At 39.9% G+C, this 144,179-nt stretch overlaps 3 protein-coding genes across 7 annotated transcripts; 1 reads left to right on the plus strand and 2 right to left on the minus strand.

The window, feature by feature from the left end:
• Positions 1 to 10,269: 10,269 nt before the first annotated feature.
• C4H4orf33 (chromosome 4 C4orf33 homolog) lies at positions 10,270 to 20,917 on the minus strand. The gene is made up of 6 exons (XM_076337228.1): positions 20,848 to 20,917; positions 17,071 to 17,260; positions 15,166 to 15,226; positions 14,922 to 14,973; positions 14,600 to 14,799; positions 10,270 to 12,926 (listed from the first exon to the last, which is right to left on the minus strand). Exons 1-6 carry the CDS (start codon positions 20,857 to 20,859, stop codon positions 12,827 to 12,829), a joined length of 615 nt encoding a protein of 204 aa, XP_076193343.1. The 5' UTR covers positions 20,860 to 20,917; the 3' UTR covers positions 10,270 to 12,826.
• A 398-nt stretch (positions 20,918 to 21,315) lies between these two features.
• Positions 21,316 to 69,593, plus strand: SCLT1 (sodium channel and clathrin linker 1). 2 transcript variants are annotated; one of them, XM_076337234.1, is made up of 21 exons: positions 21,316 to 21,588; positions 24,737 to 24,804; positions 25,511 to 25,563; positions 26,478 to 26,547; positions 27,686 to 27,741; positions 28,114 to 28,246; positions 29,047 to 29,169; positions 31,207 to 31,272; positions 34,138 to 34,208; positions 40,038 to 40,128; positions 40,301 to 40,392; positions 42,041 to 42,218; positions 45,684 to 45,782; positions 47,424 to 47,495; positions 48,440 to 48,514; positions 49,026 to 49,171; positions 50,088 to 50,280; positions 51,653 to 51,849; positions 64,568 to 64,646; positions 65,737 to 65,832; positions 68,386 to 69,593. In XM_076337234.1, exons 1-21 carry the CDS (start codon positions 21,555 to 21,557, stop codon positions 68,446 to 68,448), a joined length of 2,055 nt encoding a protein of 684 aa, XP_076193349.1. In that variant the 5' UTR covers positions 21,316 to 21,554; the 3' UTR covers positions 68,449 to 69,593. The 2 variants fall into 2 exon arrangements, with proteins under 2 accessions (XP_076193349.1, XP_076193350.1); XM_076337235.1 differs by lacking the exon at positions 21,316 to 21,588 and adding an exon at positions 23,285 to 23,349.
• Positions 69,594 to 71,857: 2,264 nt separating this feature from the next.
• JADE1 (jade family PHD finger 1) lies at positions 71,858 to 118,025 on the minus strand. 4 transcript variants are annotated; one of them, XM_076337229.1, is made up of 11 exons: positions 117,827 to 118,025; positions 108,573 to 108,650; positions 97,216 to 97,298; positions 93,555 to 93,712; positions 89,637 to 89,824; positions 86,084 to 86,295; positions 84,458 to 84,625; positions 83,737 to 83,853; positions 79,520 to 80,044; positions 76,394 to 76,511; positions 71,858 to 75,498 (listed from the first exon to the last, which is right to left on the minus strand). In XM_076337229.1, the coding sequence occupies exons 2-11, from the start codon at positions 108,622 to 108,624 to the stop codon at positions 74,597 to 74,599; spliced, it is 2,523 nt and encodes an 840-aa protein (XP_076193344.1). In that variant the 5' UTR covers positions 108,625 to 108,650; positions 117,827 to 118,025; the 3' UTR covers positions 71,858 to 74,596. The 4 variants fall into 4 exon arrangements, with proteins under 4 accessions (XP_076193344.1, XP_076193345.1, XP_076193347.1 ...); XM_076337230.1 differs by lacking the exon at positions 117,827 to 118,025 and adding an exon at positions 109,252 to 109,310; XM_076337232.1 differs by lacking the exons at positions 93,555 to 93,712; positions 117,827 to 118,025 and having other exon boundaries at positions 108,573 to 108,636.
• Positions 118,026 to 144,179: the final 26,154 nt, after the last annotated feature.

Consider the following 144,179-nt stretch of genomic DNA (forward strand, 5'->3'; position numbering starts at 1 on the left):
GTGTGCAATGTCTCCTAACACCCAGCCTTTCAGACCCACACACCACTTCAGATTCTGCCAACTTTTAACCATTAGATATAAAAATAACCTTCAATACCAGTGCTAATGGAGCTTAAACAAATGTGAAAAGCTTCAGACTATCTTCTGCTTCAAAAAACCTAAGATGTCAAATGCATGCTCGTAGACCTTACTGAAAGCTGACGATATGTGTGCAAGCAAAGAAACAGTTAATCTTTTCACCAAAAAAATCTCAATAGATTCCTGTTGTCTCCATTTGTGAGAAACAGATGACTGATACTCAGCTCAATCAGAGTCTGACAGCAATTACAAGCTCCTTAACTGTCACTCTTCTAACAAGACCTAAGACTCTTAAGTGATTTCTAATGCAGATAGAAGGGCTCAGGGAACATGGAACACAAATCCAACGGAAAATAGGCTTCACAAAACAGCTTGTAATTAGTATGTTCTAATTAGATGCTGAAAGACACACAACCATCCACAATTAATTCTGTTCGTGATATGGCTTAGGGAACATCGCAGCTAAGTTAGAAAAGACCACAAGTGCCAAAAAATGTGAAAGCAATGCTAGGTGGCTCCTGTTATGTGGCCTACTGAAAAACAAAAAAACTCATCTTGTATAATACCTGGAATTTGTTTTAAACAATCTAGTCCTTATGACCGTAATTAGTTACATTACAGCTGCTGAAAAAACTAGACAATTAGTAGTTCTAATAAACTAGCTGTTAACTTGTACCTATAAATGCCTGATTTTAAGAGTAGTATATTTAATGGTTTAAAAGAATCATTACATTTGTCAATGAGCACCATCTTTTTTTAATTAAATCATCTTTCCATGAGTGGAGAAAAAAAAGTACAGGAGGTGTTTCATGAAGTTTAAACAGAGCAGACAATTCTTCTGACTAAAATCCAATTTTTAAGGGTTGTAATGGCTAAACCAATGTTTTGAGCTGTAAATGTTGATACACAAGCTAAACAGAGAAAGGAGAAAAGTTGCAGAGATCTTTGGACAAAGTTCTACTTTAAGGAGGTTATTCTGGTCTTGCTAATCAGGAAAAAAAAAGGATTTCAGCAGAAAAAACAGACATTGTTGAAAACCATAGAGGGCTTTCAGAATACATTTAAGAACCATAGAGGGGGAAGGTGTTAATAACCAAAGAGGGGAATTCAGTATCTCACATTACAGTGAACACAAAATTGGGTGAATACAGTCAACGCTTGTGATGTAATCTGTGCAATAGTCCCCATTTTAACAGATAAATTACACATCTTACAAGCAATGGTATCATGATTTTAAGCACTTCAGGCATCGTAGACTCAGGAGGATGAAAATAAAGACTTGGCACTGTGATACTAACACATGCAGAATGTGATTACTTTTCCCTATATCATTTACTAAACCTGCTAATTAATCTGGAGAGCCTCACCCAAGCATCAAATCCACAGATTAACTGAGATGGAAAGCAGTCAATTTACTTCTCTATTAAAACTAACTAAACAGGTGCAGAAATAAAAAAAATAAATTTCCACTTCTCATTAACTCAGATATTCTTTTCCAATCCTGAATGCTAAATCTCAGTAAGCCTTGACACCACAGAGATGCAACATGTGGAAATGGACTCACGGCTGAAGGAACTTCCAGTATATAAAAAAAAAATCCCCTTCCTTCAAGGGAAGCAAGTGCCTTACATTTGCCTTAAACTGTAGTAGTTATCCCTTTTTCCTGACCTGATGTCCATGTCTATGTTCCTTTCTTTAAGTCAATACTCATTAAACTGAAGTTTATTTTGGTTTAGGGTTTTTGCAGGTGTTCTGGTGTTGGTTTTTTTCCCCTTCTCAGAGAAAGGACCTGGGGTCAGGGTTGGGTGGGGAAAGGGCTTATTTGCTTCTTTATAGATGGAGTTGCTGTCTATACTGACTCACCTCGTGGCTGGAAAAATTCCACTGTGAGCACAAACGGGATATCAAGCCAGAGGCACTGGCAAGACAAAGCTGCCCCCTTTTAAGTAGCAGCCTGCACTCAACTTTCAAAACCATCTTTCACCCCAAAGACTTCACTAATGACCATCTCATCAATAGTATCTGAATAGATATAATACAGTCACCATTTCCTACCCAAAGAACAATATTACTACATGACCTGACAGAGTTTGAAGTATGAGGTCCCTTAAAGGAATATTTGACTCTCTTCCTCTCTACACAGATTATATCAACAATTTAAAAATTCAAATAAAATTGCCAAATCTATTTAACAATGTAAGGAAAACATGATTAACACTAGTTTGAACAATGATTTGTGATATACCAACTGGTATCACTTTACCTATTGTCCTCAAGGCCAAAGAGCCTGTAGAAGTGACTGAAGGGATCCATCAAACAATAATAAAGGAGCATAAAAAGCCAGTGTGGCATAAACTACTCAAGAGCTCAGAATTGACCAAGTACTCTGCAGCCTTACATATTTCATATTTAGTTTCTTGTCTATGACTATATGATCCTACACCACATTGAACTATATATACCACATGAACTACCACATTTATTCTGTACTCTCATTTCACATGAGGGATAGCATGTAAGGAATGAATCTGTTACCAGCAAGATTTCTGCATTTATTGCAGAAGCTGGGAAGAATATCCAGAACAAACAAACAAAAAACCCCAAAAGGATGGAATCACAGTTCAGTAACTTGAATGATATCCTGGTAAATGGAATTGTATGTCTTTGTCTGACACAGAATTTTAGGTGATATTTGCTACAACACTGAAACCTAGCTTTTCACAACTGACTACTAAATGTAATCCCATCCTGCCCCACGTTACACCTCTACAATTTTATTCATCAGGTTAAAATCTCCAGTACAGGTTAAAAGCAATAGCAATGAGAGGCTAGTTATGTTCTTCATGGTCCACCAGACTACAAAAGACAAATTTAGCGCTTGGCTTTCATGGGGATCAGCTAACAGCAATAGAATGTGAAAGTATTCCTGGACCTAAAGAGAATATCCTGCAGAAGTCACTGAATTTTTTTCCATTTTTTTTTTTCCTGGCCCTATCTCCATTTCCTCTTTTCCCTCAAAGCTCTTTCCCTTGACTCTCCTGGACCTTTTGCCAGGCCAAGTCTACTCTCTCCTACCTTCCTTTAGTTCTTCAACCATGTATCCCCAGCCATCCCCTTTTGTTTTCTTGTCCAGCTGCTTTTACATTTCATATCCTTTTCCCAGAATTAGTCCTCCTTCATAGCTCCATGTCCCACCCTGCATTTCCCATCCCCTCTTCATTTCATGGTTCACATTCAGCCCACAATAGCTAAGACTGAGCTTCCCAATTTCCTGAATTCTAGCAGCTTTCTTCTTCCACTTCTCAGTACCTTGGTTCAGCATGAGATTTTGAGAACATCAGCAAGAAGAGTTGCTTTGCCCCTCGGTTGTAACACACAGTTCTAGTATAACTTATAAGTAATGAGAAACAACTGCAGGGAATTACAAAACAATTCCTTCAGTTGGGTTTCCAGATATAAGGACAGTGTTTCAGACCATGAATCCATCTAGCACAGTAGCCTTTATCCATAAGTTGATGCCTAAGGAAGAGTAAGAACAGGAAGTAAAGAAAGCATATGCTTATCTAACTACACTGCCAACCTCCAATTATTTTCAGCTGAGGGGATTTCTTAAACCTGATTTTATATACTTAAAAACCTCCACTTTATCTTTCTTCCAAGTACCTTTCCCAGTCTCCCACTGAGCCCACAGAAACTTCTCAAACACACAATGGCAATACAATGTTATGAAAAGTACCACCTTTCTCTGCTCTGAGCGTGGCACTCACTAGCTTCATATGATGGTCCATCTTCCTCATATTAGAACAAGTCAACCCCCATCCAGCTTCTCTTTGCTGTTACATGCATCCAAACTCTATACAGTAATTTGTAGCCCTCTACCACATCCTCAAACTACCTCTTTTCCAGGCTGAAGACAGCCCTAGCCTAACCAGTAGATGCTCATAAAAAAAGAGCATTCCCCGATCACGTAACCTGTCACTGGAAGGCAGAAAGACCACTCAACATTGAACAAGTTAAAGCCTGGCAATTCTACCTGCCAGTGGTGTATTCCCACTCCCTGCAGAATCTTCAGAGAATTCACCTGTCAAGATGCAAAAAGCTCTTTTGAAGATGTACAGAATAGTTTCTGAAAAGCTGTTTCACAGAGATTACAAAAGACTCCTCCTGACAATAATACGGACCTCTCACCAAGTCTCAAGATTTCATTCTAGAAGTTGTAAGAATTTAAGGAGGTACAAGACCACATTTTTGTCTTCTGACATCACTAACTACCTTCCTCTGAAACAGCTAAGTATTTTGCTGAAATTAAAAAAGGTTTGAAGTAGATACCTGGCATAAGAGGTTACAGACCACCCTGTTAACATTTAGGAAAGTAATATGCAACTTTAAAACAAGAACCAATTATTTAAAGCGCCAGGCACAATTAAATATAAATACCATGGCTTGTATAAGCTATAAAGCACTGAGAAAGAGAAAGTACCAGTTTCCAAAATGTTTAATTTGCTGATCGAAGCGAATTCAGCAGTAAGAAGGAAGTGAACCAATTACATTGCCTAGAATTAAAGAGATGAATAATTTTATGACAGCTACTACTGGCACCAAGATATAAACTTCACTGCCTGCAGTGACTGAGTTCAAGAGAGCGAACTCATGAAATGAAAGACAAGATTAAACTGGCTAAAAATTTATTCTACAGAGGGTAGTTCTGTATTTTAAAAAGATGACATCTGAAAAGTCCTTTTTTTTTTTTTTCCCCTCAAGAATCTGTTGCATATTCCAAGAAAGCCACTAAACTAGTCTGGCTAGGTTGGTTTTAAAACAGCAGTGAAGGCACAGTAATTTAGATTTTATTTCAGTGCTATTTTAACACAATTTAGTTAGTTCTGGTTTACGACATGTGTAAGAATACATTTGTATTTGCAAATAAACTACGTAATTGGCAGAGGGTATTTACACATACTCAGTGGTAGTCTATAGCGTTATTTCTGAAAATGAATCATGAACATATTTGGTATGTTCATAGCCAATGCAGATACAAACAGTGCCTCCTGAACCATCACTTAAAACCCTCCCACAGACCCTGCAGCTAAGGCTTTTGTTTGTTTTAAACCAGAGGAAAGAAAACAAGCAGTGCCAAGCAGTATGCTCAGATAGAACTAACTTCTAGAACTGAATTCTCCTGATAATACTGATACTAATTTCAACAGATAGACAAGTAGATGGAAAAAGGCACAATTGCGATAGACTTTATGTTTAAACTGTTGCATTGATCTCACTGGGACTATTTGTATAAGCATGTGTATAGCTGTTTATACAACCAGTGTAAATAAGGGTTCTATAATCAGGCTTAAAGCACTTCCCAGTACTTTTGCTGAAGCACTGTTCAGAGACACTGTAGTAAACTAAAGCACTCACTGAAAGCAAAAGGAAGGAATCATCAATAAAATAAATGCAGGTTAACCATCAAACTTCAACAGCATTATTAGAAATGTACCATAATTAAACGCAATGAAGTCCACTTTAGAGATGGCTTTGGCAGTGTGAAAGAATAGTTTTAAATTTTACGTGCAGCAAATTATGCACTGTGCTGTTCATATTTTGAAAGTATTTTACACGGTCAGAATTTAAAATACAACAAATGTTCTGTGCTGTGCCTTTCAGGGGCACAAAACACCTCAGCTTGGCAAAAAGGAACAGCAAGCAACACAGCACTTAACATCACATTCATCAGTATTGTATCATCATAGTGCTGGGCAGTACCAATATTAACTGACTTGCATTTCTAATGACTTAACTAGAACATATAATACAGTAGCTATGCCAACCATGGCAAACAAAACATATATAATCCTGCATGAAGTTAGAGCTTACTCACTCTAACATCTGACCTGGCATATTAGAAAAAATTATTAAAAAGTATATAAAGACATCAGCAAAATTTTACTCCCGTTCAGAGCTTTTGCATAAAAAAACCCCCACTGTGCGGTGTCACTACAGGCAGTGTTAGATTTTATCACCTACCATACCTGACAGCCTAAGCTGCTCCATCTTTGCATTTAAGACACAAATCACTTCTGCCAGTAGGACACATTACCACTCAAGTTTTCTTTAAAGAAATTTTTTTTTGCATTTTTGTAGCGAAGAACAACAATTTTCTGTCCCTCTTAAGCTACAGTTTTCACATTGTTTCACATTCTTCTCTAAGCTTCGCTCCAGAGTGTTCGCACCCCTCAAGCCTCACCCTTGAAGGGGGGCACCATCTCTTACAAACCAGGCTGTATTTAAGAAAAACATTCCTTCAGAATTAAATATAGCCTTTTTGGAAAGTTTGCAAGAGACTATCCAAGACATTTGTAAAAAAAACACACCCAAAAGACTATTCAAATCATTTGCATATCACAACGCTATCTTTTATATTACAGACTGCCACCTCATGGAATTATCTTCTGTTCATTTTGTCTCAAAATTATTTATAGAAATACTACTGTAGGAAAAGAAACATTAGAACTGTAACTACACAGCACGGCATAGTGTTTCTTTTGATAAAGATGTCTCAAAAAAATCAAAATAAGCCATCCTCAGCTTGACTGAAACATCTTGTTTCTAGTATCAAGGATATAGTAAGACGGAATGGATCTGGTTAAGGATAACTAGGCTGGTAGCACTAAGGCATAGTTTTGATAACCTTCTTCTTCCACCTAGTGGCAAGAAGCATAAAAAACAAGGTCTTGGGGAGTGCAGTCATAAGATGCTTTCAAACACCAACTCTATAAAGGTTCACTGACATTATAATGAGGACCGAGTCATGCAGAATTCTGGTTTTCATGTTCAAGTTCACAAGTAATAAACACGCTCTCACAAGGAGATTAGAAATGCACTTATGAGATAGAATTGTTGAAACAAACCTAAGCTCTCTTTACATGTATATTTTTCATTCATGAAGCTCAGTATTTTTGTTTTCCAGGTTATTCAGTCTGATCATCTTGTAAGTAAGAGGTAGCAACTATCCAAACCTGCATTCTGCCTCAACTGCTCAAGTATTTACTAAGATTTGAAAAAAAAATTAAAAAAACATCACAGCAAAACTGTTCAGCATTTTATTAAACTTAGTAAATCAAATACCACAATAGTATAAACTAAGACAGATAATTCTATTGCCCTATAGATAGGGGGGTGGTTGTAGCAGAAAATAAGAACTAATTAAAAGTTTCCACAGAATTATCTGGCTATAGTGGAAAAAACACACCTATTAGTTTTGAGCACTATGTAAGCAATAGAAATATATCCATTATCTCAACTGGAATTTTAAGTAAGAGCAGTGTTTTCAAGCTCACATTCTGCTTCTCTTTAGGATCAACATTCTCACAACAGAATCTACTGAATTAGAAAATGGCTTAAACTAGAAGTGTATTTTCAGAGGCAATGACAAGTTGATACCATGTCCTTGTGTTTTCAACTAACCCTGGCATTAAACCTGGGGAAACTCCATCCCTTATCCTTTGTGTGGGATCTTCTCCTGAAAAAGGACAGGAACAGGGGAATTATTTCCTCAAGTTTCAAAAAAAAAAAAAAAAAAAAGGAGCACTGAAAACACGCTTCGATATTTACCATGGCTGGTATGTTAGCAGCAGGACTAACAAAACATGGCTCCTCATACATTTATATTTTATACATACACTCTGCCTCCTAAGCTTCTTACCTCAAGGTAACACTAGGGCATAGGTCTATGAAATCTAAACTCACCTCTGTGACAGCACCTCATATCCCTCAAGTTCCACACGTTTCCTAATCAAAGTCTAAAGGTAAGAGGCTATATGTACAACAGCTAAAGTTAAGCATGCACCAACTGCTTCAAGTATTGGGCACTACAACTACAGGATAAGGGCTAAGAGATGATCTCTCCTTTTCCTCAATTTGGGGTGCTATAGTGAGGAACTGCCTCCAGCTGTTCATGTCCAGACATTTTGCAAGAATCCAGTATCTTTTGAGGCTGTCTGTTCCCCTGATTCAGCTGAAATTGGCTAATAGATTTAAAAACTGTTGTGGTAGTGGGGGACAAGGTGATGACAACATTGCCAGAAAGGCAAGAAGGTAGCGATAACCCAACAGCCTAATTTCCTTAGGAATTCTGGCTAAATATGGTAAAATAATTAAAAATTGCCACAACATTGACATTTTCACTGAAAACGTCACACTTAAGGTTATCTAAAGCCTTTGCAGGGCTAAAAAAACTGCCTCAAATACCATGCACTCCCCAGCGAGTATTCCCCCATTTCCAAAGTAATAAAATTCCTGCATCTTAGACTCAGTATGTCGCATGATATAACTGGCACAAGGCCAAATATTACCCACAGGAAACATTTATGAGACAGGTTGATTATTTTTTGTCTTTTTAAGAGAGCAATGGATAAGAAGCGCTCACAGGGTTGAAGCGTTTAAATCCATTTCAAAGTGAAACGGATTTCTGGATAGAGTGCTTGCATGATCTATGCTTTCTATCATGCAGCTCTGCATTTTATCGAATTGATACCCTACATAAAGTATATCCAGTGTGACAATTTCGAGAATATATCTGTATTATTTTTGATACAAGTTTGACATACAAAAACAGCACAAAGCTGAATGCCTATATATACACGTATGCATGTATATACACACATACACTGAGCTAGACTGGATTGAATCACATTCTGTCCTGGTTTGAGCTGGGGTAGAGTTAATTTTCTTCCCAGCAGCTGGCATAGTGCTGTATTTCGGATTTAGGAGGAGAATAATGTTGATAACGCACCGATGTTTTAGTTGTTGCTAAGCAGTGCTTATACTAAGTCAAGGACTTTTCAGCTTCCCATACTCTGCCAGCAAAGAGGTGCACAAGAAACTGGGCGGGGGCACAGCCAGGACAGCTGACCCCAACTGGCCCAAGGGACATTCCATACCATACGGTGTCATGCTCAGTACATAAACTGTGGGAAAGCTGGCCAGGGGGGAGGCTGCTCAGGGACCGGCTGGGCATCTGTCAGCAGGTGGTGAGCAGTAGCATCATGCATCACTTGCTCTGTATATTCTTTTATTATTACTATTTTACTTTATTTCAATTATTAAACTGTTCTTATATCAACCCACAGGTTTTCTCACTTTTACTCTTCCGATTCTCTCCCCCATCCCACCGGGGTGGGGGGTGGCTGTGTGGTGCTCAGTTGCCAGCTGAGGTTAAATCACAACACATTTCCTTCTAAACCAGGATTAACAATTAATGAACATGTACTTAAACGGAACTCAAGCAGAACAGAGTTTGTTTTGTATTTTCCTCATGTTTGCATGCCATCAAAAAAGAGGTGCAATTCAGGAAAGACAGGCTACAACTGGACTCCACAGTATAGAACAAAGTCTGGTTAAAAAGCAGATCAGAGCAAGAAAGCTACAAACTAGCTAGTCATCTCAATGAACATCGATACCCATCCCTGCAAAGTCCTGGGAGCTTTAAGTGACACTGGCAAACATTGTATTGTCCATTGATGAGCCATGAATTCACAACTACATGCCAAGACACTGTGCTTCCAACTAACATATACCTTATGTAGAGGCTCCCTCCCACAGTAAGTTTCTACCAAGGGATTAATTGAACTTTAAACCTTTAGAAATAAGTCAGTGCACAGGTTCTAACTCTGCACTCCATGAACCCATATCGAAACCTTCTGATGAAAGCCAGCACTTACAGTTCAAACAGACTCTTAAAGCTTAGAATCATACAAGTGAACCACCTGACAGCAGTGTGGAGTAGCATGTGCCTTGAATAAAGTCTGTATGATAATTCCCATTTTCAGAAACATCTAGCATTACATTTTGTACTGCAGAGACAATTATTTTACTTTAAATTACTTATTTAGGGAAAGTAATCTATTTCCCTCAAAGTTTATAATTTGCATCCAAAGTCAAATCTGAAGTAGTCAGTTTGAAGTGGGAATGAATACGAGATGAAGCCTCTGAATACATAATTTGATTTACTGTCCTTTACATACAAAACATCATCCATCACATGAAAACAACCTTTGCGAGGAAAACAGTAAACTCATATTGAACCTTTGCACGCACTTTTTTGACAGTGTTTAAAATGAAGTCTAAAGGTTTAGTGAAATATTTTTTGCTTTTGACTGAAATTTCAAAAGCAGCTTTGAAATGTCAGTATCTAGAAGACGTTTTTAATCAACCTTTATTGGATTATTCATACTTCAGACTGATGCCATTCTTTAAAACTGTACGTGGATTGAAGGTAGAACAGAAGCCAAACAATTGGAAGTACAATACTTATAATTTTCAACAGATGGCACTTTACAGCAAGGAATCTACAGTGTCTAATTAAAAGATAGCAAAAACAATTGTATGGCTGAGTGCACTGACGTGCCAAAGTCTGCACCTGAAAAAGCCTAATATCCTTAAACTTGAAAGTATAGTTCTATAAAACTGAAAGTACAAAGAGGGAATCTAAAGCCAAACAAAAACTCTGAAGTAACATTCTATCTCAGATATTGATCACACCAAGATGTTCTTCACAAAGGCAGGATATTCCCATCTTCTTTTCTTAGGCAGAATTTACAGGTAGAGTTAAGTTTAAAGATAGCAAAGAAAACATGACCATCAGACTACAGTTATTACTGCATACAAGCTCAGAAGAGAACAGAGAATCCTTTTAGTAATATGAGTTAGAGTGCAGTCTTGTGCAAAACTTGACAAGCATTTTGATGTCTAAAGTTACACACAAGATTTTTAGAACCATTTATGAGCTAAGTAAACAAGAAAGGCCTGGGAGCATTGCTGCCTCTGAGTTACAACCCAAGTTACACTTTTAAGTTGTCTGTCAGTATTATCTGAGTGGAAGGTGCTTACTAATGAGAGTCACAAAAGGCAAACTGAGAATGACAACGTTTAAAGAAACCCATGGGGAGCTAACAGTTACCTTCAGTTACCTAATCAGTAGTTATAGAGAAAAAGTCACTCTTCTTGGAGATGCACAGAGAAAGGACAAAAGGCAATGGACACAAGTTGCAGCACGGGAAATGGCAATTAGGTAAGTTTTTATAACAGAACTAGTTGAGTACTGAAACAGGCTACCCAGAGCATTTGAAGCTCCGTCTTTGGAGTTATTCAAAACTCGACAAGGCCCTGAGCAAACTCATCTAGCTTCAACAATAGCCCTGCTTTGTGCAGGATGTTAGACTACAAGAACACCAGTCCCTGCCAGGAACTTGTAGGATTCTAAATTGCTCAGTAGAAAATGCTACACAAAAGGATGAGACCAAACACCACATCCTCAGGGCATAACTTCTGAAAGATACTCCCTCAGTTATGACTGAGCCATATTCACTCAGACTCCCAAAACAACCCTTCTCACAAAACCAGAGAACATGACCACCTTTTACCCCGTGATCATGACATCGCTTAGGGACATGGTTTAGTGGGCATGGTGGTGTTGGGTCAACAGTTGGACTCGATGATCTTAGAGGTCTTTTCCAACCTTAATGATTCTATGATTTCAACAGGGTGCAGGAAGTCCTCTTTCTAGTAAAGGACTGAGGACCATGTCTTGGTCTGAATCCTCATTCTGAACTAAACTGAAGAAGTTTTTGATTTTAAAGTCACCTAACTTTTCAGATGTAGGACCTGGTTAGTGGGTAAGCTTCCCATTTTCTACATTAATTTATATAGGATCAAGTCAGCAGCCACAATCAAGCAGCACTTACTATGCTAGACAAAAAAGGAACATCTTATTTGTAAATCCTGTGAGAGTTTACAGACTAGATGTTACCATCTAACAGTATTCAGTTCTGTTAAAAATATTCATGCCCATATGCGGAAAATGTAGGCACATACAATTAGAGTATTTCCAACATTAGGTGGCATGCAAACAAAATTCTCATACATCTGAGCTGAATCCTTAAAGTCATGTGACAAGGTCTTGGAACAAACAAGCTTTTGTAGGCACACAACTATAGCAAAAGGTTTTACTAAACATTATTTCTCCCAGAAATTTTTCCTGGAATACATAAAACCTTTTGTAAATCTGTCCTCTGTACCTAAATATCACTAGAAATTCCACACTGAATTTGAAGCAGAGAGGTCTGCTAATAAAGTAATACAGTTTCCCCTTCAGCACTGTGCAAGGGAAAACTTCAGGTACAGGACGGTATAGGAAAGGGTAGTGTTATACCTCCACAGCATCTTGCAATGCAAATACTGGGCCACAAAATGCCATGATAGCTATATCCTTTTCTGTTCCTGAAGGAGGCATTCTTTCCCCTCATTGCAATCAAAAAAATTAGGCACCTAAGAATCTCATTCAACAGCCAAGAAACCAACAAGCAGCAGCGAAAATACAGCAGAAATGCAGCAACTACAGGAAACTGAAAAATTCCAAGCCAGATATCGGCCTTGTCAGGCTTAGAGCTCTCATGAAAACACAGCTGTAATTTTAGCACTTTTTTTCCCCTTCATTGGTAGGAGCAGATTCATCTCTTGCACAGATGAAAAACTCTATATCCAGATGAACTGAAAGACAAGCCGTTGCATACTTCATACATTTAGAATCAACTAGCCCAGATATTTTACAGCTGATTTTAAGATTGAGCAATCATTTTGGTGTCAAGGAAAGCCTTACTAATCTGCTATTTACAAACTCTGCTCAGAATGAAGAAGCTGTTTCCATACAGCTTCATCCAACCTTAAGGCTATAAAAATTTATGCCTCAATCCATTTAATTAGTGAGAGACTTCCATATATCTGATTCAGGCTGCTTCCAGTCTTCTCCCATTAGTCCTTTCAGGTTCAAGTCTTTGAAAAATTCCAGGCGATGACTGCAAAGAGAGGAGAAATAAAGAAAAAAGTTGTAAGTCTTGTAGTATGTGTCTTAATAATAGGCAGTATCCTCAATAGGTTTAATCAATCTTTATTTTCAGGTTTTCTTGGACAGGAATGTAACCAGCATTCCATGTGTTCATTTTCCCAAACTTGAGTTTATAAATAAAAAACACTACTGTGTTTCTGAAAATCTTGTACTGGAAAACACAGGGCAAAATCCTCACCTGTGAACAAGTATCACACAGCATAAAGTGAAGTTAACAAAGTGCTCACCTTTTAAAGTCCCTCAACTTACGTTGCCTGGAACTGCAGTCAGAGCAAGAGCACAGTGCCTGCTTTATGACTTATCCACATTCCAACAGAGCAAAAATTTTCAACTCTTGACCAACTGAAAAATCATATCACAGGGATATCCTTTCCTTACAGAAAAGAGGAAGACTGGATAGGATAATGAAGCTAGTAAATATATTTTTGCTGTAAGACTAGAAGTCTTGTTTTCTTTTAAACATTATGAACCAGTTCTTGCTAAGAATTTCTCCTTTAGGCTACCACACAGAAACAATAGAAGGAAGACACTGAAGCCAATTGCTAATTAATAATTACATTAAACAACTGCCAAACAGTAGACAGAACATCTGACACTACACTAATCATTTAAAAAGGTAAATGGAATTCTCTTATTAGGAAGTAATTTGTAAGAGTAAAGACAAACTAAAGAGCAATGAAAGAAAGGAGCAACCTCTTCACATAATTGCATCTGCTACCGATGTCTGAAAAAGTCAAGGGGTTTTTTGGAAGGGGTACTATAGAAAGAACAGAAAGAATCCCTTCCTGAAAAATATTACAGGCATTCTCCAGTTTACCACAGAAAAATAAAGGTATCTATTTCTTACGGAACACTGATAAAGAGAGTGTATTTTATTAGCAATAGCTTAGAATTTTTTTAAACAAACAGTTGCAGAAGCTAAGTTTTTCTTAAATAAAGGCAAAAAAGGGTAACTTATCTAAAATTTACTTTACCTGGCTGTCATTGTATGTTGAATAACAAGTTTGCATAAGAACTACAGCGTACCCTCTAGAGCTAGTTCATTTATACAAAATGCCCAGAAGTAGCAGGTTTTATCAAATCATCTCAGCCTCACAGTCAAAGAAAATAAACAGGCCCAAACCAGAATTTAAAAATCAAGATATTCTAGTTTTTCCTCTTGATACTCGGTATCCTTTCATTATACTTTTCAGTTTAGTCTGCCTTTTCAAATTTTTCCATAATATGGAGCCATCTGTAGAGGTGAGGTTGTTTATAACAGTAGGGGAGAAGCAAAAGATTTACTGGAAACATATCTGCTGAAATTAACACTAAATGGCATTTCAGGAGGTGCTGGAGGCAAGGAAAAAGTAGAACAACTTATCTATGATTTAGCTGAGGAAGGTGATAAAAGAGATGCCAATAGTGTCGAGTGCATCATTTTCTATGCACCTAGGGGATAACACAGAAATCAAGCACTAATTACAGCTATCTGCCACAGTGCTTTATACAAAGTACAGTGCCAATGCATCTAAGCAGTATAATTAAAATACTAGTGGCACTCAATCTGAAAACCAGATTAGCTTTTTTAAGTATTCCAAGAATAGTGCAAGTATACTATAAAAGAGCTAACTTCATGCTTACAAATCTGGTTTCTGTCCTTCCTGTAGTTCACGTCGAGGCACCGGATGAAGCGCTTCATATTTTCTCTCTTCTCCTGAGCCATGAATTGCAAATGCATTGAACTTGTTAGTGCCTGGTGGAAAATAATTCCAAGGAAGATGAGCTTTACCCTCCCATTTAGTTTTCATTCTGGTCACCTCAAACTCTAAAGGAAGTTCTTGCTGTGAAAGGAAATAAAATTAAAAAAAAAAAAAAAAAGAGGTAATGTCACCTTCCAATCAGGCAACATGTACCTAAAACCAATTAGCTTTTCTGTACACTATGAATGTACTTGTCCACTTACTTTCCATATTCTTCTTTTGCCAGAAAGCAGCAACAACAAGTGTTGGCCATGGCTGTCAAAAAAATCAAAGCACAATTTTCTTAAAATGATGCCAAGTCATTAGTGTACTGTTCTGCCACAAATGTGTACATTCTCCATATTGGAACAATTTCTGTACCCAGTCTTTCTCATACATATATCTTACAAGCATTAGAACTGGAAATGCAAATTAACATTTGTTACTTTTTCAGAGTGCTGTACTTACGGACAAAGTTCAACTTCTAAATACTGTTCAGTTCTGTCACTCAGGAAAAATGCTTCTACAACTAAAAAAAAACCAGGCTGTCAGTATTTTATATTAACTATTTTTTAATATCTTGACACCTTCATATTCCACTAAAACAATTCTGTTCTCACGATTTTTGGCCTGTGCCACGCCAGAGTTTGTCTAGCTGTGTACATGCTACTGACAGCTTCCTAACTATTTGAAATGCTGTGCCACAATTGTAACTTCAAGAGCTTTTATTTTTAATGCCTATCATCATAAAGAGCTTTATAAAGCACTGTACTAATTTTATTTACTTTACCAACTCCAGCTTTGGAAACACTCATCTTGATGCAGCAGAAAAATGGTAGGTCTACTAACTAATGTTAGCTGCCAATGCAGTAAGAAAAGCATCAGCACACAGCTATTTCACCTAGTGTGCTTGCTGTGAACAAAGCTGACCAAGATAGGGTGATCCTAGTCAATCATACTCACAGCATGCACTTCAGGCAGAGCACTTAAGTGCAGAAGGCTTGTGTTTGCTGGTAGCCTGAGGATTCACAGCACCAGACAAGAAAAAAAAAAAAATGAAAAGAGCAACATACATTCACAGCAGAGCACACACCCCATAACTAACTCAGAAATAGTAAGAAAGTGTTTAGCTCTTAAGTGGCTGTTCCCTGTAGATGGCTGATACTATGGACAGGAGATTACTGTTCCAGGTGTACCTGAAAGCCTGGTGTGACTGCTGAATCACCTTTCAGGAACACAAAGCAGAACTATAATGGTGTTTCTCACAGCAATGACATTATTAGAAAGCTTTAGTTAGAATTATAATTAGATATGATTGATAACTTTATTTTTACTTAAGCCTATTTAGTATAATAATATCAAAGAGGTGCTAATACTGTTCTAGGAGAGCTTTCATCAGAATAGCTCAATAATCAGGAAGTAGAGATCTGCTGGAAACATTAAATTCTTGCATTATTCAAAGCAACAGGTAAAAGTGAAAGTATTGACAGGAAAACGGAAAGAAAACAGCATTACTATAAGAATATTTCCCATTCCACTTGGGTACATATTTTATAAGCTGCCCTTTGTTTCACACCTTCCTATTCCTCAAATATACTTTGGAAAAGTGATTAAAATAGACAAATGTTTTAGCTATTGTTCTCTATTTCTTAAAGCAGAAGTAGAACCTATCTTTCGGATTTTGCTTCTATTTATCTACTGCAAATCCATTTATATATATATATGCGCCACAAAATTATTTTGATATTCAAATATGCCAAACCTCTATTATTCCACAAGTTACATCAGCAACCCAGAAACTAAGTTTGAGTGCCTATACTATTGACCAGATCAGGAAGAGTCAACCTCATCATTCTTGAAATCTATCCAGCTCATCGTACTCCATTTCTTTATGGCCACCGAGTGACATAACGTATTTGCTTCTTTTCCTAGTTATTTGTATTGTTGCACTACAATAGAACAACCACTCACCTTACAGCCAGCAGTGTTAGTGATGAAAATCAATTCACCACCTAGAAAAAGAGCACCACTCTTGATACAGTTTGGGGTGGTTTACAGCTGAATATAGTATGTGGCTTATAGTTACTTAAGGAGTTGTTTAAAGGTAAGGCAGTGATTACAACTAAATTCTTTCCCAGTATTCTTCCCCACAGAAAGGAAATTTTTTTACTTTACATTTCAGATCTGCTCTTTAAAAGCAGTAATGTGACCAAAGAAACCAAATTGAATTAGACGGCATACACTCACAACCTTAGATCAGTTTGAAAAAATAACCATCATAGACTCTTCAGTAAAGACCAGGCATATTAACTACAGAGGAACATCAGCGTCTACACAAATCAGACATATTTGCAGCAGAACAGTTACACTTACCCTCATAGTCCCACAGTCTACTAAAAGGTTTCCCTGGCTCTCCAAGTGGTGCTGGAGGATCATTAAAGAAGGGAGCATTAACTTCCATCAGCAGTCCTGCATTGTCCGACTTCAGCACAATTGTTACTGGCTCATGGCTCACAGGTAAACCATCCCATGTGTGTTTAATTGTAAATTCCATCTTCATGTACTACGTAAATGAGAAAGGAAGTTTCTGTCAAAGAAGATCTCAGATTCCATTTCAGCACCAACTACACTGTTTGCTTGGCCAGGAAAAAAGCACACTTTCGTACAAAGTCAATCATCAAATCATGTTTTTAGACATCAGAAGAGCTGGGATAGTTTAGTTTTATAAAGCAACTAAATAAACAGTTACATGAATGCTTTTCATAGTTTTTTGATATCTGCACGGTTACAAATCACTCTGAAGTCTTACCAAGCTTACGGCATTTCAACTATGTACCTAAATAAACACCTTCCAAACCCATCAGAAATATTTATCAAGAGAACAGATAAACAAAACAAAGTCTCCACTACATGATCTCAGATGATTTGGTAATATGAGAAAAACAGATTGAGAAAAAAATTCCATGAATCTGAGATGCAAGAAGATGAAACAATTAGCTAAAACTTTCCTTCATGGTCATTAGAAACCAGCCGAACTACAGGATTTCAAGGAAAACTGCAAGCACATCTTGTTAAACACACTGAATGCTTGCAGAGCAGCAAGAATGGAGAACACTGCACTCCAACAGCCGTTGTTACTCAGAAATAACTGTACAAACCTTAAGAATAGCCTTAATCTATTTAATAAGCAAAAGAATCAGTGGAGCCCAGTTTCCAACAAGTTTATGGCCCCTTATCCCTCCTCTCCTCAGTATTATGAGTTCCTTCCCATCTCCACAAAAGTGATCCTTGATTTGTTCCCTTACATATGTCCTAGCCGTACCAGAAGGGAACTGGCAGTACATAGCCTGACTGAGCATTATGCACACGCTGTTAAGTCTTGTGACCAGAGAGGTGCTAGCACAGTAGCTAAGTTGTAACCACGTTTCCTTCAGTGGGGAACGCTAAATGGTGTTACTTCATCTCTACCCAGACACCCATTTTCTTGTGACTCACAGAAAGGTAAGCATAACTTACCACATTCTGCAGGTGTTATCAACAGGTGTAGTATGTGAGACAGAATGTAACCACATGCATCACACTTCCCTATATGCCATAGCCTTGCTCTTATGACTACACTTTAACTGTGTCTCATACCCTCTGCTACAGTCACACTAGCCAGTTCCATTCACTGACGTTCATGCTGAAAAGCACCAGACCTCCTCTCTTTGAGTTCAAATCGGTAAAACAGCTAGAATGACATTAGGTAAGTAGATATACTCACAATCAAGGAGATGATGATATGACCAAAGAAGTGTGACAGATTAGAGAAAATCTGAAGCAATAGATTTAGTAATTAGGCACCTTAATTTAAGAAGTCTAGTAAAAAAAGGAAAGTCAAATATCGGACCCTCACTTTTGACAAGGTTGTATTTAAATAAACTGAAAACTAATTAAATTCTTATGTCAGCATTTTAACTGCATGATATGCTAGACAAGCATCAGATGTGCTTTATGCAAGAGACCTGGTATAGCCCTAGAAACTATGAAAGACTCTACCATCATTAATGTTCACTCCAACTCAAGTGGCAAGTTTCTGGAAGCAAGATCATAGAAGTTGAAAGAAAACAGTCAGTGCCCAAAGCATGGGGAGGGAAGACATGCAACAGTGTCCTAACAGCATTCTTAAACTAGCAGAAACTGGCTCATAGTCCAGTATTACTAGTAACTCAAACAGGAAAAACTAAATCATCCACAGTTTAAAACAAAAAAGAGAGAACTAGTAAGAAAAGGTATTCTAAGCAAGTACAGTGACAACTCTTCTGCAATAATGACAATGTACGCCACCAAATAAAAGAGCAGTATGTTAAATAACAAGTCCCTTTCACAACACAAACAGCTGCTGAAACATATTCCATGGGCTATTTAGCCTTAAACTGATCTAGAAAATATTAATCCACAGGAAATATAGGCAAGCATTGTGTTTTTAATTTTCTAAGCTGCAAACACTGAGCAGCATGAGCATGAAGTATCCACAGATGGTAAGACCCTTCCTAGTGTTTTTTGAAATGAACAGGAGAATTCCTGTAAATGGAGTGCACATACCTTACGCGCACTTACTGTGAAAGGAAACAAGACAGAATTCCACAAGCAGGATCACTTACTCAGAAGAGTAAAGTTTAAGAGTAGATGGGTGCACCTAAGAAAGCTAATGAAGTGTTATGAACCCATTTTATACTAGACTATTAAATTAACATTATGCACTTAGAAGTCAACGTTTCCTTCTATTATTCTATTTTAAGTTTGTGCTAATATATTTAACTTTGCATTCACTGGTCAAGGCAAATATCTGAAACACCTAGTTGAAAATACTGCCAGATTTGAACAGTTTTAAAATAATATAGCCTTCTAATAAAAGTAGCCTGGGAAGATCTTAAAATCCAGGGAGAATTACATGACTATCTATTAAAATTCCTGACTGAAGTAAGGAACGTGAAGCTCCTTGTGCACAAGATTTGAAAGGTTGTCTCAGGAAAAGAGTCACAACATACCAAGTTTTTTAAAAAAAAAGCAGTAAAATAATAGAACCTGCTAACTACTTTAGACACTACTGTAACTGTAGTGTCTAAAATGAAGATGAAACACAAGATGCATCACACATTCCTATTTGTACCTATATGAGAGACAGATGACTTTTTTCAGTAAAAATCTTAACTCCTGTAGGGACAGCTTACAGTGTACTGAAATGAACGTACTGAAGATTTAGCCCACTGTCATAAACCAATATTACTCTTGAACAGAAGAACATGCAATTTTAAAAAGAACCATAAAATAGTAAGGAAAACTGCAAAACATTCACAAGCTTCCATTAGAGGTCTACCTAGTGCTAAGGTTGCTTAATTTACAGGACAGCAGATCTAAGATTTTCCAAATTAATGGCCGTCGGTGCAAGTTTTAAGTTTATTACATTACATAGACTTAGGTAAGCCGGCTACTAGGATGCTTTTCAATTATAATGAAAGCAGCAACACATAGCAATGGTGTAAAAGTCATTTCAAAGAGCAAGAGGAGACCTTTCATTACCTTTTAACACCACACCTCAGCCCGTTGTTAATGCACTGTAACGAGATGCAAACGCTAAATGAAATATTTACAGCCAGTACTTTCTCAGCCATTTAAAAGCACTCACACCACACGGCCTCAAGCTACACAGAGCTGACAGCACCTGGCTGACAGGCTCAGGCCTCGGCCACATGCCCGTCACACCTCACCAGCAAGGAGAAAGCTACAGCTGCTTGCCGCTGCAATCGCCTCGTGCCTCTCCTTACCGAGGGGATTTACTTCTTCCACCCCAAACCCCATCGACGTCGGTAACAAGGGCAAAAACAAGCAGGAAGCACTTAGACTGGTGTTTTTCTTAATTGCTCCAAGAGGACAGGGGAAAAGTTGGAAACGGTGTAAGAGACAGCAGCTTTTACCGTAGTTAAGACTTCATTACTAGACACGGGCACGAGCTCCCAGAGGGCTCGAAACCGTTCCCGGTTCCGGTTACCCCCCAGCTACTCCAGCCACTAACAGCAGCGGCGGCATTTCCTGAAGAGAAGTTTAACGCGTAAGCGCCTATCTTTAACCCATAAGTTTCTTAGAGAAGTTTAACAAGGGTTTTCTTACAGCTCCAGACATCCGCTGCGACCCCGAAAGAAAACTCGGCTCCCCGGCACGTCAAGCGCCCCCACCGCCCGCTTTCCCGCGCCACAACCTCCGGCGCTGACCAGCAGCCGCCGCCACAGAGCTCCAGCGCGCGTGCGCATGCAGCCTCCCTCGCCCCCCTCCCCGCCGGCCGCTTTCCTACGTCCGCTCGCTCCCGAGGGCTCGGTCGCTCCGCTGCCACGTGACCGACGCGCCGCTTGGGGCCGAGCTGGTCGCGAGGGGAAGAGCTGAGGCGTCCGCGGCTCCGTGGGGCGGGTAGGTGAGCGCGCGCCAGGCTTCGCCGCCGGGCAGGCTCCGCCTCGGCCGTTAGCGCCGGCCGCCGCGGCGGGGGCCGTTTCCCTCTCAGGCGGTGGCGGTGGTGGCGGGGGTTGCCGCGCCGGGCTGAGGGGAAGGGGCGGGTTGTGGTTACACAACCGCCCCACCCAGCCGCGGCTTTACTTTCCGAAGAAGTGCGAGCTGGTAGCCGAGGGGAGCGCGTCCCCGGCGCCTGGAAGTTACTGCCTCCGTCTCTCTCCCGAGTGGCTCTTGCCTTTCCTATCGGCTGGCGAAGCGAAACCCCGCCGGGCCCCGGGGGTGGCGAGCGGCTGAAATAACCGGCTTTTCCCCGGGTCTTTGCAGGCTCTCCTGGGGGGGAACTCTCAGCTGCGTTGAAGCTTTCCACTGGAAATATGGCCACTGAGCTCGGCAGTGGGGGAGAGCCAGGTGAGGTCTCTGCGAGCGGTCGGCTTCGTGGGCTCCCCGCCTGCTCCCGACACATCGCGGGTTGGCCCAGGGGCTGTCTGAAGGATGGAGCAGAGGAGCCGAGGCCTGGACGCTGCCTCTCGGGAGCTGGGGTCAATTTCTGCAGAGGGTAGAAACCCTCTTGCCTGTGGTTGTAGCAATGAATATTTATATTCTGTAGCTCTTCTAGCGTTTGCTATAGTGAATAGCATCAAAACTATTTCTTTAGTTAGTTGAAGACTAATAATTAAAAGCTGCTAATGAGGGTAATAGCCAAAAACACATGCATTTTTTGACATAATGCCTCTTTTCTCTAGTTAAGGAACTACTGCATTTCATATGCTTGGCTTACACCTGAAAGGCAAAAAAATCTGCCTTGCCAGTTATTCATAAGATTTGCTTTATAGACTAAAATCAGTGTTTTTCATTAAGTGTTCTTTGTTACAATTTTGATAATTTTAATGTAAGCTTAATATGATTGAATCAGAGTACACTTTAATTACTTAACCAGCAAAATACTGGCAAAAATCGCTTCTGCACAGTTTCTATTCCTATACATAGGGAATGGGTTGATGTGTTGTCCCAAGAATGTTACTGTCCCTGTCACTAATTAGTGTTACAGGAAAACTTGATAGCACGGCGGGAAGTAGGACAAGATCACAGTGCATAAAGTGCTATGGCTGTGCATCACGCAAAAATCAAAATTTCAATTGATACTAAACTTTGGATGACAGCTTTGGGTGGCCAAAGGTGAAAGACCAGCTCTTGATTCCAAGGACCTTAGTAGCAGAAAAGGTTCTCTCTGAGCCAACAGAGTCGTCCTGGTTCAGAAGCCCATATCTTTATCAAGCTTTGCATGAGTATTTATTATACTGTAATGAACAAATCAAGGATTTTCAAATATTGGTATTTTGCTTTTTTATACGTATTTAATTTGTCTGGGTGTAGCTTCTTATTTTATAAATCTTTAGGCTCTAAATAGAGCTCGGACTAAATTCACTGTGAGGTGGTAAGAGTTGCCTTTTCTATCAAGGAGTTTTAATTCACTCTTTAAAAAGCTTCGTACATTTTGGAAGGTACCAAATGACAAATTTGAAGTTGGCTTGCATGCCAGCTGAGACATAAGTTATTTGAGGCCTACTCTAAGTCTGGTATATGGGTTGATGTTTCTCTTGTTTCATGAATGTGAAATCAAAGTTCTAAAATGCTGTGTGTAATACACATAAAAAGAGGTTCTCTAAGCACTATTATATTCAGCTTTGTAGAATAAATATTTGTTGCGTTAAATATGTAGCTGTAAAGAAGGTTCTCAGAATGAAATGCTAGTCTCTGCCACCAATCAGTTATAAATTGAATTTTACCTGAATGCTTTTTGCAGTATCAGCAGCCAACCCTACAAATAATAATTCATCCATTCCATTCCATATTTTTGTGATAAGCTACTAAATAGATAGAGCTTTTAGCAGAATGTATGTAATAATTCACTGTTGAAGGTGAGTGCATCTGTAAGGGGTGTTTGAGATTTGTCCCCTTTTGCACCTATGGCCTCTCATGTTTGCAGACTGCTGTGGTTGGTGAGGGTGGCTACTTTCCCCTTCTGGTTCCTTGGCACCCTTTTACTATTACCTCCTTTCTCTCTTTTCTGTCTTTTTCCTATATTGTCCTTTAGAAGACCAGAACCAGAAAAAGAACCACGGGACGTGTATCAAGAAAAATAGGCAAGAAGTTGTTTTAAATCAAAATGTATGCATTACCTTCCCAACTTCGTTTTTCTTCCTCTTTTTCTATTCCAGTTACAAAGGTGTCACTCATTCTTATAAAATAGAATAGAATAGTTCCAGTTGGAAGGGACCTACAACGATCATCTAATCCAACTGCCTGACCACTTCAGGGCTGATCAAAAGTTAAAGCATGTTGTTAAGGGCATTGTCCAAATGCTTCTTAAACACTGACAGGCTTGGGGCATCAACCACCTCTCCAGGAAGCCTGTTCCAGTGTTTGACCACCCTCTCGGTAAAGAAATGCTTCCTAATGTCCAGTCTAAACCTCCCCTGGTGCAGCTTTGAACCATTCCCACGTGTCCTATCACGGGATACTAGGGAGGAGAGATCAGCACTTCCCTTTCCACTTCCCCTCCTCAGGAAGCTGTGGAGATCAATGAGGTTGCCCCTCAGCCTCCTTTTCTCCAAAGTAGACAAGCCCCAAGTCTTCAGCTGCTCCTCACAGGACATTCCTTCCAGCCCTCTCACCAGCTTTGTTGCCCTCCTCTGGACGCATTCAAGGACCTTCACATCCTTCTTAAATTGTGGAGCCCAGAACTGCACACAGCCCTCGAGGTGAGGTCGCAGGAATGCTGAATACAGCGGGATAATCGCCTCTTTTGACTGGCTGGTTATACTATGTTTTTGTTAGATCAAAGAACACTCTGAGAACAAGTGGAAAGAGCTGTTATTTCTCCCTTCCAACCTTCTGCTGGTTCTTTCATTTGTAGTACAAGTAGCCTCTCAAATCCCAATAGCCAAAGTTAGATGAGTAAGGAAGAGGGATGCCTTAGCTGATGTTCCCAGCTCAGCAGTGTGAAATCTCATTACGCTTTGCTTCTTTCAGAAAAAGCAGATACTGACAGACTGCATTTCTTCATTCTTGTTTGGGTTTCTTCTGGATATACTTGAGTGCTCAGATCCATTTTATCAGTGAAGCTCTCTTGACCTGAGTTTGTTGAAAGTTTATTGAGAACTGCAGGGTTGAGTTCCCAACAACAGGTTAATTGTCAAACATCCAGCTAATTGAATTTGGACATGCAATGTGATTTGTTGCACTTAGACCACTTAGTGAATCATTAAGACGTGTATGTGTGGGTTTTCTAGGCAGAAACTTCATTTTTTTTTAAATTTCTAAAACAAAACAGAAGGAATATGAAAGAAATGGAATTCATTATTATTACACAGTCTTCGTAGGCTTTTTCAAGTCCTATTTTCATTAAAATAATTGTGCTAATGGAAGAATTTTATGAAGCATACTGTGTGCCTTCAAAGCACTACACCATTACACATATTTCTGACTGCCAGTCAGGTTTATCTAGATAATGGCCCATGTTGTACCTATGATTCTCAAACTTCGTATTTTTCAGATCAGAGGCTAAATGTGGCACTTGGACAGTATGAAACAGATGAGATTTTGAGAGCCACTGCTGAGCAGGTATGTGAACTCAGGGCTGGAAGTAGTAAGAATTTTTGTGGTGAGGTTTTGAGACAAACATCTTTGCATACATAGAGCACAGCCTGCTTCAATGTGGCCTGGCCTTTCCTTGGGTCCATCACACAACTCTAGAGTTGCTTGTTGTTTTTCCAAGCAGCAGCAGAATAAAACTGTCATAACAGTGAATTCTGGTATTTTTGGTGCATTTTCAAAAGTTTGTCATATGCAGGAGAACATATCCCTGAAAGAATACTTGTTTTCTACTTTAGTAGACTTTTTCACTTTTATAGACTTCTCTTTTCTAAGAGATTGGTCTCATGTGAAGATAACTTTTTGTGCTGGGTACCATCAGCCTGTCTGAAAGTCTGTGCAGAAGCTAGGGCGTCAGCACTTTCCTGGTGCTGAGGTGCATGGAAATGAACTTAGCACTTACACAAACTTAGGATTGCTCTTTTAAGAGCAAGATGATTCTCCCTCAGATGCAATTATGCTTTATATCAGAGCATCTCCAGGGAAAAAAAAAATTATAATTTTTTTCAAAGTGGGCCGGCACTCAAGGATTTTTGAACATAAACCTGGAAGTGATCATGTGGGATATTGTGTATGATTACAGTACAGGCAGAACAACAGCTTTGGGTTGCATATAAAAATTTAGAACTACATGCAGTCCTGTGCAAGTACTAATACATGAAGTATACCATTACAGAAAAATGCCCCTGGTGGTGATGGCAGATCAGGATCCAGGATGATGGACCAAAGGTAACTGATTCCAAATGATAAGTGGGAATACAACGAAGTATTCAAAATAAATTGTTATGTGCTTTTAAAAGTGTAAATATCCAGGTGAACCTGGTCTTATGTACGTGTGTTCACATCTCTGAGAACTTGTGAATGGAGGTCTGTAAAAGTGTTCCTGTAGCAGTTGTTTTTAGATACTATTCTGTTCATTCAGTAAATGAAATATATGACTTTTCTTGCACAATCTGTAAAATAAAGGATGAGAGATGAATAAAGGAATTCTCTAGTCTAAATTTTAAGATAATAAACAAAAGTGCGGGTAAGACTATACTAGGTAACAGGTAACTGCTGTCTGTTGAGGTCAGGTGGATTTTTTTAAAAATGCTTATCTGACAATCTTCAACTAACAGTTGCCTATTAGTAAGTTGTTTAATAATCATTGTCATTTCCGTTCTGTCATAAAAATAACCTATCCTTTCTTCTTAGCTTTTAAGGCATTATCACTCCAGACTAATACAGAATATTCAGAGAATTACTATCAATTACAAAAATATTAGGAAGGAAAAAGTAATCAGTAGAGCTACGTTATTTTACGTTGTCTTATAGGCCACTTTACTGTTGTATGTAAAAGCAGTAACAAAGTCTGGTCTTTAATCATTCGGGATTCTATGGATGAAATATTAATGTTGTATCAGTGCTCATTTATAATGTCCTGTGTTCTAGCTCTGTTATACAGGAAATCTACTGTTAATGATCATACTTTAAAAGTAGTAATTAAACTTGTTCATGTGATTCTGGTGAATATAGAGCTTGGAAATAAAGAAAAGTGACTGTTTTGTTCTGTTCTCAGGATTAAGAATTCTGTAAAACTAATTATCAGAACAACGTTTCAGCGTTTACAAAATTTATTCTAAGCATGTTTTTCAACTTTTTAGCTTGTCAACTCTAATCACAGAGTATGATAAACACTTGGAAGAAATGAGAGAACAGCTGCAGCTTTATCAGGTACGCATGTTCCTAACATTTCAGACTGTATATTCTTAGTATTTTGTAGTATTAATATCTAGGCCATTAGTTTTGGTCAATAAAGGAAAGTATGCCTGCGCCATGCTTCACAAACTTGCTGGATTGCAGTCTGCCTCAGATGGATGAATGGAGAGCTTTCTATGAAAAGGTTGGGAGATTGTCCAAATTGCACAGACTACTGTGTGTTTGGGGAAGTAGTGTTGTGAAATGAAACATGCATGTTTGTTTTCTCTAGATGTTCTGGTACGGTTGCAGGTATTTTCCTAGGTGACATTCAGATGAGGCAGCTGTTGCCCCGTTTCCTTACAGGTCTGATCTTGGCCATGCAGTCCAGCTCAGTCCTGCAAGTGTAGATACACCCAGCCTTCTTCATTCTTAATAATTCTTCAGATTCAAGTAATTCTTTAAACGTTTATTATCATGGAGGCTGAGGTGGAGGGGGACTGTCCTCCTTTCAACCACAGAAAAGTGAAACTTTTTAATGCTTCATATGGTCACCAAAAAGCAAAATGATATGTTTAATAATGAAAACCTGTGGCATACAGAAAGCAATTTTTACTTGTGATCTACATGCGGAAGTTATACTCTGGTTTTGGTTTAGTGCACTTAAATTTGTTTGATCTGTCCATCATAAAGATTCTGCAAGTACAGTCTTCAGCTTGGCCGATTTCAGAAGGCAATAGAAGCACTATGGTTTTGTTGCACTAGTTAGTTAACAAAACAGTCCATTTGACTTATGTAACTGAAGTTTCTCCTCAGTTAATTCCTAAACTCTTATCTCACATGCTTACTGCATAAAAGATGAGAGTTATCCACTGTATCCCTAAAAGAATTTGCATTAATTAAGAATCAATCTGTAAGAGCTATAAGAATTCCAGAAGGTAAGTTTAATGCTCATAGTAACTTCTGAATGCTCAGGTATAACAGGACTTAGCAGCTGTTAACTTTAACTGGCATCCTGTGACTTGCCTTAAAAAAGGAAGTGACTTTCATTTACTGTGTTATGCTGAATTAAATTGTCCATCTTTTACAGTATCAGTCAGAATTAAAAGATGAAAGAATTACCAAAGTTTATGTCACTAAAATGAGAGCTTACTCTTGCATGTTTTTGTGTTAGGCACAGATGAGTGAGATGAGACTGAAATTTGAACAAGTCACCAAGGAAAATGAAAGGTAAATAATTGCACTGCCCTGTTACTACTGCTGTTTTTCTTGATTTCTAAACCTTAAAAAGCTTTTTTTTTCCTAGGACCTTGAAATCTTTTGAATTACTTAATAGTTGAAGATCTCATACTCACGAGCTTAATGTTAAGACTCTTTAAGTGCTTAATCCAGATTACAGCACCAGGTTTAGGAGGTTTAACCATATCTCTAAAAGAACTAGATATAAAACTTTTTCAAACTATTGTGTTTATAGAACATAATAGATTTAAATATGAATTAGAAGTAAATAGTACATGCAGATTGAAGGTACAGTATACTTCAGTTGTTAAAAAAATCCCTGTTAAAGAAATACTTTGCTAAACTTAGTTCTTTGAATTTCAGACTGCATGCAGAGTTGAAAGAGGCTCTTGAGAAGCAACTGGAGGCTCTTCCTTTCGTGCCTCTAGGAACTGATATTCCTGCAGATGAAGGAATAGTGAGAAACCTTCAAGAACAACTACAACTGACGAATCAAGTATGTGAGATGAAACATTTGTGCTGTTTTATTTCTCTTGTTGTGCCTTGGCAGATGAGGGGAAGCTGTTTTATTTTTTCATTCAGAATTCATTTGTTCAGAGTTCCTTGAGACTGTTTTGAGGCCCTTTAGACTTTCTGTAGCTAAAGAAACAAGTACTTATACTTTCAACTTAAAAACCTGAAGGAACTTCTCTCCTAGATTCATATAGGAAGTTTTTAATATTGATTTGTGCCTGTAATTTTACCTAGTTGACTTGATCTTTATCTTGAATTCCTGACCAGGAAATTAATGAAATACTTTGTTCAAGTCAAGTTTTTGTAGTAGCTTGTCATTTTAATCAAAAACATTATAATGTGGTATAAGGAGGCAAGTATATGTGGGATATAGAAAATAATATTTAAATGTGAAAAGATAAGGAAAATTTTTTGAGCTTATTACAATGATGTATCAATCCTGCTGCATATGATTAAGTTGAAGTTAAATTGACAGCTGAATTTTGGTATTTGAATATTATATTTACTGTAGGCTTACGGTAAATACCTGTAAAAGTTTGAGCTATAAAAAAAATCTGGAAAACTTGCAGTTCACTTGTAGGTGGAATTTGAAGTTGTAAGCATCTGTTCTTCTGCGTCTGAATTTGGTATTTTGTCTGTGTAGTTGTAATGTGTGCAGAGAAAAGTACAGAAAATGGCATTTCTTCAAAATAGAAGTTAAGACTTCTCTTTTTAGAGAATGATAGATGAAGGTAAATGTGCTATAATAGAAACTTTTATACAAATCATTGTTTTGTAACGTAGGAAAAAGAACATGCAATAGAGCTCTGGCAGACTGTACTACAGGAGCATGATCGACTCCAGCGGCAGTACCAGGAACGTATGACTGAAACGCAGATTCATGTGGCTGAAAGGCAAAAGCAGAAAGTAATTTTCTTTTATATTTTTGTTAATTTTGGAATGTATTTCTGTACTGTAGAGATTCTGGGTCTGTGTGTCGTCAAACTGAAGTGGGGGAATTCTACCAGTACTGTTAATTATTTTCCATAATAGTCATCTAAAGTTGAGTGGTCAGATGAGGTCACTGATTCATCAACTAAATGCACTGTTACGATTGGAAAAGTTCTTTATTTCAAATAAGTGGGCAGGAACTTGGGGAACGCACTGAGTCTGAGTCTTAGTGCATACATATGTATATGTGCAGAAGATATGCATGTGCATCTAAATAATCGTGTTTGAATTGCATGGTTGGAAATCTTCAGTAGAGTTCAAAATCTGAAAAAGCTGCTAAAGGTTTCTGAATTCTAAGGTGGAAGTCTTTCATGTTTTCCTCTATGTTTGAATCCTGAATTTTGTCTGTAAGGTCACAGTGGGATAGTGGGAAAAGTCATCTCCATTTCCTGTTGTCATTCAGTAGAGAAGCATGTGTAAACAGATGAAAGATACACCAGTACTCTTCTAATGCTAGCTTGTGTTTAGCAGCCTGTTTCTCTTCTGCTGTTTCTGGGGAAGGCCTTTCAGGAAATCTTAGTTCAGAAAAGAAGCTGTTTTGCTCTGATGAGCTATATAAAGGTGCTCAGTGTATGAAGAACTAATAGAAACTTCATGCCTGTATGTACCTCGCTACAGATATTTCTAGGTCTGTAAAGAGATGCTACATATTTTTAACACGTGCTTTCCATTTTCAAGTGCACTAGACTTGTGGGCACAGTTACAGCTCACCTATATAACAGATTTTTTTTACTGATTTTTGTTCTTTTGTGGTATTAAGTCCACCTCAGAAATATGCTCTTTTCCGAGAAACAGGAAAAATATATGTACAGCTATTGTGCTCTTGTCAAGTTTCATAATTATTTCAAGTAATAGATAAGGGAATCCTCATAACTATGTGTAGTTCCAACTTTTTGCTCCTGTTCCTTCTATTAGATTATCTCTTGTGTTGCATTGTCAGTTACTGATAACATACACATAGTAAAGCATACAGAGTCATTGGTAGCTGTTGGAGGGTTTAGAGCTGTCAGTTTCCACTTTTCATTGGCAACTAAATTCTTGGTGGATTTTAATGCCGTTGTAACAAGAAGGAGGTTGAGCTGCCTTTTGTTCTTAAATGCTAGTGGTCTCCCACAGAAAAAGACTTTTCAGTTAAATAAACTTTTTTATTTTAGGTTTTGCTTTTAATGGAGGAGTAGAAAATAGCTATCAGAGGTAAATAGGAATAGGTAAGACCAACTAGAATTAGAATTGACAGAAGACAAAGATGAAAGAGGACATCATTGTAAGGGTTGGACATAGTAAATAAGGGAGTTGTTGGAATAGGTTTCTGGCATATACTTGGCCTTGAGGCTGTTAAACACAGCACAACTAGTAGGTATTCCAGGTCAGGGACTTGTCCTCTCTGTGCTCTGAAGACATTTGGCATGCTGCAGATGATTTTTTTTTTTTTTTTTTTTTTGTGTGTGTGTGTTATACTAGTTTTCCTAGGAGGACAGAGTGTGTGTTCAGGGACTCAAGAGTTGAATCAGACAATTTTTTGTGTGGATGCAAGACATCCTATATGGCAAAGAGCAAATTAAACATGTCCATACAGGCATTTTTTAATTAAGGGGTACATGTCTGCTACCATGCTTAGCAAAAATGCTTGTAGTAGCATCATAGTCTGTGTGGCTCTTTAAAGGCACTACTCATGTATGCTTTCATATTTTGATAGTAAGTGTGTATGAGTTTTGGAAGGAGGCAATTTGTAACTGAGTGACATTCAGATACGTTTTTCAGTGGTAGATCTAATTTGCTAGATTACTAGGTCAACAGCTAAAAGCAATCTAATTAAAATCTACAAAGGCATATAGAATTTCCTGCAACATGTATAAATTTTCTTGAAAATGTTTTCCGTTGACTATGAAACTCTCTAATTATACACCCTTTATGATGATAATGATTATAAGAAGCTCCGAATTCTTTTTTTAGGATCAGCTGACTGGCTTTCAACAGTTGACTCGGCAACTGCATATAGCCAATGAGAAAATAGAGTTGGTAAGTAAAACCTTCTGAACAGTGACCTAGTAAATTATGGTTTTTTTCCTACTAGAACCTCAAAGTATAAAAGAAAAACAAAAAGTCCTTCATACATACCTGATTGGAAAAGAATTTGTGCCACTCAGATTTGCAAACTTCTCTAGGGACCAGTCAAAAATCAAGTAGTAACGGCTTCTTTCCTGAACTCCAAACACCAGGTTGGGGCGGTTGAGAGGCTAGCTCTTAAAATTATGTGAGCTTTCTTCAAGAAGTCAGTGGTAGGCTTACGCTCAGAATTTTAGTATGTGGTGAGTGTACTTCAGTCACACATTCAAAACCATCTTCACAAAGGAAAAATTTATTTAAATGATGACCTCTTATGTCGGCTAGCTCTGCCACATGTTTTATCGATTCCCAGTTTGGCACTGCTGGCTTCAGTGTCTGTCGTTGACCTTTTCAGGTTTTTTTCTGAGCTCTAATCATCTTCTAGTGCTTCATCCGTATCCTTAGATTGTGAGATTTCTTAGTCTCTAAGCTTTAGCCTAGGACTTCCGGGATTGGCAAACAATTTTAATATGGTGGAAAAATTGAAGTCAAAGACTTGGTGAAGTTTCTGGCTGAGTAGCTGCTTCTCTGAAAGACATGATTCCTGTGTGATTTTTGATTAATGTTTGTCTTGGATACTGGCAGTGCAGAAAGACTCCTAACCTACTCTAGGCAGTCTACTCTTTTCTGTCTTTATCACTGGAACCTTTTTTCCCCTCACATTTGACCTATTGTTAAAATACAAGCCTGTTTCTTTGCTGTGAAATATTGTCGGTACGAAGGAAAAATTTCTACGTTCTTTGTCACAGTGCCTGTTATTGAAAACTTTTATATTGCCATATTTTCCCTTTCCTCACTTTTTGTATTCTGTTCAAAGCAAGTCAAGTCTCTAAATGTTCTTTGACTGTGTTTTTAAGATGTCTAATCATTCTTCTTGCTCACCTTTAAATTCTTTCCAGTTGTGCCATCATTCTTGAACTGTGGTGCTGGAAACAGTACACCAGTCAAGCTGTTACCACTGTTGAGTAGTATATTGCAGATTACTACAGAATCATATCTTGCAAGCAGTTGTCCTGTTTACAAGCTATTTCATTAGTATTAATAAAAGCAAAATAACGGACTTGGAGAGGAACTTTTGCCTTATGTAGTCATTGATGGTCTCAAAATTAACTATTCTCTGTGGATAGATACTTTAGAGGTACTGGGAGGTTGCTGTCTGAAAACGATCTCAAGCAAGTACAATGATGAGCTTTTAAAGCAGTTTTGCTAAGGATTTGGAAGTTACAGACTGTTTGATCTGCTGTTACAAGCAAATCAGTAGTAGGTACCTCAAAGAAATAGAATCACTGAATGCTTAAAATCATAAAATTGGAAAGAGATGATGTGGAGAGGAGAGTGAAATATGTGAACACTTTGAAAGAGATGAAACGGATGATGTTAAGATAAAGGTAATCCATTTGTTTGCGTTATCCAAAAAACGTTTGGCAAGGTCTATTACCAAAGGCATAAGGATGTCATGGGATAAAGAAGCATGCCCTTTCTTGAACTAACAAACTGAAAAATAGGAAGTGAAGAGACAGAGTAATTAGTCAGTTTTTTATTGTGGTGAAACAGCTGTGTTTCCTAGATGTGCTCAAGTTAGAGTTGTTCAGCATATTTATAAATGTTCTGCAAATGAGATTCAGTATTGAGGCAACAGTGTTCACCACTGATGTTAAACTGTTTAGGGTAGTGAAAACTGAAGTAAAGTGTGGAAGTTTGCAGAAAGATCTCATGATGTTGAATATCTGAGTGAATTTTATCTGATGTTTCATTGGTATTAATAAAAGCAAAATAATGCATGTGGGCAAGAGGGAGCTTTCATTTCGGGTTCTCTATGATGGTCTTGAAATTAACTGTTACCACTCAGAATAGGTATTGTAGAAGTAGGAAGCGTCTGAAAACAATTCTTGGCAACAGTCAGAAAAGCAAGAACAATGTTAGCAATTATTAGGAGAGGGGGAAAACAAGTATATAGAATCATAGAATAGTTTGGGTTGGACGGGACCTCTAAAGGTCATCTAGTCCAACCCCCCTGCCATGGGCAGGGACATCTTCAACTAGATCAGGTTGCTCAGAGCCCCATCCAACCTGACCTTGAATGTTTCCAGGGATGGAGCATCCACCACCTCTCTGGGCAACCTGTGCCAGTGCTTCATCACCCTCATCGTGAAAAATTTCTTCCTTATATCTAGTCTAAATGTTGTGCTTAAGCCCATGGTACAGTAGCATCTTGAATGCTGCCTGCAGTTGTGGTCATCTCTTATATCTCAGTGTAAGAGATATGTATATGTAAGATCTAGAAAAGGCTAGTAGGGTAACAAAAATATGAAATGTTTCTCAAATGAGAAGGCAGTTAAAGGAGAATGACACCTCCAGGCTGGCATAGAAAAAATGAAGGAGGAGCAATTGATCATTGTTTCTTGTCTCTCAAAGGAATTCTTTCCAGCAGTATGTGATCTACTGTGGTACTCATTGTGGCAAGGTAGTCTAGACACCTAAACTAGATGGGAATGCAGATGGTAGGTCTGAACTATTACAATTCTCATCTCAGGGAGTTCTTACACTACCAAAATATGGGGAAAGAAGGGGGGAGGATTGGATAACATCACTCTGCATTTGCCTTTCTAAAATACTCTAGGTAAACCTTGGCACTTGGAGACCAGCAACAGTGTTAAATAGACCTTACTGGCTATTTTTGTGGTATTACATTCTGTAGAAATGTCCTATAACAATTCTGAATATATAACATTATCAATACAATAAGGAACATGTTACAAATATCTCCTTATTTTGCAGAGTAATCAACAGTTTCTGAAAACTGTAACAGAACAAAATGTGGAACTAGAGCAGCTACGAAAACAACTCAGGTATAAACCAGGCAATTTAAAAAATTATTGAATATCTTTTCTATAGCTTTTTCTAACCTGCTGCTGTATCATGGGCCTTGTTTGTACTGCAAACTGACTTGATAGTAGTGATAGTTACAATGGTTTCAGTTAATTCCTCTTAAGTTTGTTACAAATGTGTGCATCATTAGTGTTAGGGTAGCATATTTCCAGTTAGCGTTCTTTGGTTCAGCTGTTTCCTGAAATATTCAGCATTTGACCTTTGATTTAAAAGGAACAAAGTGTCAGTATCACAACAAAATTCACTCTGAAGATAGGTTTTCATTAGAATACAATTTGCTCAAATTCCAGTTACATAATTACTCATTACAGTTCTGAAATTTGAATGTTCAAAGTAGTTTCAAGTTTTAATGTTTTTAATAAAATTTCCATTCAATGTTTCTCAATAAAGAGCTCTAAACCATAGGCTCTTTGGAAGTTAGAGGTAAGAGAGGCATTAATTATATTCCTGAAGTATGTTAAGGAAAATGAGAAAAATGCCTGCGACACAATTTCATGATTATTTGTATTTACAGCCATAGTCTGTTCAATGCCAGTTTACTGTATCTGTTAACTCTTTTAATTAGTGATGGTTGAGGTCGAACTAAAGTTTAATTTAGTAAACAGTGGATTTGTGGACTGATGATAAAAAAGAAATGGATTCATTATCAACCAGTGATTTTTTTTTTTATAGCATTACCTAAAGCTTTGAATAAGCTTTTTTAAATAAACTTTTAAGATTATAAGCTTACAACTTATAATGTACTTAAATTTTGGTTTCATTATTAAATTTGCCTTTGATTTTTAGTGATTGTAATTTCCTTTGATATTGTGATTAAAATATTTAATATGGTTGGACCGCTATGATGTTTTAGTTAGTTTTATCTTTTGATTTTAAAGAATGTCACCCCAAAAGTGGTAAAAATAATTTCTATTTTTATGTACACAGTTAAAGATGGCTGTGTGTTTGTGCATGCACATGTGTTCATGCACTCAATTTTGTATGCAGCTTTTGCAGGTAATGCTGGTATTTAGAAATCTAGGTTGGCTGAACACCGGCTGATACTGATTTTTATCCCTCCAAGAAAGAATGGCTGCATCAGACGTTCCCTCTCCTCTCTTCCAAACTCATACAAAATATTACATGAAGAGCAATTGCTATCTGTTGTAATGCTAAGTGCTTATCACTGTAAAGATTGGGTGTTATACAAATTTCAGCATCTGTTTAATGAGTCTAGTTGTACTATTCGTAGATATTAAAGTTACTGTGTCACAATACCCACAGTAAAACATAACAGGTTTATAGTGAATGAACAGATTCATTAGTGTTGAATATTGGTCATTGTTGAGTATTTATTAACCAATTTAAAAATTGGTCTTTTTTTCAAGATTGGTTGTATCCAAACTTTCTTGCTGTTAGAGCAATAAAAATTAGCTGCTTCTAGTATTAAGCTTTCACCCCCTGCTTGGTATGTTATGGTTTACTTACCAGAAGAATTTTATTTGTTTTAAACAATGTTTATTTTTACATTTCCTTTGTACAATAAATTTAGGACCAGAACCTGCTTACAAATGCCAAGTTACCTCAATCACTGAGGATGTGTTTTTGAGGGGGACGTGTTAGCACCTCTCATTTTTATTAGCCAAGATTTTTCCATGGAAAAACTATTTCCAAAAATAGTGTGTTTTGGAGAAGGAAAATGTTGTGACAAGCAATCAAAGATTAAGGTGGTATTCAGGGTATTTGCTAAAATAAAGTATTTCCAAACTCAGTCATCACTTGCAATTTGCTTGTGCATGCTACTATTTGATTCTTAAAAGGGAAAGAACAACATTTTCATATCCCTACTTTTTTGGAATTTCTTCCCTTGCAGAGGGTATTAGTATTGAATTACTGTTTTGATATATCATTCACCTATAAATCTTTGGTCTTGCATTGACATGCTTATATCAATTCATGTAATAAGTGGGTATGAAAGCAGTTAGCATTAACTGAACCTGTTCTGGACATTCAATAAATGCTATCAACATTCAGTTTATTATTGCATTTCTAGCACTATCAGTGGTTTTGATTTAAAAAAAACAAACAAACAAAAAAACCCAACTTAAAATCATTCGGGCTGTGGTTGAGCAGCCAGTTGAGTGTTTTTGTCAAAATTACAGATGTCATGATTTCCTTTGGTCTCATCTTTATTTCATTTTTTAAAAGGAAACTCCTTTTTAGGCTTGATCCTTGGAGTTAATGAAATTCTTTGATCAAATAGTTTAGAATATGGCGTGACAACCAAAATGGCCAAACTTTTTGTTTCATAGCCATGCACACACACAAGGATCTATATAACTCTATATGGCAATGAGCATGGATGTGCATGTTTTCTGCTTAAACTACTGCTTCAGGAAGAAGGTACATTAAAAGGTAGAAGTCCCTGGGACTGACTGAAAGCTAGTGGATCATCTTGCTCTGAACTTTTACTCACACGTGCCCAAATACATATATGCATATTTTTGATTAGTTGCTGTTTTGTAAATAGTGAAATGGTGAGTGAATTTAGACTTCCATCTAAGTATCCATAGGGCTGGAGTAGTCATCTTCCTTCTCATTTCAGAACACTAGATTTCTGATTTAATATGTTCTAGCTGGGCAAGACTGCTCAACGTGTGGCTTAAGGCAATCAAAGCAGTTAACTGCATGCCATTAATCAATAAATGGACAATCAGTGGCCTATATGTTAATGGTCGATATTAATAATATAACGGATAAACCATGATACTAGGCATTTGCAATATATTAACAAACACAAATCTATAAACAGCTTTCTGTAATTGATCCCATGAAGTACTGATCTCACACACTCTATCTCGCTTGCTCTTATATAGGTACACACACCCTCTCTCACAGGAAGCATGGGTTAAAAGTATGTGCACAGATACTCCCTTTTTGGGAAGTACGTGTTTCCCCCCATCTGCACGCCCCTCCTGCTGCAGGTGCGGGTGCTCCAGCTTTAAGCGTACTTGTGCTGCTTCCTGACGTCTGCTAGTTGTGCCCTGCTGAGAAAGCACCCCTTGAGTTCCCATACACACACCTGATAGGTTGATCCCCATTTATTTCACCCTGGGCTGGGGGCAGGCTACTCCTGCGGTCTGGTGGAGTGGCTGCTCTCAGGCATGGGAGAAGGTGGCAATGCCCATGGGGTGACTCCTGGCAGGGTCAAACACAGCTTCACTGCTGGGCTGTCACTGTAAGGTTTGTCACCTACAATCACAAGTTTTCATGCTTCCTTTCAAGCTGTCGTCTTCTCAGAAGTCTCTTCGTAACTGTTTAATCTGGCTGGCGATGGTCATGAGCAACCTTTGTCATTTTACTCTCCCTGTAGCGTTCTCAGTTTTGGGCAAAGAGGCTCTCGGAGGAATTTTGCATCTCTAATTACGGGCACTGATTACACTCACGTTCCTCTCAGATCAGCTAAAGTTCTTGCAGCCCTAAAAACAGTACTATGTTACACTCACAAAGCTAATGACAGCAGCTCTGGTTAGCTCTAAAGTAAGTGCTGCAGTGATTCTCAAGAAGTCTGGAATATTTTCACCAGTTGTTTCTCTGACATGAAATTACATAGGTGTAGTTTGCATGGATTATATAGCATATATTGCAGACAATTCTAATCCTTTTGGATGTTTTTAATAGACTTACATTGATTTATGGTGATAGAGTAACAAGTCTGGAGAGGAAAAGTAAGAAAAAAAACAACTTACATGTAAGAGAATTTAGCTTTGATTTAGGTTTGTATGGCCTAGATTGAGTGCAATTTTGGAGCTTTTGATATTGCTAAACTTACAAATATGTGTTGATAAGTTTTAGGTATTTTAAGATTAATATGTAGCAAAGTATACAATCTGACACATGTAGATATAAAACACTTTAAACATGCTCCTGACGTATTGTCATCGTACATCACCAGTACGCGTGCCTGAAGGAAGACTCCCAGATTAAGTTTTGGCAAGTAGTCTGGGAAAAAGAAGACAAAATTAAGAGTTCTGCTGGAAGTTATTTTCAGGATGATATTAGCTTTTATTCTTTAGGTCAGAAGCTGACCTTACCCAAAATAAAAAATTGAAATTTGGGCAGAAACTCCCCAAGAAGTGTTTGAGAACTGAGTCATTGCTTCTCATCAGTGTTAACATAAACTCAATATAAAATGTAGTTACACTGTACTATTTACATACTATTTATGTACTATTATGCTAGCTATTAAAGGGTCATAATCTGCCATGCATAGAGACGATGTAATATTTGATGTATTTCTGTAGAGAATTGAGGTTTGAACAGATTTCACTTATATGCTAGAATTTTTATTAAAACATTTATTAGTGCTTTAGTGTTTCGAAGCTCTGTTGGCATTGCCAGGACGGAAACTTGGCATTGTTAGGGCAGGTATCTGCATTTCAGAATCGTAAAGCTTTTAAACAGAGATAACTTGCCAAGATTATGTTAAAGATATATTGCACCGTGAAGAATAAAAGCTGCATCTTTAGAATCAATTTGTTGCTGTTTAAACACACCTCTGAATTTGATCTGAATCTGAATTTGGTCATTAAAATGCATTTTTAATAGTTAAGATGTTCCGAGTTTTATGATCTCTTTATATTTTTCTTATTTTTCCCTTATGCTGGGTTTTGAGTTTTTGTTTTGTTTTACAGCACATTTTAAATATTATTAAATATTTTGGGGGAAGCAACTTAATGTCCTCATAAACGTAACGGCACTTTTTGTAGGAGAAAGGTGCATGATTCAGGTGGGGTAAGATCAAAGGTTTGGACCTGCAATGAGGACCATGTGTCTAGGAATAATGTCTTTATCTTTGTTTTTGCTTTTTAAAGAAATGATAACAAAATTAGCTTTTCTGATTAATTAAGCTGAAATTCAATATTTGCTGTAGAATTGCTGGGATTATGTATATTTTGCTTGAGATTTTCATATAGGTATAATATGCTTGTCTTTTATGCCATTAAATCAAAATTATTATTTCTGTAAGGAATTTCTGCTCGAAGTTGATTCTTAGCAGTATTAAGTGTTTTCTGGCTTCTTTCATGGCTATTAGTGCTCCAGTTTGCATTAGCTTATCTAATACGTTTGCTCTTTTTTAACTTTATCATACATTTAATCATTGGTCTTTAAATTTAGCCTAATATGCAGCCTGAATAATTGGGTTACACCCCAGGTGAAGGACTCTGTATGTCTTTCTGTTCCCAAGTCAGAAGAGTAGGAGGGTTGCTCATTTCAATAAGCTTTTCTACTGAGGAGGAAGTCTGATTCATTAACTAGCCCTTTTTTTTTTTCCTTTTCTGTTTCAGCTTATCAAACCTCTTCAGATTACAAAGCACATCAGTTAAATTCTTCAGAAGTGGTTAATTATTTTTTTTTTAATTCCTGGTCAAATTGCTTTAAAAAGTGAAATCTAATTCTGAAAAAGATTTCTCTATTAAGTATGTGTGGCCAATTATATTTAAGTTATTGAATCACTTAAAGTTTTTGATTGCCTAGTCCTTCCAAATATTTAATCAGCACATACACCTTCTTGTTAAGCTATCTTTAAGAAGTAATTTCCACAGGACAATTGTTTAATGAATTTGGTATTCCTCTCTCACTGCCACATAGTAGGAAGGAGAAGAAGGGGGAAACCTTTTCTGCCCTGTAGGAACAGTATTATGAAATCTGACTGCCCTTCACAGCTATTTCAACAAAGTTGTAATGGAGTTGGGTTTTTTCCCCTGTAATAATTGAAATGTAATTCATAGACCATTTTCTTTGTATAGGCAAGCCAAAATAGATGGGCGGACAGCAAATGCTAAGGTTGATGAAATGACCAGATTGACAGAGAAGCTTCAAGGCCAATTGGAGAGAAAGGTAATTGAGAGAAGGGAATAATTTTGTATTGCAATTGAATGGCTAGTTAGTTATCTGCATGCTGACATTAAATTAATCGCAAGTTGTTCTCTAACTTGTTTTATGTTAGTATATCTTTATTTTGTTCAGGGAAGCTCAGATGATGTCTGGATAATACATATATTCTTTCTAGGAAGAAGACGTGATATCTGCCCAGCAAAGAGAAACAGCATCTGACAAACGCTTGCAGCAAATGCAGTCTGGTATAAAACAATTAGAAACAAGGTAAAGATAGCTCATTGGGTGTTAATAACGGGACACATGCAAGTGAGATAAAATATTACGGTTTTTTTCAGCCTCTGGGTTTTGTGTTTCTGAGCAGTTCCGTTTTCTCAAAATACAGATATCTTATGCTTGGCTGCTCTCTAACCTTTCAGAACAGCTTCTGATTTCAATGTTTTTAAAATGATAAAACAGACCACCTGATTTTATTGGCTGTAATGGAGAAAAAATGAGGCATATATTTTTCACTCTAGTGCATAAATTCTAGCTACTCAACTCTCGTTAGCTTTAGGTGGAGTTCTAAAGAAAAACATTCACACTGAAATTTGAAAATGTTTATGTAAACTAGCTGTTTTTGAGGTGAATACAGATTTTTCTTTCAGTGTTAAAGAACATTTGGTTTCAGGTCTTAGTTCAGCAATCTTTATACAAAAAAGATTATTTCATAAAACTGTTAAAGCACACTCGTTAACAATAAATGCTAGTTACAAAAGTAGTTTGAATACCTGCTAAGGAGTAGAACTTTAATTCCAGCACTATCTACTGGAAGATCTAAGACCAGGTTCTTTTGTGTGTGGGTTTCCCCCCCCCCCTTCACTTTCCAGGGATATCACACTCAGCTGAGCACAGTGATTTTGATTCAAGTATCACTAACATTTGTTGAATTATTAACATTAGTCAAATGACCTGATAGCTAAGAAGAATTCGTACATTTCTTAGTGAAATAATTGTGTGACTGTTCATCTTCCCTTCTTGGTCACAGCCTTGTGAGCATGATTAGCAGACTCTTCAATAACTCTAGAAACCAAATAATTACTAGGGAACCAACCTTGTGACTATGTGGTCAAGTACTGCCTGGAGGAGTTGCATAGACTTGTGTGGCTACCTCTACTTGGTGAATTTCACTGGCCTAAGGATTGTGGAGGCTCTTAAGTTTATTTTAGAATGTCTTAAGGAATTAGCTAGTTTTGTTACTTTCTGTAGGTTTTTGGTTCTGCAAAAATCGAGTGGTTGTCTTTGCATGTTTTATTACAAACACGTTAGAAAGTAAAAAAGCATGGCTGCTTGAAAAGGCAGCCCAAGTGTTGCCAAAGTGCTCACTATGGATATTGAGAACCATGCACTTTATTGAATTAGCAGCACTTGTGGAATTTTCTGAGATTTTTTTTGAGGATACCTCTGAGACTCTCTTGCCCTTTCTTATGCCTGCCAATACTGGCAATCATAATTAAACAATAAGAATTTCTGAGCTGTTGTAAAATTACCAGTGGTTTTCTTGTTCTAATGGTATAGCTGCAACTTCATTGCCCACATCCAATTATTCCATTTCCTCCACAGAGGAAAACTATTCCTTCTGGGGCTGTTCTATTCTGGTTTAATATAGAACATTTTCAGTAATGTATCCCAGGATAGCAACATTCTTCTAAGGATCTTCTGAGATCAGATATCTGAGTTAACTCCTTTAATTCTGTTTCTTTCTAGGACTCGATGAATATTAAACTCAAAGACTCTGTCCAAAAACAAGCAGAAAACCAGAAATGCAGTTTTGGCAACTTATGAATAAATGCTTCCTATTAGTTCAGTTTGAAAGAATTAGTGTCTTAATTAAGCATCTTACTGTTAAATGAGTAAAGTTACTACTGTCTTGTAGATTACGTGTTACTGTCCAAGACGCTGAACAGCTGAGGACAGAAAGAACAGCACTGGAGAAACAAATCACAGAGCTTCAGACAAAGTATGCTAATCTAGAAAGGGAGAAATATGATGCTGTTGAAAAAGTCCAAGATTGCATACAGCTCTTAGAAGAAGCTAACCTACAAAAAAGTCAGGTGAGGCAATGGATGAAGATATTTTCGATATTATAATACTTTAATCACTTACAGTTGTGAAGTGCCTGATGATGTATTCTTACAGGCATACATGCATACACAACCAAGCTTCTTTTATGTCTGTTGTACTAAAATTAGTCGTGTAAGATAGCAAACTGTGATATGACCATACATTACTTAGACTTGTCATACAGTATAAATTTCAAAGAATATGTTGAGTGCCTGGATAAAGGTGATCTAAGTGATAATGCTGTCCCTGAACTTGAATTTTCAAAAATTTTTGACAGCTTCTTATCAAATACTTATAAACAAATTGGGCTGTCAGAATAAAAAGGAAGGTCCTGTTATGAATTTATAACTTATTAATGGTTAGGAAAGAAGAGCTAAAGCTAAATGAACTTTTTTGTTATATGGTGGACATGGTTCACCAAGAGAATAAGTTCTGTGTTCAGATCTTAATTATTCAGAAGAAATCTGGAAAAGTGACTGAGTAATGAGTGGGTGAGGTCTGCAGTCCGGAAAAAATTGCAAAGGCATTTATTAGTGTATTATAAAATGGCAGAAGAAATTCAGATGTGCCATACTGGGTGCTGAACTTAGTCTTACCAGTCAAAAAAATGGTTTAGGAGATGGTGTGGATGTCTCTTAAGAATACATTCATGCAGTCCTCAGTGGTACTTGATACAGTGAATAGAATGTTCAGGATGAAAGTTAAAAATAAAGATGCCTTTAAACATAGTGCACCTTCATGTGCAGTTTTGATCAGCCCATTTCAGGCAAGACATAGGAGAATTAGGAAAGTGCAGGAGGAGTCAACAAAGAAAACTAGACATGTGGAGAGGTCTTAAAACAAATTTTTATATACAATATGGGATTAAATTGTCATAGGATGATGTGTATGCCAAAAGTACAGACATGAAAACAGTCGCATTCACGACAGGACAATCCACCAAAACTTCCTAAAATACAGGGTCCAATCCAGCAAATCTTGACGTGTCTATTGATCAAAAAAAAATAGTCACCGTTTTCCCAGTTCTTAACTTTCCTGAAGTATCTGCTGTTTGCCCCTTTAGGAGATAGGATACAGGGCTTGGTAAACTTTTGTCTGGTATGGGTTCTTTGTGTTTTAATGCTAAGCTTCAGTTCGAGTCAGGCTTTTAGAAATATAATGAATTGTGTTTGCTGGCAAGACAGAACTTTAATGCACATCTGATGACTGTAGCCATCAGTAAGTGAAACCAGTTTTAGTTAATGTCTGTGGGAATAAATGGAGAATCTTAGAATTGGTTCTATTTGGGCTAACATGTTGAACTGTTGAGCAGTTAAGGAGATAAACGCTCCCTTTTAGTCTGAAGTTGATTTTCAAACTTGAGGAGCCTCCTGAGTATCTAAACTAGCATTTTAACTTTTGGAATGTTAGTTAGTCTTGCTCTTGCTGATTTCAGTTCTGTGACAAAGGAGGCAGACCTGCCTCCTTTTTTCGGACAGAAGAGGGAACTAACTTCTTTAAAGAGATCCTGCTACCTTCTGGCCTGCTTCCAGACTACATGAAAATACTGACAAAGCTTAGTGTTCTGGTCATTACTGCAGTCTGTGATTCTTCTTGTTATACAAAAGAGGATTATCAGCTTGTTACAGCCTTTCTTCCCATATATTTATAGTCATTTAGGAAACCCTTCGGTGGCATCTTTTCCTTTTCATAATTTCCTCATAACTTTCTGCACCTCATTTGCTTTATGAACTGATCTTCTACAATTCCCTTTACCTGTTAGGCTCTAGTTCAGAACGGGGTGAAAAATGAAGTTTTACATCCTCCAGCTCTCGATGGCCACCTTTGGACTTCTCAGTTCCTTTTTCTTAGTAAGGTATTTTGATCCTTAACAGCATTCCCCTACAGCCCAGTAGTGGGGAGAATACGAAGAATGAAGGGTAAAAATAAAATCTTTTTTTTCAGAGTTTAAAAACCAGAAAACACTCTTTCATTTGAAAATTACTGGTAAGGAGTATAAATCACATTTCCAGTCTGCTAAGTATTAGTACATCAGGGCAGTGTTAGAACACCATTTTTCATCCAAAAGTAGTTCAGCAGATCATTTGATGCCACTTGCTATGAACTCACACGAAGCTGACAGAAAGAAGTGGCCCAGTAAAAATTATTGTGATGTAAATTGCGTCTCTAAAACAGTAACTGAACAGTTGCAGATAAATAAGTGGCTTGTTATAAATAACAGTTTAGATTAAGAACAGTTTAGAATTAACTGGAAGTTGCAGACTTGTTAATTTACTGCTCTGGCTAAAACATCCTGAATTTTTCAAACTGGGAAGTTTATTAATGAACAGGATAAAAAAATGCATAATATACATATCAGTTAACTCTTTGTGTCTTAAACTGTGGCTACAGAGTTTTCTCCCTGCTCTGTAAGAGATTGAGGGGTGGGAGTAACAGGCTGTCATAATAATGCAGCTTCTGTTATGTTAACATTGTAAAGCACACAAAGCTAAGCTTACAAAAAGACATCAGAAGAATTTTAAAAGAGTAGTTTGAGAAATAAAATACAAAGTTGAATTGAATGGGAGCAGTAAAAGAGAGTATGACCAATGAAGTGGCATGTTGCCTGAAGTGAGTAACCTTCTATAGGCTGAATTTATGTCATCCAATAGGGACGTCTTTATGTCTTTCTGCTTTTATGCATCTACATATTCTCTATGTGCCACCTAGGATTTTTCATCTCACCCATCAAGAATTCTATATTTTGTAATCTTTTCAGACCAGTATCTCCTATTATACTTTAACATCAGTAGGTTTCTTGCATCCTCCGGAGGAAGGGTTCCTTGCTACGCCTTTTTCTGTAATTCTCGCCATTCTTTTATGCTAAAGAGCTGTTTGGTTCATGGTTATCCACCACAAAAGGGACTGCATACACATTCCTTAGTTGCTTATAAATTTTTACTCCTTTACTTTTAGTTTTCTGGGAGATGAGTAATTTAGGATATCAACCATAAAAAACGCTTAGCTATATGTAGGAGCACGTGTGTGTGTGTATACAGGTATTCCGTTTCCTATGGAATAGGAACAGAGAACTTTCTATGCGTCATTGGCATTTTTTATTACAGATCCTGGCCCCAGATGAGAACATTGGAGAGTAGGCTTGCCTTTTGGTCTGAGTTCTTACGCTTTCTTCTGTATAATTCCATGCCCAGCCAAAATCTGAAAGTCCCAATAATAAGTCTCAATAAAAAAAGGCATCTACTAACACGAACTTTTTGTGTGGTTCTGATTTACAAGAATGTGCATTTAGTGCAAAATGTTCTCGCTGTTCTTGTTTTCTTGTTGGGTCTCGGTGTCAGCTACTCCAAAGGAAAAAGGAAAAAAGGTGGCTGTGTGTGGTTTCTTCTCTCAGTGCTAGATACTATGTCACCACTGAAATATTATCAGTAGTGTTTCAAGTTGTTATTTTTTTCTAGGCACTCTTTGGAGAGAAACAGAAGGAAGAGGAAATAAAAAAAATGAAAGATGAAATGTCTCAACTCGCAGAAGATACTGCTGCAAGAATTAGAAAGGCAGTAAGTTACGATGTTTAGAAAGAATGGGAATTTTTTTGGTTTTCCTCAGCATGAAAAGCTATCGATGGTGCATGGTCATCATGAGCAGTTTTCTTACAGGTATTTTGATAATATAGGTAGCAAGGCAGCATGCTGACAGTACCGCACTCTTCAGCTTTGTTATCTAGACATAGATTCTTTGAAACTAAATGATATTCTTAAACCTCTCAAGAACCAAAAGTGTTGATGTCTGTGCAGACACTGGTTGCACTGGGAAGATGTAAAGAATGGCACTTCAGTTTCAGAGATTCTGTTCAGTAGCACGTCGACAGACTGAGTGTTGTATTGGTGTCAAGGTATTTAATGTATGATACATGGCCTCATCTTGGAAGTTGCTGATGGAAGCTTATCCTGTACGTTCAGATGATAGGACCTGTTGACAGTTGTACTATTGGTTTTTTGGCATCTCCGTACTTAAAAATATTCCCCTATTTAGGCAAGTAAGACTCTTCTATCAAGTACAGCTAACAATCAAAAGGCTCAATGTCACAGCACGCTTAGAAATCAGAATTTTGTAGAGAAATTACTAAAAAAAAAAAGTTGTCCCTTTATGATTTTTGTTATTGTCATTATGAGCAGCTGAAAAATTGAAGGTCTTCTGATAAAAGACCAGTCACAAAATTTTCTCCATGTTGTGTCCAACCTGCAGTTAAAATGCAGACTGATCTACCTGGAGGTTCTCAGTAATTATCTGCATGTCAAAGAGACTTGCTTTATTTTAAGGCAAACTCCAGAGGAAATAAAGGCTTGTTAAAGGCATGTGTTGACAATGTCTTTTGTTGCAAGTGGACAACAGTGTAAAGCAATTATCTTGTTTGTAAGTTTTCAGCGGTGCAAACTGATTTTGCCTCCTTTCACTTTCTTCACTGTGACACAGTGTGCATATGTGCTGTATAGGGATGAAAAGATTCTTTTTCTTTCCAATCCTTTCATTTTGAAAGGTTTCAGGAATATACTGCCTAAATCCTCAGAGCCTTTAAAATGAGGATAAAGATGGTTTGTGCCTTCTGTTTGGTGGTTACCTGACAGAATCACAACAATTGCATGGATTACTTAAAACTGCGATATTGAATGTCATACATGATTTGGAGAAGGTGTGAGAGCTAAAGAGCAACTAGGATGAGCACTTTGGTTGTGACAATGATTTACTCATCAGAATTTAGAAGTTTAGAAATGTCCTATTTCTTCTTCTGAAATTATCTCAGTAAAAGTGAATCTATCAAAAGCATAAAAAGTAAAATTTTAAACTACGAGTTGTCATGTTCCTCCAGGTACTAACAAATACTTCTTTTGTTATGTGATCTAAAAATATCTGTTACAAATTGCAAATAACTTGGACCTAATGGACAGCAGCTTTTCCAAAAGCTTATTCTTTTTGTAAGGCCTTGTGTTTTTTTTCTAAACACCTTTAGTTAAAGTAGTATGGATTGATAATAAACATTCTTTCTAACATTTATGTAGTAAGACTTGTCAGTTATTGCAGTCCTATATATGTCCATATTTATATATATGCACCACATATAGACAACGTATATATAAAAACAGGATGGAAAAATAGGTCATGGGATTAATTTTTTAGTTTTACTTTGTTTTTGATCACAGGTAGACTCTGCAAAGAAGCAATATAATGTGCAGATTTCTCGACTAACAGAAGAACTTTCAGCCCTTCAGATGGTACGGTGTTGACTGATGAAAGTATTTTTGATAGCAAAACATTTGAGACTTCTAGTTTTTGTTTATCAAGTAAAATACTGAATTCAGGTAAAAGTCAAGTAAAATACGATGAATGAATAATCGTCTAGGACTATGCTTTATTACTGTATAGCACTTTATGTCCTGCATGTCTCCAGACATTAATGCAGCATACAGTGTCTTTCATCTTACTTGACAAAAGCGACTGTGTGCAGTGTCTTAACAGTCAGTGCAGAGATTCATATTCAGGTGTAAAGGATATTTGCTTTGAAAATTCATTTTTAATGTGCAGATTTGCCTTATGTGTATGCCATCATACCATACTTTTACTGAGAATCTTGCCTGCCTCTGCATGAAATAATACAGTTCTGCAAATCCACGCATTTCTTTGTGTAAGTTTATTCTTTGAGTTATGCGTGTTCTTATCATAGTTCACAAGCATCTTGACAGTGAGATTCTGTGCTCTAGAAAACATTTCCCATGTGATGGCTTTTCTTAAGTATCCCCATTTCTTTCAGGGATAAATAAAGCATGGAAAGCTGAGTATTGCATATCTATAGTTGGGTATGTAGAAATGAAGTATATGAAAGTTGATAAAGTCTAAGAAAAGTCTGTGCATCACAACCATCATGTTCTTGAATGAACCAGGAACTTGTAACAAATTATGTGGGAGCCCAAAAGAGTGCATATGCACCTATTTATGGATTAAACTTATTTAAAAAAGGTTTCATTTTACATGTCTTAGTCTATCGTGAATGAGACTGATCCTATAGAGAAAATAATGAGCGGGTAAATATAATCAAATGCATACATACCAGCAGCAAGAATTACATTTACAATGGCTGGGTTTTGGCTTTGGCACTTCTTGAATTTCTATTTTGAGTTATTTTTTATTAGATTTATTGAAAAATGACTTTTTAAAATAGGAATGTGGAGAAAAACAGGGTCAAATTGAACGAGCCATTAGAGAGAAGAGAGCAGTGGAAGAAGAACTTGAAAAGGTAAGGCAATTGCATGCATTTTTACATTACGTTGAAGATCTCTTTTCAGAAGGAGAAGATACATTGATTTTTCTCATTTCTCATGGGGTTTTTGTTCCCTTAATTTTCTTTTTTTTAGTAGATTTTCTTAATTGTAATTTTTCATGTAATTGTTTTAATGTGGGTTTGGGGTTTTTTTTAATCCAGAAAGCATTTTAAAGCTGTAATACTGAACTTGAAAAAGAGAGTTCTTTGAAAAGTGTAAAAAAGTAAAAGGAGAGATGTTTGACATAACCAGAAAGAATGTTGGTACATATTCCAGTTAAACTTAAGTTCAATAGACAGAAAACTAAATGAATGCCAGATCTTTGAAAACATTTTTTTCCAAGTAGCAGCAACAATGATAGAAATTCAGTTTTGTTTTAAATCACTGGAAAATAGGACGCAATGGGGAGAAGCCTCCTTGTCAGTACTACACAGCCAACCACCAGTGCAAGGTAAAGATGATCTTACATGTAAGTGTATTCTTCAGATTTACAGGGAAGACAGAGGACATGAATCTGACCATAGAAAACTGGAGCAACTGCATCAGAAATACTTGCTTGCAGAAACTACAAAAGGTGACCTTCAGTTAAGTCTACAGACAACACAAAATAAACTGAAACAACTGGAAATGAAGTACGTAACGGATGTTACAGAAATTGGATTGGAAAACAATGGAAACTATTTCTGACTAATCAAATTATTGATTATGTGTTAGGTTTTTGTCACATCTTTTTAACCAGTAGCAGGAATACTATCAAGATACCATAATTCTGAAGCAAGGGCAGTTATGAATCACTGTAAAAGAATTAAAGGGGAAAACATGCTATAGAATGAAAGATTTTCTTTACAGGACGAGAACTGCAAGCAGTTGTTTCACAAAAAAATGAAAATAGGAGTATATTATTTGGAATCTTACTGCATTTTTAAATACTGTTTGTAGGAGAAGTTACTCTGAAATATTCAGGCAGAATTTATTGCTTCTTAAATTCATCTACAGTGTGGTGTCTCCTAGTACATGCAGAACACTATGTTTACATAGCATACTGAATTTCAGGTCTGTGTTCAGAGCTAATAGACATTATTGCAGTTCCAATAACACAATGGTAAAAAGTACAATATGGTACAAGTTTTTAGACCAGGTTGTTGTTGTTTTCAGCATGAAAAGTGTAGGATTCTCTAGAAGTTTCAGTCATTTCTGTACTCTGATGATTGTAAATCCTGTCACTTCGCCAGAGCAATCCTCAGTTGGGAATCTGGAAATGTTATAAAAATGAAAATCTTCTGTTTCACGTTGTCATTTTACTGAGACTGCTACCATATTAGATTGGTTTTATGAATTCCATCATCTTGATAAAATTCCTTGCTGACTTGTGGGTAGTTCTAGCTGCCAAGCCCATTAAACATGCTGAGCTGATAGAAACTTTCAGGAAGAAACAGGGGAGGAGCTGTACTGGGTCAGACCAAAGATCTGTCCCAATATATATTTTTTTTCTCTAGTGTGGTGGTAGTTCAACTCTTGAGTTCCAACAAGACTTTTCTTCTGTTTCAGCTCAGAGGAAGAGAAATCTCGTTGCCAGGAAGTTATCTGTAAATTGCAAAGCATTCTGGATTCAGAAAGAGAAAAGAGTGCCTTTGTCAGTGAACAAAGGCTAAAACTTCAGCAAGAGAATGAACAATTGCAAAAAGAAATGGAGGGCTTGAGAAAACTGGCCATAGAGGCTCAACAAAAAGCTAAAATAAAGGTATGGTTTGTATGTTATTTTTATTTTAACGTAAGACTGATATTTGCTTAATAAGGCAGCAGTTCTAAGAGAAAATCATTGAAAGTTTAAATTAAGGAAGAAAGTTTCAATGATGCTTCCTGGTTTCTGTTTAAAAGTAACTTTGTTGTAGCATTGTGTGTGCTCAGAATCTATTGGGTAACTCAATCTCTGCTAATTAAATTGTATTTTATTATGTATTAAATTCTGCTTGATAAGAAGATCTCAAATGTTCTTTGCTTTTTATAAGATGAATAGATTAAATAATAACATTTTCCTTCAAGTGATTTCACTTATTCCAGTTCCAGATCTTCATTTATCTACTGTCTGTAATGTATTAGGAATCTCTCTATGACTTTCAGTCCAGAGTGTTCCACCATGTTGTCAGAGCAGTGTGCAATTAATAAATAATTTAATAGTGTGGGTGTCAAACATTGGTTCTGTATTTTCTGGACAGAGAACATTTTTCTATATGAATAGTTGCAAACAAGATAATTAGCTGAAAGCTGGATGTTCTTTTTGAATGTGTTCCATTAAATGCACCTGAACAGACTGGAGGTGGGAGAATGAATTAATAGTAACCTCAGCAGATTCGTGGTACCTTTGGCTCCTGGAGGGAGTAACAGCTTTGATCCTTGATGTGCTTTCTAAACATACAAAGCTGGTACTTTCCCCTCTGCTCTTAACTTCAGGAGTGTAAAGATACTGAAAAGGGATCTAAGAATCTGCAGCAATGAAGAAGACTTCAGCAAGCTGTTTTACAAGTTGTGAATGGGGACCATCTCAAATCCGGTTTCCACTTTGCATCACAAGATAAAGGAAGCAGTCAAATTAAACAGGAAATCTTGTTCCAACTCCAGAACCCTTTGGCCAAATGTAGTTTAAAAACAAAGGTTCGGACTCTTGTAACAGATAGGTAGCGGTTATAAAGCATATACCACATCTTTGTCTGTCTCGTTTTTAATCAGACAGGCTTCCATTATAGTCACAGATAAGATTTATTGCTTGCTTTCATTTTCCTTTGATGTACAAAAGATTTTAGACGCAGTTAAGAAACTCCTAACACATTTTAGCTAGATGAAAAAGAAAGAACGTGTTTCTGTGGAGAAAACACAAGGGAGAAGGATAAAGATTATTTACAAAAATAAGCATACACAGCTCATTATCCTTTATTGTCAGTTGTACTATTTGCTTAAATTGGCTTTGGGAACATGTATCTCTTTGAGCATATAATTACAAGTTTAATTATCGTATGTTACATGCTTTCAACAAATGTTTATAAATTTAACTTGTGTTGTGTTAAAAAAAAAAAAGAGCAACAGACTTGATTGTACTGGATTTGTATTTTTTCTAGATAAGCACAATGGAGCATGAGCATGCTGTGAGAGAACATGGATACGAAGCTCGACTTAAGGAAATGGAAGACACCAGTCAGAAGTCTACTGCTGAACTTAGACGTCTGTTAGTAGCTCAGCAAAAAGCAACAAATCGGTGGAAAGAAGAAACAAAAAATCTTACTGAAACTACAGAAGCCAGGATCAGTAAGCTAAAGTAAGTGCACTTTTGTTCCTCTTCTGGTAGCTGTTACATTTTTAGTTACTGTTTGGTGTATGGCAGTAGACCTGTGATGAAAAACCATGAAGAGCAAACCGTCCGGACTAGATGATATGCTTTCAGCAAAACAAGAAAGAATGTTCTAACGAAAGAGAACTTTTGATGCTCCTTGTGAAGTTAGCGCTGAAGTAAAAATTTCGCAGCTTGTTGATGTGTGTGAATTTTGTAATGGCAAAAAGTAAATGGAATATATTACTTTTAATTTGCTCTTTCAAGATATAGCACACTCAACTTAGAGAATTTTAGTTTTGGATTATGAAAACCTCTATATTTATAGCTATTCAGAACAGTTGCCATAAAATCAGTTGTGGAGTGAGTCTCCAGACTTCTAAAATAAGCTGGAAAAAACCTATTGGGACGCACATCCAATGTGCTATGCTGAGCAGTTGCTGTCATAAATGAGGATACAAATGAGTTGTGTGATTGCCCTAAGCAAAAATATGATACAAACTTTACTTTTCTCTTAATTCATACAGGTTGCCAGGTAACTAGCTGATACTTGTATTCCCAGCACAGAATATAAGAATATTTTTGGTTTTGAAAGGACATAATAACAAGGGCATCTCACGCAACAGACACAGATTACATATCATTCCTAGATGCTGGGGAATATAAGCACCTATGGTGCCTGTGAGCCTATATACAGACAGACATCGACTGGTTTAGAGAAGACGGTGGCGTTATTGGAAATGAGTGAGTAGAGAAGGAAGTATCCCAATGAGAAATTAGCCATTTGCAAGTTATGTCTGAAATAAATTCTACAAGCTTATCTTTGTTTTAAATGCATACTGCTATAGATAGTGTTTGCTTCTACGTGGATGTTAATATCCATTTAAAAATATTAAGAATCCACACTGATCAGTTTATGAAATAAGCAGATACGGCATCTACATTCATCTTGGTTTTCCTTTTCGGTGTGTGGACATACTGCACAGTGTTAAAATGTAAATTAATTGATCTGTGCACAGCGGATTTGTAGTGTCTTTCCTTTTATGGTATTGCCTTCCTCCACCTCAGCTTCCTCGCATGTCTTGTGTTTCGCTGGCAAGTAACAGCCAAACTGTGGCTAGTTGCAAGCTGACACACACACTCACTCACTCTGGTTAGCCTGCCAGCTGGTGCCTGTAGGAGGCCAAGTTTTAAACGGGCTTTCTCTCAACAGAGGCAAAGATAATATGTTTGCCTCACGCTTTATTTGATTTCTAAGCTCAGGAAACTCTGTCAGTTAGATCAAGTAGACTATAAATTAGAGATTAAATTAGCCTGATATTTTTATAGAACAACTTTGAAGTTTATGTCCTCAAGATCTCTTCCTCTTCAGAATTGGTTGAAAATTGGAGGATATTGGCAGACCGGTACACAGTAACTTCTAAACTAGGAAGCTTGATTTCATAAGTCTCATTTCTTTAAAATTAAAATGGTTAGAGAAGAATGTAATGTTGCATATATCATTATCTTTTAGGAAGTGCATTCAGTGGGTTCTAGAAGAAAAATTCAGGGTATGCAGCTCTGTTAATTTGAGAAATTTGAAATGACCCTTTAACTTTAGTCACTTAAAGCTCAGGATGCACTCATGTATAGTTCTTTGCTCAGATTGATTTTCAAAGTTGCGTACTATCATGTTAACAAGGAAGCAAAGTTTTTGCCCTATTAAAATTGGAAACCTGTGAATTCTAGCTTTTATTTCTTTTGGAGTAATCTTTGGATTTTTCATGTTTTATTATTATAATGGTTTACATATTCTCAGCTCAAACCGTAGTATTTCCGGTATCCTATGCAATTCTTGGGGTCACAATTTTTTAAGCATGGCTTGCCATTTCTTAGTTGTCAGAATGCCAACGGTGTGAGTGGAATTGGAACTCAAGTTTCTAAACCCGAGCAAGGAAAACAACTTCCTGAAAATGGTGCCTACAACAAACCTACCCTACCCCTACTCTAACTTGGTTTTCCATCTTCTTTAGAGAAGTGTGTGAATTTGACCTCCAGTCAACTTCGCAAATAGCAGTCTCGTATGTAGTAGTTCTTCCCTTTGACACTAGTTTCATTCCTCTTTAAAGTGACACAGTGTCTATGATGGCTAGTTGTACCCATTGTCTGTCCAAATAGAGGGTGCTATGAGTTCCATCCTGCGTGAAATACAAGAATGGTGGATAAAACATTTATTGATGACCTTTCTGTTCTACTAGCAGCTTCACTGATCTGCTTTTCATTTTTTCAAGTGCTCCTTTTCTGAGTGTTTAGAACACTTTGCAGTAGTAGTGGATTGTTACCTATGATAACTAGTTCAGTTTAAATTTTTCAGATAGTTCAAAATCATACTAAATCCAATTAGAGATAACATGTTTGTCCATTTTTCTAGAAAAACAAGTCCTACATAATCAGTCTGGTCATTTTTACCTCTCCTAAGTAAACAGTCTGGGGTTTTTTACCTTATCTGTCCAGCTATAGGCTGGCTTTTTTTTGCCTTAAAATATACTGCATTTTGCAAAGATTACTAAACTGTTCTCTAAAAAGGCAAAAAGTCTCTTTCAGAAGACATCACAGCGTTGAGCACGTCTGCGAGAGACTGGGAGCTGTGCTTACTCACTGACAGTTTTAGTGGTAAAGCTTCACTGTATGTAATTAGCTGGGTCTTACTAATGCTTTTTTGACATCTTTTGTAAATGCAGTAACTAGAGAAGAAAAATATTTTGTAGTGTTTTATGCTGAGGTAGATTTAAGCTGTTAAACTTGTAGATTATTTTCTGTAAATGAAGCTACAAAAACTCTCACAGTTGAGCATCTGGGGTTCATAACTACACCCTGAATGTAGTTCAGCAACTTCCAATTAAAAGGGAAAAATTGCAGACTTCCAAAACAATTGAAGTTGTCTGCAAAACAGCTGCTTTCCTTCTTAAAGCTTTAACATTAAGTGTTAAAATGTTGCTATAGTGGACCAAAAGCTTTAGACCTTACTTATCTGCAGCAAAATGCTGACGTAGAAAATATAACAGACATGAGAGGAAGTCTGCTTTGTGAATTCGTATGAAAAATAGGTAGTAAATTTTGAAAATGTCCCTGTTTATGTGAGAGACTGCCTATGTGGCATCATCTGGAAAACTCCTGTGATAATTTAACATCCTGTGTCAGAGAATACTGCCTGATGAGCAGAACAGAAAAATGTTCATCTCATATTAAAAATTGTAAGTCTACGCTAAGTCCAGATTATTCTCTGTGACTTCGGTAGATACTTTGGTGCAAGTCTAAAAGCAAAGTCAGTTGCTTTTTAAGATGATTTCGTAGGTGATGCTTTTACGTGCTGTATAAGCTAGAAGCAGAAGTTTTTATCAGACATTTGCTCTACCTAACAAGGAAGCCAGCAATAGAAACAAGTTTGTTCTCTGCTAGAAGGTTGTAATTCAAACTGACATAAGGAATTTCGTAATTAAATCTGTGCAGTGATGCTCTGATATTACGGTGACAAGTGGCTATAACAGAACCTATAAGTATTACCTAGAAAATTTAAAACCAGCTTATTTTTCACATTATGTGCATTACCAGATACCTAGCTATATAGTGCAGCATCCAGTTGGTATGAAAATTAGCTCCTGAGTTACACAGTACTAGTTATTCAATGCAAAGTCCTTGCTTATATTATAAATGAATAATTATCATACTTATTTTAATCTTATCACAGTAACATTGTGATTATGATTACTGATGAAAGTTGCTGATTATTTAAAAAGCAAAATAATTTTGCAGCAAATGCATTTATCACAGAAATACCAGCCAGACCACTAAATAATGGACTGATACCGGCTAAGCAGGATCTATTGAATTAGAGGCTCTGTTTTAAAGTCCTGTTGAGGCTAATGCAGGAAATGGTATCGCCAGGCCTTATAGCGGGGTCCAAGTGAAAGGCCGATGTTCACCCGGCTTTCCTATACACATATTTTTAAGTTTATATGGTTTTGAGAGGGTTAGTTAAGCTGTGAGCGTGTGAGGAAAACTTAGTATCTTCCTTAGAAACTTCATCTTGACTGGGCAGCAAGAATATGAACTTAGATGAAGATATCAACATACCCTTTTTGGATTTAAATAGAGGGCTCTCCAAGTTTAGCTGCATATCATGGTTATTTAGTATATTTTGAGGACAGTCTGAGACATTCCTTGGCACTTCACAAAGTTACTGTTTGATGTATCGGATTCATGTAAATATATGAGCAAACACAGAGATTGTGTTGGTGACATGTAGCAGAATTTCAGGTTTTAATAAGAATGATTACTTTTACAGCGTAGTAATGTGCTTTATACGTGAATGTTTTTCAGGAAGTTAAAAAATTCCTAACAAAGTCATAGCCATCTATACTGGGGAGGTAGTTTACATAAAAGCATTTTATATTGCGTTTCACCAGAAGTTTGCTGTTAACGCAGCTCTCAGAAGCATTGAGTCAGTGTCCCATTTGTTAGTGTAGGTGTTTCCCATTCCTTTGCCTTAAATTCATGATCTGTTGCTGTTTTTCAGTTCTATCCTCATTACTTTCATTTTCCATGTGAAGGTGTCTGAAACATTTTGGCTTCTTTACTAACTTCCCAGCAGCAGCTGCTAACTTTTCCATATTCTGTGCTGCTCATTTGTCATCTTTTAAGTCTGCAGTGTTTTGTTTGTGAGGTGTAATACGTATGCATAAAGGAAGCATTAAATAAATACTTTTAAGAAATGAAGCAACATCAGTGAACGTTAGATGATTTTTAATTTTTAAAAAATTAAGCAGGAAAAGTAAATTTTGCAGCCTGTAACAGTAGAGCAGAATGATGATTTTTTCTAAGTAATATGAGAATCTAGCAGATCAGTGAAGAACCTGTAGATAAAAATGTTGATAAATAAATTGATACTTTCAGGCTTCACTGAAAATTATTCTGTGCTTTCTTGGAGATTTGGCTCTCAGTTCGAGTTAAACATGTAATCGTTGCCTATAAAACTGAACTTGGAATTAAAAAACAGCATTGAAACACTAGGCAATGCATTGAATACTTGTAGACTAAATTCCACCATTTTCTTCATAAAGATACATTACAGTTTTCATTTATGAGAAGGGTTTTCTTCCCTCTAAGCATCTTAAGATGCTGTACGCTTTTAGAAGGATTTATTGGTCATAGACCTCACCTTCACCTTGCAAGAGGGCAAGGAACCAGTTTTGCTTCAATATACTTGTGCCAAAAGTCAATCTTGAAGGTAACTAAGAAGGTCAGTGCTTCTTGCAACATAGGTCATCGTTCCAAATAAAAACATCGCTCTTTGGCAGCATGACTAACAACTCTTGATGAGTGTGTATTCTCTTTATTCCTGCAAAACATATAGTCTGGCAGACTATGAAAGGAAGCTGTCCTGACTTTTGATTGCATCCATTTTAGATGTACTTTGAGTTCTAATGACATTTACTGAAGTGAACTTAGACAGCAAATATTTACAATTATAAAATAGTTATGCAAATGAATGATTACTGTTAAAGGTTGTAAAAAAGTGGTGTAGCCACTCATATTTATTTGAAGATGGGTTGTCCCAAGGCTTTTCTATTGAATTTAGGTTGTTTCTTTCTCTAAGAACATGTATGTATGTAAAAAATTAATTTAATCTGTATCTGTTTATATGTGCTTATAAACACATACAAAAACTATCACCCTCAGATTAAGTTTGGGGAAGTTCTATATTTTAAGTTAAGGTGAATTTAATGCTTCTTAAAGACTTGTACTGGGTTTGGCTGGGATGGAGTTAATTTTCTTTATAGCAGCCTGTATGGTGCTGTGTTTTAGATGTATGACCAAAATAGTTTTGATAACACGGCAATGTTTTAGCTGTTGCTGAACAGTGCTAATACAGCGTCAAGGCCTTTCCCACTCTGCCGCCCCAGCAAGTAGGCTGGTGGTGGGCAAGATACCCAGGGAAATGGAGAAGGCGGAGGTACTCAATGACTTTTTGCCTCAGTCTTCACCAGCAAGTGCTTGAGCCTCACCACCCAAGCCGCAGAAGGCAAAGGCGGGGACTGGGAGAATGAAGAGCCGCCCACTGTGGGAGAACACCAGGTTCGAGACCATCTAAGGCACCTGAAGGTGCACAAGTCCATGGGGCCTGATGAGATCCATCCGCGGGTCCTGAGGGAACTGGCGGATGAAGCTGCTAAGCCACTATCCATCGTATTTGAGAAGTTGTGGCAGTCCGGTGAAGTTCCCACTGACTGGAAAAGGGGAAACATAACCCCCATTTTTTAAAAGGGAAAAAAGGAAGACCTGGGGAACTACAGGCCAGTCAGTCTCACCTCTGTGCCTGGGAAGATCATGGAACAGATCCTCCTGGAAGCTATGCTCAGGCACATGGAGGACAGGGAGGTGATTCGAGACAGCCAGCATGGCTTCACCAAGGGCAAGTTCTGCCTGACCAACCTAGTGGCCTTCTATGATGGAGTGACTACATCAGTGGACATGGGAAGAGCTGTGGATGTCGTCTATCTGAACTTCTGTAAGGCCTTTGACACGGTCCCCCACAACATCCTTCTCTCGAAACTGGAGAGGTATGGGTTTGATGGGTGGACTGTCCAGTGGGTGAGGAATTGGTTGTATGGTTGCATCCAGAGGGTAGTGGTCAACGGCTCAATGTCCAGATGGAGGTTGGTGACAACTGGCGTCCCACAGGGGTCCGTACTGGGACCAGTACTGTTTAATATCTTCAGCAATGACATAGACAGTGGGATCGAGTGCACCCTTAGCAAGTTTGCAGATGACACCAAGCTGAGTGGTGCGGTTGACACGCCAGAGGGACGGGATGCCATCCAGAGGGACCTGGACAAGCTCGAGAAGTGGGCCTGTGTGAACCTCATGAGGTTCAACAAGGCCAAGTGCAAGGTCCTGCACCTGGGTCAGGGCAACCCCTGGTATCAATACAGGCTGGGGGATGAAGGGATTGAGAGCAGCCCTGCCGAGAAGGACTTGGAGGTACTGCTGGATGAAAAGCTGGACATGAGCCAGCAATGCGCGCTTGCAGCCCAGGTGGCCAATTGTATCCTGGGCTGCATCGAAAGAAGCGTGGCCAGCAGGTCGAGGGAGGTGATTCTGCCCCTCTGCTCTGCTCTGGTGAGACCCCACCTGGAGTCCTGCGTCCAGCTCTGGAGCCCTCAGCACAGGAAAGACATGGACCTGTTGGAGCGGGTCCAGAAGAGGGCCGTGAAAATGATCAGGGGGATGGAACACCTCTCCTCTGAAGAAAGGCTGAGAGAGTTGGGGTTGTTCAGCCTGGAGAGGAGGAGGCTTCACAGAGACCTTATTTGCAGCCTTTCAGTACTTAAAGGGGGCTATAAGAAAGATGGGGACAAACCTTTTAGCAGGGCCTGTTGCGACAGGACAAGGGGGAATGGTTTTAAACTAAAAGAAGGTAGATTCAGACTAGATATAAGGAAGAAATTTTCTACAATGAGGGTGGTGAAGCACTGGCACAGGTTGCCCAGAGAGGTGGTGGATGCCCCATCCCTGGAAACATTCAAGGTGAGGTTGGAGGGGGCTCTGAGCAACCTGATCTAGTTGAAGATGTCCCTGCCCACGGCAGGGGGGTTGGACTAGATGACCTTTAGAGGTCCCTTCCAACCCAAACCATTCTATGATTCTATGATAAGAAGCTGGGAAGGGGCACAGCCAGGACAGCTGACCCCAACTGACCAGAAGGATCCCCCATACCCTATGATGTCATGTTCACCAATAAAACTGGGTGGAAGTTCTTCCAAAGTAGCTGTTGTTTGGATACTGGCTGGGCATTGGTCTGCTGGTGGCGAGTGATTGCTTTTGCATCAATTTTTTTTCCCCTTCACTTATTAAGCTTTCTCTTGACCCATGCGTTTGTTTCACACCTGTACCCTTCCGGTTCTCTCCCCCTTTCCTCTGGGGGGGAGTGAGCGAGCAACTGGGTGGGGGCTTACCTGCCAGCTGGGTCAATCCACCGCGAGACTGAAGGACAGATGTGGCTTTTGAGACGGAAATGCATATTAACACTTAATTTTAGTTGAATTGGTTTGGTTACTTGCTGTGTTTCAACAGGCTTGCTTTTTGACAGTTGCATCTCTGCTAGGGTCTGAGATTGAAGCACCAATTCAGTTCTGACCAGGAATAATGAGTAGAATGAAGTGAACTTCTGAGAGGCAAAAAGTCATCTTTCACATTCTTCATAGGGGTTTAAATGGAAAATAGTAAGGAGAGAAGTATAGAAATTCTGTAAAACTAGGAAACATTTCTAAAGGTACTATTTTTCATAACATAAAAAGAGCTTTTAAGTCTTGGTGAATAATTTAACTATTATATGTTGATTAATTTAGTAACTGACACTTGCTTGAGTTTCTATTTTATTTTTTTTCTCCCCCTGTATCTGGAACATTGTTTAAGTAATCTAAATAACCAAATCAGAGTTAGGTTTAATGTTCAAAAAGTTATTTTGCTCTTCAGTGTCACTTCTCCACAAATTTGTGTGGAATTTGATAAGAAATAGAAGCAATCCACGTTGTTGCTGATCTACAGGGTGTAGAGTTTCCAATTGTAAAGTTGTAAGCTCTAAGATCGCTGTCAGTTTGAATGTCCCAAAACTTCAAGGGACTTAGGTGATCTGCCTTTGACAGCTGTGGTAAAATAATAGTATCAAGTGCTTCCAGCTTCTTTTACATTTCTTGTCTTCATTTGAAAGAATTTACTTTTGAAAGAAATGAGGAATACATACGCATATTTTTAAAGGCTCTTGCTTTCACTGATGTACGGTAATCTAGAAAAACGGTTCCTGTGCCCATATTTTGGGGGAAGAGACTGGCTAGGACTGTCCTTATTACCTTACAGCATTGTGTATAAAGCTTTATAGTCCTTCAAACTTTAGCTAAGAAGAATAAATGACAGCAGAGATAGCAAGTGAAATCAGCAATACCAAGGGAATATTTAGGAAATTTGTAAATTGGAAGGAAACTAACTTCAGTAACAACAGAATACAGGATAGATTGAGAAGGGGTGAGGGAGAAAGTTCTGACAACAGAATTTAAGCAAAAACAGGGTAATCTGATCTGCTAGCATTTACTGAAAGAAAATAAAGTGAAAGACTGTATACAAGTTTAAAAAATAAGGGCAGATTATTCATTCATTCTGTAAAGTCCACCTTGACTGGTCTGTACTTATGTTAACTAGGTTAAACAAATAAATAAAAAAGAGGTCATAATACAAATAGTAATAGATGGTTAATCCCTTCTAATCGGCATATCAGTATTCATAGATTTTTATGTTCTAATCCTGAGAATGAAGAAAAGAATTGGGGTAAATTGAGAAGGAATTTGGCAGATAACCACTGGTTATACATAAACACAGACTCCTCACCAGCGGCCAACACCAAGAGCATATTTTTGTTGAACATGATTCTGGCCCAGGGATCAGAACAAGATCCGCACTGATAAGCGAAGTGTCATATCCAATCAAATGACTGAACTATCCACAGAATGCCCTTCAGCGGAGTAGATCTTGAAAACTGCAGATGGGAAAAAGGCGGACGTTGTAACTTGAAAACTTCCCAGGAAATGGACGGTTCTCAACTTTGCTATAAATAGTACTTTGGCCTGTGAGACATGTGGATGATTGCTCAGTTAAGGTACAGTTTAGCCTGACTACTTACTAGGGGTAGTAATGTGTACACACAAGTCTGTTCTCTTTTTAGAAATATAAACTGAATCTACAAAACAAACAGTACATGAGACAATTTATAAACGTTGGCTTAAATGATAAAGAGGGTAACTACTTGAGAAGTTACTTCCATGTAACAATGCATTTGAGGAGCTTTAAAAATCTTAACTCTTTAACTAATAAAAATAATAAAATTTATTACTAATACATAGTATGAACAAATTGGTAAATTAATAATCTTAACCATCTGCCACTATTGCCTAGTAGTAAGATACAACTTTTTGGGGAAAAAAATCAAAAATATTTGTTGTAACATAAGCCCATTATATTTGAACAACCATACTGAATGGCTTCATTTTTTTAATATTCACTTGAATTATAATTGTCAGTACTTATAAAAAGGGAATCCTTGCCATATTGTTTTTAAATTTAAATACTTTGCTTAGCTTAAGTCATCTGATTGCAGCTCTTTTGGGTGTCTTTGTTCCAGTTTCTGCTTCTGAAACGTTTCTGTGTCCTAGTTAGAGTCCCTGACTCATCGGTAGCCATGTGTGTGTTTTGGAGTTCTCGGTTTTACCTGTTCTATAATTGAAAAGAATCTGCCTCTGAAGAATGACTGGTTTTGGTGCCTGTGTATGAAGTGTCGGCCAGGACTGCCTTCTCCTTCTCCCTACCTCCTGTACAGTGCCTTGAGTGAATTGCACAGCATCTTGAGATGAAGAAGTTTCCTCCATTTCTAAAACATTATTCTTGGCTGCACTTCTGTAATGTTTGGCAGCCATAGCTGCTTATTTTAAGATGTTCATTAAAGAAAAAAATTAACAGGATGAGAGACAGCTGCAGGTACTGGCAGTATACAAAATTCATAATTACTAAGAGTAAATGAAGCATATTATATTATAATTCAACCGAAAAAACAGCTGGCACATGCTGTATTTGTCATGTGAGAGCTTTGCAGAACGTACTTGCTACAGCTGGCGGATTTATCACCCGCCTGCCAAAATGCTAAAAGCTCACCTTTTGTTTCCTGCTCACTTAACAAAGACAATATGGAGTAGGGACCGATTTGATTATTCAGCAGTTGGGGTTACTGCTCAATTTTAATATTAAAATCTCATAATGTGTGTTTGGGGGAGGGTTAACAATCAGAATGAATCAACTGTCTAGCTCAGTGGCCATCACGTTTCCCTATGCTTACAAGGTTAAACTGTTTTCTTTACATACATGTTCAGTGTGATCTAATTAGAAAAGTAATTTCTTGATACACAGCTGTATATGAGCATGTAAACTCTGTTTATGGCCCGCGCTGCTAAGAATGCTAATTCCACACCTCAGTACAAGTATAGGAGACAGATTGTTTTCAGTAACTAAGAATTTTTAATTTAGAAAATTAAACTATGTCGATAGTCTTCTAAGATGACGTAGCAATAAAGACGGTTTGTCAGAATTTAAGAACTTCCTTATTTTCAAAGCCTTTTTTACTAGCCTAGTTGAACATTAGGAGTCTACACACGGTAAGGAGTAGTGTTTGAATAGTTTCTAGGGAGTTTATTTTGAAAAGGTACGTACAAAAAGATCTGACAGGAATTGTATAAAATTTCTGTTTTGCTAATAAAACAGTTTATAAAAACTGAACTTTCAAAAAACAGCTCCTATATTGAAAATGCTTCATCTTGATGCTTGATATTGATTACAGAGGACAAATTGCAATAACAGTGTTAAGTATTAACATACTATCTTGATCCTGCAATTTTAATCCGTATTTAATTCTTATTTGATATAAAAATGTTCACATCTGATAACACAGGTATAATCTATATAGAATTTTAACTGTTTCACATCGTCTAAATATCTGCCTGCGTACTCTCATTTTTATAGCAGCTAGTCAAAAGGTGTTGAACTGTTTTTATGATATCTACCTGGGATTGGTTAAAGGGGTTGGTTGAGAACAAGGGAATGGAAACTACCAGCCAGGTGTACTCACAACCTTACGTTCACAGATATATTGCGACCTTGTATTTCAAGTGCCATACGGCAGTTTTCAGTCAAACTTTTATGAAATACTAAGTTGAAAAGTTTTTAAGAGTAAATTATTGTTGAGAACTAAATGCCATCATTAAAATAGCAGAGGCTTTTCAAGATGAAGATCTGAGGTTGAAGCATCTCCTACCTTACCTCCATTCCCCCAGAAGGAATGAAGGCTTTAGCTTCCATTACAGTGCACGTAGTTTCAGTAATAGGCAGAGCACCTCAAGGTTAGGTATCGGCTTTCTGAGCGTTGTCAATGTTCTACATGTTCATGAAGGTGATTGCATTTCAGCATACTTTCAACTTGGGAAAGGAAGGTAAAGTGAGAATAGATTTGAAAATTCTTCTTCACAAGCATGTTTGAACCTCAGTGTAGAAGGTGAAACCTTCCTGACAACTATACAAATTCAGGATCACTAAAACTCATTCAGTATAAAAGTAAAAAGACCACTTTGAAGAAGGTGGCATTTTCCTTTTCCTCGTGAAGCGTTACATTGTTGTCTGTCTCACAAGTATAGAATGATTTGGGTTTAGGTACTTCAAAGCACCTTCAAAAATGTCCATGTTGAAGCCTGGTTATGGGACACTAATTAGAATGTTAATCTAGATATTGGATGCACTGTGCAAATGCAGCTTATATTTATAGCATATGTGATAACGTGCCTGCAAAATAAGATTCAATAAACAGAAAAAAAACCCCTGTAAAATGTCAAATGCTCTTGACAGAGTCCTATTGATTTGAACAAATATATCTCATTCCTCTGCCATTATAGTCTGGAGTACACATCATGAAGAAGTGCTAGCTGTGTAGTGCTTTTGAAATCAATGTTTTAAGAGCAACGCTATAATTAAAAATACACCATAAGCCCCTACAGTGCAAGAAAGTACCTATGAAATTATATTCCGATAACTGATGCACTGCTGTGTGTTAATCGGCATCTTTTCTTCCGATTAACAGAAGTGAGCTGAGTCAACAAAAACTTCGTAGCCAGGAGCTCATTTCTCAGCTGGAAATGGCAAATGAAAAGGTAACTGAGGTAAGACAATGACTGATATGACAACTACTTTCAGTTACAACCTGATGCACGCACACCAGGATCTTAACAGAAACCTATTTAGATGAGTTATGTTGCTGGTTTAGAAAAAATTAAGGATTTTTGACAGGAGTAGTCGTAACTGGAAAACCCTGCTGTTTCTGCTGACTGCTACGTCCAAATGGCAGGAAGACAAATTAACTTTACTCTCAAACTACAAGGAAAGGTAAAGGAGAGATCATCTTTCAAGGTTACTAATCTAGCAATTTTAGACAATTCAGGAAACGTTTCTGAAGTCAATTCTGCCTATGTATGCATGCATACCTCTAAAAAGGACTAGGCATTGTGTTACGGATAATGTAGCATATGCGGAGGTATCAAATTCTCAGCATGCTATGTGTGTAGTAGAATTTACACTGTATGTGCATACGTGCATATAGATAAAAGCATTTTCCATTAAAGATTAAGGGCAGGGTTGTTTTGGAATGTGCATTGTTCAATAATTAATGGCCACTTTAGAAAACAGCTATCCTGTCAGCCTCGTAAATCGGGGATAATATCCAATTCTATCTAGGATAAGTCCTTCTGTGTTGTTTTTTGTAGTGCTGTATTGTTGAGAGGAAAAAAATGGGGCTGATGCGAGAATAGATTTGCATAAGTAAAGGATAGTTAAGAAAGACTTTATACCTACACTTTGATGAAGAGAACAGAAGAAATCTGTACCAAGATTATCATCTCATTTGTGTTATCTAGTATATTCTTTTTCCCTTTGAGTATAGCTAAAACCATTTACATTGTAAGATCGTGCAAATTAAAGTACTTGGATTAAAATGTCAGCTTTCATGCATCTTACTTCAAGATGGTGAAATGAGTAGAACTTCCTCTGCAGAATACTCTGATTGGAAAAGTCATATGATATCATATTTGAGCTGGAAATTCTCTATAATGTGTCAGCAGTATGTCTTCAGTCTTATTGTAAGTGGTAAACAGTTCCGCTTCTGCAGTTCCTCTTGTTTTCAGCTCTTTCACTACAGTATGTATGGGTCCAGTAAAAAGAACTTTGCATTTGTAATGAGATATTTCACTTACACAGGATGAAAAATTAATGATGGAATATCGAGAATACATCAATAGGCTTCAAAGGCGACTGAGCCAGGCAGAACAGAGGGCAGCTACAGCATCTCAAAAGGTACAAAACCAACAAAAACCATGTTATCGAAGTGCATTAAAAAAATCCCATTGACTATTACAAAAATTTTCACTCTGTATCGTTCCTGAGGCAGAGGTGATCATTTATGTGCATTATGACTAATATAACTTTAACAACAAGCTTGTATTTTGGATGCGTCATCACAAAACTGATGCAGATTCAATCAAATGCCACCTTCCGACAGGATGCTTAAGTGACGGTATAGATTTGTTTATGGAAACAAATTTGATGCAAATTAAACTTCCGCGGTTCAAAATGTGTGAATGAAGGCGTATGATCATTTCCACCTTCAGAAATGGCAGCAAGTTAACAAAGAGGAAGAAGAAACCCCTTAAAGAACTGCAGCTCCTGTTTACATAAAGCAGGCTTTTTTAGCCTGGTGTAACCTACTGCAGCAGTCACAAACGATGGCTTCACGTGATAAAGAGCAAATGTTGTGCCGATTCCTACGCCTGTCTCCTGGGGAGTCTGACTTAAAACAAAGCATGTCTGGGGTTGATGGCTAGAGAACTGCCTTTATAAAAATTGCTAGGCAGCATAGCTGTTTTGTGGGGATTCCGTTTGTAGGGTTTTTCAGCCAAGTTCGTTCCCTGGTCTAATTCATTGTGTGGCCGCACAAAGAGCGTGGGGAAATGGTGTGCAGCGGTTGCAGGACAGAATGGATAGCGTGGACCTGTTTAGCATTCACGTTGCAACCTTGAGTACCTTCTGCCATGTCACATGAACTCCCACAGTTGTTAACTTCTTCTCTGTCCACCTGCATTTTCGTTAGTGGCCTCCAGTAGCTGTGTCCCCAAAGATTGCTGGAGAAGCACGCCCCACTGCAGTTACCATCAGTTATGTGTAACGGACACAGTAAGTCCTGTAATGTCAAAAATACTGAAAATTGTGCAGACAGAATAGGAAATACTTGGGTTTTCCCAGGCCATGGGAAGGGGGGAAGGAAGGGATGGTCTATGTATCTCGCTGCCATAGTAAACGTGCCTTGTGCATGTTTCAGTGATTCTGAAAACGTCAGACAAGGTGTGTCTGCTAGAGCCGTTTATATGCCTAAGAACTCCTTGTGCACCCTTGTGATCACTGGAGGAGCTGGATCGTTGCTGCTGCCTTTTTCCAGTTCTCTTACAACTCTGTTCCAACTCTGAGCAGTACTACTCAGTATTTCCAGACATTAGGGATATTGGGAAGAAAAGTTTTCTTCTCTTCAGAGAGAAACTTCGGGCTTTAATTGTCTAAACCCCATGCTACCTATAATTCTGTATTTTCTCTGCTAGACGGTAGGCAGGGTTTTTTTCCATCCAGCATTCTTTTTTCCGTACTATTCAAGCTATACATCTCAAAGCAAATCCCGGGGGGGGGTTATACACTGGGTTCACTTATTTGCCAAGCAAATTTGTTACTCGGGTTGGTCCCCTATTAAGTAAAGGTGGTCTTTCTGCCTCCTAATTTTTTACAGTGATTTAGGAAACCCATTTGCAAATTACAGCTTTTTAATGTGGGTGATCCCATGTAGGTTGCAGAGAGGAAATGTTTGGTTGATCTAAATTGTCCAATTAGGACAAAGGACTTTTTTTTTCCCCAACAGCAGTGAATAAATGGGCATAGCTGCCAAGCTGTCATAATGTTAAGTTGCGTTTCCTGGCTGTAAATGCTCTCTGTCATGACCAGGTCTACCCAGCTGGTGAAGATTTGCTCTGAAGGAGTGATTTATCTTTTTTTCACCTCCTGTTTGTCATATGGATCTGTTCAGCTCTAATACTTCTGAGGTGCCATCTTCCCTTAAAAAACATGGTCACATCACCTTTCAAGGGAGTTAAATTCCTGGCCTCGGTGCCCATATAGGAAGAGGTCTTGCTGTTCCTGAAAACATCGATAATTACCTGTTCCTCACCAGTCTCCCTCTGAAAGGTAACAAAGAGATTTGATAAGCCGTTTAGCAGCTAACAAACCAACAGACGTACCAGCGCTGTTCCCGCTACAGGCTGGAAAAAGCCGTCTCCAGGAGTACTGCTGCAAGAACGTCCGCTCTTCTGTATCTGAAGAAACAAGCTGAGGGCTACTTTCTGACTTGACTTAATTGTGTATTCTCATTACATTACCCAGCTTACTTGTAAAATTAAATCAAATATAGGCTAGAGCTGAACTATTAGGGAATCTAGAAATGACATTTTTCTTGTATATTTATATGACTACAAATCTTAGCTTATTATTAAATAACAGTAATTCAGTAAGAAACATAAAAAATACAGGATAATGTTTGCACAGGTTTAAAATGTGTGTATTCTATGTAGAACTCTTTAAAGTGTACTCCTGCTACCTAATCTTACATCATCTTCAGTTCTTTGGGATCTGAAACAAGACAAAAGCAGTTGTCTAGAGAGAGTGCACTGTAAATTCTACTGTTTACCCCAAATTCCCACTTACCTATGCTTGTTCCCTCTCCTCCATGACACCTTCCATACTGAAGTTCTACTGATACTTTGATCTTACAAAAAATTACGTAAGAAACTATCTGCTTGTTTTTAATTACAGCTCAGCCTGATAACTACACAGAAGAAAAAAGCTGCTTCCCTGAAGGATCTGGAAAATATTTAAACGTGTATTGTTCATTCACACCATGCCAGAGCTAAGAAGATTGCTGGAGAAACACCATATTGGAGCATTAAAGTCAAATGCATGGCAAGGCTTGTAAAACTTACAAACGTTTTCTGGTTTACTCAGGTAAGAAAGGGGGTGGATGAAGACACTGTATCTGTATGCATCGTAAAGATTGGAAGACGACTGCAAAATGATGTAATTAAAATCCTTTAATGTAGCAGATGAAACAGTCTGATACAGTGCTGTGGCATATTGGTCTTTTTTGGTCTAAAAAACATCAGCTCCAACTATGACAAGATTGTATACAGGGAATAGTTAACATTATATTGAAATTCAGGAACAGCTTTGCTCACATACAGTCGATACCTTTAATTTTTCTTCGTAGTGCAGTAACTTGGGAACATTTTGAAGATCTTTTATGAATTGTAGTAAGACACTAATTATATCATGAATGTCAAATAGCTGCTGGTTTTATGGTAGGCGTTATAGCTGCGAAATGCCTCTGTTGCCTTCCAGTTTTAAGAATTCGGTTCGGTTTGTGCTGATGCCCCTGGGAAACAGTTAATAAATAAAACACTGCCATGGCTATTTGTACAGCTCGTTTCTAAGGACCGTAATCTTCCTCCAGTTGTACTTTTTCTTCCTAATTACTATTTTACAATTGTTCCTTGCTTTTCTGTTGATCTGCTCCCTTGCTTTGTATGTGTCTGGGAACTTCAGTTCTCTGTTACTTCAATTTGCACAAAGCTGGTGATGTCATCCAGCTTTTACACATTCTGAAATAGCATGTTTGAATTCTACAGATGCCAGTATGTGGGAATCCTCTGGCGTACGTGTTTTTCTCTGATGGTTGAGAAACTTCACATATATCATCCTAAAATTAGAGCTGAACTCTGTTTTCTCTTTCAGCATGTATTAGAAACATTTGATAGGTGTTAACTGATTTTTGAAGTGCTCCCATCTTGGACTTAAGTGATGTAATTTCTTGTCCTTCCTCTTAAATGTACGAGTAAAATTCTGGTTTATAACTTCTAATTCAGTTGACGGATAATGCCTACCCAATGCTTGATGAAAACTTGTTTCGGACTAACAAACCCATAGCTCTGTCGCAGTGGATCTTCACCATATTTAGAGGTGAAGGCATGTTAGAGGACAGACGGGTTGATCACCCCATGGAAGTTAGTTTGTGCCACCTCCTGAAAACCTGGCTGTTCCAGTAGAGCCTGCCAGATGGATGCAACCTCAGGAAAAATTTCTGTTTACCACAGAGGAAGTTACTATTATTTCCTACAGTTGTACACGCTTCTTTACTAGCGCTTTCTCAGTTTGATACATGCCTGTATCCATTGCAATCTCCAATTTTGCTAAAAGACTTCAAAGCTTTTTCAAAGCAACATGGATACATTCTCCAGAAGCTCTAAACGTCTGTTGCGGTGAGATTTTCATCAATCAACCATGTATATGATGCAGAGGGAGGTACGTACCAAGCACCTTATTTTCATTTGCATAATGCACATCTGAGATGATGACAGACCACCTGGAAGATTTTGTGTGAGCTATTAATCCCATTCACTCCTTAAAGAGAGGCTCTAAGCTGTGAAGTGAAACCTGGCTGAAAATGGCAGGTAATTCTAAGTTTTTGAGCAACAGTATTTGTGTATTTGTTCCTTGAGGCACAGAAGGACACCTGCTTGGCTCCCTTTTAATTATGGGTGTATTCATTTCAACTTGTGGTGTAGCTCTTGCGTAATGGTTATTTGCCAGAATATGAACTGCAATGATGACACATTAAAAGTTAAGGGGCAGCAGAGCAATTATGGCAGATGACAGAGGAAAGAAAAAGATTTCCCACTTTCATCTGTCTGCCTAATCCTCTGAGCAGCTAAAAATTGACCAAATACATGTGTCTAACCACAAAAGGGAACGTGGTCAAGTTAAGCTCGTCATCCTACCACCACCCCCTTTCATTTCCATTTGGCTTCTAGGGGGAGGCTGCTGGCACGTTGCTCACAAATTGGACTTTCGGAGGAAAGGCACTTGCTGAGGCAATTAAAATTTGAGGCTTGCTGGTTAGGTAAGTTTTGTTCTTTCCCTCATGATACTAGATTGTTTCATGGAATTGAGCAGCAGGCTTTTCAACCATCTGTCTTAGTGGTTTTACATTTGTTTCTATCTGTGTATTTCTTGTCACTCTTCCACTGAAGAGTTTTTGTTTCCCCTACCTTCCTTTCCCACCCCAACACCAGTTTTTGAGTGTTTTAAAGATCCCTAGTGTGGTATTAATGCTTCCCATGGAGGAAAACTTTCCCCTTGACTATGTTTGTTTAGGAGAAGTTTCTAGGCGACTAGTTACTTCCATTCAACAGGTGAGAGAAACTGACTATGAAGGTAGTACCTAGTTTCATTTTGAGTCTTCCCAAGAGCCCTACACCTTCTGGCACAGGCCAGATCTTGAAGGATCTATCACTGCATACAAGAAACTTGTTCATCATCTATTTAAGTAGTTAGCAAGCTGCTCTCAGCTCTGACCCAGGCTTACTGAGGTAACCCCAGCAGTGCAGTGCCTTTCAGAAAGGCTGCTGTCAGCAAGATCTGTAAAGCAGCTGCAAGAACCTCTTTCAGACTTTCATCCACGCCTTGAAGAGCTTGTACTACTAACTCTTAGGAGGGCCATCCTTTCATCTTCATTCTTTGAAATACAGTTTTGAGGGGTGCCACTCACAGTTGCCCACCGTGTGAATGCACGTGGTACGAGTACAGATCTCAGAAAAATTATTTACCCGTAGCTGTTTTTCAAGATGTATTGCTAGACATATGCCTTCACAACCTTGTCCTTTTCTTGCTCTGCTCCAAGTCCCCTTCCATGTTTCTGCATCTTGAGTTTAGAGGAAGCAAGAGGAAAGGACCTACTGTGCCCTTCACACCTTGTCTCCTAGAGATCCTGCCGTAGCAGCTAATGTTCTCTATCAGCATTGCTTGACTATAGGCAGTTCAGTGTGAATGTACATTCAGCGTACTCATCTTGGAGATCTACAGGTAACAAACCTCACGTTCCTCTTCCAGTGGAACATGTACGAAGATTATGGACTTTGGAAGGCCATCATACATCAACAATTGTAAACTATTTGAGGTAAGCAGTATCTCTTTGAGGATCTCGAGGAAAAAAGCATACAATTTTCTGTTGATGAGATAGGCGCAGCTGTCAGTAACAAGACCCTATACTGTTCCTCAAAAAGAAGAAGAAAAATTTTTCTCTTGCAACTGCAGGGTGCGTTTTGATACCTGTAATAATCCAAATTAAACGCTGATTTTAACCATGAAAGTTGTTCAGATCATTGCAGTGAAGTGTTTATGTAAAAACCCAAACAAAGTAACTGCTGCAAATTCTAAAACACTGCTGGCAAGGATACTGCAAAAATGTACAGCATTTATTCACATACAGACAAAAAGGCACAATTCTACTGAATATTTTAACAAAAAATACAGCTGTCTTCAACTAGGTCTTTATAAATACTTCAAAAAAGGGAGAAAATAAATACAGGATTGGGCCATGTAATATAAAATAGTTATCTCTACATATACTTTTTATTTCTATCTGTTTCTCTTCATGCACCTTTTTTAATTAATTTCAGCTGAATGGACACCAAAGCTAGGCACATAGTGAAAAATCTTCTGTACAAGGTTTTACAAATGTAATGACAATTTTCTCAAATTTCTGAAATTAAGATTTATACACAACACGTATAACCCTTCATTTAGATTCGTGTGAGTTTATAACCTAACAAATGGCATTCCAGGCAACTTTACAGAAGTTCAACTAGCCTACAGTTTGACAGAATACACCAATCATAATCAAAGATCTCTTGGTCAGCCTGCACAAGGAAAGGTAATGCTTAGAAACAGAAATTCAGCAAATGGTTCTATCCCAGTAAAATACAGGGGTGGGTTTGTATTGTCACTGCTGTACTTACGACACCTCTTCCGCTGAGCGCTAAGCGTGGGAGACAAAACTAACCTACAGAGCTGGTCATACTGCAGTCTTCTTACAGCTTTTTTTGGTTTTGGTTCAGCTTAAGTTGAAACATTAGAAAGCTTATTAACCTAAACGTCGGGGAGCAAAACAGATAAGGCATTAATTCTGCACAATGTTAGCATTCATAATAGTGCAAATTAACAAGGTACCTCTTCCAAACTGGTGCGAGGTTAAATGTTTACCTAGAATCAAAATTTAGATTATTCCATCTATGGCTTGGCAAACAATTCCCTATATGGTCACGAGCTTCTTTCTTACCAAAAATAACAGTGCCTGTCTGGAAAACGTTGCTGTATGTCAAGTAGAACTTACCTCCATTTACCTTTTGTCTGTCTGTTGTTGTTCGAGCAAGTGGCGTGCTTTTCTTTTAACACAGCCCAAGAGTGACTACGTAATCTCAGATTCACCAGTGCCCTGGCTGACTTTCACCTCTGTAAGTCATGAAGTTAATCTAACTTCTTGGGACCAGCAATGGTATTTTAAAGGTAACATCTTACACAGAATTCCTGTTCTCAAAGGGTTAAGACTTCTGAGTTTTAAATGCTAGGGATGCATTCTGTTGAAATGTTTCATTAAGTAAGTGGTAACTTGCATAGCAAGATAGGGTGTTAATAAGCCTTTTTTTTTTTTTTCTTTTTTTGATTGAATCCTCTGGAAGACTGGGTTATGGCAGAGTTCTACCGTGTTTTAAATGTTCCCTGCTCAAGAGGCAAGGGTCTAACATTAGAAAGTGAGTGGATGTGATAACGGCAGGCTAGGAGTAGGAAAGGGGGGGAAGGGGGTTCTTTATGCCTGTCTTTCTGTAACACATTGCTGCTTAAACTTTTTCACCAGTACGTACCTGACTTACATCTATGCAGAATTCCAAAATTTACAGGCTCCTAACACTCCACTGTTACATGTGCACCCTCCTTGGTACAAAACGGTATCCTAATAATCTGTTAGTATTATTGCTCATAGCTTACTAGTTATTGCCATTTGCAATTATTAAAAAAGTACACAATCAGAATATGAGTTCCCTCTTCCATCAAATCTAGTCCAGAATAGAATGAAATATTTTTTCTTCATTTGACTGTAAAGAGCTAATCACAATTTATTGCCTTTCCATTTTATTCTATTCAAAAATATATATTCATGTCTATTTTAAAGCAACCCTTTAGTGTCATAAGCCTGGCTTTCCCAATACATACCAATAGTGCATATGTGGTGGGCTTTGGGAAATCCTACTGACTAGTGCCTTAGAAGTTTTTTTTTCTTGAATTGTCATCATACTCCCGGAGGCAGGTGACTGACTACACGGTGACGGGTCATTCCACGGGGTGCAGTAACCCACAAGCCTGCCCCGCCTCAGAACTGAGCCATTCGAGAGTGTCCTCTGTGCTCGGTCCAAGTCCTTTCCAGCTGTTGCACTCTAAGGCAGCTGCAGCCCTGACCTGTCCCTTCCTCCTCCTCCAGTATAACGTCATGGTGAAATCTGGTCAGCGCGTAGGTGTATTTACATGTAAACTCTGGAGCTTACGGAAGGTTTTGAGCTGCCATCTACTCTCAAGCTGAATGCAACAGAAAACATTCTGCAAACAGAGGAGAAAGGCCTACCACCATCCAAGGAAAGTGACCATTTGTAACGGGGTTTAGCAGTGCAGTATGGTTAAACAACCATCTTCGCTTCAATACACGCTAGTTAAATTAAGAGCTTGTGCTTTTCCAGAAGGCAGGGGAAGGGAGTAAAATTTTACCAGTGCTTTTTAGCTAAAAGGGATGAATGCAGCCTACTTCCCCCCACCCACCCTAGCCCCCTTCTAAAAGGTTTTTGTGAGTTACTGTAGTGTTCATCACAAATCCTATTTTAGTAGTGATGTCTTTTCTCTGCTTACTCAGGAAAGTTGCAAATAAAGGAGATTCAAACTTCTCACAGAATTGGGGGGTGGCAAAAAAACCAGCTTTAAGTGCATGTAAACATGTTTATACAGCTCAGGAATAACAGGTTATCAATTTGTCAGTCTGTAGCCATGTCTAAGAACTCTCCTCTCTCACACCAATAAATAATGTGGAGTTGGCTTGTAGGCAGTGACTCTACTGACCACGGTGCTGACACCGTGTGCCTGGGTCCAGTCAGGATGCCAGGATGCTTCTCCTAATAATGTCCGTCCTTCTGCTGATGGTGCTGTTTGGACTGAGCCTCTGCTGCCTGCACTTTTTTTCAGCCACTTCAGTCTCCGAGTCGCTCATTTCAGCATCGGGGATGTACCCATCATTCTCGCTGTCGGGCTTTAGCTTGCTTTTTGCCCTGTCCTTCGGTGAAACTCTGCCCACGGCCAGGTAGGGGTAGCTGGAGTTCTGGCGGCAGGTCTCCTCCGGGCTCTCGCCCTGCTGTTGCCTCTCTCCCTTCTTTGGAATTCGGAATCCGCCCCAGTTTTTCACTGGGCTCGTGGGCGTCGTAGGCACTTTAACTACTGTCTGATTAGAGTTTACTTTGACAAGACCCCCGTTGCATTTAGGCACTATATCCCTCCGCGTGCCAGGTGCTGACCTACCACTGGAGTGGTTCACAGCCCTTTTATTTTCCAGTTGCCTCTGAGAGAGTTCTGTGGGTCTCAGTGGTTTATGGTTGTGTTTAGAAGTCTTTTCCTTTAGTTCCGGCTTGATCACCTCACACTGTGGACGATTGTCTCTTCTTTTTCTGTGGTCTGGTATAACTATGCCATTTTTCTGCTGTGCCGATACAATCCGTGTTTCTGCAAAGGTCTTGTCAAAATTTAAAAAGCTACCTGGAGCTGCACCGCCTTCCCTTTGGCTGGGCTGCCTCAGCATGGATTTGCCATCATTCCCAGAGCTGTTTCTTACTCTGTCTCTCTTGTGTGATTTTTTCAAAGAGTGGGTTAGAGACGTGCCCATTTGCTTCCTGAAGAATGCAGAATGCCATTTCAGATCCTCTATCTTAGGGGCATTGGGGCCCAAAGATGGACTATTGAACAACACCGTGTTTTCCATTGAGGAGAATGAGGAAGGCACACCTAAATGTAAACAAATTAAGTTAAAGTCAAGCAATTCCCTGTCTGGGTAAACACCGCTTTTGGATGTACCTATTTTAACTCTGTTCCTCATGCCTGACATGTTCTTCGGCACAAATGGTTGCCTGTCCAGCACCTTTATGTCACGATTATGTGGCTATGTCATGGTTTCACAACATACTGCTGGTGTAGTTTACTTTCCTGTAGCCATGCTGCACCTAATTACACTCGTAGCAAATATAAATTCTAGCACTATTATATCACTGAGACAGAGAGACTCCCCAGAGGTGGGGGGGGAAGCAACCAGCAAGTGGAGCTGATTGATTCTGTCTAAAATATGGTTTATTAGTTACTGAATACTTTAAGGATAATCTAGTTAATGCAGTAACTTTGAAGTTATTCATCCTTCTGAGAAAAGACTGCTGTCAATGAGATTAGGCAAAAAACTCATGTTGTTTTAAAACCAGAGTGCTACCTTTTCAAAATTCGTTTCTTTAAACTGCCATCTACGATGCAAAGCAGCGCATACTAAACACTAATGCAGCGGCACTAATAAACCACAGATTTACTAGGTACCATACGGCACCTGAATGTAAGTCGTGGTCTCTCTGTCATAAGGAGTCATTAAAGAATCACACCAGAAGGATCTGAAGCAGCAAGCCATTCGGTGCCTCATGGATAAGAACACAGACTTACCAGTTTCTACAGCAATATGCCCACCATTAGAGCTCATTCTCATTTTTCCTTCCAATCTGCTGATGCATGGTGGACCACACAAGATTTTAATGAGAATAAATGAGGTCCCGTTTGTCCTTCAAAATTAGTCATTAGCCTGTAACCAAACCTTTCGCTGCTTGTGCCTGTGGTCTCATGTCAAAAAGAGAACACTGAAGCGTACCTGAAACTCTTTCTTGTTCCAGCTGCTTGGCGTAGATATTAAATATCTGTTCTTGAACTCTGCAAACAGATCTCTTGATTTTTTCCCTTCGGGTCACCATGTAAGTGAGATTACGCACCTAGAAGACATCAAGTTGATGAGTTTTACAGGAATTCTGTTTCTGTAATGTTGTCAGTCTATGCTTTGAATTAATTCAGTTTAAGTAAGTACTACACACCATTTAAACAAGTTAGTAATGTATTTAAATTTAACCTTTTTCAACACACTTCTTAGAAAAGAGTCTTAAATATCATTTAATTGACAGATTATTCCATCAGATTTGGGAAGGCCACAGCACAGAAGTAACTTCCATGAACACCTGAATCATATATATATATATATATGTACAGGAAATCTAGAGAAATGCTGGAAATGCTTAAATACACTCAGTATTAAATAGCCGAGCACCATTTGCTTCTTACTGTTCGAGTCACAACAGAAAATTATACTAAATTAATAGTATGAAGATGTGGAGAGCTATTGAACAGTACCAGTATTTCTGATGAACCTGCCATTGCAGTATGACTGATCAAAATGAAGGCAGACCCGTCTATTCATGCCATAGCACAATAGAGGCAGCAGGGACTGGAAACAGTAAGGAAATTATTTAATTTTTTAATTTAATTTTAATTTAAAAATAATTTATTTTTACTATCTCAGGGTTTTTTAGAGGAAAACTACATTTCTGCCCTTAAAATGTGACTGTCTAGTCTAGACAGCTGTGTAAGTTTCACAACCACCACTCTCCTAGAGCTTCGAAGCGGTTTCTTTCCCAGAAGAGGGAATCGCTGAGAAGTATACCTGCGTGTATCCAAGGCTCCTCTCAGTTCAGTGTAGCTGCATACAGCATGGTGCCCCGTGGACTACAACCTTGTAGGCTGATCTCATGACCATTAATAACCAATGGCATCCTGGCCTGTATCAGCAATAGTGTGGCCAGCAGGAGTAGGGAAGTGATCGTGCCCCTGTACTGGGCACTGGTGAGGCCGCACCTCCAATACTGTGTTCAGTTTTGGGCCCCTCACTACGAGAAGGACGTTGAGGTGCTGGAGCGTGTCCAGAGAAGGGCAACGAGGCTGGTGAGGGGTCTGGAGAACAAGTCTTATGAGGGGCGGCTGAGGGAACTGGGGTTGTTTAGCCTGGAGAAAAGGAGGCTGAGGGGAGACCTCATCGCTCTCTACAACTACCTGACAGGAGGTTGTAGCGAGGTGGGGGTCGGTCTCTTCTCCCAAGTAACAAGCGATAGGACGAGAGGAAATGGCCTCAAGTTGCGCCAGGGGAGGTTTAGATCAGACATGAGGAAAAATGTCTTTACTGAAAGAGTGGTTAAACATTGGAACAGGCTGCCCAGGGAAGTGGTTGAGTCCCCATCCCTGGAGGTATTTAAAAGACGTGTAGATGAGGCGCTTAGGGACATGGTTTAGTGGGCATGGTGGTGTTGGGTCGACGGTTGGACTCAATGATCTTACGAGATCTTTTCCAACCTTAATGATTCTATTGAGGAGGAGACATTTAACAAGTGTGACCCTTTTTGCTAAGGTCCTGCTCTATTTAAGGCTTCCGGTCCCAGGACAGCCACTACTTTTAAGTAATTAATGTCATTACTCTGTGGATTTGCATTAGAAGAAGGAATTCGTCTAGCCTGGTACCCTTTCTGATACAGTCCATGGCCTTTTGTTCTTTGCCTCGTCTGATCCAGGCTGCACAACGGATGCGTCGCGTCCACAGAAGTACCTGTTTCATTAGGTGAACCGGATGACGGGATTTCAAAATCTGTTTCTAGATGGATGACACTGTCACTAACACCATTCCTGATCAAGTCTACCCGACTTTATCTTGAAGAGGTGTAAAAAACGTAGGCCCCCATTTTTTGGGTTTTTTCATCCATGTTATCTTGGATGTACAGTCAGTGGGAACAACGGAGTAGTAAAATACTAAAAATATTACTAGAATGATGTATCCTGTTTTGACATCACACTTAAAAATGGAAAAAGCCACATACAGAATAATTTAAGATCCAGAGAACATAGTGACAAACAACTTATTTAGCTGATCAAAGAGATTAAAAGAAATCTTGAGCACACACAGCAGGAACAAAAGATACTAGGTAAGAGCTATCTCGCCGAGCTAGAGAAGAGTCATGGGCTGGAAGGTGAAACTAGAAAAAAACAACTTCAAAAGAAAAACTGCAACGATTCATTAGAAGAGTGATTAGCCATCGGGATCCTTTACAAAGGATGCAGTAGATGCATGAGCACCTGCTGTCCTGATTTAAAGACTAGACCGTATTCTGGAAGAAAGGCTCTAGTTCACCCGCAGGTTACTGAGGTTGAGGTAGGACCTCCTGAGCCAGGTTCCGTACGTGGCCTACATGAGCCATATGCTGAATGGATGTGAAAAACTAAAATCATTTCAGTACTCTCTCTGGCTCTAACATATCTTTTAAACTCTACTAGTTAACTCAAAAGAAAAAAAAACCAACCCAAAAAGGAAGAAATTCAGGTCGTTACAGGATCAGATGTACTTAAGATAAAACACCACACTGATCCTACTGAACTGTTCTTTGAACGTTCAAAACCTGATTGAGTGGAATACCATGTGCCTCCCAAACCTACTACACAGATAGTCCAGTGAAATGTCATCCTACTACGCTGTGTCAATGTAAAACAGATCTGCTGCAAATCAAGGTAAGTTTCGTAATTTCTCCTTCTTGTGCACCAGATGAAAGGAGCAGAGAAAGCCCTGAAAGGCTAAAAAAGCTCCAGCTGGGTGTTGCAGTACAGCCCACCGCCGTCAGTGTTAATCAGGAAAAAAGCAGAAGCGGAAATACGACAATCCAGTTGTAAGGAGACTGGATACTACAAGCCAAGACCTGCTGGCCCTGTGAACTAACCCTCTATTTGAAAAGGGTAATTGGTGTGCTTTGTAGAAATTTAGTGTTAATGGTCTTCTCTGACAGTACAACTTTGAGTTAAGATGCAGCATGGAGTGCCTGCATGCACAGGGACTACCTGAGAGCGTAGTTTGGACACTCGACTAACGAAGGCCAGCACACCTCACACAAGTGCAGGCAGTGCAGTGGCTTACCCGCTCTAGATCCTGCCGGAGGTGCGTGAAGAGCTGCAATCTTCTGAACAGAACATCCTGTTCCCGTTTAGCCAGATTGTCCTCTTCATCCTTCTTTGGGGTAATCAAAGGCTTATTGAAGTTGGCTTTTCTCTTCAGCTTCCAGTACTGGTAAAGGAATCCCACTGGCTCCTCGGGCAGCCGCAGCGCTTTAGCCACTTCCAGAGACTCAACAAACGTATAGAACTCATCCTCCAGCTGCTGGAGCTTTTGCTTGCGGAGGCTGACTCTGTGGGCCTCCTCCTGGTTTTGATCCATGCTGTGGAAAGGGTCGATGCGGGCAGGAAGAGAGCTGTCCTGAATCCCATTCTCCTGACCTGGGCTTTCATTTGAAGTCTCGTCGTCTGCTTTCTTGGTGGAGCTGTGCTTGGGACAGTATGACTTAAATTTCACCTCATCGTTCTCTGCCAGTATGGTCTTCATCTCCAAGCCACGGTCAAACGCACAGGTGACGTGAAAGGCTGTTCTGCAGTTCTTCACGGAACACTACAGAAATTAAATTAAAATTAATCAAATATTAATTTAAGAAGCCACACTGCCTAAAACTATTCGAGCAGCCAGGACTGCTTTGGAAGAACAACCCTGTTACCGCGCTCTGCTTCTAAGCTGCATGTACTTCCTTGCTCTCCTTTAATTAGCTTTACGATTTAGTGCTTTCAGGCCAGGCAATGATCAAGTGGCCCAGTGGGACGGGAGTGGTTAACCCCTCCCTAGCCCAATCACGCTATTCAATAACCAGCAAATCCACAAGAGGAGCGTTCTCACTGTCACCAGAGCCACTGACGTTAAGGCAGTGTTACACAAAGGAAAACGTTCCCCCTTTGACTGTGCCAGCATCGGAGAGAGGGAAAAACATCTCAGTGGCTCCAGGCCACTCTGGTAGTTTAATTAAAAGTCCTTCCCAGTACCTGGGCCCATGCTACCCAAAAAGCCTCAACCAAGGGGAATTTTTCTTTCCCCGTTATCCTGATTTTATAATGTCAAATCTTAAATCACTGTCAATCACTACTTCACTGACTACAGCCTTCACTTCACCTGGGGGATGAGGAGAAAAGGAAATGCAATTTTTTGTCATTTTTCTTCCCTCCCAGTGAACGCAGGCATCACGGAGCGATGGGCACTAGTTCAGCCAATTTAGCACTTCATTTCAATTATACGTAACTTTCTCTTGCAAAATGCTGTTGTAGCTATTGGCAGCCATAAACTGAAAGGTTTAAATATACGTACGTATGTACATACACACACGCATACATATGCATTTGTATCAAGTCACACCTCTGCCTCCAGTAAAAAGAATTTAAAGTGGAAATGAACATTAGTGCTATTAACTAGGAGGAAACAAAACTATGCTTAACCCAAGTCATCTAACCTTAAAGAGAAATGCATTGCACTAGGATGTTTATACAGTACTTTGTAAAGAAGCCAAATATCTTTCTCCTCTGGGTTTTCCTGCTCAGGTTGACTCAGCAGCCAGATGGCACGTAAAGGTACAACAGAGTTTAAAATGAACATTCTTTAATAAAATCAACATATAAAAGGAATTAAAAAATACCAAAACATCTTTTGCCCTTTCCTCTCTTACTAACAAACAAGGCAGAAGCAGCCCAACTGAAACATCAAACAGTACAGAAGAGTACTTTAGCCATGGTTTCCAAGCTGCTATCGTTGAGAATAATCAGCTCTTAGCCTGGCTAATGTTTTATTGGGAGAAGAGGGGAAAGCCTGTCTCATCGGAAGGAAATCTGCTGAACCTGGGAGAATATGCAGTCTCGTTTTTCCCAGCTTATTGCAGCTGCTCTCCGCCCAGCCTGATGCATGCTTCCAGCTGCCAGCTTTTCTAATTGCTGTGCACATCTCGTAACAACTCTGGAGGATCTCTCTCTCTCAGTTCATCCAGTTAATGCTACTTCCTCTCTATTGCAGTGGCTTCGTATAATGTTCTTCTCTGCTGTATAAAATTTCACAGCACAAATCTAAATATTTCTCACTGCTAGCTTTAATGATACCAAGATTTACACAACTCCTATAAAATGTCAGGCAAAACTGTAATTTTTTGTCTCCCCCCCATAATTTCAAACGTAGAAATGTCTGAAGTGGTAGCCATCATGCCTGCATGGCATCCTGTGTCATCACTAGAAGGGGAGAGGTGCTATCAGAAGAAATATGGAGAGACACTCCCCCCTCCCCTGCACGCTGACATACATAAATACTCAAGTGTTCAACTTACACTACTGTAAGTTACCCTTCAGAACAGGTCTGGAGAATGGACAGAACAGTTTCAACTACGTAACAGCGGCCAAGAGGAAGGGGACAGCTCTTCAAGGAGGTATTACGATTGCAAACTTACATGCTGTGGACAGATTTATTTTCTCTGCTTAACATTTACTATTTTATACATTGCTTAAATGGAAACAGACTGATAGGTATTTTCACTGGAACTACCGCTGCATTGCTCTTTTACAACTTTTGCTGGCAACCTCATCAAATGACTCAGAGCAGAGGAAAAAAGGAAATGGATAAAACCTAATTTTAAAAAGTGTAGGACTGAAATTTCTGTGTCTTCATGCTGGTCTTACCGTCATGGATCCTGTAACAGTAGGCTAGCCACAAAATAGAAAGAGCTCTACTTCTTATGAGACAGTAGTATCTTCCTGTCAGACTCGGGGAGCTTTCTGAGGATCATTTTGCTGAAGTATATGAAGCACTTTGAAGGCGAAGAGCATTACCACAATACTAAGCTACCTTTTATTGTCTCCTTCTACACAATCATGAGACTGCCCCAAGTGGGTCACCTGTCCTTGCTCTCATCATTTGTTCTCAAGTAAGGCAGATCAAAGTTTTGTCCCGTATCTCAGGAAACCAACTATCTCCTCTTTCAAAAATTTGGGGCTTGGTAATGTGTTTTCTCAATCTCTCTAGATTTTAAAATTGTTCTAAAAATTATTATTTAACATTTCTGAGTGATATTCCACTGTAAAGGATCTGCAAGGGCTTTACAGCCAACAACCCAGTATAAATATGCACGTGAAACCACACTGCCCAGTCTGAAATGCTCTGGTGCAGATCAATTCAGTTATTTAACAGCAACAATTCACAGGCTACGGTGAGAAAGGCTGAATCCAAATCCAACTGAAACTGCAGAGAGAATTTCAGAAATACACAATGAGACAAATTGGCACTGGCCCAAGAACATGAGTTGTTGGTATGAAACAATGGCTTTCTAGTTTAATTATCTATTGCATATGGAAATCATTCTTTTTGGAACTATGAAGACTAGACATTTGTTTTGATTCTGCCCCATCTTGCTGTTTCGGGCAGTGATCATCCCTGAGCTCAAGTGAGTACCAGAGGTCAGAACGATAACGTGGCACTGCTTCTACAGCAATGTGAACTGGGAAACTCACATCCAGGAGGTTTACTTCCCCCTCAGAAACACCAAGAGCTCCAGAATCTACCTACAACCAATGGAGGAACTGGGGCTTACTTCAATCTCAGAACAGACGAGTCGAACAATCTGTTTCTTTCCTACTACTCAAAAAGCCTAATATTAAATGATCAGATATTCTCCTCAGCAACTTAAAAGCTGGACCAACAATAAAAGTTACAGAAAAAATAGTTACAGCCAAAACAGTCCAATGTTAAGTAGTACCTAAAAGTAGAAATTCAAAGCCACAACTAGCTTCATCATCGAAGTGAAGGTGTTCACTTCCACTGACTTTACTGAGAACTGGGCATGCTCAGCACCTTAAAAATTCAGGTTGTTACAGGAAATACTCAACTCCCACTGAGGTATCCAACTTGTCTTAGAAGTCGCTAAATAGGAACTAGCAGATAAGTTTCAGCACAGAAGCTTTCAGAATTCAAGCTTTGGTTTTGTATGTGGTATGTCGCAAAAACACAGTTTTTCTCCCCTCTACTCAACAACATTTAAGTTTTACTTCAGTGTACTAATGAACGTATCAGCGTATCTACAAATTAGGAAGTCTTATGGGATGACCTGGCTATTATTAAAATTTTACTGGAAAGCAAGAGCACACTAACATTCAAAAGCACTTTGTGTGCAATTAAGACCATAGTAACAAACAGGAAATCACAGAAGTTTACTGCAGATACACATTTTGTTTATCTACTAAAAGCTGATAAAACAAAACACACGGACATTTGTGCGATTACATTACCTGTATAGATGCTCCAACTTTTTCATTACAAAGGCTGCACACCAGTGCCCATCTACTGCTGGGAATGTGAGAAACCTTTGTAATGGGCTCCATTTTTTCTGGGCTTCCAATGCTCACCTAAGAGAAAAAAAGTTAAAGAACACAGAGTGACTATTACACTGTTAACTGAACAGGGAAACAGTTTTATCAAAGAAATGAAATTCCTTGTGTGCCTATGCAAAATTAGCATGTTCCAAGTTCCTCGGTTTATAAGGAACTAAAAAAATTAAAATTCCTTTTTTAAAAAAATGAGTTCCTCACTGCCTGAACAAAGCCGTTTCAAGGTGAAGCCCTCCAATTTAAAATTATCATACAGGATTAATATTTTGATTATGAGAACCCACAGGAATCCTGTCACATCCAAACCTTCCTGATTCACCTTTGATGTTCTGTTTACAAAATAAAACGGCACTTTGTGTGCTTGTTAAATGAGGCAAAGGCCTACGTTTTTGAGGCCTAATTTTGGTTGACAAAGGTAATGTAATTACTTTCTTTACAGATGATGCTTCATCCCGCCAGACTTTACATCTAATTGAAAATCTTTTATACTGTCTTCCTAAGAAGTACCATATATATGCTACACTCAGTGTAGCAACCCGCACTAGGTGGAACAATGTTTTTAACAGATTTCTCCTCTCCCAGAATCACTGCAGCCCTGAACTCCCAGACAATTGGCACCTACCTCTGGAATCCACAGAGCACAGCTAACGTGGACCCACTTGGTGCCACTCCGGGTCGGCTTCATGGCACCACCTTTCTTGGGACACAGCAAACACTTGGGCTGAACGCCAAGCGCGCAGGTCCTGCACAGCCAGCTGCCTTCTGGCACCTTCAGGATCCCATAACATGCCTGGATTCCCATTTATAGAAAAGGGAAAGAAAACAAAGGAAACAACATGCATTCCTGTTACTTTTTAGTTGTTTACATGTAGCCTCTCACAACTCTCAAAATGCTCTTTATGGAATTTCTAACACTACAGAAACATTAGCTTGCGGAGAATCTCGGGTTGCTTTCACAAACTTAGCCAACCACAGTACCCATTCATTCCCCAAAAAGATCTTTCAGTGAAAGGAGAAGTCATGATGAGCTGTTATGCAAAAAACCACTGCCCACTTCAATGGGGAAAATTAAGAATGTGTTTACCAGCCCGAAGAGCAAGGGGACTCCCAACAGACAAGCCTGCCAGCAGTCAGCTAGGATGAAGTTCAGTATCACAAAGACTACACGTAACAGGAACCGGACTGTATCTAATTCAAAAGGCAAGAACCACAAACTCAAGAACCCTGCTGTGCAATACTCAATGTTATTCCTAGGCACTGGGGTTTACTTCTTACTCAGAGGGAAAAGTGCAGAATAGCAACTAATTAAGATCACTGTTTTTCAGAAGATTGCATCTTTATGGAGACCTCCATCCAAATTACTGTCAGTTTTAATCCTCTTAAGTTCCAGATTTGACATTATCAGAGAACCGCTACAGCTCTAAAAACGTCCACTTTACTCTGAGAATCTTGCAAGATAGCCGTTTGTACCTTACAGCTGTCATAGGCTATTTCTTTATCGTTAGTACAAATGCATTTAAGTAACAGATGCAAGAAAATGCCATTCTTGCTCATCAGATAACACAGTTTTCCAAACACTGAATGACAAAGCGAACTTCTTAAATCTGGGAAGGAAGGACAGGCTGATGGGAAGGCATCTGCCACAATAAGAAGCATCCACAGAAACAGATACGCTAAAATTATATCTGTTCTTTCATGCTAAGACGACTTCTTAACTGTCACAAAAAGGTGGCACATAATAGTACTTCATTAGCTCAGCTCAGGTCAGTAGGTTCTCCATTAAATTAAAATAACTATAATAAATCCTACCTGTGTCCCTACTGATTGCCTGAAAGTTCTTTTTCCCCTTCTCTGCTGCGCCTAAGCTGCTGGTACTAAAGGTGTGTTAGCCCCAGAAGTGTGCCGAAAGAGAGGAAAAGAATATAGCGAGAGAAGTGACCAGGTGAGAATGTACAACAATACACACGTGTATGTTTTGGGGAGGCTATTCCTCACCTTCTAACTTCCTCCACACAGACACAGTACCGCTTTTAACCCTCTTAGCATGACATTTCTACAGTTGCATGTAACAATTCTTCTTCTCAATTACATAATTTCTGAATTCATCCCACCGCTCAATGGTGAACTCTGCAAGAACTTAACAGATCAATGTCTGTCACTGGAAAAAATCCAACCTGTTATCTTTAATGGTTTGGAACAGTTTCTGTCACCACCCCTACACTCCCCCACTGTGCCCTGGCCGCCATACCTGGTGCACACAAATATTGCATTTGTCACAAAACACCATTTCGTTGCCATCTTCTCCATCTGGAGACTGACAGACGTCACAGACAACATCTTCATCATATTCAATCCCAAGTCCTTCTTCCGTCTCGATAGCGTGATTCATGTTATCATAGCATCGTTGTTCAAACTCCTCTATGACCCTTTCCATCGTGTACTCGTCCAGCTCGGGCATCCCTGGGAAACAGGAGTTGTTACTTATTTAAAGGAAAGAGCGAGAACCACCGCCACACACAACTCCAGCTTCTTTTTTAACAGCTGAGTAGACACCGCCAACCCCCACACATACACGTCATTCCTAGACAATCATGCCTATTCCAGCATAAACAAGGGAAACTGTAAAAAAAAAAAAAAAAGTCAAAGTAGTCTTATAACTGCATTAAACTAATGGAAGTGGAGTATCCAAACCAATCTTTCAAAATCCTGAGGAAAAACTTTCATAAACTGATTTTGGCTTCCTGGTCTTGTTCTCATTTTTCCTTCTGGGACAGCACTGTCTATGGCTTTTGCTTCAATTTTGCAACCCAGATGTTGACTCTTTGGTGAAAGATTTGAGAGTGTTTTGAACCAAAGGTGATGGGGCTAGAGGGGGGAAATCAGTGACAAAATCTGCTGTGATACTTGCAGCAAGTTTCTAATGACAGTTCTTGGTTTTTTACAAGTTCCAACCCAATACGGTGCAACCCCAACTGAGGTCTTCATCAGGCCCTGCTACACCAATAAATTAGTTTGTTTTAAAAAGTGAAAAACACGGGTGTAATAAATGCAACATCAAATCTGGGACAATAAATAAATGCAACATCTAATCTGGGATTTGGTCTTTTCAAACAGCGTCCATCAGAAGATTGTTCATGACACCACAGCTTCAGGCTGATTACATTATAGTATTCTATAATTCAAATTTGTTAATTGTATTAATTTACTATTATAGACCTGAAAAAATATCTATAATAGAAGCAGCCAGAAAAATACCAAAAAAGAGCACAGTGCTTCCCCCTCTGGCTTCCATCTCTCACTTGCCGTGACAATGAGCTGGCTGTAATACTTCCAAGTTGGTACTGCACCAACCTCTACCACAAAATCATGCCACACAAACACCTGTGAAACCAAGAAAGCTATGCTACTGCAAACAATCATTTTCCTCTTGCAAAGTCAGTTTAGCACAAGAATTTCCATATACTTAAATCACTACAATGAAGCATAGGCTTAGGATATTCTGCTTTTGGTCTAATACCCAATACCTAACATTTATTGTGACATACAGAAGACGGCAACCTCATGATGTGTGTTTTAAGGAGAAAATCCTCCCTTTGGCTCTCCCTGTAAATAACTGAGCCACAAATTCCACAAAACTAAGAAAAAATTCCACAAAACTAAGATCTCTAGCTCCCCGAGATCAGAAGACAAACACTCTACAAAAGTACTTCCAGCTTCTCTTACAGGTAAACCCTTGCAGCAGAGATCAATGCATCCCAACCTACCCAAATTGAGCGGCTGAAAGGTAGCAAGAGGGAACATCCAAAATCCTGCTGATGAAAGAGAGTGAATTTTGCCCTGCAGCCCAGAAATATTGCACCAGCAAAGCAGATGATGGCAGGTTTTAGACCAGTTTGCAACTCGATTCTAACCTCACGATTGCTATCACTTTCTAAAAAACCCTTAGAGATATGTCATTGACTGTGCTTTTGTAAGGGTTAAAAAAAGGGAATCAAGGGGCTGCGGCTTCAGTTCAGATGTTTACATTCATTCTTTTAAAGACAGAATATACATTTTTCAGTACCTGAAGCACTCTGACAGGTATCAAAGACAACACGGAATTCATAGCTGCAGGGACACCATGAAGGAAGTGCTACAACTGCAGATCAGGAAATATTTCACTTTTCAAAAGCCCATTTATAGTATCTGTAGGGTGCAGTGTCTGATAGAGCACTCGGGTACATATTTCAAGACCCACGATGTACTGCCTGGTACTGACAGGAGCATTTCCTTCCCTCTGCGCACAGCAAAACTGAGTGGATAAAGATTTAGAGCAAACTACGAGAAACTACACCAAAACACAACATCAAAGATCAAATCTGTCATATCCTAGCTGTCCAGTGTTTCATGTGCAACATGTACTTTTGAAGGTTATGTTGGTGTAGCAGAACAGCTACCACAGGGCTTCATGCACAGGTACAAATCTGCACGATGAAGAGCCCCTCCTGTGCGCTTTATCGCTAATGCTAGTCACACCCCAGTGTAACATCGTGGTAGCCCTCCTCTGGTTTTGGCAAAAGACAGACAGAGGGGATTATCTACATTGGATAGATGGGTATCAATTACAAATCATAAAAAGCATTTTGAATTTTTCTTTGAAGAAAGCTAAGGGGACTTGCTGCTGCTGTTTTCCTGAAGATAACTGGAAAGGTAACCTAAACTCTTGAATCATGAACTGTTTTGAAATCGTCTCAGCCGAACACTAAACCTGAGCAGGCCTGACTTGAGATCTGGAAAAAAGGCTTGGATAAGAGACCAGGTCAAGGCTGGCTCATCTCTTTCTTCCATATGTGGGTTTAAAAAGGAGAAACTTTTAAAGAGTTATGAATGGTTGGTTTGTGGTTTACCAGGTCTTGAGCCATGCCACGCATGGGCTACAGGCAGGTAAAACCCGTATGACTGAACTGTAACGCCAAGCAGGGAACTGCCACAATGCTAAAACAAATATCAACAGTGTTCACCAACATGTCCAAACCTCCTCCATCTGGCACAGCATCTTTTCCCTTACCTAAACAATGTGGTAAAAGCTCTGTGCTGACTTACCTCCTCTTCAATTCCACTGAAATCCTCCCCTGAAGCACACACCTTACCAAAGAAATGTTCCTGTTCTTGCCCTGCTCCCCTGCCCCTTCCCACACGCCATCGTGTAGAAAAGGGAACAGTTGCTCTCCCTGCGACAGCTCCTCTTCCTGCTTTGGAACTGGAGCACACGGTCACAGTAAGGTTTGGGAGGTTCCTCCAATAAATCACTGCGGGAATTCCTTACTGTCTCATTCCCTGCGCAATGCAGCTGGCGTAGGTTCTCTAAACCTCCCAAGACTCCTTGTCTACCTTCTTCGCACTGACCACCACTAGCTAAAAAGATGATACAGATATGTGGTACAGAGAAAAATAAATAAATAAAGGACTAACTGGAAAAACTACCTGAGTGGTGTCTCTGATGTTCTCTTCAAGGATCTTGATGGCAAAATGGGAACTTTGGCAAGAATTCCCTTGTGAAATGGAAAGCAGCAGAGAAAAAAAACACGTGGCCAGATTCTGACCTGGTCTAAGCAGATGCAACTCGGCAATTATGAAAGCATATATCTCAGGGCTTAATCACATCAGGTCTGGTTTCCCATTGCTACCCCAACTCACATGATTACTATCTCTTCATACCTCTATCATCTCTTCCCACTGCTGCCCTCCCAAAAATTATTCTTAAGATTGCCAGCTTTAAAAAAAAAAAAAAAGCAACAAAAGCACAAGCACTCATCGCTCACCCATTTCTTTGAATTCTTCATTGGCAAGTTGCAACCATGCTACGTCCACATCATTGAGATCGTAGCGACACACGCTGTCTGCTAAGGTTCGAATGTCAACATAGCCCAGCTCTGGAGGCTCCGAACCTGACGAAACAATATACTTCCTGGGACGCGTAAATGTGACAGCTTTCGTCTCAGACACAATCCTAGAACAGACAGACAAGCAGACGTCAGGTGTGCTGGGTTGCTGCTGAGAGACTTGTTTCTAGAGAATTCAAAATGCCTCATTCTAAGTGACTAACAATCATCAGCAATCTTCTAACCACCTAAGCAATCATCTTGCACCACTGGGATGGGAAGAGAAAACAGTACAGTGCACTTTCCTAACAGATTGGTGGTATTATAAGAAATTCATTGGAGCTGTCTAGAAACCCAATTCAGTACCAGAATTCTAAATAAAATGAAAAGATTAGAGACTAGCGCTGTGCTTACTCTTACCTGAAATTCACACTTGTTTAAAGCTAGAGTAGGAACACTGTATTTATGTAGTGATGGCTGCCATATACACAGATGTTAAACTCTGTTTTAAGACTTTTTTATAAATCAATCTGTTTAACTGCAATACCAAGATCAAGAAAATTCAAGGAAAAAAGTAGTATTTCCTGCTACATTTGAAGTTTTCTTTCTTGCAGTATGTTTCTTCTGATTTTTTTTTTTTGTATGTCTGTGTGTGTAGCTACAGAATTGCCATCTTTGTGAAATTCAGAAGACCTTTCCACAGAGAATCAGGAATTTGCACTAGGCTTCACCCTCACCTGCCCAAGCAGACCCAAGCTCTGGCATCCTGGGTCTGCATTTCCTCTTTCACAATCACTAATGTCATGCTGGGCCAAGTGCAAGTATTAATCAGCTGCTGCTGAAACTACCTTGTCTCAGGTTTTGGAGGCTCCAGTTGGCTGACAACCAACCATGAAAGCATATTTTAGCTGCAAGCCAACTGAAATTTTGTTCGACCACAGGCATTGGTTCAGGAAACAGTGAAGTACCTATAGCACATAACTTGTTTTAGGTCAGATTCCTGCAATGCCACAACTTTGCAAAGCTGGGGGCAAAACCACCCAATTCACAAAGGACAGCAGTAATTCCATCAGCAAGCTGGTGACTTGCCTCCAAACAGCAAGATAACTCTGTCAGTCCACCTGCAGCACAGTTCTCTCAGTAGAGGACACTGCACCTTCTCTTAGTTAACTGCACACAGTGAAATTCGGTTTGAATGAAACCCACTTCACGATGTAACGCTGGTACCTCCAGGAGCAACAGGCCACGCTGCCAAATGACTGCCTCCTGCACCGCCAGTGTTGATGCTTTTTTGGTGCTCTAGTGCTACAAGGGAGGAGATAGCACCACTCCCTGTAGACACAACTTTCTGCTGGGAACAGCCTAAGCTCCACAACAAGCAGGACATCCTCCATGCTATTTTGCCCCCATCTGAAGTCCAATGTGTTAACTCCTCCTCCTATCATAAGACCCTGATCTGCCGCTACTGTATCTGCACACATAGATCTCAGTAAATCCTCTACCTATTTCAGTCTCCTGCACAGCCCTAAATCTTCCCCTCATCCAACAAACTGAGAAATGGTGGGCAAGAGCCAAATGCTGAATTTGGGGCTTCTGAAGTGCAGAAGGGGACTGTGGAAGAATACGAATCTGAACAACCTTGCCAGCCTAACTGCACTGCCCAAACTGTTCCTGGTCATACTGCACAGTAGTAAAGTATTACAGACTACTACATCTCACAGAGAATTTACTTTAAACTGAGGTCTGCTCTCCAAATCTTCTGTACCATAAATTCCTTCCTGAGTACCTCTCCATGCAGAAATCACAACCTCTGGGCAGCACCCTGCACATGCTGTCTAAATACCACTGTAGTGGCACGGAAGAAACGAGCACAGGTAGTTTGGCTTCAGAACAATCCACCTTCACCTCTTTATTTCTGTGATGGAGTAAAAAAAAGCAACACTTACTACATACCAAAAAACACATTCAACTGAATTATCCATCTGACCACATGCTTACACTGAATCACCACAGACTCGCTCCTTTCCCCACCCCTCTGAACCTACTCTTGCTGCCCTGACCAGTCGCTACAAGGCCAAAATCTTGTATTCTCTATTATGTACCTCACTAGCACTAGCTATTTGTATGGTATTTTGCTTCTGTTCTACACCAGCTACTATTTGACTATTGCTGATTCAATTTACAGAACATCTCCCTCCCCTCCCAAAGTTAGGCACACAACAGTTCCAGCACTCCAGCACCACCACGGCAGGGCTCTCCAAGTGTTTTATGAGGGAGCAAACAGGATAATAATCAGGCATCAGAGGGCCACTCTGACCAGCAGGTGCTCACCTGCTGTAGGAGCATACAAGATAGCTCAGCAACTAAAAGAGAGTGGTGCCTCCTGTGCCGATACCTACAACTGTGGGTGCCTTCTTTCCCTAGCTCCTTTAACACCTTGAATTTGGAGCAACATCTCTGTTGGCCATTGCCAGAGAAAAGCTCTCTCCTAAGCGAGTACCTGGATCTGATATAGCCACCAAAACACCTCCCTGAAAGATATGGGGTGGGGATCCCCTGAAAGGTCTCCCTCTGCTGAAGTCCACAGGTCTCCTGGCCCTCCTGCAGCCTTGGGAGATGCTTGAAAGAGAAAGCAGTGAGGAGAAGACAATGTGAGCACACATGTGCAATGTGTGTGCATTTATGCAGCAACTGGGTGAGGTCAGTGCGGAGCAGGCTACGAGCACTGGAAGGGAACAATATGCTCCCATGTTCTAAACTGCACAGCAGAGAGGAAAACGCCGAGTTCTCCTTGGAGCTCCAAGTCCAATCCTTCAGAAGGAGAAGGAAGGAATGGGTTTACCTGATGTGTGGATAAGTTCCTCATTATACAGACCTAGTGGGGCTGTGCAGCGGTCTGCAAGTTGCTGCACTGAACACAAAAAGCGCTAACTCACATTCCTGTAGTCCCCCTACTCCAAGGTTAAAGCTGGCAGATGCAGACCTAACAGAAGCAGTGTAGCGTCACCCAGAATTTTTTTTACTGTGTATCAGAGATTGGGCTGTTCTGGCCCCACCAGCACTGGTGGGTCATTTGGTAACGTCTTACAGGCCAGCCTGGACTTACTCAGAGAGATCTCGTATGATCAAATGGCAATAATCCTTGTTCTTCTCACTTTCTCCAACTCCAATCCCAACTAAGCATAAAATAGATAGGTGGGCTGCAGCACGCGCCTGCCCTTACAACTGTACTGTTTAATTTGAAACAGAAAACAATATCTAAGTGTAACAAACAAGGTAAGGAAAATAAGGGTTTCTTGGATAAGAGCTAGAAAATCTCACATTAATGTATTTAGTTACATGCACATCTAGATGGTTCTTAAAACAGCTGAAATGTTGTACAACAAACAATTTCCTAAGTCAGTAAATGAAACAACCAAAAAAATAACGTGAAACCAAAATAAACGCTGTATTTTCTCTAGCCCTTAAATCTGGCTTGTCTAACCGTTCCTTGAAAGGAACCCATGGCTTGGAACTAAGCACAAGAAGCATCAGACAAGGGCTCTCCCAGCAATGCTGAGTGAGGTCAAGTCTGGGCTTAAAAATAGCAGCTATTTTTAAGGTTCTGTCATCACACTCCATCCTAATGTAATGCCAAAATGATTCTCCGACATTCATATTTCAACACACAGGCAGAACAGGCCTGACTCTTGACCTCTCCGACCATTCAAAAAGCTGAGGCAGGCTGCTCTTCATCTCTGAGAACCAAGACCTTTCTAGCTAGACACTGTGAAATAAAGCTCAAGAAGCCAAGGCAACGTAGACATAAGCTGCTAGCATAAACGTATGTGTATTTGTTTACATTCCTCCAAACTATACCTGGCTACTGGTTCTGGGATGGTCCCTGGGCTAACTGGCACCTGAACTCCCTTTTCCCACTCCTGCCTCCAGGGGTCTGCCAGCACATAGTATTCATCAGGGTTCAGCTGGAAGGAGTCATGTAACTTCATGGCAGTGATCAGGTCCGTTCTGAACACCTGCAAAGAGAGTGACCAAGAGAGAAAAATAGACACACTGACATTTGATATTTACACTCTATGATTCACAGCTTCAGGGTAACCATGGAGCACACAAGGTCACTGTATCAACAGTGAACTAACCCAGCCCACTGCAGGACAGAAGTTTAGCTTCATCGCAGGGAAAGGGGTGGCTGAAGGTGCAAATACTGATAGAATGACTTCCAGCTAACTCCACTACAAGTCCTGGTGCTCCCCCTGCACTGGAGACATGATGCTAAAAGGTGCTACCCACTTTTACCTCCGTTTTGGCTGCAACAAAAGCTGCAGGAGCTTTGCGCCCTAAAACAGCAGCACAAGGAAGACTCATTTCCACTTCAAGGTTTTTTGATTTTTTTTAATTATTGGAGCTCTGACTAATCCAAAGACATTCTAAAAATTCCCCGTGGTAGAAATCAAGGCATGACTCTACCATGACCAGCCACAAGAGGAAATTCTAAGGAGATGACTCTTTGCGCAAGTATTTAAAATAAAAACCCAAAAGATCAAATAAAATAAGACCCAAACTGGAATTCTGGTGGCAGCTCCATGTTCAGCACAGGTGCTTGCTATTCGATCAGCTACAGACACCTCTGCATCACAGCTGTAATTTTACTTTGCAAAGGCATCCATCTCTAAAATAAGCAGGATGTTTGGCAACTTTTGGGTTAACAGCCATAAACAAGCAGCGATGCCGTCTTCAACAAGCCACAGAATGAAATAAAACAGGATTCACTCTCGTAGTGGGCATGCTGTGGTACTGTTGTGGCAGCTTCAGCCTGGTTTGCCACTGCCTGTCAGCACTGCAGAAAGCAAAGGGTGCTATCACAGGCATCAGAACTACAAGCCTGCACTTGTTTACACGTATTCCAGCTCTCCCCACCCTGCTCTACAAGCAAGGCAAGGCTGTTGTAGACTAGAGCAACTGCACTCAGCACTCCTCACCTCCACAACCACAAATTTTTAACTACTTAATGCCACATTCAAGGGAAAGGGTTAAAAAGCAACCAGGTGACAGAAAATAAGCATCACCAGGACAAGAAAAAGGTAGCTAACGTCTTAAGAAAAGCTCCCCTGCAGACTTCTCAGTTTGTGGTAGACAGTCAACATCCACACAGCCCCACGTTGCAGAGTTACAAAGGAAAAGACAGATTATCAGGACAGTGCTCCTAGATACTCTTCGGGGGCTGCTAATGGGGCAAAGTGACACAATCTCCCAGGCTCCTACCCAGTCCCAAACCAATGGCAACACTGGCTGTTTTACATTAGCTGCAGCCAACAGTTGCATATGGCTGAGGAAGAACCAGATGTATACAGAGTGCTAATTAGGCAGGCCTCCCCAGGACACCAATTTCTGTCATACACTATTCACACACCTGAAATCTCAATAGATTTCCTACGATTTTTGGGAAGTATTTTAGGGAAACAGTGAACCTGATGGTTAATTATACTTCTGAGAATATTTCAAAGTGTGATTTGCCTCATCACACTGCACATCTCGAAACTTCTCCTCCATCCCAACACACCCGTACTATCCCACTTCTGTCTCAGTATGCTTCCGTTTCCACTCTGGTTTTGTCATAAAAATAGCATAAAATCACGTTTTTCTTAACACTTGTCTTGACATGTTCAGAAAAACTGCCAACGTTAAAAAATAAAGAATAATATTACCATATGAAGGAAAGGGTGAATGCAGGTAATGAAATATAATGAAATGTTTTAAACAATCAAATTACAAGTCCTGTGAGGCTCCAATCAAGAAATGAAAAATAAGCCACAAAGTAAACTGGCTCACAAAACAAACAAGCACAGCTGGCCAGGGGATTCTGCACTTCGAAGTAATCTGAATTAAAGCAATCAAATGTCAAATGAAAAGACAACTAAAAATATAAAATGGGACGCAAAACTTGCTCAATCTGAGAGCCAAAGTAACTCAGGCTCTCAGACAAATTTGTCGCAAAACTCCCTCAAAAGCAAAGCTAATGCAGCACCTGACAGCCAAGAAACTCCCTCCCAGGCCAGTGGCCCTGTGACACCATTCTTTCTGCTCTAATTTCTGATGCAATCAGACTGCCCGGAGCAAAGCAGAGCTTACAGAAGTGCTGGCTCTCAGAAGCACTGAACACTTCAAAGCTGAAGGGTGAAACCCTGGCCACGCTGAAGTCAATGGGAATTTTGCCACCAACTTCAATGAGACCAAGATTTCACCCGGGGAGTTTAGCAAGCGTCACTTTTCTGCCAGCACACTTATCATCAGAATAGTGTGCTGTGGTGAGCAAAGACAATGCAAATGGAGGGAGGGAGGGAGGGAGAGTGGGAAAAGACTGTGGAACAGAGCTAAAGGGAAGTATATTAGAAGTCCATCCAGGCTGAGAAAACAAGAGAGAACAGCACAAAACTGCAAAGATTCTGACAACAAATGCAAGGAAAGGGAGAGGAGAAAACAGAAGTGCACAAAAAAACCCAGCAAGATTCATAATTATCTCAGATTATTTCTTGATAGCCTTTCATGAGGTAGTTCTCAAATCTGGGTCTAAGGGGCTACTTCCAAGGGATGTACAAAAGATAACTAAAGAAAGCAAGCCTATCACCAGCGAGAATAAATTCACCAGGGGTCTCCACATTCACCAAAAAAAAGGTCTTTAACAGCCAACAATCAGAAAAGAACATTGGAAAACACCAGTACTAGGTGTAGTTCACACTGAACAATGAATGGGATTCTTCGTGTGAAAACTCTTCTCTGGGACTTAGGTATACTGTCACTGGGGAGAGTAATAAAGCATTTTTTTTCTCAACATCAATCACTCACTAATGCATCAGAAATACATGTATTGGGGAAGTAAGTTAAATGAAGAAATTCCATCTCCCAAAGCTAATGCTTTCTTTGCAGCCTCTACAAAGTCCGCAGTGTAGTATTTGCCTAAAGATAGGGAGATTCAGCAAGAATATTTCCAAAGAACTGGATCGCATTTATGTGTTACTAACAGTTGATCCATCCTGGAAAGTTCAAAGATTTCTATCTCCCTTGATAGGATTTCCTCAAAGCACTATGCAAGACAGAACTGTCAGGAAGCAGGTTTCTAGTTCGACAAGCACTTTAACAAAGATCACATACCAAGACCCAATACCAACTATGAAATAAATGCATCTAATGTAAATTTTCACTGTTCACAAATCAAGCTACAAATAAATCCTGATGCCTAGAATACTAGAAGAAAGACTCCACAGCTATGTTGAATGGGTGTCAAACTACAGCAAAATTCACAGATAGAAACTGGTGCTGGCAGCGGCTGTGCCAACAGCTGAACTCCCTAATCTCCTGGCAAATAAAAAAAAAAGGGGGGGGGGGGGGGGGCAGGTGCCAGCTAAAACGTAGCAAAAAGAAAAGAAAATGTAAATCAGAAGAAATGGATTAATTACCAGAACACGTATACGGCTTTGTATTTGATAGATGTAACAAAATGCAAATCAAATTCCAGAAATACCTCAGAAGGTTTTCGATCTTCATGTCTGGAACACGAAGTCCTCCGATGTCGAGATCTGGAATGCTGGGACCAGGTGGACAGACCTAGGATACAGAAATGATCACTTGCAGACACTGCTGCCATCTATCAATAAAAGCCTTTACTCTCTCCATGCACCCAAGGTGGCCAATTGATTTCAGTGGGACTATATGAATAAGGCAAGCCATAGTCAGGCCTCTATGACAAACCTCCAAAAGACTCTTAAAATGAACCAGAAAATGAAAATTACTTAGTCATAAACTTCTGTGACGTTTAAAAAAACCCAACTCTTCTGGTTTTGTTTATAATTTTCTACTGATACGTGCATGTATTGGCTGCACTGCACTCATCGGCCTTCCACCACGCATTTGAAGAAAGCTACCTCACAACATGCTTCCCCCTGAGCATCAATAAACCACTTTCTGCAGATTAAGAACTGACCAGGAGGTCTGCTGATAGCCCGAGATGTACTCTTTGAAGTGAATGTATTGATGTCCTAAATATCTGTATCAGTTACCCTATTTTTACCAGAGCAAGCCTTTTCAAAATGAAGCACGCTGCCAGGCACACAGAGTAGAGCCCACAAAACAAGCTGTTGCCTCTTCTCCTGAGCAAATCTCTCAGTATGGTTGTAAAATTTTTGTCTGCATAATTATTCATTACATTCCAAACAAATTATACCTTTTTGCCTTGAAACCTTTTGACAAGAGTCTCTGTCAGCTTTCAGAAATATTGTAACAGGAGAAAAGGAAAAAGAGAAAGAATCTACACTCCATTGACAAGGCAGTGCTTTGACACCAGAGTATATTGTACCTGTGCAAATCAACTACTTTTAATTCAGTAAGATTTACAGGTATGGCAGGTATTTTCCACTGCCAACTACACAGCAGTAATGAAAAAAAAGCCAATAAATCCTTATGGGTTGGAGAGACGAAGGACTTGTAGTAAGGTCTATATGATAGGAAAGCTAGGACCTACATGTCAAACTCTGAAGGATGAACACAGATTTTGCAACTCTGGGCTTAATTGCAGACAAATAAAACAGAACCGATGCAAAGGCCTTCCCACACTGCTCATTTCTTCACTGCCTGTGCACATAGGTGCTAGGAGTAAAAAGTGTAAGGCCGTAAGAGCAACATCGCCTCACATCATCCAGCAGAAACCTCTATGGGGATCAGAAAGCACTGTTCAAAAACAGATTGCATAGGATGGGGTTAAGTTTTCTATTAAAAACAAAAATCATTTTCAAAGTGAAGTGACTGTCCACGACTTTCATTGGAAAGATATGACTGAGTAACAAATCATCAGAAGAATTCATTATGTTGTAGTTACGCTTTTGTCTTCCCTTTTCAGTTAGTAATACATTAAGGAATCTGCCCAATAAAAAACACTCTGTAACACAGCATGAATAACAGACGTTATGCAGAACATGTATAATGGTCAAAACTGAAGCAAGGTATGCAGCAAACAGCTAAAAATCTTATCTTCTGAGGTAAGAATACAGAAAAAAATATTTTAAGCAAATGTTAGCATTTTGATATAAAAGCTGGTGATTTGAAAGGTTTTTTAAAAGTCATAGGCACTTTTCCTAAGCCCCTCTATTTTACAATTATAATTTTCTATTTCTGTGAAGGGAAAAAAAGAAAAAAGGAAAGGGAAAAAAGTGACCAACTGCCATTTGCTAATCTGTGTGGAAAGCCAGACTCCCAAGATCATTTAACTACCATTCTATTGAAATGTTCTCTTGAAAACTAAAGAAAAAACACAAGCAGCACAAGCACAAGATCCTCCTCCTGAGGATCCTATCAGCCCGTACCCAAACTCAACCTAAAAAAGTCAGAGGGGAATAAGTGCAATCAAAAGTGTGTCAGAAATACAGCTAAAATTCACGACAGAAAAACAGATTTTTTCCTGAAATGTAACAATATTAACATTTTAACATTCAGACAGATGTGATTTCTTTAATCAACTGCCTCACTAGAAGTCACAGACCACATACATACCCACACAGATTAGTATTCAGTTCTCGTGGGTTCTGATATTTTCCATTGGCAAGACATTAATATCTGACCAACTATCTGCCAGTGAGGTACTCAGCTAGTGAGATCACTGCACAGCAAGTCAGACACTTTGAAACTTCTAATCCATTTGTGGATCTGGGTGTTTTGTATACTGTTGGACCTGGGGGAAGGAGCCTGCATACAAGATAAGGAATTAAGAACAACGAGCTGTATTGGCAAAGTGGTGTTTGATTCTCAAGTTTCTGTGGGAGAAGAGCTGGTGAGTCTGGAGGCTTTAATACAGTTGTTCCCAAGTAATGCATGCATCCGGCAAAATTAGAGCGGTGGCAGTATGATGTACTTCTGGATCTTTACCTGTGTGCTTTAATTCAGCTCTGACGACAACTTATCATAAACTGAAGACAAGTAAGCAAGCATATGGGCTTCTTTGTTTTTAATGTGGGTATTAAAAGATGGATTTCCAGGTCTCTCTCATGCCACAGAGAAGCTACAAAGGTGAGGAGTAAAATAATCCCTACCATATCTTCCATCTCCATTTCTTTACTGTGTCATCTGCAGATGCTACACATCAAAACAGTGTCTTAAATGGGTACTTCTATTTTAGACAGAGTCCATGTACACAAGGGTTAGGCCACTGGATTAATTAACTATTCCATGCAACATGAAAAGTCAACTCTTAGCACCAAAACTACAGAATTTTCATTTTAAATTACTTTTTTAAAGCGCTATACGGAAGCACACTACATCGAATTTCCATGCATAAGGGACAACTCAAACACAGCCAGCCTTCCTCAGGATATATTATAATGAGTATTTTTTCCATGCCAACTAACTTCCTACAATGAATAAGGGAAGAAATAGTTTCTTACATAGTTCTATAATAGCTGTTTCCTTGCACATAGAATTGGTGAATGCACAGTGAAAACACACAATGTTTTTAGTAAGTTACTGAAGAGACTGTTGTGTTTTTCTGAGCAGTGTAAACTGACTGTACATAATACTAGAGCAAAAGGTGGAAGTTTCTTATAGAACTGAGATTTTACTACCCACTAAGACCTGTAACTGTGGTTAACAGATGACCTTTGGCAAGGGCTTCACTTCAGCAGGGAAAACATTTACTCACTGAATAAACAAAACCCAACTATAAGGCATGCATTCACAGATTCAAACAACCACCACCACTTAGACACAAAAGTACAAGAAATTGAAGGAGCCAGTCAAATGACAGTAAAATATCCAGCCCATAACAGTATTAAATTTAACTACTTTTGAAATCTCAAGTAAGAGTTTCAACTCTGCTTCCATTAAAGTTAATGGCAAAATATCACCGGCTTCAACAGTGCCAAGACCAGGTCATTGAATTATCCAAAGCTGCTTTCATTAATAAGCAATCCACCCACGCCGAGTATACCAATAAAAGTGCAGGAGGAAAATGAAGGATGTCAGTTGTCTTTTAAGCATCCCTTCCATATTTTCATACCTAATCCAGAAGAGAGACCTCACTGAAAGAAAAAGTTCACAGGCAATTACAGCTACTTCAGTGATTCATGATCTGATTTTTACGTCTAAAAACATGAAGTAAGAACCATTCCTGGATTATACGGAAGGAACAATCTACTGTGGTCAAAACAAACACGGGCTTCAAAACAGTTCTTCTGTATTATAAAAGCACGTGAACCTAATTGAGTTGTTTTAGAAAGATTCCAGACACTTTTCACCAAAATTATCCTCTTGCATTAAGTGTCCAAAATGACTATATTCATCAACAGTTTTCTGAATACTAGCCTTAGTCCCGAATGGGATTAGGATCACCAAGACTAGAAAAACAACTAAAGATCAAGACAGAGTTAAACCCAGTTTTGGTAAAATAACAAAAAAACGTAAAGGAAGTCTGAATCACTGGGATTTGGAAGATGTAAAACTTTTGTAAGGTAACGTTATATACCTCATGGGAGAAATGAGTTCTACAGCAGATGGAGAATTAATGAGATGTTAAGAGAGCCCATACTATCAAAAGCCACGTGAATAACAGTGAACATAAAAAATACACAACTCCAAAGCACGATAAGCTCCAAAGCTCCATAAACACATCTAAAACATGCATCACTATCATCATTAGACATCAGAGATAAAAGGTGTCTTATTAAGTGCCTATCCTGTTACATGATTCTGCAAAGTTAAGGATGAACACAGCAGCCTAGCTAGCATCATCACTCCAGGAGATACACCAAGACCACTCTGATTCTTTTATAGTTAGAATCCTTTCAGATGACCTAGTGTTCATATGTTTTAAAAGGTTTTCATCATTGAGAACAATGGGAGGAGGATCATACTCTTCCCACATGCCTACAGACTTCCCTTTGCATTTATCCACTTATAGACAAAAAGCAAAAGAAATCCCAAACCACTAACGAGGTGTAATTCACAGCAAGAGAGGCAAAGCTCTAACACGCTACTGGTGCTGAAAAGGTGACTTCTAAGACTTGAGCAGGAAAACTTTGTTTCCCTAGGCTACTATATACACCTTACACTGTAAATACAGTGTCTTTATAATACAGCTACAGGGTGTATGTAACACATACACCTCCTGATAATAAAAGAAAGCAATCAAGGAGTGTGAATGCTTTTTCCATATTTGTGAAGAACACACACTTCCCAAAAGGAAAAACATAATTTTAACTGTATCAATGTATTAAATGATCTGTCAAGAATATGTTTTGATTCCAAAAACACCCATCAAACAGAAAATTCCTTGGGACCAATAAAGCAATTCAAGCCCTCGGGGAATTCTACCCCACATCTAATATACTACTCAGCACGAGCAGAAAAGGCTCAGCTATCATGCACAAGGCTGTTGTAAAGCCACCTGCAAGGCACCCAGCTGTGTCCCTGGAGAACTACCTGCTGCTACAGCCTCTGAACACTTCAAAGCCTCAGATCACTGGGTGTCTGAAAGCACTTCTCCCACTGTAAATACACTCCTGCTACACCATTACACCAGGCAGCACAACAGAGCAAAACATCCCTGACATGGATGTATGTCTGGCTGTCACTTCTGCTTAACACTGGAATTTCCAGATGCCTATACTGTTCCTCAACTCACTCTGAGACCAACTAGGTGCTGCTGCCAACACTCTGTCAGAAAGATCTGCAGCCTGAAGAGAAAACATAGATGCTCAGAGACTGCCCATTTACTGCCTGGCCCACAACTCTCTGCAGTAAGGTTTTATGTCACTTGGACATAACTCCACATGTCTAGACCCAAATTCCAGCACAAATAAAACAGCAGACGACTATTCTAAGGGCAGTTTTCCATTATGTTAGGTATAGAAAGAGCTGTCTCTGCAGAAGTCTTTGGGCCTTATCACAGAGAAAGCAGCATGTATGCAAACACAACCTATGACATCGTTTCACATAGCCAAATTCCCCTTCTCATGTTTCTGTTGCTGGAGGATTTGCCCGTCTATCTTCCTTATCTTTATATAATAGTGTATTATTATTCAAGATCAAAACAGAAAAAGCAACTGCCTTTTATCTCTTGTCAACACCGATCCTACTCAAAATTTAGTGTCATTTGACAACTACCCAACTGCAGCTGCTGAACAATGCATGGATCCATATGATCTCTGCAGTGCTTTACAACATTGCACAATTACTCAGTATCTGACACACATAATGAACAGTCTTTGCAGCTCCCTGCCACAGCAGTTCAATACAAGTTCCCTCCTATGATCCCTTTTCTCAGTAGCACACATTTGAGTTTTATAATCTCATAGGACACAAATAACCATGCATAGGCACATGTCACTCTTCTAACAGTGAGGAATTCCTAGATCCCATCTTATTTTTTATCACAAGACCCAAGTGCCACTCTAGCTCCCTAGCCCAAGGCTTCCCACTGTAGCAATGTTTTACCGTAACAGTATACAAAGTTTTAGTGCAAGTTTAATACAGGTTATCAAAGTCAATTTGAGCACCTCCCAAGCTAGCGTTCATAGGTTGATAACATGATGTTGTCACAGGCCTTAAAACTCCAGTGGAGTTAGGTATACTCAATATTAGCAGTCTTGTAAAGAAAAATGTGCCTCTCCAAAAACGACGGCGATGATTATGTGATGTACCTTCCTCAGATGCGATATCCTATCAGCCCAGGTAAGTCTTTCAAACCACTCTTCCAGTGTGCTCAAAAGCATAACAACTTCACCAAAAGTCACCCTGTGCCAGTGAGCCTAACCTTCAGGTAAGATGCTAGTTCTGACCATTTGTCATCACTCCAAATGCCACAACCCTCTTTTCAAAAGCATAGTAGCGACCGCTAAACTTGCTGCTTTGCCCAAGTTCTAGCACTGTAACTACATTACATTCTGTTGTTTAATCACCATCCCTCACCTACCAGCCAGTTCAACTGAAAACCCAAAAATGTTCTTCACTTCCTTTTCATAAAATGCTGCACAGCATTACATGCGCTGCTGAGTAATTGCCACATTTCAGGCCAGCAGCGGCTGCAATTCTGTGGTAAATGACGTACACACCTAAGGTTATGTACTCGGCAACCTTTGTGAAGGCACTCTGGGATCCATCTCAAACACAACGGGAATCCACTGGGATGAAAAGCCCTTTCTAAATCTAAGAACCCCATCATTCAGTCAGAGCAATGGATATTGGCAATATATGTTTAACTTTAAAATAACATTTGTTTAGCAATGATACAATACAGGTCCATCTAAATTACAGAACTATATTCCATAATCCATAAGTATTAAATCTTTCATTTCTCGGAACTGCTGTGAAACCGTGTAAACCTAGATCATCTGCAAGTGTCTTCAGTTCTTCTCGCAGACACTCCGCATGTAGGAGTATGATGAATCGATAACCCCTCCAAGAATAAATGAAGAGGCATCGTGGGAGCAAGTAAAGTGTGAAGAAGATCATGCTGTGAATTCCTTGTTCATGGAAAACAGCGACCGAACTCTCTTTGACATCAAGGAGGGCCTGGATTTCACCCAAGCTCTCTACAATACAACTGTCTGAGCTTCAGATCTTGTCTCAAACACAATCTGTCCACGTGTCCAAGCAATTCGTGCAAAAGGAATGCCCTGAAGCTATGAATGGAAACTACTCCACTGCACAACTTTGTCTCACCAGGAAACAAAGCACATGGAATATTCAGCACAAACCACTTTTGCAGATTCACAGACCAGAGGCTGAAAAGTCAGGTCAAACGCTGAGCAGGAAAGATAAAACAGCTTCAGCATCTCACAGTTAATTAGAGTAAGACCTGCATCATGCAAAGAAGGAGTTTTTGCAATGGAGGAGCAAGCTGAAATACAATGTAACAACAATTGCTTAAAAACTATCAAAGCCCTAGCCAGCCATGCAGATAACAAGGACATAACCAAGTTTGAGGTAAACATTACTCATTTACTTAATACAGGTTTTGAAGAAGGTGGCATGTACGTCACAAGGCTTTTATGATGGGCCTGGCTAATATTAACGTCTATTATAGTTGCTCTAATACATTATCTGGAAAGGGACAGAAACTAACAAGCTGCCAGATGACAAAAAAAGGATTACTTTGAGGTGCCAATGATCTTAAACCCTTCCCCAAGCCTCTCCCAACACCATTCCTCTGTATTTAGACTAAAAGTTCAAAATCCAGAACTATGTCTGCAGCCATTTTTCATTCAATTATATTTCATGGACAAAATGTTCAAAAGTGACCTATAATTTCAGAAAACAAAATCTCTGCAAACACACTCAGATATCCAGGGACTAACTGCAGAACTGCTGAGCACAACTTTCACTCACTTGCTCAGTGCTTCAAATAATGCTATTTTGGCCTCGTGTCTACATGAGAACTTAGAACTCCGATTTTAAGGGGACACAGCTCAACAATTTTCAGTAGTTAGGCTGAAGGACACAAAATAAACACTTTTGGGGGCTTCTGCACTTAGCTTTTGGGAAAGAATCCAAGTCAGAGGGCAAAAAAGAAGTGATGAGAGAACCAAAGGTTCTGTCTCTAAGTTGCAAGGCTTTAAAATACTGCAAATAATATATAACCACCCACACTAAAATATCTTACATATGTCAGTAAATACATGTATGTACTCTAGGACTGCAGCCATGTTGTTAAGCATTCTTCTGTTCTGTATTTCACCCCTAAGCGAAAACAATTCTCCCTTCTTTCCTCTCACAAAAGGAGAGCACCTTTTTCTTCCTCTGAAGAACTACAGATATGCCTGTATCTTCAGTATAATAAATTTTTACCGCTTGGGTATGAGGTTTGTTTTTCTATCACCTTATGACTACCAAGGAAACTGATTCAGTGCAGTGATCTAATGGAAAAAAATCTTTGTATGTTCATTTATTTTTTTAGATAAATTCCATTGTTAGTAGCATCATTATTATTACCTTATAAATACTCAGGTTCCTGAGTCTAATAAAATAAAATGTGTATTTCTTCATGCCAAAATATTTTCCAGGAGGCACTAGCCTACACGCTGGAGTCTACCCCAAACAAGCATCATCATTCAGGTTACTCCAACAACATTTATCCAGTGACACTCATGATGAATCTGAGACGCCTGATCATGCAGTCTGCTAAGGCACAGTATGAAAACTCAACTTCAGAACTGAAGAAACCCAACAGCTGGAGGCCCAAACCTCACCTTGCGAGATGAGGGAGAGCAGTGCTGAGCTCTAAGCTGAAGGACTATCGAGTTCAGTATGATGGGAACGCAAGAAGAGCACTGGAGGGTCAAGAGGTGCCACTGACTGAAGGAAAGCAGATGTTTGGCAGTAGGATTCCAACTAAGTGTTGATTAAAATTTCAACTTTTCAATTAGAAGGTGGCTGTTTGAAGTGCTCAGAATAGTCTATTTAATTGTTTTCTGCCTCTGGAAACTCTGAGAAGGAAAAATAGCTAGTGAAAAACTTAAAGCCTTCAACACGGAGCCCAGAAATTCACAAAAGTTTTTACCTTTCATTTTTTTTAGGCAACAAAATCTGCTTACCCTTCTAACACTAGTATCAGTACAGTGAATCAGAGATACTACTGACAAAGTAATAATACAGAAATTAACATAGTGAGAATAATCAGTAATTCTACTAAAGACAAGAGAAGTTTAAATGAAGGCGAAACCTGTAAGGGGAGACCCTTGACATTCAAACGTAGATGCAAGGAACTACTGGTATCTCCTGTAACAGGAAAAGTGGTGAGAAAGGGCCTGAGCGGCGTCAGACATTGTTCTCAGGGAAGTGTGAATGACAAAAAGCCTTGGAGATGCTGACCCTACATTAAATGTTATCTCAGCTTCTGATTATTAACCCTTGATCTTTTTGAACATGTGCATAGTAATAGAATGAATATGCAGGAACCTGTATCTGAATTTGCCCAATAACTTCACAAGGGGAAAAAAACATAAGCAAGTCAAGAAAAAAAAAGTGTAATGAAAGGGAAGTGGTATATATTTCAAAGAATACTTTAAAATACTTTTAAAATTTCACTGCCTTTTGCTATGTAATTTATTCAACAAATAGTTATTCATATTAATTAGGCTTTAAAATAGAGAGATCATAAAAGGGCAAGGGTTTGTTTGTTTTCCTAACTCATTTTCTTAGATCTTGATCTATGGAACAGATGAAAATACAGTTTTTTGGAAAACATAATTCAGTTAAGTCAACAGCTCTATTCCAGGTAGTTATATATCAAATGACATTAAACAAGCATTATAATCAGCAACAGTTCAGTCAACTGTATCTATTTCAGAACTTCAATTCCAAGATTATCTGCTTCATATTTGATTTGGTAAAGCCTGTAACGCAAGGCACATGAAGGGATCAAAGAGCAAAAAAAAAAACAAGATAAGGGAGTGAAAATAAACACTATTATCAAAATAAAACACTTATAAAGCTGCTGGGGAATGAAAAAAGGGTAAAGCAAAATTCTAATGAAAGACATCACATTTGCTGCTACTTGTCTATTTTACAAGTGAAAACAGATCTTTGTTTTGGGGAAGTACCTGTCACCTTTGAGAAAATACACCGACTTCAATTTTTATAACCCCAAGTAAACTTCTCATCAAGAAAAAACAGGTCTGATTTGGGATTTTTTTTCTTCCAAAATCCTCCAACTGCAGGTAGTTCTCCAAAAACAAGCCAAATCCCACACCTCTGTAATAGATTTTACTCAATCCTTATTTGGATTAACCCCTAATCAGCTTGCTAGTTCTCACCTTCTCCAATCCTTTTACCACTCCTTCAGTTCAGCAATAGTTTGCCTAAGGTTGTATTAAGGTGCAGATTTGGCCGTACCTGAGCAGATTCCCAGGCAGCACAGACACACCTAAGAAATGCATGCAGGTGAAGCAGTCACCTATGCAGGGCCACAGTGCAGCACAGGGCTACACTTTACTCCTCAGAGTAAAGCTTTCAAAAGCACCTGGAAAACCTCCCTGATCATTTTCTGCTACATTTCAGACTGAAGTCTCACAAAATACTTCCGATTTGAAGATGCGCACCCAGACAGACCAAATTAAAACCAGGAACAGCTCTCTGACAACTGGCTAAGCTGCACTATTGTCAAATACAATCAACTTGCTTGTTTGGGCAAATAAAACACCTTGGCACATTTCCCAAACTGCCATTTTATCTCCCCCCCACCTTTTTTTCCTGCTTAAATAAAAGATTATCAATCCCTGGAATCCAAACACAAGAGATACATATACCATACAGAGCTCACTGTTAGTTACGTCAGTATAGAAACAGTTAAAAAAACCCAAAACTTTCTGTATCCAAATCACTGATTTACTGAATTCAAATTCTTGAAAGTTATTCCTCAAATAAGATCTTCAAACGAAGTAAGGAACAACTTTTATGCACCATCAATCTTTTCTACTTAAGTTTGAAGCAATATACCTTTCCATCGCATAAGAGAATATGAGAACACTGAAGCAAATTTAAAACCCTAATGCAAACTCCTATTAAATACTAAGCTGTGGACAATGTTAGCAGATGTCTCCATGCAAGTTCTGTCCTTGTAATCATAAATTATGCTGCTTGCAAAGATTTTGAACAAGACGACCGACTTTTTTGCTTGTTTTATCTTATTAACTAACACTGTATAGTCAATACAGCGGGGAGGGATCCTGAATATACTGTCCACTTGTGCTCAGAATGACTGAGTTCAAAACGAGATCCTTATAATACATATTTCTACCAGTCCAACCAATATGCAAAATGCCTCTATCATAAAACACTGCATTAAAACGTGTTTTCAAACTCATAACCTACTGCACTCTACAACAAAGGAGCACTTACTGCCATTGTCGTCAGAATCCTCACTGCTGCTAGGAAGCCGACGTCGTTTCATGATCTCCACGGGAAACAGCAGGCAGCCTGCAAAGCAATGAGACAGCACTTAACCCAAGATAATAATACACAGTCATCAAGTTGTGCTTCTGATGGCATTCGAGGATTTACAGCACACAAAGGAAAACAAACAACTTTAAACAGCATCCGAAATGTGAACAGTGAGTATCTCAAGGATGCTTAATTAGGCAGTCATCATACGAGCAGGTGAACAAAATCAGAGAGTATCAATGATAACCCCACCAACACTTTCACCCCAAAACAAAAGCATATTTTGTTCTGAGAGGTCTTAAAATCACTAAATATCTGCAGTCGATGTGCTTAACTTCCCCTGCCCATTCTGACACTAGATCTGCGATACAATAACATTTTTACTGCTTATGTAAATATTTACTTTGGCTAGTTTGTTTTTGGAACCATTTTATTCCTGTTTAAAGTGCCAGATTTACAAAATCAAAGATTAAAGTCATCCACTTATATATAAAATAAGAAACATCAGCAGTAGCAAGCCAAGTTTTCCCAGATTAACTAAACACGCATCCTCTACGGCCTGGAAGGCACCACCCTTTAAGGTAAGACAGTTACTTCTCCTGCAGGCACATTTCTAGTGCCATGCCTAACACTTAACTGTTTTTCAGGAATCAGACCACCAACTGATTACACAGAAGCTCCTCCAAACTGCCAGACTTCTAGCAATATTGAGTTCAACTGCACGTGAACCAGGGATGTAAAGGCAAAAAGTTCTGTATCTTTTTAACTGCTATTCACAGGGCGTTGGTATTTTCACATGTGTTTTCTGTGGAATGAAACCAAATTCAGAAAAATTAAGGAAGCTGTAAATAGCTAGTCAGCATTTACATGTAAAAAGCTATTAAAAAGTCTAAGTTGAAGAGCAGAAAAAACGTGACAAGGCAAGTGCAGAAAGGCATATCCACCGGTTAAACTGACAAAGACTCTAGATGCACATCAAATCCCCTGAGTGTTTGCTTACCACATATCAATCATGGTATCAACAAGTTCTAGGTGTTCTGCTAGCAGCAAAGCCCTCATACATACCTCTGGGGCACAGATTTGGAAAGCAGATGCCAAAATACTTTTTTGCTTCTAGGTAGGTGCAGAAAATCTAACCTCCTCATTTTAATGTGAGTTGGGATTTCCTTTCAACAAAACTCTTTTCATTGACCCTTCTGTATACAGTTAACTACTTCAACTTTGTTCACTGAGAACACATCTCACTGTAGTAAACTCAATAACGCTTTCAACTTTTGTAAGACTAATTCCTAAAATAAGGAAACCCAAAAAGCCTAACCAAAGCCTGACACTATTTCCAAAAAAGCACAAAATATCTTATCTTCCAAAAGTGATTCATATAAAAAGAAAATAAGCATTTTTTTTGGAGGGAATTCATTTTATCATCACTAGCAAATCACAAGCAACTGAACCTGAGACTCTATTTCACACTTCCAGTGAACTTAATATAGTTGTAAGAGCCCGAGCATTGCAAGATTGCCTCCTTTTTCATATTATACATGCAAACAGAGGTGGGAGGAAGCCTCCCTCCCACAGAGTGACTTTCCAGAGTGGGATTTAATATGGCTGTCTTTGAAACATGTAATAGTTTTGAGCTGCAAACTTTGCTCACTAAAGGTAAAAAGAAGGTGAATGTTTCGCTTCACCAAGACCTTTTGTCACCATTACATAGAGTAGAAGTTCACATATAATGCCTGATGCCAGAGAATAAAGAATCATAAATGACAACCTCTTACAGTGCCAGAAGAATTCTCTGCAAAAGAATTGCTTTGAAGCAGACCAGAACTTTGTGTGTATGGCAGACGGAAATGCTGCCAATGAATAAATACACAGACCAGCCTGGACCAGCAAAATCATATGAATACAGATCTGGTATAAATGTAGTAGATCCAGAGCCAAGTTCTGATACGGTCACTTATAAGGACAGAAAGCCAACATTCAGATCCAAAACAGGCTAAGACAGAACTGAAAAATCAATTAGCTGCTACAAGGCCAAAACCAGAGGGATAAATATCTATTCTGTAAGGTACTTTTTCTAGTTGTTCACATACTTTTCCTGTAATAGAAAAAAATATTAACAATAGCGGTGTAAAAAAACATACTCACTTAGAATGGAAATATCCCCCATAAACAAAGTAAACAGGATATGGAAGAAAATAAAGAAAAATAAGGCAATCTCAGAAATGTAACTTGTATATTCCTGGTCAAAATCCTCACTTCTTGGTTCATTCCCACATGGTCTGAAAAGTACTATGCACTGCAAAGCAAAATAACATAGCGTATATACACCGAGACACACTCATGAGCTTGCAATGAACAAGAACAAACTAAACATCTTTTTAGTTGTTGTTTAAAGGAGAGAGTGGTATTCACACCTCCCAATTCAAGCACTCCCCACAGTTCTTCAGGAAGAGAAGCCAGAACAGAAGCCACTTTCCTGGAGTATGGAGTATCAGATAAGGCAGCTAATTTCCTTGTCCACTCTAGTCATGTTTCTGAAGTTGGCCACATTGAAAAGCCTGTGTTCTCAAAAGTAACATTAAAAGAAATACCCCATTTGATGAAACTTCTGTGAGATTCCTCTATAGATGTGTGGCGGGGGGCGGGGGGAAGAATTAAAATCCAGAGATCTCATTTTCCCATCTTTGAACCTAACCTGAGTTTACGGGGAGCTAAATCACAGATGGAAAAGCAGCATTTGGCTTCTTAAAGCAAGTCTCAAACCTCCTAAGATTAACCCCCTAGAGTTTTTGTCATTAGAACTAATAAAACAGCTTTTTTCAACTTCTAAAATCATTTTAAATTGCTCCCTCCAGATGTTCATATCCACAGTTCAGAACACACGTTCTAGAGATAACACTAGAACAGCTAATAAGAATTACAACCACACAGATTGAAATGCTGCTGCTCTTAAGGGTATCACAGTGCCTCTGCCTCAAAGACTATCGGTTTCTATCAGGTGATGGTGACCTCAAAGTCACGCAAGAACGGCATTAAAAATAAACCCGGATTATGGGTAGTGATGGTTAGGTGCAGATTGAAGGTGCAGGCTTTCCCTGTTCAACCACAGACATACCAATTTTCCCAGCTTGTTTAGAGAATACTGTGAATTCAAGTAACACTTTTTTAATCTTCAAGGAAAAAAAAAAAACAAACAAACTATAGTAACTCATTCTTCATGGGACATCCTTAACTAAAAATAAGGAGGTATTTTTATACTGGAGAAAGGCAGAATGGAAAAACTATCAAACTTTTCAGCAAAATTACTTATCTCATTCTCTTTCCTTTCCTAATCTGAGATTTAAGTGCCATGAATATTACTTTTCTTTGAAATTCTCACTCTTCACAGTCATGAAAATGTTGGTATTTTTCACTTGACTTTATTTTGACATACACTTAATTTACTCAGGTGCACATACAATGCATCTGATCCAACTCTGATCTCATTAAAACATATTCTGAAACTGAAGCAGGTCTGTCAATTCCAAGGGGTCATAAGTAAAGGCAGGTTCATCAAGACTGGTTGTACCACAGCTAGTTTAGTGGTACAAATTGGCCATGATCACTACACCTGTAAGCAAAGAGAATTCACATGTAAACATAAAAAGAGTGAAACATTTAAGCCAAGCTTTAAGATTCATACCAATAATAAGTAAAAACCATGCACTCAACGCGCAACACTTGCAGGACAGGAAGAGCCCGCCCAGGTTACTGAGCTCTATTCCCAACAACTGCACACAACCACATAATTGCTGTTTAGTCCAGAAGTTTCCATAAAACATTCACTGCACCCACACACGCCACAGAACAATCCCCTTCGCAAAATGAATGCTACCCTGAAGCAAGGAAGCAGCCAACCAAGCAGTGCCCTTGAACCCTGTATCCTTCTATCACAAACATTTCTACAGCTGTTTTTCCCAAATTCTTAACACCAGCCCCGAAAGGACATTTGCCCATATACTGTTCACCTCCAGAGGAAGCCCAACACTTGAAAAGCTACAACAGAGTCCAGCAGCCCTAACGTTAAACAAAGGCTGCTGCATCACCAAGCCAAACATTCCCTGAGTTTTTAGTGACACGTGCAAATTCCTAATAACCCAGCAACTTTTGTACATCGTTTCAGTTTCATTTCCTTGAAAGATGAACGTTTCTTCATGTTAAAACCATCCTTTCAGAAATCAGATAGACCAACACACAGCATGCTGATAGTTACTTCTCCTGAGGACTCTTCTGTAACATTTACCCATTTATTGGGGGGGAGGGGGGGGGGAAGTGGGCTCAGGCAAATGCCAGGCTTCAACCAAACACAGCTTTATAGAAACAGCCATGACGCTGCTGGCAATGTTACCCCATTTCCAAGGGTGGGCAAAGCATTTAAGAGTGCTTCATGCAATCACACCACCACAATAAATGGCATAGATGGGGCAGAGGCCATGACTTTTTAGCCACCAAGCACCCTCAGATGAGCTAGCCATACCAGGGCAGTACTGGTGAGGCTGGCACAGCTTGCAACGCGCTCTGCTGCACTGCTCCAGAGGCTGAAGGCACTGTGCTTTACAGAGACACATCACCAGTGGCTTTTCCATCCTTTTTCATCACGCTAGCTCTGAAAGCTAAGCTCTGGGTTTTACTCTTGATTAGGTACAAACTTCAAACATACAAATATAACTCTGGACTTACATGATACAATTGCTCAGATCGTTTTTAAAGGCAAGATTACAACGCCTGAAACGTTTCTTCTGGCTAGTGTATTTTGGAGAGAGCGCTAAGTCTTTTTCAAAATACTTGTAAAATGCTATGCAAATGAAATGACTAGATGATAATCCAATATAATCAATGTCAGGCCACAAAATAAGATTTGGATTTACATATCCTTGTGGAGGTAAGCAACAAACATCTAACTCCACACAAATAACTAGACACAGTTAGGAATACAAACATTTCTGCCTACTTCCCAGTATTTGCTGGCAGATACAGTGCAATGGGTTAGAATCAGCAACATGACACAGTACAGCAAATTCACTATTTTTACCAGTATGCATTATCATGCTCCTGCGTTCTTAGCTCTGCAGGAGATTATTTTAAAAGAACCAACAAAAAACACACTGGACAGCAATGCCAAGATCCTTCCTTTTACTTTTTTTCCTCCTGCACTGAAGTCCCACGAGTTGCACAGGTAAGTGAAAAAAATCCGAATCCTTTTTCCTAGCTTCCTCACAGCAGAAATCCAGACATTACCCCATAAAACTGGCATGGCAGTGTGCACACACGTACACCCATGTGCAACACACCACAGAACTTTTTATGCTACTATTGCGCAGTTAAGAACACCGTATACTTTTTCACTCAGCTTGACCCCAAGTAGAGAGATGATCAAAGAGAAAGATGTAAAGTGTGTCAGTCTTTGTTATGCAAATAGCTAAACAGAACCAGATTTTTAAAAATAATTATACATGAAAAAATCTACATCCTCAGGTCAAAGGTTTTACATAGCACAATTCTTACTGAAGAATTTTTAAGGGCTGTATAAACCTCTGGGAAAAAAGAGTGTATAATTCAAACTCTGACGGACAATCAAGTGTAACCATGTTAACGGGTATCACTATAATAAACTGCACTGAACAGCTGCAGAGACAGAATGAGAAGAAAGCAGAATTATGACAGATGTACACCCTGAAGACAAACTGAAAAACTGGCTTTTCCTGAAAGTAACCCACTAACTGCAGTGAAACTAAGACCTAATTATCTCTAGTACACAAGAAATCGCTTCAAAACACTTATTGTACAGATGGAAGTGTGACATAGTCTTAACGAAATGTATAGTAGATGAAGACATTTCGCTTCTACTACTGTATTCTTTTTAAATACCTTGTTTATGACACCACCCCAGTCTTCACCAACCGACACCTGACATAGCAAGAAAAAAAAACGGTTTTTTCCTTCTATGCCCAGACCAAAAAAAAAAAAAAAAAAAAAAAGGAACTACATCAGAAATAAGTTATACTATTAAAATCCACCTAAAACTTTATAATTCCTCTTTATCACCTAGGAAAGCTTCAATAGCGACATTTTCTAGTGACGAAGATACAAGAAGAGTTCTTAAATTAAATACTACAGTATTATGTAGCACGGTCCACAGTACAAAAACCCACAGACCTTAAATTTGGAGAAAAAGTCCTCCAAGTCTCATGAAACAAAAAAGTACGTTCCAAGGCCAAGAATGTTCTCCACAAGGAGTATTTCTACGGACTTCAGCACACCTATTCAAAATTTCACAAGGAAAGGCAGAAGCACAATTTGGACAGATCAGCCCAACACTTCTCAGCAATCCACATGCTCATTTATGCACCTGTGCAAGTCAGGTCATAATGTTACCTTACAGCCTGGGCAACGGCAGCAAATTATTCCCAAACTGTGCTGGTGAAACCAACTGCCCAAAATCTTGAGCAATGATAAACTGGGCTCCATGAATTAATTCAACCCACCCTGCACCCACTGCAGTTCATCTCTTCCATCTAGAAAAAGCTGTCAGCTTGGTCAGCTCCAGCTGAAAACAGGAGCGCGAAGCAGCGGTACTAACCACATGGAGAAAACATTTGAGGAAAGACTGGTTGGTTTTGTTTTTTTTTTTACTATATTCTGTGAATTGGGAACGAAACCAGAGAAGCTGGAAGGGTAATTTGCAGCTGTGAGGGGAAAGGGGAGTTTATTATTATTATTTTATTTTAAACATATGTATTAAACATAGCTCAAAAGCAGGGAGCAAGCTGTATCTGAAGCCAGAGGGAAAATCCTGCCACTAAAACGTACAACCCTTGCTGTTTCAACAATATCCCACTGAGTGTGAGAAACCTCTAGAAATAGAATCATAACAAGCATATTTTGGCATAAGTTTTATGAAGGTTTTAGGTTTGCAAGTGTGGGCAGCTTTTGACTTACTTAAAAGACAGCGTCTGCTTAAAAAGGAAATTGTTCCAAACCACAGCTTTCTCTAAAAAGAAAAAACGGGGCTACCATAAAAGCATCTGCCTGCTTTAACATTAAAATGTCAACTAAAACGTGTTGCTAAACGCTATCATAATTTCTAATACTACCTGACAGCTATCCAAGGAGAAGCGATCTATTTTTAACGCTCGTGTGCAGCCACACAAACCAGTCGTTTGCATGCCACACATGGCCAGCTCTTACTGGACGACTGACAGGTCTCAAGATCCCACGGACTTCACCTACGGGTGAATCTAATAAACTTTACTAGAACACAGCTGTCAGCTGAAGGAAAAGAAAGCGACCGAGGGAGAAGTTAGTCAGAGGCACGCACTCCGCCCGCGAAGCGTGGTTTTTTGAAATCGGCTCACAGGTGAGCAGTGCCTCTACCGATCCTAACGAGCGGCCGCCACCCGCCGAGCCAACGGCTGCCAACTCGGGGCCGCCTTTCCAGAGGGCGGGAGCCGGGGCTTGAAGAGTAAATTCAAAAGCGGCGCCTCACGCCCCGCGTTCGCCGGCTCTAGGCCGGCCGGGCGCCGCTCGGGGCGGCTCTCCTCCTCGTCCTCAGGCAGCGATCCCGCCTCAGCTCCCGGCCCGGGCGGGCGGCGGCTGCCCACACCCGCGCGGCGCCTCGGACGCCCGCCGGCCGTTAACGCCCGCGCCCAGGGCTCCTGGCGCCGCCGAGACACGACCAGCGGCGGGGAGAGGAGACGGAGCCACCTCCCTGCCCGGGTGCCGCCGGGCTACACCTCCCCCGTGGGGCTGGCACCTTCCCGGGCAGTGCTACGGTCGCCGGTTTCCATTTGAAACGGCCCGGCTCGCCCCCTCCTCCTCCTTCTCCCGGCTCCCTCTCCTGCTCCTCCCCGCCGCCGGCCGCACCAATCCGCTCGGCCCCGGCTGCAAATCAAACTTGGTGCCCCCGGCTCCGCTCCCTCTCCTCCAAACGCCTGTCACTGCCGAAAACGGCCAAAGCACCTTCCCCACCCCACCCCCCATCTCCACGCTGCGATGGAGGGAGTGCGGGGCGGGGGGACGGCGGTTTGGTGGATTGAGCAGCAGCGGCAGCACGGAGGAGACTTGAGCTCATTTTCTGTGTCTGTCTCTCCTCCCACTCCCAGACAGTTCTGGAAACTGTGTATCACCTCTTGTCACAGGAAACCAACCAGCAGGCGGTGCAAACAAACAAACACCCTTTGCCTCCACCCTCCCCAAAATAATGAACGCCCCACCGCCTATCGTTAATGAACTGGCGGGCGCGAACGAGAAGGAAAAGGCAGAAAGAAAGCAAGCCTCCTCCGAGCAGGCAACCACCCGAGCCCAGGGACAGGCAGGGTGGCAGCAGCATCAGGGCGGCTTTGTCTAATTTCAGCAAGTGGAATAATCGCTGGAGCCGCACTCGCCTCCTCCGGGAGGGCGAGGACGGACCGTTACACAGAAATAACGCGGTTATCTGGCACACCGCAGCCCAGACCCATCTTGCTTGCCAGGCCCCGGGGGAAGAGCGAAATCGCGGAGCTACCCTGACTGGCGCCCGAGCAACTTCAGGCGTTTGCCGCCGCTCCCCCGCGCTTGTTGTTCTGTTACGTTACGTTCGCGTTTCAACACCGCCGGTGACGTTCCGTTCCCTCGTCAACAAACTCCGGCACGGACACGCCGATTCACCCCGGCGCGCCACAGCCGGGAGGCCGGCAGGGCAACGTCCTGCCCCAAGGCACGCACCGAGCCCCGAGCCGCGGGAGGGGGGCCCGCCCCGGCCCCCCGCTCCCCCGCCGCGCCTTGCGAAGTTTGCACCGCGCCCTCCCTCCCCGTGTCCGCTCCTGACAGCGCCCCGCTCTCGCACTTCAACTCCCCGACCCAGGGCGGGGGCAGGGCGCTGCGGGGCCGCCGTGCACCTGCTGGCCGCTGCCCCGCCGGCCCGGCCCGGCGGCAGGGATGCCGCCCCCTTCCCCGGCGGGCCCGGGCAGCTCCGTACGCCTCCCCCCGCGCACACGCTCTCAAACACGTGCGCTCCAGGGCTCTCGCAAGTTGCTCTCCAGGAGGAGACACCGTGCGCTCGCCTCGGGGGAGGGGGGGGGGGGGGCGACGGGGGACCGGAGCACTTATGACAGCCCGCCGCTTTCCACCTCCAGCGGAACACCCACCGGTGCCCCAGAGCACACCCTCCTGCGCCCATCGAGCACACGACTAACCGGCTGCGGCTCTCCCGCTCCGAAAGGCAACTTCTGCTTAATTTCACCGATGAGCAGTTTTTATGCTTTCCAAGCATTTTTTTTTCTGCAAGCCAAAGCCAAGTGCGACTGGGGGGGGTCAGTGTAACTACAAAGCTGCTTCTGCACATAAACACCTCCTCCCCCACGCACACGCTCCCCGCCCCCGGCGAGAGGCGATGGGTCTCGTGGACATGTGGGTGACACGGTGACAGACACTGGCCATGGCTCCCCCCGCCCCCTTCCTACACATCAGTATCTGAGCAGGACCTGCGCTCTGCCATTGCCATCTGTCTACCGAGTTGCTCCAACGCTTCCTACTTTCCGCGGAGGGTGATGCCCCCGAGGCGCCCCCCCGGCGCAACCTGCAGCGACGCCCGAGGCGCGGGGCCGGGAGCGCGGCACGCCGTGAGCTCACTTGGCCGCTGCACCTTCAAAGCTGCACGGTCCTTACTTGCCGCGCCGGAGCCCGCAGCGGAACAAAAAGCCGCCCGCCGCTGCCGGCACCGGCCGGCCGCGCCGAGCGGCAGCACAATCTCCCCTCCCTCCTCCCGCCGCCCCAGCCCGGCACAAGTTGCTTGTGGGATAGCGGAGCCGCAACTCGGCCGCCTCCCCTCGCCCCGTACCGAGCCGCACGGCTCTTGGCGCCATGTTAATGACGTACTATCTTATTTCCACTAGGCAGCGACCTTCGGCACGAAACTGCTCTCTCGCCGCCTCCGGAGCGACAAAAAAAACCATCAAATATGGCTGTGCTGGCGGCTCCCCCGGCTGGCGCTGCGGCGGCGGGGCGGCGGCGGGCACGGTTACCTGCTGGCGGCGGCGGCGGCGAGGCGGCGGCGGCGGCGAGCGCGGGCGGCGCGGCCGGGCTCCCCCTGCGCGGAGGGCTCGGGGCCGCCTCATGAGTTCGGCGCAGCGCCGGGGAGCGGGCGCGGAGAGCGGCTCCCTGCGCCACACACACACACACACACACTCTCACACACTCACACCCCCGCGCTCACTCTCTCTCTCACACACACAGAGACTCCCTCTGACTGACGTTTGTACTTGTTATGGAGGAAGGACTCCGTGAATCAAACTCGTTTCTCGGTCACTGCTGCCACAGGGGGGAGCTACTTTAATCCCCTGCCAAAACTGGAAGGCGAGGGAAGGGGGGGAAATAATAATAATGTAGCGCCGGGGTGGGGAGGCGGCGGCGACGGCCCCGGGGGAGCCGCCGTTAACTCTTCGCGGGCCTGGCCGGAGCCGCGCAGCGGCGCGGGGGACTCCCGCCTGCCGGGCTGGGTCTCGCCGCCGTCCTCCCCCTCTCCCTCGGCGGCGGGCGGCTTCCCGGGGAGCTCCTCGCTCCCAACTGCGCCGACTTGGCCGGAGCCCGGGGGTGCGCGGCCGCCCGGCTCCTGCCGCGTCCTCGCTCGTATTCGAGCGGGCTCGAAAGGGAAGATAGGAGGCAACGTTGCAAGGCTGGCAGCTGGGAAATTATACGTGTCTGCACCCAGATCCCGCCTGTGGCACTGCTGGCGTTAGCTTGCAACAACTAACTCTTCTGTCCAAAAAATTTAAGCCGATTCCACAACCAGGAATTACAACGCTGCACAGGCTCCCTACGCATAACACAATTCGGTATTTTTCAGGCAGAGAAACTGAGGCACGTAAGAGTTAAATGCTGCGGCCACATACATGGCGCATAATTGTCAGGGCAAGAATAAAACTGCAGGCTCCCTATTCTCAGCCCCCAGCGTTACCCCTCCAGCTCCCTAACTTTGATACTTCTCAAAGACTAGAAAGAGCTAACACATACTGCGGTTCAGTTCACATCTTTCTAGCAGGAAACGAAATTACCTTAAATTGGCACCAAATTACACACTAAACTTTCCATTATCAAAAAAGTATGTTTGAATGCAGATTTCTTTATTTTCCACATAAATCGCTTTACCTCACGCCATGCACCTGTGCTCCCCGAGTGAAGGAGAACTCCCCCTTTTAAGCAGAATTCCTGAGCAAATACAGTATGAGGTAGTAAACACCACGGAGAAGATTCAACATAATTTCAGACAGAATTAAGGCGATCTGTGGAAAGTAATGCCCATAGTATGCAAATAGAAATTAATGCAGCCTCCACAGCAATATTAGTCTGCCAAAGAATCACACCTTAGTTCAGAGTAATTGGGTCGTTAGTCATCCACGCAAACGGAGTAATTTATCCTGCCATCTCACCCACCTACCTACCCAATAATGAGACAGTACTACACATCCTAAAAAGTCAGTTTACCACAAAAATATCCTTCCCCTCCAAGATGTTTTTTCACTGTGAAAATAAGACAGTCATCGTTTTATTCATAGAACAGCCTGAAGTATCTTCAGATTTTAGAGCCTAAACTAAGACTTTGATTCCCCTTGTTTTCATCTACATAAAAATACAAAAGGCGCACGCATTCTCTACATTCTCCCACACTTACCTTGGCGTCCAGACCTGTAAAGATACCTGATGCTTTGCACACATCGGCAGTCTAATTAGAAGTAGCTCCACTGATGTCATTCATATTTGCAGGATCGGGGCCTTAGCTTTTTGCCATTCATGGTACAGCCATCAGGCACCTGGGGTCATCTGTGCGACGCACCAGATCGTATTACCTGATAAATAGTCCCCTTATTGCCAGAATTACATTCATACACCCATCATCTTACCCCTGAGCTTCCAGGAACCTCCCCCGTGCACTAATTTTCAATAGTGCCAAAGGAGTCAGTGACTGGTGACTTTGTTGATCTGTATTATCTAAACAGCATGTGCGCACTGCTGTGCTATGGTATAAACCCCGGAATAGATTAGGTCAGAGCTTTTTTCACTCAGTGGTCTGCAGGCCCCTTGGGAGCTCATGGACTACTTCTCATAAGTCCATAAAAAGTAATTAAGATTAGCAAAGCTGCTATCAGTTGGCACTTACTATACAGAGGTATGCACCTCTACTGGATGAATGTGATTTTTTTTTTTTTTTTTTTAGTATTGTCCATTGTAAAAGACTGAAGAATCATAGGAAATACTGTTTGTCCCGCTTTTCTGAATTCTTTCCAAGAAGGTTCAGAACTGGCTTCTGAGAAAACCTTAAATGTGAATGTGCTCTAATTTCTAAAGAGGAATGATAGAAGCTTTCCTGTCTCAAACTCCTTGGATTTGAGGCAATATTTTTGTTTTTCTGTAATTAGTTTTCCTTTGCATATACAGCCAAGTCTAAGTTACATCTTGTATTTTAGGAAACATTTCTCTTGGAAGCCATGCAAGGCCATACATCTAGGAACAGAACATGAATGTTTGCAGAATAGTGGGCTGTGTTTTAGAAAGTAGCGACTAAAAATGCTATCTAAGTTACTGCAGAAAACTCACCAAATGCAAGCCCTCTGCGCTGTAAAAGCAGCTAGTCCGGTCTTTACGAGGAAGGTAACGCAACTGGAACAAAGATGCTGTTTTGTCTCTGCGTGCAGTGTACCACTGAGACTGTTCTGGAATAATGTACTCATACATTTTAAAAGAAAATAGTGAAAAATTGAAGGGCTAGTAGCTGGAAGAGTAATTTTGGAAATTATTGGAAAACCCTTCACAAAGAAAGGTTACATCCTGTACTACTTCAACACGACAGGTATAAAGTTGTATACTAATACCGCTACGGTCAAACAGGAAAGAATATAATAGAGCATACCAGAGTAAGCCACTGGCATCATTAATACAAAAGTGCTAAAAAAGGATCTGCATATGATCTAAATAAAGCGATGAGTTGTTCACTGCAGAATCAGGTTTAGCAGCTTAAGACACCATTACGACTCCTGCCTGAGAATACCAGCGGCAGGCACCGGAACGGACTGCACGAGTGATCCTCACTTGCTTCTCTACAAACTCGGTGCCCAGCTCAACCTGCCAGAGCAGGCAGGCTGCCTACAATGAAACAGAGGAGGATGGTAAAAGCAAGCCACACGGGGCCAAGGAAGAAATCTTAATTCTGCATTAAACAGCTGACCACAGTCTGACTCTAAAGATTAGGAACCAAAACGGTGACAGACGACCTCACAGTAGTCTTCTGCTACCTCCACTGGCTAAATTTCAACGTGATGGGTAAAATTCTGCTGGAGGTAGAGTCAGTAGAAGTTTTGCCATGGCCATCAGTGGGGCCAGAATTTCAGCCTTCATCTCTAATAGATATTTACCCCCTCAGCATAGAAGGCATTTTGTTGTAATAAATAATGTCATTAGACTCTGTGCCTCACTCAGTCATCTTTGTATCAGTATTAACACTCATTCCAGGAGCACTCAGAGAATACGTATCAGGCTTGGAGTTAGGCTTTCTACTAACACACAGAACTTCTGGTCCCTTCTCCAAGTTGTTTCATCAGATATAGTCACTCATCTATTACATTTTATTTAAATTTTTTGATCGTTTATGTAGTTTCTTAACATCTCCCTCTTGACTGTTATTTCTGAGCAGATGCACAAAGCCAAGGAAAGAATATGTGGCTTTTCAGCATTTTTTTTCCAGCCTTTTGTGGAAATCTGTTGCTGCAGCAGTGTCTGATAAAATATTTTTACTTCTTTATTTCTTCTTTTTTTTTTTATTCGATAATACTCATTTTACAGTTGGAATATTTTCCACTAATTCTTGCAGAGTCTCCACACATGAAGGTGGAGCTAATGAAGTTGATTTTCTCCCCACTGTTAAAGTTAGCCCAAGTATCGCTTAGAACTCAAAACTGTTCTTTTGCTCTTTTGGGTCCAGTTTTTAAGAACTTCTACTTCCATTTGGCTCCTTCTTTATTTTGAAGATTAGAAACTTGAGGGGAAGAACACAGTACGGATCCAAACCAGCACTGTCAAGACTTTATAGCTTGTACTTAATGTTCAAGAGTAAGAACTTCCAGAGAGCTTTCCTATCTCCTGTTAGAGATGTATGTATTGCAGAGAGATAAGACAGGTGCACAGCTGGGCCAAATCCTGTTAAGGTCCATTTTGTTTCTAGTTGGTCAACTCACATGAGCAAGGGAAAAAAAAAGATTTTGGCTCATGCATATGTAAATCTATACCACTTACAAATTGAGTAAGTGCAATATTTTTGACTCCTGCAGAAATAAAAGTTGCTCACACGGCTTACGTATAGACCATAGAGGAACACAGTTGTCACAGTTCTGTCTAATCCAAATACATCATTTATGGCAACATGGCACCTGACCACTTCACAAAATTATGCACAAAAAAATTAATTGGTGGTCTGGCTTTTTCTTCCTTCTCGTTATCTACAAGCACTGAGTTTTGGTGTGTCTGGATTAGGGAGGTCAAAAAGACTAAGCTCAGGTAGTATGTTATTTCCTTTTACTCTGAAGCTGAGGTTTACAGCTGCCAGGATTGCTTGTGGGAGTGATTTGCAGATTCACAGGCGGTACTCCAAAAACGTGCTTTCTCCTGTGCTCACAAGCCTCATTCTTCTGGTTTATAGTTCCTTTGTTTTATTGAAATGTAGTTGTTGTGAGAGGTCACTAACTGGGTGTATGAGCCAGTACCCCCGTAAGTAGAAGCTGTGCCATTAAGGGATGAAGATGGAGAGGGATGACAATGAATCTTTAGAACTGAACTTTATTTTTAACATGCTGTCAAACAGGGTGCTTGCAACAGAGAGGCTAGTGTAGTCTTTTTAATGACAAAACTTGAGAAGTAGAGATAATATTCATTTTACGTGTGGGTAGGCAGGGGCATACAAAGGTTAAATCACTTGCACAAGTCACATGTTAAGTCAGCATCAAAACCAAGAAGAGAAACTAAAGTCATGCCTCTCAGTCCAAGGTCTCTAATGATTAAACTATATCCTCTCCTTCGGCCTGGTCTATAGCACATAACACAGTACAAAGTATACCTCCGTGACATTTTGCACATAGGTATCTTAAAATATTTTTGCAAGTCAAACACAGTCATTGCACAATCAATGCAACCGCTGACATTGTATATTCATCTGAAAGTAAAGCGGGAACCGGTATGCCCAATAGATAAAATTTACTAAATTCCAAGATCTAAAAGTACAGCTACTGAAATCAAGTGTTTCCAAATTATTCTAATTGAAAAGCAGAGCTGACGGGAAACCAGTAGAACAAGAACCTCAAGGGAACAACTAGAAGCAGGCAGTTAACTTGCAGGTCTGCAAGTTAAGTGGGATGAAGCTGATGCATCACCTTTAAGGTAAACAATACAATTTTGTACACGATGAAAGAAGTAATTAGCAACCAAGGTAATGCCCTAAGTACAGGAAGACTGGATTGTGAAAACCTCAGGCAAGTGACAGTTTAGCAGCAACAGATCAAATCTCAGTTGAAGTATATACACGTGCCTATCTGGCAGCTCATCAAGCAACACTGCACTGGCTAATCTACATGAACTTTAATATTAAATTGTGTTTGTGCAGGCAGAAATCATGTAGTGAAAGAAAGGTGCTGTGACAAGACTCGTAGAAGAGTTCAAAAGAATCTGATTACAGATTTTCTGATTGCAGAGTGTGTCCTGATAACTGGTTGCTAAAGGTGGAGTAGTGGTACCAGTTTATTGGGGAAGTACAACAAAAATAAATTTCTTTTTTCAGTAACAACCTAGTGCCAAAATTACTTTAAAAAATAATAATAATAACAATAATAAAAAAGGCAGCTTCAACTCTGGATCTTTAAGAGTCAGAAAAAGATTAAACTAAACAAAAAAAAAGACCATCAGCTGTTGAAATTGCTCCGAGTAGCTTGTGGTAACGTTTCTGGAAAGAGCAGAAACCTTGGAAGTTGCTTCTCCTGTGGCCCTTCTGGGTTCCACTCGGTACTTTATGGAATTGCCTCAGAGTTGCTTCTATTTGTGGTCTCTCCTCGGACAGCTTCTTCCAAATGCAATGACTCACAGTTCATTGAATTTAAAGCTGTTCCCAGACCATGAAACTGAGGTCTGCCACAAAGGCCAAGAGATCATACACCCTCCATGGCAGAAAACAGATCTAGGACAACTAGACATAAATTACAATGCAGAGGAGATATTCTGTTTATCCTCAATAGGTATAGCTCCCTCTCCTCAGTTTACCAGCTTATCAGTTTCCATGCTTGAAATCCCCCTTTGGAGATGTGTCAATCATAATTTTGACAAAGGGCAAATTTTCTTCCTCAATAGTTAAGAGGTCCACTGATTTCAGATGCAGTTGTCCTGAAACCTACTTCAAATATTAGTAACTTTAGCTCAATAGTACACAGATATAAGGCAACAGGGGTGTAAAGAAGCCATCACTTCTAAAGAAAATGCTAGTCAAACAAATAGGCAACTGTTGTTTACTTCAGCTATTTTACCAATTATATATTTTAGAAATTAAGTTATTCAGTGTTTAACACATAGGAAAAATGATTGAGAAAACTAAATTGAATGTCTTTTTCTTGTGGCAATGTTGATTGCTGAGCTTTTCTACAAGTTTCACGACATAAGTAAGCACTAAAAGCAGTTTAGAAAGTTTTAATCAGCATAAATGTAATTAAAGCTGCCTCATGTACTTCCATTTCACTATTATATATATTCAGAGGTTCAACACTACCAAACAGGACTTGGAACAAGAGGCTCAGAATATCCAGCACAAAAGAGCCTTTACACAATAGTGGAAGTTGAGCCCTTCTCTAACCTCGCTCCCTCCATCTCTCACCCCCAAAAAAGAGGAGGAGGGGGTATTGGGATAAACAGGGCAGTTTATCCCATGTATCAATGGGCCACATAACCTTGCAGCAAATGGCCCTAGCTGACTGTCTCTGTATCTGGCCGGCATTAATACATACCCAAAACAACACAGTCCACACTGTTATGCTTCCGCTTTGCTAAAAGCTTATCAGAAATACACGCCCAGTAAAAAAATCACAAACATAAGAAGAGCCGCAGTACCCTTATCAGGTAGAGAATTATTATCTATTTTGCAAATAAGACATTGAGACATAATGGTAAAGAGATGCAAATAAAAACTGCCCCTAGCAAAGCGAAGAGACTCAATCTCATGATTCAGCCCTAACATATTACAATAGCGTAATCCTTCAGTGCTGTTTGAAACATACACAATACAAAAGGTCAACTACCCTTAACACTGCATGTGCACATGGGATGTGTCTAACCCCAAATTTCTGCTTCAGACTCTAGGAGAGCAGTGAGAGTTACAGGAGGTAGCAGAGTCTTTGCACATGAAGATGTGCAGAGGCAGAACCTCAAACAGCTGCATAGTAAATTTTCAGTGCCCATAATGCAAGCACTCAGGATGTAAACAGCCCTCGAGTCATTTCATACTATTTATAACAGTAATTCTGAAGTTACTTTTTTTTTTTTAAATAGACAAAGGAGTTTATTGCTTATTTAGAAGCTACAGCTTCTTTGCTACTGCTCAAAGCCGAGGCTGCCGCAGATACACTTAACTAAACACACAGTGAAGAATGAAGAAAACTTGGAAATTAAATCATTACTCTGGCTCCTGTGAACTTTGCTTCACTAAGCAAAAAAACCTGCAGCAAACAAAATAGTCTCTGACCTTCCAGAACAACATAAAAAAAAAAAAAAAAAAAAAAAAAGGTCTGATCTGCTTATGTGGGCAGATTTTGGCACAGGGTAAACATCTATGTTTGCTTCTCAAATTGCACAAGTCAGAAAAGAATCTCTCTGTCTTTTATCCAGGACATGCTTTTAAACCATCGCGTTTATGTTTCTTTGACAATCTGAGGCAGGTTACTTTCTTCACATGGAAGCGCGAGTACTGGGGCAAAGTAGATGTGCCAACTGCCTGTAATCTGGTATCTCTAAAGGAGGAACGGGCACATCCTGCAGTGAGCACACATATCCTTACGTAACTGCCAAAACCGCAGTTCCAGCCTACTCGGCTTCTCAAATACTCAGTCAACCATAGCAGCATCTCTGCCCTCGGCCAAAGCTAAAGGTGAGCCCACAGTGTCTCAGATCTCCTCTGGAAAAGGGCCCGACTACTTAAGGGAGCCAGGCAGAGTCTTCAGCCACAGCACACAAAGGGGAAAAAAAAGTTTACAGAAGATAGGTTCAGGAAAGCCTGAAAGAGCCCCAGCCCCGTAGCAGACAGTCCCATGCCAGAGTACAACTTGTACCGGCACTCTGGTGTAGTGCTTTGGATCAATAACATCTGTAATAAAGCACATATTGACTGATAGGCTGGACAGATGCACAGAAGGAGCAAAGGGATTTTTCCTCTCCCAACATGCTGGCACTGGAGCCTAGAGCAATGATTTGGCTCTACCTTTACACGTTTATCTTTATTTCATGCTTTTCAAAGAGCTGCTCCTGTGGGTTCTTTGGGGTCCCCCCCTTTTTAAGGAAATTAAGCACCTCTTATGCCTGCCTTAAAATGTTGCAAATATCATGCACTGGGTAGTGCCTGACACACGCCTCAGACATCCTAGTTAGCTTGTTTGCAGGAGTTCGATTTCAGTGAAGGAAATCAGTGACAGCAAAAAGGTCCCAAACCTCCGGCAATGTAATGAGAGACCAAGATCACCGACTGCGTAAGCCCTGTCGTTTCATGTGAACGGAATGAATAAGTATTGAAAATGTGTACATCTGTCACGCACTGTCCCCGTTAACTGAGTAAGCTGGTTACCGTTCAGAATACAATTAACATCAGCTGGTTAAATGTTTTAAATCCTTTTAAAGTTGCTGAAGATACACGAATAACCCTGAATTCTACATTTTTCCATGCAAAAATAGCAGTCCAGAAGATCAAGCTACAACATACACAGAAAATCCTTTTCTACTACATGCACGCTTTGTTTTCGCAAGTATCTCAAAGTCAGGAGATCTCCAAGCCCAGCTAAGGGAAGAAGACACTGATACTTGTCTGTCTTTAAAAATTCCTTCCACGTACCTACAGTTTGTAAGCAACCATTGAAACCAAAAGCATAAATTGAAATTCTCTTTTCACCAGGAATGAGTGTTTATGCCACTAACTTCAGTGGAGCTAGGATTTTTCCTGAGCCTACGTTTTATAAGTACAGAGAATTCTATATAGCCACTGCCATTCAAACTGTATGGTATTTTTTAATAAACTGATGTATCAAACACAACGCACTGTACTCTGATTGAAGACCACCATCTCAACCTGAACATCAAACGAGGAATTAGTTGACAGAAGGTTTAAAAGCTGCATGTCATTTCCAGCATACACACCAAATGAAATCATACTTAGCAAGGTGTTTGCTACACTAACCCTGTTTACACTTCATAGCACAAAAATAGACACATTTAACCCTGTGAAAATTTAGGCCAGGTCTGCGAGCATTAAGCACAAGTAAAGCGAAAAATGTGCTAGGTTACCGAGACTAGGTTCAAAGGACTTTGATGTCCAAGGCTAAAAATGTAGTTCAGCAAATTCTTGCTCATTTGTCTGGCTCTGGAATAGTCTAAACTTACTTAGTACCTCCCTGCATGATTGCAACATTCCTTGAAGATCTGCAGCTCTTTTTTTTTTGGCATGATCTGAACTGCTTCAGTTTGCGTAACGAGGTCATGGCTTCAGTCTCAGCCCAATGAAGCCAGATGCGATGGTCTAGGGCTACCTATTGGTTAGATGCTTCCACTTTCTCCAAGCTGAATTTCGCAACACTCTTGCTGCAGAGCCAAAGGGCCTGCTTGTTCTCATCTCACTTCATGACTCGTATGTGCTCTGTTGCACAATGCTTCAAGTTTAATAAAAGGGATGGAGAACACACATCTCAGCCCAAGTTTTGGGTTAAATCATTATATCTCATATCTTTGTACTTACTAATTTTGTTCTGACTATACTACTTTTCAAAAACCGCAGAAAAAACTCTTAATGCTGGACTCATTTTTTAAAACACTACTAATATTTTAAGTCTGAGACTTGCATAAGACTTTTGCTAAATATGCTATAGACATAGGACACCAACTAAAATATCTTAACTTTTCTGTATTTTTAACCTCTATTAATAATACCAGTGCGTAAAGCTCACACTTCGCAAATCATTTTGTTCCACATATGGGAAAATGTCCTGTATATGTAGGCCACAGCTTGCAAAAATAAACAAATAATACATTTTCTAAGAGATTAAGTTCGTAAGTATGTTACACTGCTTGACAGTGACAATAAACTACATGAATTTCCTCAAGAAAAAAAAAAACTTGCAAGAAACAAGTGAAGTTGCAATTTTTTTTTTCTTTGCACTAAGGTTACGTCACTTATCTCTTGAGTACAGATGACACTAATAACTATGTGCCTGGACTCTAGCTAAATTATCAGTTTCCTTTAAATAGTTTGAGGGAAGAAAAACAGCAAGAATGCTGTACAGGAAAGTAGGAAGGCTTAGTCTTGAGCCTAATTTTGAACATTCTTTCAGTTTAGCCTCCAAATTTTGTTCTACAGGTTTTCATATACAAAAATCTATCATTTGTGCATGCAGACTCAGTAGCTGCATATGTAGCTACCCAAATTGCACACAATATGGGCACAGCACCTGTACACACTAAAGCTGTCTCTAGACAAGTTCTAGCTATTCAGCCCAAGCATTTTAAATGATCTCCACCCTTTAGGAGACCACTCTTCACCTTTGTTGAAGATACTTATTTTAACCCTGAAGTCACTGGTCCTCATGAGTAGCATTATGTTTTCCAATGACATTACAGAAGTGTGCATACCCAAATGTTTGCAAGTCAAGTTCTGACTTAATCAAGTTCAACCTTAATCCTTTGACTCCCATAAAATGCATCACACTTAAAAAATTGTTTCATATAATTGCTGTGTAGAAGACTCGAGAAAGATCACGTAGGTGAGGCTTAAAAAAAAAAAGGGTAATTCTATTAAATTTCAGGTTGCAGAACACTGAAATTAACTACTGATACTTCAGCTGAATCCTCCATGTCTCTACAAACACCGTCTAAAGCTAAAAGAGTTATCTACCCATAACACAGGGTCCTGTCCACCAGGATTCAGCTAAACATTCAGGTCCTATTCATGATCAGAAATTCACAGCCGAATACAGGTAGTACCAAGAGCATTCTAAGATTTCTACAGCAAAATGTAGTAACTTCATTTTAATAGGTAAACATGATGAGCTCCACAAACGACTGCTAAGGCATTAGAGATCATTAGTCCCACAGAGAAAGCACTAACATCCTGCAGTATCAAATTGTTTATCACTAATTTACAGAGACTGAATCCACAAATACATTTCTATCTCTTTGTAGTTGCTTAATTAATTTACATATATTAAGCAAATTAAACTGAAGGATGCGGCGAGTACTCCCAGGGCAATCAATGGCTACGTCACCAGCAATTTGCTTCTTTTCCATTCAGAGAAGTCCTCCCAATTTTCTTTTTCTTTTAGTGGCAAAGAGGATCATAAAAGGATGAAAGCTGTAATCTCACTACTACAGCGGAAATCAAGAGAGACTTCTATTGCATTGAGATTAGTGAGATAACTCCAGGAGAAGAACTTCATAAACATGTGCATGAGTGAACAAGCAGCCCAAACTTTGGGGAATCTTCAGATAGCAATCAGAACTTCTCAGTGCAGCTTTTCATTATGATAAGACCAGAAGAAGCCCACAGATAGCGATAAAGCATGTAGGTATTTGCAAATTCATTCTAAACTTCGTATGTGGAGTCTTCCACATCATACTAGAAAAGTATGATTTATAAAAACTAACATTTAAATAGTTTAATTGTTTTACTACATCAGATTAACACTAATGACTATAATATTTACTGATTTGTTATCTTTATATAAAATGTTGTTAGAGGCAATTGTAAGCTTGTATTTAACAACTTTTTGGATAAAGCTGTTCTGCTAATTCATTTTCCTCTTGTGTAAAATAATGCAAAAGAAAAATCAACGCTCAGATCTCAAGTGGTTAAAAAAGTAGAACGTTATTTTGCTTAAAAACAAAGCAAAAACAACAACAAACTTTTGTCCAGTATTTTCAATACCATACAGGTTGCTATGAAGAAAATTAACTGCCTGCCAGGCAGACGCAGTACCTCCACAAACACTGTTTTACACGCATTTAGGTCCAGGGGCACCAACTGGACTGTTATCATACCTAAAATTAGACAGCTTCATAAAGTTTTTGTCAGACTGGGTGCTTATGTGTCCCAGGCAATTAACAATTTACTTTTTTTAAAAAAGAAAGCAATATACTGATGATTTCGATTTAAACATTTAGGAGGTAGTTCTCCTTTTGATATTATTCCTTAACACATGTTCAGTCCTTGTACCGTGTTATCCCTATTGTATGTACATATACATTTTTGGTCACAGACAACAGAACCTATACATCAAATATCACCACAGTCAGTTTATTTAAAATGTATACCCATTTTTGTTAATTTAAAAAATACAGAGTTTTCCTGATAATCCAAAATCATCCTACAAAAATAATTTCTGATATTTGTGGAGCTCTATTTGGATTTCAAAAAAAAGATTATTGGCATTCATTTTTCCTGTACTATAAGAGTACAGGATATTTGAGCATCATGTCTTCCTCTCTTGTACAAAAAAAAACCCCAAAACCAAAAATCCAAACCAAAAAAACAACCAGAAAACCCCCCAAAAAACACCCAAATGAGAAGGGAACATAAATAAAGGGCAATTCCACAGCAATTTCGTGGTAAATGATAAACCACAAAGTGTCCCTTTGTGGATGTGCAGAATGTGTGATCCAGAGTTTGGAATGTCCTCATTTCCTGACACTTTTCCCTTTTTTCAATCTATGTAAGAACTGCTGACTGCTACATTTCATAGGGAGAGGCAACCTTATTCTTCACTGTTTTAGGTGCCAGAGTTAGGAATGACTATTCTCTCTTCTAGTATTACAGTAGCAGTCCTGAAAGGAAAAAGACATAAAATATAAAAGTTGAGGGTTAATGCCTCTCCCCATCTTTTTTACCCCAATTTTGGGACATAATTTTTAGAATCGTCTTGGAATACTCTGTGAAATGTTACATTTGCCCCATGATACAAGGTCAAAGCACTTCTTCCATACTTGTTGATACCAGCCTTCATACTTTGAATTAAAGGTGAAATGAATCAAACAACTTAAATCCTATGCAACTAAAAGGAAAACAGAACACAAGTTGATGACCAAAACAGCAGAATATTTGAACTCTCTCACTCCAGGTCCTCCAGACCCTTGCAGTGGTTTTACTTTAATGTCCAAATCTATGCCACGATTATACTAAACCTTTCGTGAATGCACAAGAAGTCCTCTGATAAACAGCAAAAACAGTAGATGAACTAAAGGATTCCATTGATACAGACCACAGCAATAACATTTGCAGGAGAAAAATCACTCGTTAGATACACCAAGCTCCAACTGTCTAAGAAAACAATCTGCAATTTGGTTTCTTACTTCAAAGCAGGAACTGGCTATACAAATTTTCCTGGAAAATGTACTAGCTTGAACCCAAAGTCTGATGAGCCATCCCTTCCTATACTTCCTAGGTAACTAAAGCATAACATCATTTTACTGATATATTTATAATCTACATGGTCAAAGTAAATAGCACTTTTCAAAGTATCTCTTCACCAGAAATCACAGGCTAGATCTGGCTGCCAAAACACGAATTGTATGTTCCCTCAAAGGTTACTCTGCTTCAGTCAATATAAAGTTTTCTCATGAAAATTGTTCCATTAATTGAGGAGAAGCTGTCTTGTGTCTTTTCTTTCATTTTAATGCTTATTTCCTCTTCTCCTGTTCCTCATGGATATTCTTTATGTTGTTTCCATTCCTGGCAGCTGTTCCTCCCAGCAGCTGCAACAGCAGCGAGAGACAGGAGTCACTTGGACTCTGTTGGCCATGCAAAAGCATCACATTGGTGGTCCCCTGGTTACTAAATGCAGCATGGTTAGTTGAGCAAGAGCACCCTCTTTCTGAAGCAATTTTTGTGCCAGGAAGCCTTGCTGGTTTTCACAGTGGGTGAGTATCCTGTGACTGAATGAGATTTGGACTTCTCCAGCCAGCTCGGTGTTATAAACACATCACAGTCTGAAACAGCTGTCTATACATTCATCAAGCTGTTGGGTTTCAGCCCTCCATATTTAGTCTTCGTGTGTCTAGGCTTGCTTGGATTGAACAGGCCTCAGTATTCTCTCCTTCTTTGGCATCTTTGGTACATTTCCAGAGCACTCACTAGCTCTCTATCAGTCACTCTTTCACGAGACTTCCTAGTCCAACTGCTGTTCTGAATCAACCAATACTACCCTTCCTCAAAACAGGCTCTTTTTTACATCTGTGCCTCAGGACACTCTGATTTTCAGCTCAATTCTTCAGGAGGCACATGGTTACCGAAGCAAACTGATCCTTAACTCAGTGTGCAACATACCACCTGCAAACCTCCATTTTAGGAAGTACAAACAGCTTGTAGATCTAGCTTTTAAAAATGTTTTATATACTAAATACACCTGTGTACATACCTACCTGATTCTCTAAATAGTCTAAAGGATGTCCAAGACTAAGATTAAAGTCCTCTAAGAAGTATACAATTATCCCTATTCTACACAGAGCGGCTTCTCTGAAACAGGAGGCCCACCAAACATTAGTTTTTCCTCACTTCTCAGTTAGTGTACTTGTTTTCTCCATTCCAAATGTGGCTAGCAGAAGACCTGTAAATCAACATTTCTTTTCATGGTATTACACAGATAAGCTTTAAAGTTCCTTCTTCTGCCAGGTGAGCCATTACTCGCTTACCTGGCAGAATGGTTAGGGTTTTTTTCTGACCACTACTTCTAGCATGTTTGTTAAATTGTACTCCTGATCCAAATGTCATTGAGTTATAATAGTCCAGGCACCCAATACATAGTAGTCAATGCAGAGACAGTTGCATGTTTTCTTCTTCCACTCCCAGGAATCATTCCTGTAGGGAAGGCCCTACATTGATCTCAATTAACAAAGCTACACGGAAAAAGAACGGTCACGTAAGACTTGTGGAACACTTCATAGAAATAATGCAGAAGTGGCCTTATTCTTTGCATCATAAAGCTGACGTTTCTCTGAGTGCATTTTCTCAATTATTGTACACTTTGTAAGAATTAAAGAGAATTCAGAAAGTAAATGGAGTTTACTAATTTATCAGTAAATATTGAGGTTTATACTTTAGGACTACCTCCACAGTAAAGGCAATCTGCAGAATCAGACAAAAAGCAGCAGGAATCATTTTTGTTTAGTTTGATTGGCTTCAGTAACAAACATTCAGAGAAAAATCACGATGGCAATTTTTTTAAAAGCATCCATGCCATGGTTTGAGCTGTGGCAGGAGTTATGCTATCTAAATTCTTGAAGTTTAGAAGGAAAGCCACCATGTAAAAACAAACAGTCCAAGATTTTTAAACAGGAAAGCTTTTGTCTACCATGTCTGCGATGGCAATGAGTGACATTCAGGTCTGCAAGTACAGTTCCATTAAAGTCATCACCATTAAGAAATAGCTCTCCTGCACTTCAGAAATGTGTTCTCTCAATACAGATAAGAGTCCTTTGCATTTATTTTAGTGATGAAAATAAGATCTACTACTCTTTTAACTCAGCAAAGAATATCTATGAGAGAACTGAATTCTATTTCACTCTGGTAACCATCAATAGAATTCTCTACTAAACTTCCGTCACATAGATCTGATAACACCAGGATTCTACAGATGCTAAATATTAAGCATCTGCTTTAAAGACTAAGACACCAAACTACTGTGCTGATGACCTGTATTTTTCAGTAGGCTTTATTAATGATAAGGTCTAAACTGAGCTTGTAGGCTATCATTTATTCAAATGCTATTCTGTTGAAAACAGCACCAAAATGCTAATATTTAAGCCTATTTTTAGGACTCACACCTCACTTTAAATACTTTATTTAAGGTTGATGAGAATACAGCGTAATTGTGGCTACACTTTCATTAGCAAGTTGTGCAGCACAATCAGAGCAAGTCTGAATAGGTGTTGCTGGAAACCAAAAATCCATCTACAGGTGTTTCTAGAGGGAAGGGGAAATGCTTTATACTAGCTCTACCCCAGTCTCCTGCGCTGAATGACCATTAGCAGTTAAAGCACTTTAAATATTCTCCTGTAGCTTGCCTTTTGTTTTAGTTTAATCTAAAAGGAACTCAGTTTGTCTTCTCCAAGACAATGCGACAACACAAACCAACACGAGGCAAGGAAGGAGGATGGAAAGATTCATGTCACCAGGACATCCCCTCTCTGAACTAACACATTAACATATATGCACCCTGTGATGATCAGCAGAAATACTTGAGGCAGAAACCATTTAATATGGAAGAAAAGAATAGAGAAACAGCATGTTTTCTATGAGGGTTCTATTCTTAAAAGCTTTCCCTGGTTTAATAACTTAGCACATTTTCAGGAACGTTACAAAGCCTGCTAACTTTGGAGTAACCATTTAGGAAGAGCAAAAAGGTTCCAGCCAAGATGTCTGTTTAGTATTAAAGTACCTTAAGGAAAATTAAATGGGACCATGGTAGGAAAAGTAAAATTAGAAGAAAAAGTTGCACTTCTCAGACATTTTTTCTTTGAAAGAAAAGCAATTGTCTGTAGCAATATGGACATAGAAGTTTTCAGATACAGAAATAAAATACAGATGCTGGAGACTAAGTGAACTTCCTATCTGTATATGGGTCTAGATTGTCTCAAGAAGAATGAGAATCAGATTCTGCTCTTCATTTCATGTGTGCACCATCACTAAAGCACCACGGGGTTCTCCAAGTTGTAAATTCATTCATCATTACGTCTAAGAGTGGGACATCTCCTGGTAAGTCTGACCATTCAACATTTATCCCCACTGAACTTAAAGGATATAACAAGTCAGTGCAATTAAACAGGAATACTGACATACTGAGCCATTGCCATCTCTTCTCTGTAAATTGAACCCAGACCCATGGCCCAGGAGTTCAGATTTCTGTGGTCTGAGGCTGAGTTCCACAAAGCACAGAGGTATGACCTTGGCTCAGCTTTATGGAAAAATTATTGTTGAGCTGTGAGAGAGTATGCAAGCTAAAACAATGCAAGATAAGAAGAAGTAAAAGTAGTAAGAAGTAAAAGAAGTAAAAACAAAGACTAAAGTGGAATTTTTGAGTTGGAAGCAGTAACTCAAGGACTTGAGAGACAAATACTGCCATGAAAATGTATAAAACCCCAAAGAAGTAATAGTCAAAAGTCAGCAAGATCAAGGAACAGTTTGTTCCAAGAAGCAGCAGAGGCCAATGCTTCTCCACCTGACTGACCAGCAGAGACTCATCAGGTGTTTGCATTAGGGGTGCTGCACACATTTCTGGTTGGCCTGACAGAATGTTGTTCCTACCAACGTGCTAGCCAATAAATAATTACTGGGTACACATTGGTTGTATATACTGCCACGTGCAAGTCTCTAGGCATAGTAAAGATATTGATATTATCAATTTTGATACCAATAGGCATTGCTACTTACTGATTTCAATACCCATTGGCATCGCTACCCATTGATGCCTATCGATTTCAAAACTTTGGTCTTGACAGTCGGCATTGATACCTATACGCATCATTACCTTTTGGTATCAATAGGCATCAACAGGCATCAATACCTATCAATAGGCACCAATACCTATCAATATCAACACCTTTCAATACAGATAGGCATCAATACCTATAATTTTTAATACTGATTTCAATATCTATCAAAAAGCATTGATACCTACCTATAAGTACAGTTATCAGTACCTCCCGATTTTGAAACCAAATTTCAATATTAGGATGCATCAAAACCTATTTCAATACCAATTTTGATAACAATAGGCATTCAAAGAGTGCAGTGCCTATTGAAGGGAATCAATACCTTTTAATATCAATGTCTGTCAATACCAATCTCGATATCAGTAGGCATTGATAGCTATCAATTTCAATATTAATTTTGATAACATTAGGCATTGATACTTACTGATATCAATAGGTATCAAAAGATAGGCATTGATACCTATCAATTTCTCTACTGATTTTGAAATCAACAGGCATCAATAGACATTGATAGGCATCAATATCTATCGATTTCAAGAGCTACTGATTTCAAGTCATCTATACCTATTGATTTTGATGCTGATTTCTATATCAATAGGCATCTATACCTATCGATATTGATACCTTTCAATAGCAATAGTCCTTAATATCTATCATTTTTAATATCTATTGATAGGTAGGTATTGATAGACTGAGTTAGATAAGCATTGATACCTATCAATACCTATCAACATTGATACCTTTTGATAGACATAGATACTTATTGTTATGGTAGTCATCAGTAGACATCAATACCAATTGATAGGCATCAACACCTATGAATTTTGATACCGATTTATTTTTATACCTATCGATCTCAATACCTGGGTATATTAAGAGGCATCGATTCATATGGATGTTTACATTCTGGCCAAAGAGCCATATGAAGTTTTGGTATGTAGGTTATAGGTGGTATTATTTGGTATGGAGCTTATACACTTCTGCTATACCTCCCGGAGCAAAATACTGAAGAAAAAGCATATTATCCTATAAGATATTTTACATTCACAATCAGGTGTGCAAAATCCTGCATTGCAAGGGTCAGTGAGCACGTGTAAAGTCACAGGCACAGATGCGGGGGTCATTTGTTAATAACTGGTCCTTGATATTTAGACAGGACAAAAATATGATAGTCTTGTTATTTCACTATTTCCAGGAATTGTGACTACTTACATATTCATAGAATCATAGAATAGTTTGGGTTGGAAGGGACCCTTAAAGGTCATCTAGTCCAACCCCCCTGCCACAGGCAGGGACATCTTTAACTAGATCAGGTTGCTCAGAGCCCCGGCCAACCTGACCTTCAATGTTTCCAGGGATGGGGCATCCACCACCTCTCTGGGCAACCTGTGCCAGTGTTTCACCACCCTCAGCGTAAAAAATTTCTTCCTTATATCTAGTGTAAATCTACCCCCTTTGGTTTAAAGCCATTCCCCCTTGTCCTGTCGCAACAGGCCCTGCTAATAGCCCCATCTATCTTACAAGCCCCCTTTAAGTACTGAAAGGCTGCAAATAAGGTCTCCCCGAAGCCTTCTCCTCTCCAGGCTGAAGAACCCCAACTCTCTCAGCCTTTCTTCATAGGAGAGGTGTTCCATCCCCCTGATCATTTTTGTGGTCCTCTTCTGGACCCGCTCCAACAGGTACGTCCATGTCTTTCTTGTGCTGAGGGCTCCAGAGCTGGACGCAGGACTCCAGGTGGGGTCTCACCAGAGCAGAGCAGAGGGGCAGAATCACCTCCCTCAACCTGCTGGACACGCTTCTTGTGGATGCATATTGCTTAAATTCATTTGGTTTTCTTGGAAGTTGGTTCTCTTTAAAACAGGTAAGTTTCCCTTAAGCATCTCTCCAGATAGCTCAGTTTCAGCCTCTAGAGGTGTACTTCCTTCTTTCAGGTTTTGCAGAGTTATTAGTTCTATTTAGATTTCTCTCTACAGTACTGGGTCCTCTGACATGCCCACAGTTTTATTTCTGAAGGCTGACAACACAGCCAGCCATATCAGCTTTTTTACTTTCAGCTGCAAACATCACTTCTCAGTCCCACACACATACCTCCAAACCCAGCAGGGCGAGACAGACGCACTCCCACAGAGCTGCCTAAGAAGCGACAGTGCCACATGGAAAGACAGTTGGATTTACTGGCATTGTTTCTCATTTTCAATATTTTGTCAACTCTGGATTTTGGGTTTAGATTTGCTTATGTGACTAAAGGAAAACTGATAGCTACAAAAGATATTGCTTGCTCATGTTATCCTAACGTGGATCAGTGTTGCAACCACCAGCATATGTGGTGTCACTGGCACCTCCCGAAGAGGCAAGTTTTCAAAGTTCACCTCTTGCCTGCTGGAGAAGGCTAGGATCCCCAGACTAACGCTTCTTGCTGATGGTAAATGTCACCATGGTATCACATTACCACAACTAGTTTAAAAAAGTCTGACATTTAAACGATACCAACTTAGAAATCACCTCCCAACTACACCACTGATGAAGTACTGAGTAGCCAGGAAAAACCACTATCTAGCAATTCAGACAACCTTCCTTCAGCACTTTTGTTTTTTCCAAGGGCATTTCCCATACAAATAGTGACTCTGCCCAAATCCCGTTACCTTAAAAACATTAACAAGATCACAACCTTAAGGAGCATGGCTGGTGGCCAATACTGAATCAGGTAAGTCAGGATGGATATAATACACTATAGCAACACCTGCCACACCAAACCTGAGAATGAAAAATAAGACTGGTCTCCACCCTTCAGTAATGTATACCAATATAAATGCTATCCCAACATCTGTGCAGTTGCTTCATTAAGAAAACAGTCATGAAGTGTGACAGAGGTTTTTAATAAAAACTGGCATAGTTTTCACAAGTTATAACAGATCCCTTTATGAGTATTTAGCTACAGAAACGAGGTGATGCACTTTGCAAACAAAATGAGTTAGAGTAAAAGATTAAATGGCTAAAAGGACTGAGGGCAACCACCTTAGCTTTTATGTTATTTCACATCAGGAAGTAACTTAGCCCAAAGCGAGCTGTTCAGCAGATCTACGAGGTTGGTGCTGAAATGCCTCATATCTCCATCATATTTGGTTTAGGAGGGTTACTTTGGATCAGAGCCTGGCCTAGGGCCAAAACATCTTCACAAAACTGTTCAAAACCTAAACTACAGGTCTCTCCAAGAAGCACTGCACTGTCTTCTCATTTCGTACAAATATTTCAGGACCACGTTAACATCACTTATGAATGCAGTGAGACACAAAGAAGAGAGAGGATCATTTGCAGCATTTGGGTGCCCATCTACACCATGGGACATGCTGCAGACCCGCTGTGACACTGGGCTCTTGTACTGGATCTGTCTGGGATGGAGTTAACTTTCTTCATAGCAGCACATATGGTGCTGTGTTTCAGATTTGCAACTAGAACAGTGTTGATAACACAGCAATGTTTTGGCTATGGCTGAACAGTGCTTGCACAGTGTCAAGGCCGCCTTTTTTTCTCACTCTGCACTGGAAAGCAGGCTGGGGGTGGGCAAGAAATTGGGAGGGGGCACAGCCAAGACAGGTGACCCGAATAGTCCAAAGAGATATCCCATACCATATAATGTCATGCTCAGCAATAAAAACTGGGAGGTTTTGTCTTCCAAGGTAGCCGTTGCTCAGAGGCTAGCTGGGCATCGGTGTGATGATGGGAAGAGGTGAGTGATTGCCTTTGCATCACTTGGCGTTTCCCCCCCACACCTTCCCATCACTTATGAGACTGTCTTTATCTTGACACACGATTTTTTTTTGCTTTTGGTCTTCCTATTCTCTCCCTCATCCCACTGAGGGGGGGACAAAGTGAGCTGCTGTGTGGGTGCTTAGCCACTGGCTGGGGTCAACCCACAACAGTCATAAAGCCATACCCCTCTACCATCAAGCTACTAAGAGAAAGGACAGGTGAAGGAAAGATTGATAAGAGCTGTTAAAGCAGCAGCCTTAGCACAGCAGAGGGAAAATTAATAAGAGTTAGGGAATCAGATGACAGAGCCAGCTTGGGTGGGAGGGATGACACCCTCTCAGCAAGAAAACATTCTCTTTCCCCCTTTTATTGAGACATGAACTTCTGTCCCATCCTTCACCCCCCTTTTTGTAGCCTGTGCGATAGAGGAAGGAGGTAGAAAATCTCCTGTTGCCCAAGAGTAATGGGTAAGTAATCTCAGGACAGCAGGGACCTCTTACCAGCATTTGCTGGGAATCTACTCAATTCCCTGCAGACTCAAGTGCTAGGGAGCTGTGAAGAATGCTGTGGGCTGCCCTCTCTGCCGTTCCTGCTAATGCACAAGTCTGCCTACATCTCCATCCCGTACTGGTAACAGTATGGTACTACATGAACTCAACATCCTGTGTGGAATAACGGCATGACAGCACATAATAGCCAACAATAGCCCTTTCTCTCTTTCCCACCCCGAGACTTATAACTGATCCTGTCTGCAAGCTGTTTGCTGAAACTAGGAACCAACACAGCTCCCAGTCTCTTAAAATGAGAGGGATGACTCTGTGCTGCACAGCATTTCTGCAGAGGGACTCACACGACTACAGAAAGTTGCAGCAGCAGGATTGCATCCTTGCGGCTCCCCTTCAGGGGCTGACTGAGGATGGGTGACACATCAACTTCTGCTTGCTGAGAAGTGCAGGGGAGAGAGGGATTACTGCAATCAACCAGCACCTCAGCCAATAACTGCTTTGTATTTCAGATAAACAGAAACCTCCAAAAGGTACTTACTCTTGTGTTTGTGGGTCAGGGACAGGCTCCACAAAGTTACTGCCCTGTGAGCAGGCCAATCCATGGCAGTGAGTGTGAGAAAGGGGCTGCATTGTAGGTTCTCAGCACAGAAGCCTAGGAGAGCTGTGCTTTCGCAGCATGAATTAAACACAGCTCCCCGATACTGGGGCTGAGCTAGGCACTCACGCAGAGTTGGGACTGGAGAGGTAATTTCTGAGATAGCGGTTCCATGGAGGAATTTTTCCACAGCTGATGGCTCTGGAGGAAGTGTTTTAAAGGTATAATGGCCTCAGTCAGACCAGCAGTGTGCACAGTTTCGCTGTGGCTCTGAGCCTGATGCTGTAAGCCTACCAGAAAGGTCAGGCACTGACTCCCCCCCGCTCCAGAGCGACATACAGAAAAAGCAGCACACTTTGTGCGGCTGGAATCCAGAGCATTGGCACAAGGGGTTGTTGACGCCAGGGCTGGCTGGAAACACAGAAGGAGGTATTTCTTGGCCCGCCCCCGCAGGAGCCTTCTATGGGGAACAGGGATCCTGGAGCAAATGCCAGAATGGGCACTCTCCTCTGGATTCTCCCACATGGTGTTTCTGTCCTAGGGAGTGCTGGAGTCCCGACATGACACCAGCTTGCTGGCATGCTCCCAAGCAAAGATCCTTTCAAGCTCCACATAAAGAATGCACATCCGCTCTGGTGTTCCCAAGCATGGATGTTGTTCCTGACCTTCAAGGACTCTACCTTCACTTTTTTTATCTGGTTGAATTCCTCATTGCTTGCCAGTCTCCTCTATCAGCAGCCATCATGAGATTAATGACTTCCAGGTAGGCAGCAGGATTATTCGATGGCACTAAAATCCCAACCCTTGCACAACTCAAAGACTATCAGTTCCTTGGGGCCACAAGTTGCAGGTCTCTGAATTCTATGAGGTAAAACAGGTAACTATAAACTTGGCAGAAGGTGATGAACAAAGTAGAAAAGGCATTATAGAAAGTGGAAACAAAAAGAAATAGGAATTCAGCAAGAGAAGACGGCAAGAGAAAGATGGGCAGTTACAGGAGGAAAAGGATTTCAAATCTGAATAGGTACAGATGAATGAGGAAGGAGCACCAGAATTGCAAGAGCAGAGGGCTGGCAGTCAGCAGCAAATAGGAAAGTGTTCATGGCATTTAGCCCCTTATAGAGTGCCAGAACTAATTCAGGGTGCTGTGAGAGCCGTAGGCGTTTCAGATCCTTATCTTGACCGTTGTGTATTGGGTCTTCCCAGATGACCTCATGGTGGCAAAACCCAAACTGGGGGATAGAGTCTAACGAACTCCAACAAACACTGGAGCATATTTACACCTGAACTTCCAGTTTTGTTTTCTCCTAGAGGGATCTAGTTGATCCTAGACTACTTTGAGAACTGAATCAATATGCAGCAAATTGGGACAATCAAGGGCTTCACTTCAAAACCGTACTCTTATTTAAAATCCAGCTGCTAATATAGACACAGCGTTAGTCTTCCCATTACTGCTCTAAACCTTGGCCAGGTATTTTCTCTCTTCTCTTTTTATTTACAAACTGGTAATTATTTTCTTCTACTTATATCTGGAGAACCCGGTATTTGACATTTACAAACATACTTGTCCACCACTAAATGAACTGCACCCATTGCCTAGCTTACAAAAATCCCTCTTCCCCCATCATCACAGCTCTCCAAATAGGAGTTTAACCTCATAGTCTAAGGATTAAATAGATACAGGATCTGATGTAAAAATTATGGTTTCTATTGAAAAGCATCTAAAGACTAAAATTAGGGATTAGAGTCCCTTTATACTGGTCACTGGATAAATATGGTATCCACTCCATTGAGTTCCCATGCTTTCAGAATAAAAAAATGCCTGTAAAAATTGCAGGGTTTTGGATCACAGCACTTGAATTGTTTGGGAGAGTTGGGTGGAGCATGTTACTTTTTCACCTTGTTCTTAGAGTCAGGGTTGAAGGATACATATTAGGCAGTGTAAGTAAACTTGTAAAATCATTGCCTGTGCTATACATATTTTAGACACAAATTGAGACTACTCCACCCTTTGGGGAAAAATAAAAGTGTCTTAAAGTTTCATTACAAAAAATAAAAATCAAGCACTGTAAATCCTAAGGATTGCGAAGTCTAACCTACATCCTCAGTTCTGTGGTGTTAAACTAGGAAGGGTCACATGCAATGTCTGACCTACACAGTCACACCACACATGCATTTACATAAGTGCTCCAAAGCTTTCCAAGGGCACAGGGTTCTAGAAAAAGAGCAAAGAGGGGACATCCCCAAAGAATTTCCCTGCCAAGTACAAATCTTCCCAAAACCACATTACTGGCCACAGCTCTTGTGCATCGTTCAGCTGAGAAAGCCTTTAATTGCAAAGCACTACTGATCCTCTCGTGGATTTAGGAGCCTCTGGAAAATGAAAACAGCAAGCTACAATTCAGCAACTAGTAAGAACACACAAAAATTCTTTCTCTGAATAGAGCTGAAAAGCTCACATAAATTTCAGTGTCCTTGAGATACTGTAACTGCACCCGAGCTCATTTCCAACTTATGTTCGTCCCACAGGGAATTTCTTTAACTACTGTTCACTAGACTGTAGTCATTCCTACTTTTCATGTCAATAAATCATGGCATTCATGCGGTCAACCAGAAGTAGCTGTGGCCTGGTAGCCTGGTCTCATCATCATGTTGGGATCTAATATAATTTAGATAACCAGCACAGAACAGGCCAAAACATGCTAAGTGAGTCTTACCTAATTATTTTGTCCAGGATTTAGGCATGTGTTCACTCAAATCCGGTAAGTTCATTTTTGATAGAATCTACTCTAGCTACAATTACACTCAAACAAGTATTTTCAAAGTTTTGTTGAAAGCCAAGGAGAGATTGACCGTAGTTCTAATTGCTTTTTGCAATAGCTCACTTTAAATAATACATCTTCTCCATTGATCTAAGCAAGCGCCAGGAATCTTGAAGGAAGA

The sequence above is a fragment of the Aptenodytes patagonicus genome, chromosome 4, assembly GCF_965638725.1.
Source record: "Aptenodytes patagonicus chromosome 4, bAptPat1.pri.cur, whole genome shotgun sequence".
Lineage (NCBI taxonomy): Eukaryota > Metazoa > Chordata > Aves > Sphenisciformes > Spheniscidae > Aptenodytes > Aptenodytes patagonicus.

Excerpts from the sequence above, each read along its gene's own strand:
- C4H4orf33 (XM_076337228.1), bottom strand. Across the intron at positions 15,227-17,070 it reads TAGACTGTGGGACTATGAGG|TTGTAGAAGCATTTTTCCTG; the intron begins GTAAGTGTAACT and ends GTTTTTTTTTAG. Across the intron at positions 14,974-15,165 it reads TTAGAAGTTGAACTTTGTCC|CCATGGCCAACACTTGTTGT; the intron begins GTAAGTACAGCA and ends TTTTTTTGACAG.
- JADE1 (XM_076337229.1), bottom strand. The coding sequence starts at position 108,624 with ATGAAACGACGTCGGCTTCCTAGCAGCAGTGAGGATTCTGACGACAAT. Across the intron at positions 86,296-89,636 it reads TGAAGAATTCAAAGAAATGG|GGATGCCCGAGCTGGACGAG; the intron begins GTGAGCGATGAG and ends CCTGTTTCCCAG. Across the intron at positions 80,045-83,736 it reads AAGTTGGAGCATCTATACAG|TGTTCCGTGAAGAACTGCAG; the intron begins GTAATGTAATCG and ends TAATTTCTGTAG.
- SCLT1 (XM_076337234.1), top strand. The coding sequence starts at position 21,555 with ATGGCCACTGAGCTCGGCAGTGGGGGAGAGCCAG. Across the intron at positions 27,742-28,113 it reads GTCACCAAGGAAAATGAAAG|ACTGCATGCAGAGTTGAAAG; the intron begins GTAAATAATTGC and ends TTTGAATTTCAG. Across the intron at positions 42,219-45,683 it reads CTAACCTACAAAAAAGTCAG|GCACTCTTTGGAGAGAAACA; the intron begins GTGAGGCAATGG and ends ATTTTTTTCTAG.